This window comes from Mesocricetus auratus, unplaced genomic scaffold (assembly GCF_017639785.1).
Source record: "Mesocricetus auratus isolate SY011 unplaced genomic scaffold, BCM_Maur_2.0 Super-Scaffold_100024, whole genome shotgun sequence".
Taxonomy (NCBI): domain Eukaryota; kingdom Metazoa; phylum Chordata; class Mammalia; order Rodentia; family Cricetidae; genus Mesocricetus; species Mesocricetus auratus.
Window position 1 is genome coordinate 18600992 of NW_024429205.1, and position 143110 is coordinate 18744101.

Below are 143110 nucleotides of genomic sequence, written 5' to 3' on the forward strand. Positions count from 1 at the left end.
TCTATACAGACATTCACCTATCTCTGACTCCATCATATTTTACTAAGAAATCCAGAGTCCAAGTACTTTGAAACTGCAGTATCACAGGAACCAGCCTCCTACTTGGAAAGCATTCAGGGAGTACCTGACACATGCCAGGAAGCATCACTTCTAAACAGGAGGACAAGGGCAGACACTGGGCTCACACAACAGGGCTCTTGGTAGGCAGCTGTTGGGAGCTGTTTCACTGTGTCCTGTGCCCTGGCCCCAGCATCAGGCGCCCGGGCTCTTATGGGCACTGTGCATACCAATGCACTGAATCCACAACTATTTTGCAGATGAGGGAAGTGGCTTGAGGAAGGTGAGTGGCTTGCAAAGTTCAAGAAACTCCAAGTATAAGAGCCATCTCCCGATTTAAGTTATGTTACACTGTAATCCAGGGCTCCATCTCTTCTCATTTTCCCTGGACTTTTTTTTAACCAGTTAATTTACTAACTTTAATCTCTCTTCTCCTTACCTTCCTCCATATCCATTGTCTTCTCTGATTTTTTTCTCCCTCTTTAGGACTGGAGAAATGGCTTCACAAACACGTTCAATCAATTTCTGTTGTCATGTACAAATGTTTACAGAAATATTTTGAACAGTGTACTGCCCTGTATACGTGTTCAGGAAAGGGGACAGTTTTTGGCTGTTAAGACTTTGTGAAGAAGTGGTGGTATTTAATTGAATTCATGAGACAGAGAAGAGAGGAAGAGGAGGAAGATTCTACTACTGCATTAGAGACTGGAGGTCAGTGATTGGAAAGCAGGAAGGGACAGGACAGGTGAAGAACTCAAAGGCAACATTTAAACATGGGCGATTAGAAGAGGTCTATTACTCCTAACAAAAAATACCTTCTGCTTGAGCAGTGACCCACAGATAACGTCGCTGCTTACCAGCTTCCCTCGACTGAATTTGTTGGTGATAATAATGCTAGTAGGAAGTACTTGTTAATGATGGCTTTAATTTGAATTTGGGCTGGCTCTTAAGAAACCAGCATAACTGGAAGGGAAGAGCACATCAACATTAAAGGAGCCCACAATGCTTCAGGATGGAGGCCATTTGGCTCCGGGACCCCACGACATCCAGTTCTACCAGAGCAGCAGTCACTTGAACAATCGGAACTTCTTCAGATATTGGCTCACTTCTTCCTTGGGGTATGGCCTGAGGGCGATGCAGGTGGCAATATTCTCTGGCTGCTCAAGCCATAGCATGTGGTCAATGTCTTTCTGCTGCAGGGTCTCTGCCAGCCCCTTCAAGGTGGTCTCATCAGCAGCCTGCAAGTTACAAAACACACAGCCCAGACTGAAAGATCCATTTAGTCAGAGGGTCACAAAAGGGTGGAGGGGGCTCTGAAACTGGAGAGGTGGCTCCACAGAAGACCTATATAGCAACAGTTTCATCCCCTGGTTTGCTAGTCCCACTCTTTAGGATCTTATAGAAGTGGCTGGGAGGGGGCAGAGATGGAGGCTTAACAGTCTGTTAATAAAAGGCAGTTTTATCTGCATTTTATTAATGGACAGACTCCAAAGCTCCCTGTCTTGAAAGATAAAAAAAGATGGATTCTGCAGTTTCTAGTTTTCTTATAGCTGGCACCTATAGCAGTTCACCCTCATCAGCCAGCTCTGACTCAGCTGGCTACTGGAAGGATTTCTAAGATTACATGTACCTTCCTTCTTGCTCTCTCAGGCCCTCAGGCCCAAGCATAGTATTGATGCAGAATGCATCTCTCAGCTATTTGATGTAGGAGGGCTCAGTCCACCGAGGGCGGTACCATCCCTAGGCAAGTGGGCTTTAACTGTGTAAGGTTGCTGATAAAGCAAGGGGAGCCAGCCAGAAAGCAGTGCTCCTCTGTGGTTTCTGCTTTAAGCTCTTTCCCTCAGTTCCTGCTTTGGCTTCCCTAGAGGACGGATGTAACCTATGAGTTGTAACAAACCGCTGGATGGTGGTGGCGGCGGCGGCGGCGGTGGCCGCCGCAGCACACGCCTTTAATCCCAGCACTAAGGAGGCAGGTGGATCTCTGTGAGTTCCAGGACAGATTCCAAAGCTCCCTGTCTTGGAAAATAAAAAAAAAAAAAGATGGAACAGACCCTTTCTTTCTCAAGTTGCTTTTTGGTCAGGGTGCTTATCCTAGCAGGAAATAGCAAACTAGAATATTGTATGATGCATGTACACTAAAGATAACTTGCAAGATTTGGTTCTCTCCATCAGTTGAGTCCAGAGATGGAACTCCGGTTGTCAGGCTTGGTGGCATGTGCCTTTACCAATGAGCTACCTCACCAACCCTTTAATTCTTTGTAATCTACTCCATTATTTGCTTTTTGATCGGCAGAATAGGATCTAAGGCCTAATCCTTGACCTAGATGAAAACACAACTTTATTCCCAGCACTTGGGAGGCATAGGAAGGTGGATCTCTGTGAGTTAGAGGCCAGCCTGGTCTACAGAGCTAGTTTTAGGACAGCCAAGGCTACACAAAGAAACCCTGTCTCAAAAATCCAAACCAACCAACTAAAAAAAATTATACCTGCAAGGTCATTTGCTACTGTTTTCTGTCTGAGTCAGTAGCAGCCACTCTAACTTTTCTTCCACACTTAATAAAGGATCTCTGTGGCAACAGGTGTTCGGGTGTGGTTTGTGCATAATCCGTGGGAGGAAGTCCCTGCTGTATGAGGGTGGGGGAGTGGGAAAGTCTCCTTGATACAGCACCAGGTTTTCTGGTAAAGAATATGTAGGGAAAAGGATCCAGCCAAAGAAACACACCCGAGCAGAGCCAAAGAAACATTGGCCCTGCAACCAGAACCAAAGAAATGTACCCTGGCCCTGAAACCAGTGCCAAAGAAACACACTTTGTCCCAGGAATCAGAGCCAGTGAAAGACATACATCCTGGCCCTAAAACAAGAGCCAAAAGGCTAAAAAGGACCAGTGAAAGAAATACACTTTGGCCCTGAAACCAGAGTCAAATCTGCACCTAACCCTGTGCAGAAAACTAGCCAATCCCTGAGCAGGAGATTGAAATCTGACCAATCCCCACCCTGGAAAACTCTACCCCCTAAGAAGCCCTATAGAAACCCTGTGTCTGTTCAGCTTGTGGCTGTTCATGCTACCCGGCAGCCACTCTCCTGGATTCTTTCCTCCAATAAACCTCTTGAATGAGGTTTGGGTGAAGATCTTCTTTGCAGCGGAGACAACCCTGGGCAGAGCAGAGCGAGCAGGGCTGTAACACTATTGGTGGGGAAAACCTTCCCCTAGCAGAGACGAGTTGTTACACTCCACTCCGGGAGCAGAGCTGAACTGTAGCAACTTCGACAGGGGAAACCTCCTGCCGGAGCAAAACTGGAGCAGAACCGATACACTGGGGAAGCCTTTCCCTGAGGCAGGGCTGTAAACTGCTACAATTACTGTGACCTGTGGTGGTCCTTGACTCCCCAGCTCCAGGATACCTTTCCATCTGAGCTGTAACACTCAGTATTCTTTGGCTCCCGAGTGCCACAATCCATCCCTCCCTGTCCATCCCATCCAATCCGTCGAAATGCTTACAGAATATACTGCTGACCTGACCCTTAAGAGATAGTCTGGGGGTGGGAGAGATGACTCGGTGTCCAGGGAATACTCCTGAAACAGGACCAGACTTTGGTTCCCAGTACCCACACTGGGCTGGTCACACCGCCTGTAACTACAGCTCTTCCATCTTCCCAGTACTCATGTACATATACCCACACACATATAATTTAAGTATCCTTTTAGAAAATGTTCAAGTTAATCCAACAGGCGTGTAAGTCACCTACCCCGATAGGAAAACCCCTCAGAAAGCTGAAAGCCACTGTGAACATGCAGGTTGGCACGATGGTTCCTTTGGCCATCGTTCGTCCATTCCCACCCCTAGACAAGTGTTCTCCTGCACAAATGTCTCTCTAGAGAAGCAGGAGCTACGTAAACGACAGGGTCATGAGACTCGAGGCCCAGAGCTTTTGAAAAACACACGCCTTTTCCCGGCTGAGTGTCTTTCTCCCTCTTAACAAATGGCCTCTGTCCCCCTTACTAACCACGTTTATTAAGGCAGTGGGAATGTTAGGCACAGCTTTAAAAGACGTAACGCGGCCCAGGTAGACAGGAGGGACCACGCCTCCCCAGTACCCACAGCGCCGACACGCCTGTGGCAGCGGGGTCTACGTCCGCCCTTCGCGGCCCTTTCCTGCCCGGCGAAGGGTCACTGCGTAGCAGCTCCACCGGCAGGCCAGCGCCCCGAACTCTTGGAGCTCCTCAACAACCACGGCGCACACGCTCCCGGAAGTCAAGGCTTTGGGCCCCGAGCGGACCTCCTTCCGGCCTCGGCACAGCCCTCCCTCAGCCTCCTTCCGGTTACGCTCCCGCGACTCACCTCGAGAACGACCTTGCGCATGCGCCCCAGGTCCTGGAGATACGCTACGGTGTGCGGATGGTCTCGGTGAAGGTGCAAGGCTGCGGTGGCGGCGTGGCAAGCCTGCGCTACCAGTGCGCCCGCGGGCCAGGAAAAGGGGGCCTGGGCTAGATCCTTTCGTAACACTAAGTACTGCACAAGGATCTGCGGCCCCGCCCCAGAGCCTGCCATCTCTTCCCGACGGTCTGAATGGCCGGACCCACTCTGCAGTGCATGCTGGGATTAGGGTGGCGCCCTGGGCGCCGCCATGGGTTTGTACGGCGGAAGCGCGTGGCATGCTGGGGCCGGTGGTTTGCGTTTTCGAAGGCGCCGCGGGCGGGAATTCTTAAACGGGATCCCGAGTGAGGACGCCCTGGAAAGGAAGAGAGCAAGACCTGGCGGCCGACGGGTTAGCGGTGCTGCACAGCCCCTCCGGGGTTCTCCCTGCTGCATGCATCAGGGCGACCACGGCGGTGAGGTAGGCGTGGACACATGGGACAGGTGCCAGGCAAGGGAGGCGGGCGGGGCCCCTTGTTTATCCCGGGACCGGCGGGGTTGCCGCAAGTGGCAACAGATAGATGGCTGTCTGTTCCTGTTCACAGTCAAGGACGTTTGGGTCCATGTTCAGCCTGCCCTGTCCCGCCAGCCTCGGAGGAAGCAAGCTCTTGAGACGCTGAAGAGGAGATGGAGTCTGCGAATACCTTGTGTCAAGGCGGGGAGCGCAAAGGCAGGTATCGGGAGGGTTGGCCGTCCCTGCGCCCGCGGTAAGAACTCTTTCCAGACCTCACTACAGAGGCGGGGCCACTGTGGGGTTTGATTAGATTTGGGTTTGATTCGGGGTGCTGCCTTTATAGATACTGTAACTTGGACACACTACAGCTCTGCCTCCGTTTCTTCTTCCCTCCCGGGGCTTCTTTTATTTTTAAAGTTTTAGTTTGAGGTAATAAACGACATGTGGGTTGAAATTGTTACTTCAAAATGACAAGTGTGATGACTTTGCGTTAAAACTGTGCTGGAGTCGCATGGAATCCGTACTCTAGATAGTAGTTCTGAACCCGTGGGTCGCGACCCCTCTGACAAACCTGTCTCCAAATATTTACATTACGATTCACAACAGTATCAAAGTAACAGCTATGAAGTAGCAATGAAACTTTTTTTTGGTTTGTCTCTGTAGCTTTGGAGGCTATCCTGGCACTCTGTAGACCAGGCGGGCCTCGAACTCACAGAGATCCGCCTGCCTCTGCCTCCTGAGTGCTGGAATTAAAGGCGTGCGCCACCAACGCCTGGCTGGCCTGAAAATAATTTTATGGTAGGGGGTCACCCCAACATGAGGAGGGACTGTATCAGGGGTCGTAGCAACATCAGGAAGGTTGAGAACCACTGCCCTAGAACTGAAATACTTGTATCCCATGTTGGCCTGGAACTCAGTGGTCCTTCACTCAATTCTGTGAGCCAGCACACCTGTCTTAAAACAAGTCCCAAGTGAAAGCTGTGAATGGTCAGCAGACCCAGCCTGGACAGGTCTACAGTCCCCTTATCTCCACCACCAAAAGGTTGGAACATTTGGCTAGTGCCATGTGGGTTTGCTCCCTCTGCTTGGTAATCGTGGCTGTTTTGTTGTGTGAGCATGGGGAGGAACGGGATACAGCAGAGAAAAATGACAACGGCACTGCCGAGGCTCCCAGGGAAGTGAAAGAAGATAGAAGTCGGTGAGTAACCGTGATAACCGCAAGTGAGATAAAATGGTGCTGCGTATGTGTGACTCTTGATAGTATGCAGATAACTATAATTGATGCACAGACTGTGTGTGTGTGTGTTTTTGTTGTGAACCCTGCAAAGTGGATATTGGATCTGCTTTAGGAACCTTGTTACATGAGGTCTTAATGGTAGAAGCATAGGACTTCTATGGAGAGATGTCATCTGGCCTGTGGTAAAGCTATTGAGAATCGTTCTTTTCCACCCTGTAGATAATGCAAGCAGCAGAGAGATCCGGGTCTCCTGTTCTCTTTTAAATAAGTGTCCCGATTGGGGAGTGCTTTTACCAGTGTTCAACAGAGAGGTTGATGGTCTCTGGTTTGGTTGTTTGGCCCTCAGGTTTTTATAAATTTATGGCAGAGCTAGGTGTGGTGGCGCATGCCTTAATCCCAGCGCTCTGGGTAGAGGCAGCTGGATCTCTGTGAGTTCAAGGCCAGTCATGTAGGAGAGGCCCTGTCTCAATATATAAGAAAATTTGCCCTCAATTCACCTATTTAACAATTTAGCTGGCCCAAATCCTAGATAAGTGAGACGTCTATTGTGATGCCTATTTTTGGTTGTCAACTTGATACACCTGTGAAGAGGGAACCCCGTGAGGAATTACCTCCTATTGGTCCATGCGCATTTCTTAGGACATTTTCTTGATTGCTAATAGAGGGAGAAGGGCCTGACACTGTGGGTGGAAACGCCCCTGGGCAGGTGGTCCTATGTGTGAAAGCCTGCTAAGCAGGTCACAGGTCAGAAAGTATGCTCCTCCAAGGTCTCTGCTTCAGTTCCTGCCACCCCCAGAGCAGATTTAAGAAAGCAAACTGAGCAAACCAGCTAGCAGCCTTCCTCCCTCTGCTTCAGTTCCTGTCCTAAGTTTCTCTGAGTCCTCTTCGGGATGGACTGTAACCCATAAGAGAAAATAGCCCTTTCCTCCCTAAGTTGCTGCTTTTGGTCCGAGTTTAGCGCAGCAAGCTGTTACTTGGAGTGTGCGTTTTGCTAGAGTTAAACCCCCGTCCAATTGTGAAGTTCTTTTTCTTTCCTTAGGTGTTTTAGCTCACCTGGAAAGACTAGAGGCTCGGATGAGCAGAGCGAGGAGAAAGTCTGTGGAGCCGACAGTTCACACAGAGGAAAGCTCTCTGAGAACCAAGGTTCGTGAACTGCGGAGACGGCGAGATAAGCTGAGGGCTGAAGTGAAAAGGCGGCGAGCCGGAGTAAGTGGGAAAGCCTTGTTGTCTCCCCTGGGGTGTGAGGATCAGCTGTGAGTGGGAATCCGTAAACCTGGCTCACCTGTTTCACTTGGGATCATACTGGGTTGGCTTCAAGGCTTTGATTCCCTTCAGATAAAACAGACCTGTGGAGATGTAGCTAGCAATAGTGACTAGTAATTGTCAGATGGTGAGGCGAGGCAGGCCTCAGCCTTCTCTCACAGACACCTGACCTGGCACCTCAACCTCAGCAGGTGTAAGCGGTTTATAATTTTGCCGTTGGTGCCAATGTTGTGTGACTCAGTCTCAGAATTTCAGAGTGAGCATCGGTCATTCCTTCTTTCTGGCTTCCACTCTAGCTGAGGTCCAGTCAGCAGATCTGATCTTTCTTCTGTCTCTGTCCTTCTCTGCCATACATTAAATATTATCGACATACTTGGTAAGCCCGCTGACCAGGTGGGTTGGACCCTAGGGTAATTACAGTAGTTTGGGGCTCTCTTAATATTTCCATTTTTCCACTAAATCCTACAAAATGTCACAATCTTCCCTGCCTATAATATGGTCAGTGACCACTCAGTTAAAGCCGGTCTCGCTGCCGGTTCCTTCCCTCCCCTCCCACTCTTCTCTAATTTGCTTTTTACTGAAGAAAAGTATGTAATGTGAGGAAGGTAATTGCATCTTAATGGCATACAGCCAGGTTTCTACCACATCATGCAGTCTTCCTGCCTCAGAGTGCGCGTCACCACACAGCTGTAGGATATAAACTCTCCTGTCTTGCTTATTTTGCCAAGTGAGATTCAGACCATCATCACTGTGCAACAGTTCTGCCTTTTGTTGTTGTTGTTTTTGTTTTGTTTTTTTCCGACACAAGGTTTCTCTGTGTAACAGCCCTGACTGTCCTGGAACTCACTCTGTAGACCAGGCTGGCCTCAGACTCATGGAGATCTGCCCCCTCTTGAGTGCCAGGCCGCACTTCTGTCTTATGACTGTTATAGTTTACCTATTCCACTGTTGACGACGCCATGTGGGCCATTTGAGCTGTCGCACTTTGAGTTCACCATGAAGATTGTTGCTTTGGTTTCATTAAAAACACAATACTTTTCTGTTTGGTACAGGCCTTAGTAGAAATTCTAGGACATGGAACCTGCATATTAACTTTAGTGAAGACTGCCACCTTGTAAAGTGCATGTGCCCCTTTTGTGGTCCCAGTGGTGGCTACTGAAGTTTCTGTTTTGCAGGTTTTTTTCTCTTTTGTGTCAGGCTTCTTGGCTTTTTCACCGGCCACCTTACAAGATGGGAAAGAGAACTAAGGTCCCGGCTTCTGGTTTAAACCTGGTTTTGTTTTGTTTTGTTTTTTGTTTTGTTCTGTTTTTGTTGTGGGGTTTTTTTTGTTTGTTTGTTTGTTTTTTGTTTTTCGAGACAGGGTTTCTCTGTATTGTCTTGGAGGCTGTCCTGGAACTCGCTCTGTAGACCAGGATGGCCTCGAACTCACAGAGATCCACCTACCTCTGCCTCCCGAGTGCTGGGATTAAAGGCTTGCACCACCAACGCCTGGCTTTAAACTTAATTTTTAAGAAGCACCTTGCTGGTCATGATAGCACAGGCCTTGTAATGCCAACACTTAGGAGGTAAAGAAAAAACACCCAGAATTCACCAGCAGCCTCGACTGTCATGACATAAACTGTTTATAGTTTGGTAATCCCTGAAGTGTGTGGTTTTATCTTTTAGATGTTTTCTTAACTGAGTGTTTTGTTGTATACATTTGAAGGCCAGGTATGGTGCATGCCTTTAGTCCCAGCACTTGAGGCAGAGGCAGGTAGATCTCTGAATTTGAGGCCGGCCTGGTCTACAGAGTGGGTACCAGGACAGTCAGAGCCACATGATAGAGGGACCCCATCTCAAAAAGAGAAAGACAGGAAGACAGACAGACAGACAGACCTTTGATCTTATATTTGGAATCTAAATTAAGTTAGACATCATTTTTGTGTTTTTGTTCATACTTTAAGGATATTATGTTATCTCCAGGCCCATGTTTTCAAAATTTGGCATTAATCTTATGAGGTGATAATTCTTGTTTTAATGTGGTTTCTTTTTTTTTTAAACTTTATATTCTCTGGATAACTTTATGTTATAATAAGGTCGGGTGTGATGGTCATCATTTGGCTTGGCAATGCTTATATACTGGAAGTTTTTCATTTATTGAAAAATGTGACCTTTATCATTTCAAGTAATGCATCAGTGGCATTCTTTGCTATATTTTTGGGGTTCCTATGAATAGTGGTTGTTTTAGTTTGTGTGTTTGTTTTCCTGTAACATTATACTGATTTTCTAGCCTTGTTTTTGCTTTTATGCCTGCTTTAATAAATATGAAAAATACCTGTTTCATTTAATCATCTTTTCTTAATATTGTTTCTTACAATGGGTTCCACTATGACATTTTCATATATGTATGTAGTACTCCCATGACCCTTTATCCCCCACCTCCACCCTCCCACCCCACCCTGGTCCCTTTTCCCAACCTGTTCCCTTCTACTTTCATGGGTTTTTGTTTTTCAACGTGGTGACCCAATGCCTTTCATTTGGTTGCTTATAAGGGTATGGACACCTTACCAATAGGTACATCACTGAAGAAAATGCCTCTTCCTTCCCTATCAGTTACTGTGTGTAATCCTTTGAAAGCAGTTTTTTGTTGTTGGGGTTTTTTCTCCTCAGTCGTGTTTGGGTTTCTCTAATGCCTTCAGATCATTTTTTGTCTGCTTGCTTATTTGTGTAGTTCATTCACTTGCTCTGAGGAAAGGGCAGCTGCAAGTGCAAGTTGAGTCCTGGCTTTTCCAGCTTCGCCTTTCTACGGCATCTGTCTTGTCCACCCTGCACTCATCCTAGACTTTGTTCGAGCCCTTTTCTTGCTCCTCTGAAGTCTTCTCCATAGCCATCGAAATCCTGGTTCATTAGCTTGCAGTTTCTACTCCCGATTCCTTATATCATGATCCCTACACCCTCTCATTCAGCAGTACGTCACAGCACCAACTGAGTGATCACGGATGCCTTACACAAAAGAGAAACTGCCCTTATTTTTATGCAATCAAGTGGTGGCTGAGACTTCGTGGTACCCCTGTTGTAACCAGTTAGCTTTGCTGCATGTCCTGTAGATTAAAGCATCTTCGACCAATGAAGACCCAAACAGAACAGTGGAGCTCAGTGAGCAGGAGGATCTGGCAAAACAATGGGGAAACGTGAAAGACATTCTGCAGGCCTATCGTTTTACAGGTAGACCTTGATTCTCATCTGGCTTGTTCTTAGTTGGCTAGACTTGGTTCCTGAGAACTTACTTGTACACACTACAAAGCTGGCATGCTGCTTTGTAGACCTATTACCTGTAAGATCAGCCTCTTCAGACAGTACAAGATTGGTGGCTGGCCAAGGCTATTTCTTTTCATGATATTCACTTGCTAGATCCTCTACTGCAGTGGTTCTCAACCTGTGAGTCACGACTCCTTTGCGGGCGTGGCGGTGGGGGCAGTGTCTAGTGACCTTTCACAGGGGTTGCTTGTTAGATATTTATATTACGATTCAAAACAGTGGCAAAATTACAGTAGCAATGAAAATAGTTGTATGGCCGGAGTGACCACACATGAGGAGCTGTATTAAAGGGTCACAGCATCAGGAAAGTTCTACTGGAACTCCGTTGACTGCTTGCCTGTGTTATGGGAATGGCCATGGTTTGAACTTCAAATCTCTGTTTCAGCATAAATAGGAATTTGTTCTTCATCTATGCCACAGAGGACTGTGGGAAGAACTGGGACTATCATAAATTAGAACTCAAGGAATAAAAAGAGTACATAAAACAATTTTCTAACTTTTCTGTCAGTATTTAATATTTATGGTGTCTTCTCACTTCCTCCTCTTTCCACAATTGTAACAACTCGGACTCGTGTGAACCAGTCTCGGGGAGTGTCTGATAGCATTCATTTACCAGCACTTGTGCACACTGTGTGTGGGTATGCCAGGCTTTCTGCAGGCTGCTAGAATGCCCAGACAGCAACCCACAACCTTTGACTGACATCTGAGAGGTGGTGTCTCGCTGTTTGCCTAGGGCTCAGTGGGAAGCTGACCAGCCGTGGAGTCTGTGTGTGCATCAGCACCGCCTTTGAGGGGAACCTCCTGGATTCCTACTTTGTAGACCTTGCCATAGAGAAACCACTCCGGATTCATCACCATTCCATCCCAGTCTTCATCCCTCTGGAAAGGATAGCCACAGCATACCTACAGACTGATATCCAGCGCTTCCTCTTCAGTCTCTGCGAGTACCTAAATGCCTTCTCGGGGAGGAAGTACCAGACAGACCGACTTGAGGTATTTGTGTAGGGATTTTGTATCCGATTTTGTGCCCAGACTTCAAAGGAAGACAAAAGAGCATGCTTCCTTTTTTTTTTAAAGACAGGGTCTCTGTGTAACAGCTCTTGCTGTCCTGGAACTCGCTTTGCAGACCAGGCTGGCCTCGAACTGATAGAGATCTGCCTGTCTCTGTCTCCTGAGTGTTGGGATTAAAAGCATGTGCTACCACTGCCTAGCTAGGAGCATGCTTTCTTAAAGAAAAAGCTCATTTTTTTTTGAGACAGAGTTCTTCAGTCCTAGCTGGCTATACCACCCATGCTGGTCTTGAACTTGGGCTAGTGGTACCCATCTCTGCCTCCTAAATGCTGGGATTACAAGTGTGTGCCAACATAGCTTATTTTGCTTTAATTATATATAAATTTATCTTTTGCAAAGCTGGAGATTGGATCTAGGGCCTTGTGCATGATGGGAAAGTACTCTGCCACTAAGCCATACCCCAGCCCTTATGTTTCCTAACTCTGAACCAGAAGTTTGTCCATTACCTTTACTCTGTTTTTGGTTGGTTGGTTTGAAATAGGGGTTCAATCTGTAGCCCAGACTGGTCTGGAACTGACTATGAAGGCCAAGCCACGCTCATACTTGAGCAATCCTCCTGCCTTAGCTTCAGTGTCGATGACAGGCATGTGCCACCACCGGCTTGTACACTTGCTTTCCAGTTCTTGTTTCTTCTCTTCAAGCAAGTTCCCTCTTTATGTCACATCCTTTTGTAGCTCTCAGTGATGAAGGGCAGGTCCTAGTTACAGGGTAACGTTCCTGCTGGTGACCTATCACTAGCCAGTTGCTGTGCTGTTAATTGAGCAAGGATTTTGAGTTCTGATGCTGTGTGCTCAATACTGTGCTTGACCCTAAGTGCAAGTGTCCAGTACCATGGGGGGCTGCAGTTTGAACTCTGGCCTGCCTTCCAAGGGTTGAAACTATAGGCAGGAAATAAATACAAAGAAAGTAAGTGACTCTGTGGCTGGGCAGTTTTACCTCTTCCCAGGTATCAATTAAAGAAAATGTCTTTCCATATAAGATAATGTCAATGAAACTCCTGGCAGAAATAGTATCTCCTTCTATCTGTTTACTGATAGTTTACTAAGTGCTTCCTGTTATGGTGGAAGCGTCACCCCAGCCCCTGGCATCCATATATCCAAAGAGTCTGGGATGTTATGGCGGAGGTTCCACCCAAGCCCCTTTCCCCATCTCCCTCCAAACCCTGCTGCATCTCAGAAAGTTCACCAGAGATGCTCAAGACCACTCCTACAGGGTAGTTAAATTTTCCCCACAGAAGTGGTTTTTCTAATCTCTTTCCTGTCTCCTCTCTGGGGGCTGGAAGGCCATCTGGGAGCGTTGTATCCATTAAACATGGGCTTCTTCTAATTTGGTTTGATTTGGTCTGATTTGGATTGCTCATCAATGGAGAGGCTTATGAGGGTATAGAAGCTTTTCATCTGGCTCCAGAAAGGATATGGATGCCAGGGGCTGGGGCGAAGTGTCTGCCATAACACTTCCAACCAGACGCTTGATGGTCTTTTGTCCCTTTGAGACAAAGTTTTGAGTGTTGTCAGTCTGGAGAAGTTGCTCTGGAGCGTAATCGGCAAACCCTCTCATTGTTCCTTACCCTGGCAGACTGACTTCAGCGCCTTCCTCATTGGACCTTTGCAGAGAAACGCCCTGTGCAACTTGTTGTCATTTACCTATAAAGTGGATCAGGGACGCCAGACCTCCTCCTTTAGTGCCACACTGCTGTATGAGGACCTCACAGCAGCTCTTCCCACAGGTGTCACTGTGACGTGTCCAGGTACGGGGAACGATGCCTCACTGAAGACACTGCATACTCTAGTTCAGGCAAACCGAGTGGAGTATGAAGAGTAACATCAAGTGGGCATCTAAAGCCCCTTCTGTTCTGTCTAGAAATACACCAAGATAGCAAAGAAAATGTTGTGCCTACAGTTTTTCATTGTAGATGTTAAGCATTGCTATCTTAGTTTTCCCCTTTCCCAGTTGGCCAGAATTCTTTCAGTCTACAGACTGTTTTCATGGGTGTGTGCCCTCCCCCACCTGCAAGATGGACAGCTAAGGTAGAGCCCTGGGGTTGTCAGTGATGAAGTTAGCAGATGCTTAGACTTCTAGAGTATGTTCTGTAAGTGGCAGTTTTTCAGGGCTAGCCAGGAGACTTGTTTCCACCTGTTTAGAAGTACCATCATAATCTGACACAGGTAGTCATTAAAAAAAAAAGTATTGTGATGATGTCACAAGTGTCAGGCCCACAGATTGTTCTAGTCTCTATCTTCTCTAAGTTCCTGTTCTCAGAGTTACATTGTAAGTCCCATGGGTCTAGAAGAGCGGTTGTGTGGTTCTGAGTCCCCAGTTGGATTCATGAGCTTGACAAAATCTCCTCCTTTAGGGGCAGAAGCATCGTCCACTGGTTGGGAAGAACTCAGAGCCTCCCATGAAATGCTCTTCCGAACCAAGCCACTGCACCAGGTGTTTGCTTCCTTTTTGAAACCCGTTGAAATGCTGGATTTGAGCCTGATGTGAAAAACTTCTACTTGGGTCCATCTGAAGCGGACATGCTCATGCCGCCTGCAGTCCAGGACCTGTCAGCAAGAGCTCTGGAGGGAGAGCGCTGCCTGGGAACCAGCCTTGCCATGAGATGAGACGCCCACTTCGTGGGAAAGGCAAGCAGCTTGTTGAGTAGACGGTGATTTGGACAGATCTCTGATTGCCTGGTCACTTGGTATGGAGGAGCACAGATCGTGTCCCGCCAGGAGAAAGAGTGGTCCGAGCTGACGACCAGGGCCATTACAAGATGGTGCTGGGAGGGAGCTACGGAGGCGAGGCTTCAAATGTTTACTAAGAAAGAAAAACAATTGGCTGCCCAAACTCACACCAGATGAGGTCATCACACTAGCAGATACACCACGGGAAAACCTTTGAAATTATTGGGTAATGCTTTTCCCGCCCTGCAGTTTTTTCCGCTTTAAGAGGGCTCTGCTGTTAAACAGTAAACAAGATCCTGCTTGACTCAATTCCGTGTTGCTCTGATTGGCTGCAGGACAGGCAAACGGTGCAATCTACCCTCTCTGACCTCGGACGGCTGGAGGGGGGCAGAGGTCCTCACAACTTGCTGAGCTCCAGAGCATCTCCCTCTATAAATACAGTCTATAAGTATTGTATGTATGTATTTGTGCTGAAAATCAGCTACATTGAAGGTAACTAAAGAAATTTATAAGCATCTGTAGCTTTTGTGGGAGCTGTAAATCTGACAGGGCTTGTAGATAAGAAGGGAATGTGTTTAATCTTGGGTTTGGGGTAGCATGTTGTAGGCCACAATTTTGGTGGGAGGAAGTACTTTTTATAATTAGGGATTTTGTATATTTTGTTTTCTAAAATATCTTGGTTGAGAGCTGAATGCATGAAGTCACTTTGAGAAAGCACTCTTAGAAATCTGCACATAAATCACTGGACCCTCCCGTCTTGTCTCCCTCCTGCCAGCTTCAGGCATGGCTGTGTCTGTCCAGTCCTCTTCCCTTCCTAGATACCTTTAAAGTACCTTTTCCTCCTAACCATGGGAGCATGCATTGTTCCTTCGCTTAGAACCTCTTGACATCTGGTTAGACCTGTCTGCTGGTCAAGTTCTCCCATTACAATTCCTGTTCCTCCTCTGCTCATCCCATGTAAGATCTTTAGACTCCACAGGCCCAGCATTTGGGCTTCACTCTAAACTAGCAGCTTCCTAGAAGTCTCCATGTGTGGGCGCTCCAGGAAGACTACAGGATGGTAAGCCAGCATGGCTCACCCTCAGAGTAAAAGGTTCTGTCAAGTTTTTGCCCTCTAGGCATGTGGTGGGGGATGAGATGTCGCAGTAACAGAATTGCCACAACAGTGCCGTCAAGTCGAGTAAAGCTTTTAATAAAACAGCCCTGTTCTTTACCAACACCTGCAGATTCTCTGTTGAAGCAGTAGCAAAGGCGACTGTAGCAAGAGCTCAGAAGACAAGGCAATATTGGAAGGTTGTCTTTAAACAGGTTAAAAATATAAATGTAGAAGATCTGTTGATATATTTTTCTCTCAGAAATGACCCCCCCCCCCCCAGGTGAAAAGAAATATTGCACTTTCTGCTCTCGTGATTAAGGTGACACGGATTCCAGAAGAACCTTTCAAGATTATCAGGAACGTCCGGGAAAGGGCCACTGACCTAACTGGACAGGAGGGGGGGCAGCAGCCGCCAGTAGCGCTCTCCTCCAGTGAAAAGCACTGCTGTAGACTGCAGCCAGGCAGCCAGGCGGGGAGCTTTCTCCACCTCCTCAGCAGAGCCCTCCCCCCTGCTGCCATCCTGCTCACAGTGGCCATGGCCTCTCTAGGGCTGAAGGGCCGAGGTGGGACAAAGGCTCTGGGAAGGCTGTTCCGGTGCTATGCCTAAGACCCTACTCTGGGGACGCTACAGGCACACTGAGTAGTAGGAATGGCCACCCTCAGAGCTCATATCCACACAGGAAGGCTGGAGGAAATCTGAAACCTAGGTATGGGAATGTGCACTTCAACAATTTGGGAACACCAGGACTTGGTCATTTGCCCTTTCCCAAAAGCCTTTCTTCGCTTCCAAGAGAATCTCCCTTCTGACGTGTGGACCATTGTGGGCCCAGAGGCCATTCAGGAGTCCACCACTTGGTGGGGCAGGGTAACAGAGGAGCCGTTGGGGAAGGCAGCTGGCCTGTCCCGCCCCTTCAAGAAAAAGGTCAGGAGCTCCCCTTTCCCTTTCACAAAGATGGGGCCTCGCCTCACAAAGCGGAAGCCGTACTCGCGAAGGATGACCTGCGTTTCTTCTACCACCTGCACGTGGAGAACAAAGATGAGGTTAGAGAAGAGGGAGCCAAGGCTGGTGGGTAGAGTGGTTAGGGCTGAGGGAGCCAAGGCTGGTGGGTAGAGTGGTTAGGGCTGACAGATCCAGATGACACTGCTGCTTCAGGAGAATGCAGATACAGGGGTACAGTGCTCTACCCCCCACCACACATGGGGTGAGAACTATGGTCAGCCACCAGACATGCAGGCATCAGATTACTGTTTCAGGTCAGAGTTACTTCAGTTGCTATTAAAACAACATGTCAACTTTGTACCAACAGGCAGGCTTTTATTCACTCAGACCGTCTAATCTTAAGTGTTGCAAATGGGGCAAAGCCTTTTCTCCCTTCTGGTAAGTCCCCAGTGTACTTACCTGGCCCTGCAGCACTGCCCTCTTTGATCTGTGGCCCACAGGCAAGGGTCAGCATGTATGGCAAAGCCCACGGACTTCTCCTTTTCTTGTACTCCCTGCATTCATTCAATGCAGGCTCAGTTCTGGTGCTGAACGTACCTGGATGTTGCCCATGACCCCTGTGGATTCCATCCTGCTGGCCACATTGACTGTGTTGCCCCAGATGTCATAGTGTGGTTTCCGGGCTCCGATGACTCCCGCCAGAACCCCGCCTTTGTTCATGCCTGGGGTAGAGAGAGTGGAGCGAGCGTGACCACAAGCCAAGCTTGCATTAGCCTCTCAGAAGCTACCAATTTCTCCTTCATAGATGACCACCTGGCCCTCACAGGGCTCCTGATCACATAACACCCATACTCCTTACTAGAAGTTGCCTTTTTAAAGCAAAAATCATTGCTAAAAGTCCTGCACAGCCATGTGTTATGCTGATACTCAGGACTAGCAGCCAGCTTCTCTGTAACCTTCCTAATACTTCAAACTTGTTACAATCTCCCAAAAACGGAACCGCTCCTCATAACTGCCTTATTGAGGTGCCTGACGCAGAAGGGAAGTTGGACTGCCCTTGCAGGAATGGGTTTAAGTCGACTTTTCCTCAAAGAGAACAAGACTAAAGGTCATTCAGGTCCCCCGGTTTTGTTGATGTGATCAGCGCTGCTGGTGCCGTTACCTATGCGCAACATGAAGTTGTTGAATGACTGGTTGTTGATGTTGGTGAGCGTATCCTTCATGGCTAATGCAAAGTCGGCCAGGTCAGCCAGGTGCTGCCAGCGCTCCTTGTCTGACTTCTCCTCCTGTGTGGAAAATGATGACACTGTCAGAACCATTCAGGCTATGACCACAGCACCTGAGCGAAGCTGCTACAGGACAGATACAAGGAGCAGTCTCCCCAAAAGGAATTAGCAGTCTCTTTAGGGCCAGCATGTCACCACTGCAGAATTCATGCATCTATGAAAGGTGGGTGATGAAAGATGCCCTGTGTCGGTTGTCCTCTGTGTCGTGTGACTGGCTGGTTACAAGGCAGAGCTCTGAGTGTGGTCCTTTCCTGATTCCCAAGGCCATGAGCACTTGATGGGTCACCTTCAGCTTACTCCACTCACTCAGAGTGGAGATGTAAAGGCAAACTAGATGGAGATTAAAGACTCCCATAGTTTCTTTTCTGGCCTGCAAATCACACAGACTCCCCTGGTCTACTGGAGCTCAGAAAAGGCCAGTCATCAGCAGCCAGGAGTTTCCGCTGCTCCAGAACTGATGCAGTTCTTAAACAGTATGGGGCATCGTGGGAATGAGCCGCTTGTCTCTTACACTTCTGCATCTCCAGCTGCTGCCTTCATGGCCTTGCTAGTTACCTAACAAGTGAAATACCTTGCTGGAGCTCGTAAAGCCATTGGTGTTGACATCTGGGGTGACTCCTGAAGCTGCCATATAGGTGCTGCCAATGGTTTTGATCTTGGTGATGACCCGGAATTTGGGATTGTCCAGGAGCTGACAACAGAATTAGTAGAATCAAGGAAAGGCGAGTTCACCATCAAATTTGCCTGTTTACAAGGATCAACAATGCATCTACATGACATTTTCCTATAATGGCTTTAGACATTCTATGCTACTTTGGCATACAATTCTCTGCCTCAATCTCCATAACCTTAACACTAAGATCTTAGCGTCCATGGTTAGTCTCCTTAGGTGCTAGACACCCAAGGAAAGGTGTGCAGTCAATAGCCAATGCTTAATATGGGTTTGAGGGGGGGATTGATGGGGAAGTCCTGTGTATATGTCAATAAAGCACTGTTGGCCAATAGAGAAGCAAGATAGGTGGGACTAGGAGTCAAGCACAGCTCTGGGAAGGAGAAACACAGGAGTCACAATGTAGCCCGCCAGAGAAGTAAGATGTCCAGTAAGAAATACTTAGATTAACAATTATGGGATAAATACTTAAATCAGAGCTAGCCAGTAGGAAACAAGCAAGGCCAACAGCTTCATAATTAATACAGTGTCTTGTGTGTTATTTGGGGACTACAACGCGGCAGAGCCCAGGCAACTGGTGGGGGAAAAAAAAACCAAAGCAGCTGGCAAGGAAAAGGCTTCTCTCTACAGGGGATGGGAAGTCCCTAATCCCTTGAACTTGAGGGCCGTCTCAGGATCGTGTCTCATCCCTCAGACTCATCAGTCCTGGGTGGCTGAGCAAGTCCAGTGACTATAAAAGTCTCGTGTGGGAGATGAAGCCAGCCTAGCAGAACTGGCGCCTTTGACTTGGGCACAGGGTTTTGGGATGTAATATAAAGGTGTCAGTTCTACGACAGGAGGACACTCACAGAGTCAAAGTCAGAGATGATCTCATTGAGGAAGCGCAGACACTCGATGCCACCGTTGTTGATGCTCTCCTCAGTGTAGAAGTCAGCAAAGTTGGGCAAGGAGGCAAACATGACTCCAATCTCGTCGTAAGACTGGCTGTACAGCTCCTAGAAAGAGGCAGGGCCAGGCTAGGGTAAAGCACTTGCTGCGCAGTTGTGAGCACCAGAGTTCGAGGCAAGTTGCAAACCAATACGGCGAGCCCAGGTTCAGCAGGAGACACATAGGGGGCAAAGCAGTAGAGGAAACCAGCCCCCTATGGAAGCTTCCACCTGAACACATGCAAACATATATACCCCACACATGTAAATAAAGAACAGGGCCCAACATGCAAGGGACAGCCTGGTGGGGTAGCATACAGGAAACCTGTCTGTCATCCTCACACATGATGGGTGCACTCAACTTGTTGGACCCGACTTTGAATAATTAGAAAAAAATCTCCTTCCCACTCTGAATAAGAACATTTCCTAGCCCTTATAACAGTCCAGTGTGGTAGCTCGTTTGATACCAACTTGGCACAACTTGAGTCATTTGGGAAACAGGAACCTCAATTGAAAAAAATGCCCTCCCCAGTGTGGCCTGTGGGTAAATCTGTAGTACATTTCCTTGATTGAGATCCCAGCTCACCGTGGTCTTGGGTGCTATAAGAAAGCAGGCTGAGCAAGGTATGAGGAGCACTCATCCAAGGCTTTTGCACCAGTGCCTGCCCTGACTTCCCTTAGTGATGGGCTGTTTGCTTGGCAGTGTAAGATGGGAAAAACCCTTTCCTCCCCAAGATGCTTACAGTGTTTCATCCCAATAACAGAAACCTCCAGGGAAGGACAGCGGAATGGTTGGCCACCTTGGTGTACAGAAGGGGCACTCTGGTTCTAAAATAAATGATGTCCCAGAGATGCAGCAGAGCCCTTTAGACGAGACCCTGGGAAGGTCTCGTTAGGTCCAGCACAGCTGGACTTGAACCCCAGTTATAAAAAAGGATCTGGATCCGCAGCAGAAATAATAGGCTCCAAGTGCCACCCTCTTACCTCATCTCTCTTCTTGGATCCCAGGAAATGGCGTGCAACGTGCTCGGGCAACATGTTGGTGACCAAGGCCTCGTTCCATCGCCGCATCTCATAGACGCGTTCTTTCTGGTCGTGGACCTCAATCTTCCACAAGAAGAGCGTTCGTGCCAGTTTTTCCACCTGCAGACAGGTGAGGTGAGGTGTGCTGGAGAGCCAGCCGGCCAAGGGAAAGATTCAAAATGGGGATCTGAGTGCTGGGAAGGAAGAGAGCTACAAAATAGCATCCCACTGCCGCAGTGAGGTTCTGGGCCTCTTTGGTACAGCGGAGATCAAGAGGCCTTCCCTATGTGTAGGGCGCACCTGAGACTAACTTAGTTGCAGATCCAGGGGAGGGGCAGAGAGGGCTCTCCAGAACCAAGTGGCATTCCCATCTCTAGCAGCTCCCATTTACGAAGAGGCTTGGAGAAGTTGTACTTTCCCAGTAAACCACTGGGGGGCATCCAAGCTAACTTCATCTCTACTTCTTTATTGCACCATGTCCTCTTCTGACCCTAAGGTTAGTGCAGCAGTGAGCCCCGCGCCAGGGTGAGTGCAGAGGCCATAAGCCTCGCCTAGGGGATATGCCCATCCTGGAGGAGGGTGAGGAAGAATCCAGGACACAGCAGAAGTAGGGATTGCCATGGCAGGGGAGGGAACTGCTCCTGGGTCCTGGGACAGCTTGGTGGGAGGCAGGAGGAGAGGGTGTGGCACTCACGTGTCGGGAGAAATAGTAAAAACTCAGCATCATGATGAACATCATCACAGTCATCGAGTACTTGGAAGGCACCAGGGGTGGCCTGCTGGACAGACAGGAACACATCAAGAGTGCCTCTGCCGCCCTCCAGCGGGCTCGTGCTGTCTGCCATCACTGTGGGCGGCAGAAGTTTCCAAACCCCCACCACCTCAGTTCTTTTCACCCCAGTACGGGATAAAGCTGCTGGGCTTTGAATCGGCAGCAGCCCAGCTTCCCTGGCTACAGGCCGTTCCCATTTGCTACTCCTCACATGCTGTAGAATTGCTGCAGCAGCTGACACACCCAAGGAGTAGCTACTGCTGTGTAGGGTTTTGGAGAAAAGAAAAGACACCACAAGGAGTGATGGGGCCAGGATACAGTCTCTCTCGGTGGTTTTCTAACTTTGGCCATAGTTCTATGTGGAGCTGCAGTAACTCCCATCACTATATGAAAAGACAATTATATTCTCACGTGTGTACCATGCATACGATTTTTTCTAGATGTATGTAGAAGTGGAGTTCTGGGCCAAAGGTTTTTTTTTGTTTGTTTTGTTTTTGGTTTTTTTTGTTTTGTTTTTGTTTTGTTTTTTCGAGACAGGGTTTCTCTGTGGCTTTGGAGGCTGTCCTGGAACTCGCTCTGTAGACCAGGCTGGCCTCGAACTCACAGAGATCCGCCTGCCTCTGCCTCCCGAGTGCTGGGATTAAAGGCGTGCGCCACCAACGCCCGGCTCTGGGCCAAAGGTTTTAAGTGGTTTTGTTTCAGACAGGCTCTCATGTGTCCTAGGCTGGCCTTGAACTCCTGACGTCCTGCCTCTGCTTAAATTGTAAGTATGCACCACCAATTCCAGTTTATGCAGAACCCAAGGCTTTGTCCATGCTAAGCAAGTGTTCTACCAACTGGGCTGTAGCTCCAACCCCATAGGTCTATTCTCAACCAAATCCAAGTTGTTTTCTAAATGGTTATAACAGTGTATACCACCACCAATAAGTATATGAGTTAACATTAAACTTAGCATGTTCTGAAATTTTGTCAAATTGGTTTATATTGGTAAGGTATATATTGCTATGGCTTTAATTTGCATTTTTGTTTTGTTTCACTTTAGACCCTCCACCCCCATCAAGACAGGTTTTCTCTGTAACCCTGACTATCCTGGAACTCACTCTGTAGATCAGGCTAACCTCAAACTCAGAGATCCTCCTGCCTCTGCCTCCCAAGTGCTGTGATTAAAGGTGTGCACCACCCAGCCATTTAAACTTATTTTATGAAGGCCATATTCAAGTCTCCTACTCATCCTCCATTAGTACCATCTTTAAAAAAAAGTCTCCTGGGACTGGACAGATGGCTCAGTGGTTAAAAGCACTGGTTGCTCTTCGATAGATACTGAGTTCAATTCCCAGCAACCACATGGTGGCTCACAACCATCTGTAGTGAGATGTGGTGCCCTCCTCTGGCATAAAGGCGTACATGCAGGCAGAACACTGCATAATAAGTAAATCTTTTTTAAAAATCTCACTTTAGGGTCTGTTCAAGTCTCTGAACCATAAGTCTAAAACTTTAAGATGTATCTTAGAAAACTTAAGTGTTCTCAGAAGATAGACTCAGGAAAAACAATCTGCGCCTCACTCCAGAGGGACGTGCCAACTGCCAGATAGGAACCCAGGTCTCAATTTCAGCTGAGCCCTCTTTCTGAAATTCCCTGCCAGCCGCCATCCACTTAACGGCTTCCTCAGCTTCCTCAGCTCTGCCCAAACAGCTCTGCTCTCCAAGCTTCTGTCTTCCATGCCAGAGAGACCCAGATAGCCAAGTCCACACGGGACACAGCCTTTGTCCAGCAATCCCAGAGAAACACGCAACTCCTCTGTGTGCCTGAGACCATGCACCTTTGGGAGAGCGGGGTGCTGGAGTCACCCCGTTACACTGGCTGTCGAGGAGAAGGGCGATGAAGCAGACAAGGAGGAAACGCAGTGGCTCTTACCTGTCAGTGCCATTGAGCCCGGGGGCAGACAACACCTGCATCTTCTCTAAGGCCACCACAGGAGAGCTGCTGAGCAGATAACAGCACGTTCAGGCCACATCTGGATGTGGGAGGCTGACACCCCAAACACTCAGTGTCCCAGATATATTCCTTGGGACAGAAAGGACCACGCCCCTCTACCAGCACCTGTCTGTGAGATGCCCCAAACCCTGTCACCCACTCGTTTCTCTGATGAGCTGAGGTAGACAGCCACCTCAGCACAGGCACGTGACCTTGAAAGGGGCGGGGTGGGGGACATGAGAGAAAGGAGCCCATGCACACCCTCTGCCAGGCTTCATCTTACTCCTGATCCTGAAAGCGCTTGTGGTCATATTCATCGAAGACTGGACTCCAGGCATACAGGTTAATGGCGGTCACCGCTCCCGTGACAAGCAGCATGAGCGTCAGCTTCACCATGTGGCTGACCTGCACCAGCATGATGGTGGCAATCAGAGACAGCACAGCCACGTAGTTGTAGTACTTGGGGTTCTCCATACAGCCACCATCCAGCTCCATCCCGGCTGTCACGTTGTAAGGTCCCATGTAGTACTGGAGACAGCTAAGCTGGAGGCCGACAGATGGGAGAAAGGGAACGTCAGTGGCAGGTCAGAGGCATCTGCGGTGGCAGTGGTCATGCAGCTGGCTCCCTCCACAGTGCCCTCAGGGAGATGAAGTCTACCGGAGAGTAAGCGTATACACAGTGACTGCTATGAAGAGCCTTATGATGTGTCTTATCTGTGTTCAGGAAAACTCGCTGTGTATTGTTAGCGCCAAACCCACTGTACAGAAATCCCTCCAACAATCAGCAAGTGGCGAAAGGGGACCCGACCGCCAGGCTCCTGGCCTAGTGTGCCTCTCCCGTCACATTTGCTGCAAGAGGAGCTATGTGGTCAGTCAGAACCTCTGGTGACAGCTATTCTACAACCAGCCAGGGTAGCCCTGCCTCCTGGGGCCTGTTCACTTGTTCCCCTACCGACCCCCCATGGTCAACAGAAGATGTGCCCCTAAGCTAACTAATCCTCTGCACAACCTGCAGCTCACGAGGCTTTGTAAGGACTTGGCCTGCGGTGCCGGGATGGGCAGGATCCCTGGGCATCCTTCCACAGGCCCCCAGACTTGGGTGTCTATGTCACATGTCTCCTGATAAAAGGGGTCAGGGGCTTGATCCTGCGAGGGGGACACCATGCAGCCCAGAGACTTACTGTCCTCAACCAGGCCAGTGTCTGGTTGCAGACCTACAGCTTCTCACTTCTGTTATTTCCAGAGGAGGTCTCGAGGCCCATTTTACTCCTGTGCTCAAGTTGTTAAGTAACAACATTCTTGAGAGAAGGACTTAGCGACTGCATAGCATATTACCCAGATTAGAGCAATCCATACAACTGTGGGAAGTCACAGTTCCTGCCTGCTTTCCCTCTCAACAGGACCCTAGCTCTCCATGAACTGAGGAGAACAGAGCTTGTCTCTCCAGAGCCACATGGGCTCTGTGAGGCTGTGTTCCTGCTCAGCCACCTCTAGGAGTGCAAGAGGCTACCTGATGAAATAGGTTTACCTCCTCAGCCCAGTGGGTACCCAGCACTGGCTATACTTCAAGAAACAGCTCCCTAGGGATGCTCACGTAATCCCTGTGATGAAGACAGGCATCTCAAGCCTGGTGTGTGGGTGTGCACCAGTGAACATACACAAGATGGATGTTCTAGAAGCCAGGACAATCTGCTGTTGTCAATCCTCAGGTACCATCGCACAGGGTCTCCCACTGGCCCAGTACAACCCAAGAACTAAGCTGACCAGCCAGGGAAGCCCAGAGAGCTTCACCTCCTCACTACTGGGCCTATAAACACACACCATGCCTGGCTTTTTTCACATGCATTCTGGGGATAAAACTTGGGTCCCGAGCAATTTACCAGCTGCGCTATCTCCCAGCCTCTAGAAGTACTTCAGTTTTTTACTTTGTTACTGTGTGACCTAAAACAATGAACATACCTCTCTGAGCTTTAATTCCTTCATGTGTAACTGCAAGTAGCAATAACCTGGCCAGGAACTGGGAACACTGGACTGTGGGAGGGAAAGGGCTACAGGGAACTAGGTCAGTCTCACGAGTTGACTGAATCCCCACAAAGACCCATGGCTGGCATTCTCAGATTCATCCACCTGAGATGTACGCTGCAGAGGAAAGAAAGGGCTGGCGCGCTGCCCCTTCAACAAGGAAGCAAAAGCTCACCATGTCCACAACATTGGCCATGACCAGAATGAAGATGGCTAACATGGCCCAGGTGTTCCTGGCCCATCGGGTTCGGTCGATCCAAGATGAGAAGGCCACAAGCTTCTTAGGAAACGCCTAGAAGAAATGGGATTGCAAGGGCTTGGGCCTAACCCACATGCCCTGAAGACATGACTGGCTGCTCCCCTGCTCTAGTCCCAGAACCCCAAAAGGCCATGTGAGTTCCCAAAACTGAGAGGGAGAGAATTTAAGTGTGCAAATAAAGTGCTGAGGTTTGTGTATAGCCCTAGGCCTCCAGAGTCACAGTTCCTGGCTCGGCAGACAGCGTGCAGAATGTGTGGGCGGCACCAGAGGCAAGGCCAGGGCAGGGGACAGCACGCAGGGCTAGCCACCTGCCTCGCCTCCCTCTCCCTTTTCTGGGTCAGTGTGTCTAACTCCCCAGGTTACCTGACAAGAGCCTATTAAGACTGATTTTCCTAAAACATTGCTTTCCCCTTGTTATTCTGACTACAAACTGCCTGGCACATGGGTGCCTGCAGAAGTCAGTCTCTGTAGCTGGCTTTTAAAGTCCTTCACAGCTGAAGTCAACCAGTCTTTCGGGCTTCCCCTTCACTGTCATGCTTAGGCATGGCCCACAGGATCCAGGCTATAGAATGGATGGTGGAGGTATGGGGGCGTGGATGGATGGATAAATGCCCAAATGAACCCCACAAGTCTGTCAGGATTGGGCCAGAACACCGCTCCATCACTTACAGAGTGCCACTCTGCAGAGACCAGAAGGTTCTGTACTCAAATGAAGAGCGAGCGCGTCTTACCCTGGGAAAGATGGCGGCCAGCGAGCAGATGGTCAGGATCAAAAGGAGAGCCTCCCCAACCACGAAGGTCACGTAGTTTGTCATCAGCCTGGGGCGGAGAGAAGGTGGTGAGTGGGGACTACAGCGGCCAGCAGAGCACAAGTTTGTGACTGGCAGCTTCTGTGTGACCAGGGAACTATTGTCGCTGGCCTAGCAGTAACAAGATGAGGGACCTAGCCAAGAGGGATGCCAGCAGAGGCCAGGGCCTGGGAATGTGCCACCCTTTAGCTGCTAACTGCCCACTGGGACTTTTCAGAGGTGAGGAGGGTCACAGATGCTCTGGAAATAGCCTGGGAAGGGAGTCTCAGGAATGAGCATCAGCCCTGTGGCGGGGTGAAAACAGTAAAGAATAGAGCCAGAAGCTGCCCCTAGGCTGCTGTGACCCCTGACTGCACAGTCCAGAGATCGAGGTCCCCGTCCATTTCTCCCTCCGCTGTGGGAAATCTGTCTGCTCTGGATCCTCTTATCCACTCCCATTTCACCCTCCATGGAGAACACTTGCCCGGAGCCCTCAGAGACTCAGGTTCACCTCTTACATTTTCTCACGTGGTTTGGGGGATCTCCAGCCCCTGTGGTTTTTGTCGACACACCCTGGCCTTTAACTGGCTTCCCCTCCTACTCACTCCCCCTTTGTGATCTCAGTGAGCCTGGTGCTCCCAAGTGTGCTCGGTGTGGGTAGCTCTCAGATCTGAACCACCAGCCTCTCCCTGAGCCCCACACTATGTAACCGCCTTAAGGGCAGTGCCACACGGGCAACCGCTCTGCTGCCCCAATGTGCCCTACATTCTCAATCTTGGTCAACACAACTGCAGCCTGTCCATTGCTCAAATAAAACAAAGAAATGCGCCGGAGATGTCCTTGACTCGGCCCTTTCATACTCCATAACATCTGTCTCCAGAACCCACCCATCCATCAATAAAATTCAGCATCCGACCCCTCGTCCTCTCCGCCTGGCCCAAGTCACCGTGGGTATCTCAGCCTGGCCTCAGTTTCCACTCTTGCACACTAGCCTGTTCTGACATAGCCAGGGGACCCTGCTCGTGACTGGTATCTTTCCACCAGCCTCTGTGTCCAAGAGTACCAACTGTGCCCAGCTCTCTACCCTAACCCAGCACTGTCCCCTCACCTACGCCTTGAGAGGCCCGGCACTCTGCCGCCTCTTTGCCTGCCACGGGTGGCACAGGCTCACTCCCCACCCTTCAGGACGCTGCTGAAATGCCACCTTGTCAGTGAGGTCTGTGACAACCCTACAAGAGCCTGTCAATCTAACTAACTCCCCACCAGGTCCCATCTCCCTCCCTCACCACACTCATCCTAACTGCACACGTGCTTTCCACTGTCCTGCCTACAGAACCTTGGATGCTGCAACCAAGTCCCCAGGGTTCCCACAGCTCCTCAAACTGATCCAAGCAGGGCCCGCGACACTGCTGCAGTCACTGCAGAAGGGAGATGCTCACTTGTCCCCTGAGGCCTGGAAGGTGATAATGAGCCTTCAGGCAGGGCTTCCACAGCTGAGCTGACTTTGGAATACCCTGCCTCACCCCAGAGGACTTCCCATTGACGTCAGCGTGTGTCTAGAGCCTGAAACCTAGTCTGACGAGATGAGCCTGGAAAGGATAGTCAGCCGTGGCTCTGTGATTACAGCTGAGGTGACATCCCCACTCTTGTCTCTAGAACCTCTCTAGTAGCCGTCTAGCCATGCTCTCCATCCTCCTGGACCGGCCTGTCACCGGTTTTCCCGGCCCTGCCGACATCCCATGCTGGGCTTGGCTGCTGCTGTGGAGTCTAGGTGGGGGTCAGGGAAAGAGACAGGGACGAGGTGCCAGCCTCTCTCACTGCCGCCACCCCTGGCCCGGCTCCCCCTCCTGCCTGTCAGCCTCCCCCTGCACCTCCTCACCAGGGGTCAATAAGTATCTCTACCGCGGCCGTGCAGAAGAGGACCACGCAGGAGCAGCTGAAGGCCGCCCCGCTCTGCTTCTCCTTCTCCACCGAGTAGCGCGTCTCCATCTCCGGGTCCATGAACCGCATGGTTAGGAGGAACGTGTTTCTCTTCTTCACCCTGCCAGGGAAACAAGGCCTGAGACCCACATGTCCCGCCTGCCGCGACTGCGGGGCTGGGGCGCTGTTTCGGGTGACTGCCCCCTGCACTGAGAAGGGCCGCTGGCGGGTGGCAGCTGGGTCCTCAGCGGTGGCCACTTACACCTGGGCAGACTCCCGCTCCAGCAGGGCCTCGTTGAGCAGCTGGTTGAGTTCGTGCTCATCCTCAGAGGCATCCACCACGCGGTCTGCCAGGTCCTGGAGGCGCAGCCTGCGGCGGGGGTTGGGGAACGAGGGGTTGTCGGCCTGTAAGCCAGGGAGGCAGAGTCAGTGGGACAGATGGGACACGTGGGGGGGGGGGGGGTGAGAAAGAGTAAGGAAGAGGAGGGGACCAAACCCTTCCCCAGGCTCCACCCTGCCGTCATCTGCGCCCCCACCCCACCCCATAGAAGCTCGACAGCAACTGTTCACTAATGGCCGTGCCTTGGGAGCAGCAGCCTGGCTCTGGGGCCAATTCAGAAAATAAGGCAGGGCCTGGGCTGGGACACCTTTCTGTGGGATGAGGCTGTCTCACAAGAATCCTTACAAATGGCCGACTTTGGGGTCATGTATAATCGGAGCCCGAGGCCTGGGGATTGTGAGCTAAAAAAAGGGCCGGCAGAGCGGGCGTATCTGCCACCACTTTCCTCCCCATCAGAAAGAGAGTGGAACTCCAGGACGGAAGCCAGGGTTGGATCACCCAGTCACCAGCCCTAGTGGTCACTGCCCAGCCGTCAGAGCTATGAGTCTGAAACATGTTTGAAGCCAGAGCTGAGACTCCTGGTTGAAATAGTGCTCCAGCTGGCTGCCTGATCCCATTTTTCTCCCATGTGAAGTGCTGTGGGTGGCCTGCTCTGGCACCAAGCGTCTCTTCTGATAGAGAATAAACTAGATACGAGTGACATCGACTAATGGTTAGGACGTGAAGAGTCATGAGCTCCTTCATCCATGTCAGAGTCAAGATACATAAAGTTTATGAGTCCTCTTCCTATCAAGAAAATTACATATTATATATATATATTTATACTGACGATGTATATGGGCTTCTTTTTAATATGTAATTTATTTTTATGTGCATTGGTATTTTGCCTGCATTTGTCTGTGTGAGGGTGTCAGATCCCCTGAAACCAGAGTTACAGGCAGTTGTGAGCTGCCACGTAGGTACTGGGAATTGAACCCGGGTCCTCTGAACGAGAAGCAGGTGCCCTTAACAGCTGAGCCATCTCTCCAGTCCCGAGAAAATTATTCTAAGGAAAAGCAGCTGGATGGATGCTCAAGCCAAGCTAGCTTCTGTGAAACCATCTACCTTCTACAGCCTTTGGGGACAACTCCCGTCTCCTCTCACAGGGATGCTGGCAGTGGGACCACCAGCTTCCAGCCACCAGAGCTCTAAGGCAGAGACCACCTTCATCAGTGGGCATGTTTGACAGGTTTCTTAGTAATGGGAGACTTGGGGTTGTCTCCTCATCCTTTGGAGCAACATGCCAGCCCTTACTCCCAGGCTTTTGGTGCATAGACTCATGGGGTGTGACCTACTGAGCGGGAGTGGCTAGATTCAAACTCACTCCCACGCAGGCAACCATCTACCCTGCAGAATCCTCACAGACCCTAAATGGACAAGATGGGGCTACTCCAGCTAGATGATGCTTTAGGGGAGTGCCTTTGGGTACCTTATCCTCCCTCCTTTCCTGTAACTGTTTACCCTGCTGAAAAGGAACTGGACCTGGGCTGGTGGCCAATACCCTCCTCCTTCCAGCATGGGTTCCCACTACAGCAACCTATTGTCCCCACCCCTGCCCTGACCCCACACCCACCTGGGCCTCCTGCTCCTCCACCTCCTCTGATGTGGACCCACTGGCATGGGCGCTCCCATTGGGCTCCTTGGTCTCAATAAGGGCAGGGGAGCTGGGCTTGGAGGACGATGGTGCGCCATTTGGCAGGGCCTGTCACAGAAAAGAGAGCTCAGGGCCACGGAACACTGCCTACTGCCTACCCCAGCCTGTGGCTGTTCAATTATTGTTCCAGAAACTTCCTCCTACATTTAAAGAAGTCTTGCTGACCTAGAAATTTCACCACTCATTTTGTCCTCTACAACATTCATTTTTTAAATGCTGTCATTTTCTAATATCCATTGCTATGAATAGTTTTCTCAACAGAGTAAAGACCCAATTGTTCCAACTCCTGTTTCTAAGACACTAACTCGATGGCAGTGCCCCGAGGTCTCTTTGGGTGGGGGCCACGTCAAGTCTGAATAACTTCTACAAACTTTGGATTAGCGTTTGTCCTTGATAGAGTGAGTCAAACACTGTAAAGGGGGGACAGTGTGCTCCCCGATTAATAAGTATGTGCTGAGTCCTGACATCTTAGAACCCACATTCTCATGAAGAACAGCAGACAACAGCAAAATAGGTGAGAGAAATAAGCAGTCATAAGAAATGGAAAGGAGTAAGAAAGGTTGCTGGGAAGTCCAGCTATAAAGAGGATCGTGTGTGTGTGTGTGTGAGAGAGAGAGAGAGAGAGAGAGAGAGAGAGAGGATGAAGATGCCATTTCAGAAAAGACATGAAGGAATTCCAAAGAGTGGGGAGGATTATAGGAAAACTGGCTACCATCAGGCTGTGTTGAAGGATTTGAGACAGCCGACAGGCCAGCACTGCTGGGGCAGGGTAGGAGAAAGGAGAATGTGACAGATGCCATGCCGGGACCAGACCCAGAGCAGAGCCCCCAGGACAGCTCTGTTTTATCCTGTTCCTTCTTCATTTCTACTGCAAGACCTTACCTGGCCTTGGGCCTCCCCTTCCTTTAAGGCCGGCCACACTCACTGCTATAGCTTTAGCCATTTCCACACCTCCAGTGGCCTCTCCCTTTTGATACTGTCATGGGACATACTACAGTCCTCGTAACTTCAATTTGCCACACATGACACGTTTTTCTCCTCAGAACCAGCTTCTGAAAGAAGCTACCACCAGGAATAGTGACAAGGGACCCAGATTCACTTTTCACAACATTCTACCTCCGGTCAACTGGTCAACCACCAACCAATTTTCTATAATGACTCTGTTTTAATATATTTTTATCTCTAAGATGGGGTCTTGCTATTCAGCCCAGGCTGGCCTTGAACTTGCTGAGTAGCCCAAGCTGGCTTTGACCTCCTGCCTCAGCCTCCTGCACGCTGGGATTGCAGATATATAACACACCTGGCTAACTGTTATCTTCTAAATCTCTTTCTTTCCTACTCTCTGCTCTTAGGACATGACAGGGAACTCACCGAGCCATTGAGGCCATTTTGAGCTGTTTTCTTCACCTCTGGCTTGGAGGCAATGATGAGGTAGGTTTCGATGCCCTTCTCATCGAGGTAGTCACAGCGACTGCCCCCATCGCCAGGCTCCACATCAAACTCCCCTTTCAGGCAGTCCATGGTGCTCTGGGAGATGTGCACACGCCTGCAGTACAGAGAGACCTGCGCATGCACCAGAGGTAGCCCTTGCCTGCCCCGGAGACAGACAGCAGACCACATGGCTGACGCTGGGACCAGTGGTTCCAGACTGTGTGTGGCAGGGAACATGGAGCAGACCTGCTAATAACTAGCTGTGTGGGCAGCATGGTACCCACTGCTCTGAGCTTTCGTCCCAGAGCTGTTGAATTCTTAGAACAGGAATGTAATTTTCTCTCCTCGCTGCTTAGAGATTCAGGTGAGGGGCCAGAGAGATGGCTCAGCCATTAAGAGCACTTTCTGCTCTTCCAGAGGACTGGAGTTTGGTTCCCAGCATCTATATCAGGCAGTTCACAACTACCTATAACTCCAGCTCCAGAGGATCCAATGCCTCTGGTCTCTGCAGGTCCCTGCATACCATGCACACCCCCACAGACACATGCACCTACACATAAATAAAAATAATAAAAAATCAATCTTTTAAGTAGCAAATGATATACCAAATTTCAATGCCAGATCTAAACTCTAACTTCAAGAATTGCATTCTCTCTACCTTGCCCCTCCTGCTGCCAAAGGGAATATAAGCCACACAGTCACCGAGGAGAGGACAGGAACTGCCTTTAATGAGGTCCCAAGGGTAGGCAGGTGGACCAGGCCCTCCCGTAGCCTGCCCAGAGACAGGCACCCGAGGGCAGTGTCCCAGCCACAGGGCCGGAAGCTAGCTGTGCTGGGTAGGTATTTTTGATCAATTTCACTCAACCTAGAGTCACCTAGGGATTCCCAAAGCGATAGGGAATTTTTCAATTGAGGAATTGCCGAGATCAGATTGACCTGTGACTGTGTCTGAAAGAATTTATCTTGACTGATGATTGCTGTGGGAGGGTCCAGCCCACTGTGGGCAGCACCGTTCCTAGGCAGGTGGCTCTGAACAGTATAAGAAAACTAGCTGAGAAAGGAAGAGATTGAGACAGTAAACTTCCTCCATTTCTGCTTCACTCTACTCTGATTTCCCTTAACGATAAACTGGACAAGTAAGGCAAACAAACCCTTTCTTCTGGAGGTGGCTTTTGGGCAGAGTTGTTTTATCATAGGAACAGAAGGTAAGAACATTGCTCCTGGGAGGGATAGGATTTGGGGGCCCCTTGTCCCTCATTAGGGGCAAAGTCCTGGGGGTAGATGGGAGTAGATGTGATGGTTCCCCTCCCTTGATCCTTACACCCACCCCCTTGGTAGAAGCACTCACCCTGGGATGCCACCAGCCTCCATCTTGTTAGCCACGGTGACATCGGTAGACCACACGTCATACTGCCAACGCTTCTGACCTAGGACACCGCCTAGCACAGTGCCCGTGTGTACCCCCACACGCATGTCCACTCCAGTCTTGGTCTTCTCCCGCACATACCTGCCAGGCACAGGAAGGTGGCATTGGGTAGGGCATGGCATCATGAGGTGCCCAGCAGCTCTCGCCCTTGCAAGTGATCTTCAGGGCCGAGAGGACCTAGCATGTCCCCTCTGGCTTTTTGCCTGAGCTGAGTGGCCTGCCCTGGGGTAAACACAGGCCAGAGCCCAGATTCAGTGATGACAAGCTGGGGGACACTGTGACTTCCCCCAGGGGACCTCCCATTTCTCTTGTCTGTCCCCCATTCACTCACGCAGTTAGCGTACCATTGAGTGTCTGGTGCATTCTGCATGCTGCAGATGCAGAGATGAATGCAAACGGCAGCTAGCTCCTTGTCTGAGAATTCCAGGAACAACAAACACAAAACTCAGACATCTGTGGTCAGGTCCAAAAGAAACTCAGGACAAATGGCTAACTGTGGTGCCTATTAGCACACCAAAGCGCACGCTGGCATTGAGAATAGCTGTCACAGAGTCCATGCTGGCATCCTAAACTTCTCCAGCTCATGGGCTTCCTTCCCCCAGCTCCTCATTCCTCTGTAACCCCACTGTTTTGGCCATGAACTCTCTTGGCCCCCTCGCTTTTCTCCCTCTCCCCTCTTCCCCCTCTTCCCTCCCCCCTACCCCTCTCTCATCCCCCTCCCACTCATGGCTAAGTCCAGTCTCCTGGAAATGTACTGTGGACTTCTTTCTCTCCCTGCCCTAGACCCTTCCAGACGCCTCTGGCTGCTCTCTCCGTCATGTCTACAATATAAACCTTCCCCTCAACCATACTTGGAGCGGCCGTGTCCTCACATTGTATTTTCCTGCTGGGCTGTGTTATGGAGGGAGGCTGAGCGTTCTAATCCTAATCTACTGACTGTTGAGGAAGGCAGGGGACACCAGAGGGGCTTCAACCTGGGAGAAAGAATTCTCAGCTGCCCAGAGACAGATGTCTGGATGGCCCAGGCTCTGACCCTGATGGGAGAAGCCGCCTGAAGCTTCCTTTCTTACTGAGTGCTTAATGGATCCCCCAAGTCCCCAAGTCTACCTGAGGACAGCCTTTCCAGGCCTCTCCAGGACCACGCGGAGCAGCGACAAGGTACAAAAGTGAAAGGAAAGGCGTCCACCAACCCCAAGCCCACAGGTGGGAGCACAGCCTGGGTAGAGCAGACACTAGGTTCCCATAGTAACCACTGCCACCCCTCCCTATAGCATGTGACCTCAGAAGTCCCTTAATTGCAACATGGAGGGCAAACTCTGTACTGATCTGACTGGAGGGAGGGAGGTCATAGTGACAGTAAGAAAAGAGATGGGAGAAGTCCACCAGAGAAGGTTCTCCCGTTGGGAGGTACCGGGGTGGATTTCCCAACTCCAGCTCCCAGCAGTAAAACAAATAAATAAACGCCGAAACCAAATGCTGAAGAGACATGTCCCAGAGACTATGGAGTCTTGCTGTTATTCCCCCAGCTGTGAGGAAGGGACGCCACAGCTGGAAAGCAGGACGAGGACTGAGCCTTGTTCCATATCTCAAATAGATCCTTCACGCTGCTGGCCGTCCGGCCACCCCACCCTCCCGGAGGCGCCCACTTACGAGATGGCCTCCACCATGGCAAGCCCCATGAGGATGGAGCACACGGCATGGTCCTCCCGGTAGTCAGGCAGGCCGCAGATGCAGTAGTAACAGTCGCCCAGGATCTTGATCCGCAGCTGGTGGTATTTCTGAAAGGGCAGAGCATGGTGTGTGCTCCTAGCCCCTGGCCATGGAGGAAAGGCCTTGCAGTTGGGGGAAGGGCAGGCAGGGAAAGCCTAGGAATGATGGACAGGGCTGAGGGCTGAAGACCACGACAGCAGAGGAGTGGGCACATTCGGTACTTACAGCCGCCAGCTTGTCAAAGCGGGCAAAGAGCTCATTGAGTAGCTTCACGAGCTCCTGGGCGCTACAGGCGGAGGACAGCTGGGTAAAGCCCACAATATCTGCAAACAGAATGCTGCAAAAGGGGGGGCTGTAGGTAGTAAGACTCCAGACTGACCCCACCACCCACGCCTGCCCCAGGGAGAGCACTTACTCAACTCTAGTGCAGTGAGACCCTGCCATGGCTTGGACACTGAAGCTTAACCTCTTTCCTCCTGGGACCTGCCTGGTGACTGCCACCCCACCTCTATCCTGCCCCTGGCTGAAGATCCCTCAAGAATCAGGGGTCCTGGTTCTAGCCTCAGAGCTGGTCCTGAGTGGTGAGGCGGCCTCACAGGAGCCCCTTTTCTGGGTGACATTTATTCAACAACAGGTTAGACCAGGCAGGCTAATGCACAGTTTTCATTCTGCCGTCTGCTGGTATGGCTCCTCCCACAGGGCTGAGTTGAGACCACTGTGGGGTGGTCTTGCCTCTAGTCCTTGGAAAAACCAGCCCCCATAGGACTCGGCAGACCCATGAAGCAGTGCTCCTCCCTGGCCAGTCCTGCTGTCGGGGCCTGGACGCCACCGCACCTGACATTCTCATGCCGGTACATGTACATGGTGTTGAACTGCTGCTGGTCCTTCTGGCTCTCATCCTTCTTCATGTCCTTCAACATCTCGTCGGCCACGTGCTTCGGCAGGATGGAAAGCATGAGGTTCTCCTGTGAGGAGAAGCACAGGGTTGGAGGGGAAACGGCCTGCACTCCTCCGACCGGGCCAAGTGCCAACCCTGGTGCTGGTGAGAGATGTCAGCCGGGAACTACACAGCCTTGCACAGAGGCCCCACACCCATGGGCAGCAGCTGAAGGGCCAGGCTGGGCAGTTTCTGACCCCGAGGAGGCTCTGTGTCATGACAGCCCTGCATATCACTGACAGAGACAGGAAACGCCCCAGGAGAACTCTGGCTCATCCTGCTCCTCGTTCCATAAGAACAGTGACCATTCCTGTGCCCGCACTGTCCCAGTCCCTCGCTGCTGACTCCTTCTCATGTCACATGTCACCCACCGCACCTTCACAAAACAATCCCCAGTTCAGACTCAACCTGACTGAAGACCTACGACACATCAGGCACCGATGATCCCAGAGCCGGCGAGTTTTACCTGAGCCTGGGGTCTCCTGAGGACACGGGTCAGAATGCCCATTGCAGTGCAGTGTGACACTTGTGGCCCACCGGGTTGAGAATGGAGGCAGCCTGCTAATCATGGAGACGGAGGAGGCCACCAGAGCATGCAGCAGAGCGCCATGTGAGCAAAAGGTCACAACCTATCCAGTGAGGCAGGGGTACCCAGGGGCCTTCCCGGAGGTTGAGATAGAGCTAAGTCTTAAAGTCAGGTAAACGAAGGCCTTCCTGAGAGAGAGCCACAAATCCAAAGCAGACACACAGAGGGAGTCCTCCAGGGCTCGAGGATCGGAGAGTATTTTAGTAGCGGCAGAAACAGAACTGCTGCTCAAGTACTAGGTGGAGACAAGAGTCAGCATGCTGGCCTACGGGCCAAATGTGTTTGCTGTCTGCTTTCATAAAGTTTTATTGGCACCCGGCCAGGCTCTCTTGTTTACACATTGTTTCTGACTGTTTTCACACTCCAACAAGAGTTGAGTAGTTGTGACAAAGACCATATGGCTGGCAAAGCCAGAAATATTTGCACTCTAACTCTTTGCAGAAAGAAAAAAAAAAATCTGTGGCTTGGACATCTGAGGGGATGGCGCCAACGCTCAAAATGCAGAACCATAGAGGAAAACCAGATGTGGGGGAAAGTCAGGAGCATGGCCATACACGTGCCTAGGATGAGGAGCCCCACAAGGCTTCCGTGAGGGAACATCCTGCAGGCGGTGCTTAAGAGAGGCCTAGGGGCCACGCCAGCAGCTCTGGAAATCATGGACGGGTATCTGCATGGCAAGACGTGGGTCATACTGGGTGGGGGGAAAGAAGAGACAGTAGACAGAATGAGTGGGGGAGGGGATAGTCAGAGGAATCAAAGAACAACAACAAAAAACTGCTAACCCTTGGTCCCTGAGGGAAGAAGGGGATGGCAGTGCCCGGTGTAGGAAGAGCCAATCGCTAAGGTTTTACAAGATGGAAAAACTGTAGAGGCCAAAAGGCAAGAGAACCATGGGGATGGAGAGGAGGTGTCTGGAGGCAAAGTAGGCCAGGCCAGCCTGGGAGACGTGGGGGCCACAGGAAAGGACAGAGATGCGACCGCGCCACAGGCAGAGCCACGGTCAGGGGCTGCAGCAGAGCCCCATTGACAGCAGATCCTGGTGACCAGGCCGGGGTTACACCAGGAGCTCAGCTACCGAAAGGGTCTGGTGAGCCACCTAGTTCCAGGATGGCCGGCTCTAGCCTGAAGTGCTTACAGCGGCTTCACTTTTTCCATTTCCACGGCAGCCTTTTCCAGTGTCGAGAACCCCATGATGGCATCATTACAGTGCAGGAATGAGAAGCCAAAATAACCCCAGTGGGCCCTGCCCTAGCTCCACCAGAGCCCATAAAGCAGCAGCGTCCTCCAGGGCCCTGCAGCCCAGCTTAACAAGATTCAGGTGATCCTGGTGCCTGGCATCCCCAACCCCCTGCCTATGGGGTATGGGACCTGAGGACCAGTCCCAGAAGCTAACCTAGTCCTGTTTCACAGAAAAGGAGAGAGGCAGTATTGTGGAGGACATTTGGGGACAGGATGACCTCTGAGGGGTTTTCAAGAAAACCAGGGCCCTGTTAGTCGCTAGGGCAACCCGAGAAAGTCGGTAGAGTCCTGAGTGGCAGAAGCAGGAATTCTGAAGGTGGCGGGTGGGAGGCAGCCCTGGAACCTGTGGGCTGGGACTTTGGACTGGTCTTCTCAAGGTCCCTGCCTATGTGGAATGGGATATATGAACATTGCTCTCATAAACAGAAATCCACAGTGGTAGGAGTGGGCAGGGTGAAGAATATGCCTCCAAATTCCCAATGTGCTATCAGACAAGTCACCAAAAAATCCCCTGTGCCTTGTTTCCTAGGTGGTGAACGGGCACTGAGGAGCTCATTAGCACAGAGCACTTAGAACAATGCCCCCCCTTGCAGGAAATGCTCAATCTATCCTAGCTGTCCTATGTCGCTGCAAAGAGTGGCTGAGGGCGTTGAGACCCCAACAAGGTGTGGCCTGGTTTTCCTGTAAGCTTCCAGGGTGGCCACAGTTATACACCGAGTTCCCTTGGGTAGTCTGCTGTCAGTAGAACAACTTCAGGTCCCTCAGCCAGGCTGCATGAGCTCTCTGGAGCAGGTGGGACGATGAAGGAATACAAATAAGAGTCCTCCGTTTACCGGGCATTGGTGGCACACACACACCTTTAATCCCAGTACTAGGGAGGGAGGCAAAGGCAGGAGGATCTTTTGTGAGTTCAGTGCCAGCCTGGTCTACAGAGTTACAGGACAAGCTCCAAAGCCACACAGAGAAACCCTGTCTCAAAAAACAAAAACAAACAAAGATACCTTCTATTCAAGTCACAACCTCCACGACTCTCCTGAGCCCTCCACCACCTGGCCCTGCCATATATTCAAATAAGATGTCAAGTGAGGAAGGTCCCCGAGTCCCGGCAACCTGTTCACTGTGTAGACAGTACACAGAACTCAGGTTTAAGAAGGTCACAGCACTGAGCTAACCTTGCTGAAACCTCAGCTGCCTCGGCCCACTGAGCCTAAGCCACCTGTCCTTCTCCGACTACCTCAGAGCTCCAGGGACACAGCAAAGCCCCCTAGAATCCCATGGGTACCGGAGTCCAGCCCAGCCCTGAGAAGAGTTGTATGTCCCTGATCATATCACGAGCTCCTCTACTCCCTTTAAACACGGCCTCCTCCTAGCTGGGTCTGGACCATCCGCTGTCATCATGACTGAGGCAGCAGAAACAGGAGGAGGGAGGCCCTGGAGACCAGAACGGAAGAGCCTGGGAAATCCCTTCTCAGTAGAGGCTGCTGGTTTTTCTGGGATGGTTGGAGATGTTCCTTCTTCCTCACTTTTCTTTCTTTTGCTTTTGTATTATGTATTTCTATAACAATGTTTTTAAAAAATGCTACGGAAGGTCTGAAGGCAGACGGCCAATTAAGTAAATACAAATCTTTTGTTTTTGTATTTTGCAATAGGGTTTCTTTGTGTATCTCTGACTGTCCTGGAACTCACTCTGTAGACCAGGCTGGCCTTGAACTCACAGAGATCCACCTGCCTCTGCCTCCCAAGTGCTGGGATCACAGGCCTATGAATATCAATCTTGAAGATAAGAAAAGGGCTGGTTTAACCCCCAGAAACAGCTGACCTGACAAGGGTTAGCTCTTAAATCCCAGACTGATGGCTGGGAATCCAGCATGGGACTGATCAAGACCCCCTGAATGTGGGTGTCAGTGAAGAGGCCTAGGCAATCTATGGGGCCTTGGGTAGTAGATCAGTATTTATCCCTGGCATACAAATGGACTTTGGGCTCCCATCCAACAATGAGAGATGCACTCTCACCCTGGACTCTTGGGGGAGGGTCTAGGCCCTGCCCTGGATGAAATGACAGACTATGGACACCCCCATGGAGGGCCTCACCCTTCTTGGGGAAATGAGGGAGTATTGGGGGGGTTGGTGGGAGGGCGTGGGAGGAGGGGGGGAAAAGGGAGAGGGACCTGGAATTGACATGTGAAGCAACCTTGTTTCTAATTTAAATTTAAAAATAAAAAAGGGCAAAAAGGGGGGGGCTGTAGCTGTAAATGAAGGCTACCAATTTACTTGTGTCGTGTGTGGAGATCTCAGTCTCAAAGGCTTGATCAGCTACCTTTCTCATGCAGCCAGGGTCCATCTGCCCAGGATGGCACCACCAGAGTGGGCTGGGCCCTCACGTGTCAATCAGCATTCAAGAATGCCCAGCGTGCCCTCACAGCTGGGCGTGGTACTGCATGGCTTTGAGTCCAGAACTCAGGGGCAGAGGCAGGCTGATCTCTGTGAGTTTGGAACCAGTCTGGTCTGCATAGTTAGTTTCAGGACATCCAGGGCTATGTAGAGAGAGCCTGTCTTAAAAAAAATAAAGGGAGGGATGGGGAAGAAAAGAAGAGAAGAAGAAAGAAAGAAAAAGAAAAGAAAAAGTCCCACAAATCAATGTTGAAAGCAATTCCTCAATAGAGATTCCCCTTCTCGGCTATGTCTAGGTTTGTACCACGCTGATAAAAACCATGACATGGAGTCTGGATGTAACTGTGATCTTTGTTCATTAGGAATTAACCAAGAGGGAAGGAAAGCTCTGCAGCAATTCACTGTTGGTTATTCTTTCGTTTCTATGAATCTTTCATTTTCACAATGGTTTTATAATGTGATCTTCAAAACTACCTCAAAAAATAATCACCTCATTTCATTAAACTTGGTATTCTGAATTCTGATGCTATGAGTTACAACCGCTGAACGCCATTATTGACAGGCACCGATTTTTATAGCCGATTCATGTGTTGGATCTTCGCAATGAATACATATCAGTTGAGTAATGGGACACAGAACTGAATGATGGCACTCATCATTATATGAATTTTTGTGAACAACAGAGACGTTGGGTCCCCTCCGTTGTCTCTCCTCTAGACGCACCTGTGGGGCTGGGCAGCCACATTGTCCAGGATGGCCTTCTTACACTTCAGTGTCCTGAAGTGGAGTGTGGTATTTTAACTCTTAGGTTGTCAGACAACTTTCAGCTGGCCAACAGAGAATTTCTCTGGAGGACTGGACTAAGCTACCTTTTTAGATAATAATTTTTTATTTCATGTACATTCTTTTTTTGTCTGTATGTATGGGGCAACAGGCAGTTATGAGCTGTCACGTGGGTGCTGGAATTGAACGCAGGTCCTTTGGAGCACACTCAACAGTACTCTTCACCGCTGAGCCTACTCTGCAGCTCCCTGAAGCTACTTTTTATCTCATGGTGTGAACCAGGGAAGGTGTGCCTGCTGGAGCCTGAGGAGGAAGAGACAATAATGATGAGGGTGCCTTGCTGAAGAGATAACGTGTTTTAAAAACAAAAACAATCTTGTTTGGACTTGGATGACTCAGTCAATAAAGTACTGTGTTCAGTCCCCATAGCTGCATAAAAAATGCTGGGTGCGGTGGTACACACCTGTAGTCCCAGCATGGCAGAGGTCCCTGGAGTTTACTGGCCATTCTAACCTAATAGGAAACTTCAGCTAATAAGATACCCTGCAGGGCTAGAGAGATGGCTCAGAGGGTAAGAGCACTGGCTGTTCTTTCAGGTCCTGAGTTCAATTCCCAGCAACCACATGGTGGCTCACAACCATCTATAATGAGATCTGGTGCCCTCTTCTAGTGTGTAGACAGAACACTGTATACATAATAAATAAATCAGAGAGAGAAAGAGACCCTGCATCAAAAGATAACACCCAAGGTTATTCCTCTGGCCTCTATACAAGAGAATGTGTGTGTGTGTGTGTGTGTGTGTGTGTGTGAGAGAGAGAGAGAGAGACAGAGAGAGAGACAGAGACACAGAGAGACAGAGAGACAGAGACAGAGACACACAGAGGCAGAGAGATGATTCAGGGGCCAGAGTTCCCGATTAGGGGTCAGGCTGCCAAGGCCTCTCACCTTGGGCAAGCACCCCTGCCTGGCCTTACCCTTTCACCTGTACAATGGGAGCAGCTCTTTCCAGGAGGAAAACTTTTCAAAAGTCACAGAAGACTTAGTTATGTCACCAGAACTGTGATTGATACAGATTTTACTCCCCAAACCAACTGTGGAGAAATGACATAGGAGGGGCGCAGGGCATTGATCTTGGTGGGGAAATGTCTGACATTTGCCATGCTGCAGATTTTGAAACATGGTGGGCCTGGACCTGCTCCTCAGCTCACCCTTAGTCCACACACCTCCTACTGCAGGAGGAAAGAGTCAGCAAGCTTAAGTTTCCAGCAGGAAGTGAACAGGAAGGGAAGGAGCTCAGCCAGGAAGGGAGGGGATCTTGCAGGATGGGGATCACAGAGCCACCTCAAGTCTGAGCAAAGATGCTGTGTGGAGAAGGGTTGAAAGTTGCTTTGGGGGCCTCTCAAACGAAGGCTGATAAAGAAACAGGTGCTTTCAGAGAGGGGAAGGACATTTTTGCCACAGTGCAAAGAATGTGCTGGCCTGGCAGGGCCTGAATGCTCATTCCTGAGGGCTGGTGAGACAGACACCCGAGTGTATCAAGCTGGAGGTGGGAGGCTAGCCCAAGGGAGGGGCTAGCCCAAGGGAGGGGCTAGCCAAACCCTGTGAGTGAGCCGAGGTCTGGGGCTCTGAGGCTGTGCTCAGGGCTGACAAGACAGCAGGTCATTTGTTCTAAAGTTTCTCCTCAGCTCTGCCCTGAGGGTTACGTGTCAAGGCCCTAGGGAAAAGACCAAAGTCTGCACAGAGAAAGACTTGGAACTCTGGTCGGCCTTTGGGGTAGAAGCGCCCCAGGCTTGTCCTAGGCCGTGTGCAAACTCACACTGAAGGACAGGGCTGGCAGGCGTGGAGGAGGCGGGGCCTGTTCCAGGGTTCCGTCTGTAAGCAGGTGACAGGCTATTCAGACGGGATGTCTGTCAGTGTGGCCTCCACCAAGCTCAGAAAGAACCAGTCAAGTCCTCCTCAGCAGTGAGTCAGTGTGCTGGCTCAGACTGAGATGGGGGAAGGAGGCCAGCATTGTCCCAGGGGCCCGGAGTTGTTAAGAGTTGACACTCTGATGAGGCATTCAGGAGTTAATTACAGCAAGGAAGCCAGGAGGGATTTGGATAAATGAACTCTGCTGGTGAGAGGCAGGGTGTCTACAACTGCCTTACAAGAGAGGAGAGACTAAGTGAGAAAAGATACCAAAGGGATGTGTGTGTGTGTGTGTGTGTGTGTGTGTGTACACACCCTGGTATGCTGAGCATACAGTGTCTATGTGAGATGCGTGAAGTTGGTTTGTCTGAGGGAGGGGTGTGACTACGATTATGCCCATGTATCCTACCTAAGTGCTGTATACTTGTATACCCACCCGCCCACATACCTGCCACTGTATGCAAGTCTGCAACTACTTCGCACATATATCCTGGTCCTGTCTCCAGTTTACCCAAATACCTAAATTCTTAGAGCTTCTAGGCTGTTTAGAAGCTACAAGGACACAGGACCCTCCATGTACCCATTCTGGCCTGGTCCTCTGGGCAGGGGAGGCTATGGAAGACAGGAAGTAAAGACAGAGTTCAAACAGCTCAGCTCCTCCCAAGGAGAGGTTCAAGGACCATTATGGAAAATCTGGAAACTACAGGGCACTGTTCACTCCAAATAATGTAGCCCCAAACTCAGCCAAACATCAGTCACTGGTCATCGTTGCACACGCAAGAGGGTAAGCATCGTAGCCAGGAAGGACTGGCGCCTCTCTCGGGGCGGGGATGTGTTACTTCCTGCGTTGGTGACCATGCAGGACTTCTGGTCACTAGCATGGGCCCTGGCACTCCCTAGAGACAAGGACACTGTGCAGGCCAAGGTGACTACAACCTCAGGAGACACCTCCCTGGGTCCAAAGACGGCCACGTGTGCGGTACCTGGCACAGAGCAGGTGTTCCTCGGAGGTTTGGTGAGTTAATGAGCCATGGAGTTAAGGGGCATGACCCAAGGGACAAGCTGTCCCGCTCTAGAACCGCTCTAAAGAACTCCCTGAGTTACAAGTGCTCTGAGTCTGTGCTGGCCGAGGTGGTAGCCACTAGTCAATGTGCAGCTATTGAGCACATGGACAATGACCAAAACCTGAGCAGCCGGGGCTGGGGACAGGGCTCAGTCGGCAGAGTACTCGCCTGGCGTGCAGGAGACTGAGTTCAATCCCGAGAACCACATATACCAAGTGTGAGAAGCTCAAGGCTACACGAGACCTTGACGTTTTTAAAATCCAACTTGAGGAACTTACTTTCAGCTGAAATTAATTACAGTTTCAATAGCTACATATGGCTAGTGGCTTCTGTACCAGACAGAGAGCTTTAAAACACTATGGAAAACTCCATACAGCCTGGGCCCTGTGATGACAGGGTTATGGGCTGGTTGCATCTATGTGTGGTTGGGAGTCTGACCTGACAGCTGGCATCACCTGCTCTGTCACTACCTAAAAAGGACAGCTCAACACCATGCTGGGAATGATGCCCCAAGCAAATGACGCAGACACAGTTCCTCTTGAACAGGGCTACCCACAGCTTCAATTCTCTGCGCCACCTCCTCAAGAGAGAGTTAACCTCACCAGCACATCTTCCAAATATGTTCCCCATTTCCTTTACAGTGAGCATACAGCCACCCTCCAGCTCATCCACCAGTCAGTTTCTGACTGGACTGACACAGTCTCTTCCACACTGAGAACAAAGAATATTCCTCCAATGAAGACTGTCCATCACAGCACAGTTCCTCATCACCCACCACCCATGCACATGCATGCGTGCACACCCATCCACCCATGCACCACACACACATGCACCCATGCACTCATGCAACACACACATGCACACACATGCTTGTACTTGCACACATACACACCCATGCACCATGTAACACACATACACACACACATACATGCCCATGCAACACACACATGCACCCATGCACTCATGGAACACACACACATGCACTTGCACGCACACACATCCATGCAACACACACACACATACTCATACGCATGCACGTACTTGCACACATATACACCTATGCACCATGTAACGCACATACACACACATGCACATACACACCCATGTAACACACACAGCATGTACTTGCACACACATGCACTTGTACATGCATGCATGTGTGCGCACAAATGCATGTACTTGCACACACACATACATGCACTTGTACATACACTCATACACATGCATAGGCACACAAATGCACATGGGAACAGAAATACATGCATATACATACACATTTGTGTACACACACAGAGATAAACATGTATACCCACATCTACTGCACATACACAGAGCAAACACCTGCCCTCACCCCCACACACCTGGGTAGACTCCTTTCTGCCACCACCTGCTCACCAGCCTCCTCCCTCCCCTTAAAAAGCTCCCAAAGAATCGTGTTCTTTATAAATGTCTACTACGGATGAGCGTGTTGCCTGTGTGTATGAATGTACACTACATGTGTGCAATGCCCATGAAGACCAGAAGAGGGCATCAGATCCCTTGTAACCGTAGTTATAGATGATAGGTGCTGGGAACAGAACCCAGGCCTTTCCCAAGAACAGTAAGTGCTCCGCCATCTCTCCAGCCCTAAGAATTGTGTGTTTTAAGATCAATTCTAAACGTTTTGAGTGTTTCCCTAGCTACTCCCACCTTTCCTGGACCCTCATCTTTGCCCTGAGCCATGCATTTCATTTCACATTCCAACCTCTTCTTTTTGGGGGTACATATATAACCAAATCATAGAACCATGTTTATCCCAAATGTGACCCCATCCAGATCCGAGTTCTTTATACCTCAGGCCCCTTTTCCAAATCAGGCAGGCCAAGGCACAAAGGCAAGGGCTGCGCCCTTCCTTCCGGCTAGTTTCTGGGAAGCCCCAGTGACTCTGGGCCAGAGAGATGGCTGGAGGCAGGCCTAAAGCTCACATGTGGTGCTGCTAAGAGGAAACCGTCTCTCATAAGACCCCAGTAGAAGCAATCAAAGGTTTCCCAGGAGCTGCATGGCCAGCAGCTAACCCTGAGCCCACCAGCAAGCACACTAGGAGGCCCTGTCCAACACTCTTAGCCCAGCAGGGCCCATGCAAACATGGGTCTCAGCCCTCAACCCTGGCAGCTGTGCGGTTAATTCAACAGAATGAGCTCTACTCACTGAGAGTGACTGTGCGGGCTTCTCCACCCCTCCATGATGATGCCCAGAGGCACCTCAAACTCAACCACAGCTACTTCATCCCAGCAACCCCTCTCCACCCTCAATTCTGCCGTGTCTGTTGCGCCTGGCTGCAAAGTCGGCTGGCTCCGCCTTCAGAGTGCACCTAGACCCCTCCTCGCACTCCCCATCACCACCATCCCCATCTGGACCACATCTCACTGACCTCCCTGCTTCCCCGTCAACAGCTATGCTTGCTGTCTGAGTCCCGAGACCCTGGACGGCTCACCCTAGCTCCCTTCAGCACAAAGTCAAGGCCCTCATCACAGGGACTGCAGGCTCCAGGCTGTGCCTCAAGGACCACTCTGCCTCTCTTCCCCTCCCTTTCTGTTCCATGGTACCGTGTCCCTCATGTCCCCTACATGGCTTGATGCTCACCACCCTTCGGGTCTTCAACTTACCTCAAGGTTTTCCCTGGCCCAAGAGAGGAGATACCAGCCTCCCTGGACCCAAGGGTCCTGGAAATTTCCTTTTTCTGCTCCACTGCAGATACTGTCTTTCCTGCCAGCCACCCCCACAGGCTCTGTTGTGCTCAGGACCATCTCAGGGCAGAAGGCCCTGAATCTTGTGATCTCAATGCACCCCTGCTGACTTCCATGTTTTCAAAGATAAATTTTTTAAAAATATATTTCATTTTATCTTTGAGGCAGGGTCTTATGACGTGCAAGCTGGCCTTGAACTAAGTATGTAGCTAAGGATAGGTTTGGGCTTCTGATCCTCCTGCCTTCATCTTCCAAGTGCTAGGGTTACAGGAATATACAAACATACATACATTTATATATCTATCCATCTGTCTGTCATCTATCTATCTAGACATGCATACATTTGTGTATCTGTCTATATCCATTTAAAGCTAAGCTTAATTGTTACCGTTAATTGTGTATGTATGGGGGGTGTTTGCAGGTGTTGGCATGAGCATGGGAGAGCCTGTAGAGATGAGAAGAGGGCATTGGATCCCCTGGGGCTGGAGTTACAGGCAGTTGTGGGCCACCTCTGTGTGGGGTGTTGGGAACTTGAACTCGGATCTTCTACAATAGCAGAACGTGCTCTTAACCAGCCTCTCTTACAGACCTCACCATCACATCCTCTGGTCCCACTTCACAGGCACGCTGGGCCCAGAGGGCATGGCTACCTACTCAAGGCCGTGTGACAAGTAGTTCAGCAAGAATGGGAATGTACGTCTCACTCTGAAGCCCAGCACAGTGGCTCCTTAACACCTGTAACCCCAGTACTCGGAAGGCTCTTGTGGGAGAGCCATGAATTCAAGGTGAGCCTGGGTCACGGAGTGAGACTGTCTCAAAAAAAGAAATGAAAGAAGGAAGGAAGGGAAGAAAGGAGGGAGGGGAAGAGGGAGAGGGAGAGGGGGAGGGAGAGAGAGAGAGAAAGAGAGGGAGAGGGAGAGAGAGAGGGAGAGGGAGAGGGGGAGGGAGAGAGAGAGAGAAAGAGAGGGAGAGGGAGAGAGAGAGGGAGAGAGAGAGAGGGAGAGGGAGAGGGGGAGGGAGAGAGAGAGAGAGAAAGAGAGGGAGAGGGAGAGAGAGAGTGAGAGAGAGAGAGGGAGAGGGAGAGGGAGAGGGAGAGGGGGAGAGAGAGAGAGAGACTGATTCAGAGACTTTGTTGCAAGGCAGTCAAACATCCAGCAGAGGATGTAGACATTTCTTAAACAGTAAGTAGGCATTTAATAAAGTACCTGTACTTCTAGCCACAGCTTGGTTCCCTCAGCCAGAGAGAGGATGCTCCCAGCCCTGGCCACAGACCACAGAAGCCCAGCTGCTGAGGAAGGAAGAAAATGCTGCCAGTGGTGGTGGTGATGGCAGAGGCCCCGAGGGACTCAGTAGTCTGGGGAGGGCTTGGGCTGGGGGAGGGGCTTGTCCTATGGACCTTACCACTGCTGCTTGGAGACCTCACAACATAGCAGGGGCCTCCCTCTGTCACCAGGGGCCCCCTCACTGAACTGCCCGACATAGCCTTGCTAAGTTCTGCAATGCTGGCTTGAGGAACATTCAGTAAAGTCCCAACGGAACTGCAGCCAACAGAGAGACAGATATTTCCCTCACAACTTGGGGACCGCTCCTTTCTCACATTAAATGTCTTTCGAAGCTAAAACAAACACTAAGAATATCAGATGTACTCAAGAGCATTTCTGTTTAGAAGCGGAAATGGAAGTCCATGTCCAGATTGATGCTGGAGGAGGGATGTGGTCCTATCAGGTGACCCACCCATTTTCAACACTGGGGACACTGAGGACCAGTATCCACAGGAAGAGACTGTGTCCCTGTGGAGAAGGGAGGTACCCTACTCTCTGCCCACACCAACCTCTTCTTCCTCCACTGAGCAGGTCCATTACCCCACCTCACTGTTGCCAGGACAACTTTGGGGATGACACTGGAAACCTGATTCCCCGCCCCTCCCCGTGGCCCTCCAAGAGAATGGGGCTCAAGGTTAAGGTGACTCTGTGCCATGTCCTCATAGCCAAAGGACTCGGGACAAGCAGCAAAGCAGGCCCAAGCAGGGGTCGGAGCACAAGGACATTCGGACACTGAGCTTATGAAACAGTGCGTTCCGAGTTCACAGCTCCAGGAGGGAAACCCACTCATGGCAAACGGAGCACTTCCACCGGTAAAGGCCCCGCTCGGCAGCAGCACACCTAGAATGGACAGCCGTGACCCAGGCAGAGGCAGGAGAGGAGACAGGTTATAGCAGCTGTTCACCCAAATGGGCACCACAGAGCAGTGTGCCCCTAAGCCATGCTGCCCAGGGTGCTGTGGAATGACACTTCTGTACACTGTGAAAATGTGTCGCTCTCATTGTTAATATTAAAAAAAAAAGCTGACTGGCTGATAGCTAGGCACGATTTTCTGGGCAGAGAGAATGCTGGGAAGAAGAAAAGTGGGGTCTGAGGAGTCGAGAGCCAGGTGCAGAAGAAGCAACAGAGGAAGTTGATAGACCAGGTAAATGAGCCCCAGGGCAGCACACAGATGAATAGAAACGGTTTTTTTTTTTTAGTTGTAAGCGCTGGCTGGAGACAAGCCTAAGCTATCGGCGGAGCATTTACAATTGATAAGTCTCTGTGTGATTATTTGGGAGTGACGGCCAGGACACAGAGAAGATCTGTCTACACCAGGTGCACACCTAGACCGTGGATGACTCTCCTAAGAGCCCTGCACACCCAGCATCCTCCGTTGGGGCCTGGCTGCAGCTGCCAAACTGGTGGGGGGGGCGGGGAGCTGCTGAAGGACAGGGTGTGGCCTGACAGAGTGGGGGGGAAGGGGGGAGCTGCTGAAGGACAGGGTGTGGCCTGACGGAGTGCACGCCTGTGCTGGCCTCTTCCCTGTCACCTCTCCATCCCTCCCATTCTCCTTCAGCCGTATCTCACAGCCTGGAACGTGCTTCCTGGGGTGAATCAGATGCCTCACCATTCTGATGTTTGTGCTTTGCAACACGAGTGATGTTCTAAAGGCGCCTGCTGTTGCCAGGTGCCAGTTGGGGTGCTTAGCAACTCTCAAGGTCCCAAACTAACCCCCAAGTGAGGTCCCACGGGAGCCACAGCAAACAATCAAAGTTCTTCCCTTTGGGGCTCTGCTCCACACTAACATGCCCATGGAGCTGTGGGGATGCTGGAGAGAGGCCCCAAGTTCACCCAGGTAGCTCTACTCCGTCCAGCTTCTGGACTGCCTATGAGATGAGACTTAGGGAACAAAGATGCTAGAGAGTGGTTCTCAACCTGTGGGTCGCGACCTTTTGCATGAAAGGATCGAGCTCAGATACAGCAATAAGGCTTTGGTGTCCACCACACACAGCTCTGCTCTGCAAGGAGGCAGGAGCCAGAGGGGCCTTTGCTCATGAGCCTCTGAAACATACTCTGTTTCCACCATCTGTCACTGAGACATATCTCCCTTGTGAGCATGGGGAGGGAATGTCTATGTGTGAAGGGACCGGGCGACCTCACCCCTTTCTGGGAGCCCTAACTCTCTGTCCCACGTTTAACCCGAGCAAGAAGCCAGTCATGGAGCTGGAGAGATGGCTCAGAGGTTAACAGCACTGACTGCTCTTCCAGAGGTCCTGAGTTCAATTCCCAGCACCCACATGGTGGCTCACAACCATCTGTAATGAGATCTGGGGCCCTCTTCTGGCCTGCAGGGATTCATGCAGACAGAACACTATATGCATAAGAGGAGGAGGGGGGGAGGAGGAGGGGAGAGGAAGGGGAAGAAGGAGGGGGAAGGAAGCAGCAGCAGCCCCCAGTCAGTCACCTCCATGAAGTGACTTCTGAAGACAGAAGACAGGGACCCGTGGTGTCAGAGGATGAGGTAAAGAGAATGGCTGATAGGGACAAGCAACCTCAGTTCAGAGCGCATCGTTTGCCATGAACGCAGTTTAGAAAACACTTAATGCACGTTGACACCATAAAGTGAGGTGTGGGCCTGAGTGCTGCATTCTGGGAAGAACCTCATCCGCCTTCAGAACTGGTACTGAGAGTGTTTTGGCACTTACACGAGGACCACAGAGGTGGCTTAGTGTGTCAGTGACTTCAAGTGGCACCTTAAGGGGTTGGGGGGGGGGGTCTGCATTCACACCACCTTCTGTCTGCTCCTACTAGGACTTCCACAGCCCTTTGTCCCAAGTGTCCCCGTCTCGTTCCCATCCTACCGGCTTTGACAGAAGAGAGCAAATGGAGACCACACTGTCCCAAGTCAGCTCCTGTATACAGTCAGCCCTGATGTCTGCAGAGGGCGTGACCTCTGTCCTGACTGTGGCAGAGGAGAGAAGGGCATTCTCTCAACCAGCTGCCACCTTTCTCCTCAACCTTCCTTCAGACAGTGTGTCCCCGGGGCTGAAGCCGTGTCCCAGTAGTTAACAGCACCTAAGGCCTTCATAGTTTTAAAGCTTACCTCTCTGCCTTCTTCCCAAACAATCCATGACAATGATATGTATATACATATATATGTGTCTAAACAAGCATACATACATACACAATACATATGTGTGTGTGCACATGTGCGTGTGCGCATGTGTGTGCGAGCATGTGTGTGCGCGTGCGCATGCGTGTGCACACACCCAGTTTTTCAGAGGGCTAACCTGAAGACAGAAGCACAGCCCCAGTGTCAGACAGGGGAATGCCAGGCCCTGCTGTCCTGAGAAGGTTGGTGCAAGCGCTGGACATAGATCTGAGGTCACCACCATAGGGGCCGGGGTGGGACTGGTCCCTGTGACACAGACTCTGGTGTCAGTTGCAAGAGGAGGCGACACAGCAGGATGGTGTGCACAGGACCTGGATCTGCTGGCTTCATGGGAAAGGGCAGTTCCCAGGGCATCAGGAGTTCCACAAGCAAAGAAGTATTTTCTAGATAAGCAAGGGGAATGTCAGTGCCTAAGTACACTCTCATTCATCACTAAGAGGAGTACAAATTGTTTGAGCCTGTATATGAGACAATCTGGCAATATTTACCAACACTAAAAATGCACAAGGCTGGTGCCCCAAAAAGTTAAACACAGTAGTACGGGGCAATCCACATCTGGGTTGGTACCCAAAAGGAGTGAAGCAAAGACTAGAATAGACACTCAGACACTAGTATTCACAGTGGCATTATTCACAACAGACAAAAGGGCGAACAAGAGGATGCCGGATGGATACGCCACTCAAAGTCCCTGATGCTTTAACTGTGGTCTGCAGCGGCACCATGCTGCCTGGAAAGGAAGGGAGCTACACACAGATGCACCTGGAAGACTTTATGCTAATAAAATGAAGCCAGCCAGACACAAGAGGACAGCTACTACATTATTCTACCTGAGTGATACCTACAGTAGACAGTTTCACAATTGCTGCCAGAGGCGTGGGGCGATGAGGAGTCAGTGTTGAACGAACAAGGTTACCTTCTGTTTGGGATGATGCAATGCATAACACCCATAAATGCACTCAGTGTACACTTAAAAGTGACCAGAAGTGACATTGAGAAGACAGCTCACCTTGCAAGCGTGAGGCTCTGAGTTCTAATCCCCAAAACCACACATAGTGGTGCATACATCCTTGTAAGCCCTATACTGAGGAGGCTGAGACAGGCAGATCCCTGAGGCTTCCTGGGCCAGTAAGAGACTCTGTCTTTAAAAAGCACAGGAGAACAACATGATGACGACAGATAGTACCTGAGATTGTTCTCTGGCTTGCACACGCACGCACAGAGAGAGAGAGGGGGAGGGAGGGAGAGAGAGAGAGAGAGAGGGAGAGAGAGAGAGAGAGCGCTGATGCACAGCCTGGCTTCTGGAATTCTGTTCCTCTCGAGTGCATGGGGGTGCACACAGCATCCAAAGAGGGTACAGACAGAAGACCATGTCTGCAGCGGTTTCACCAGCTGGGGAGCTCAAGCCCTGCCCCCTAAGAGGAGAGCCGGCCTCCTAGGAGCGGATTCCTAAGAGCATCCAGGGCAGAAGCAGATCTTCTCAAACTGGTCAGCCTTAAGTCATCTCCCCCCACACTGGACCAGCGCGATCTGTTCCAACCACAGGTATCTGCTGCAGGAAAGGTAAAAGTAAATTCCTCTGAAGAGGTAGCGTCATTCATGGTCACGTCAACCTTCCATACGGGGTATCTAGCCAAAAATCAAGAGAAAGGCAGACCCTCCCTAAGGCAGATACCACGGCCGACAGGATCTTAGGGTAAATGCTCTAAGATACGGGAGTGGTCCATTTACCCAGAGAACTGAAGTCAGGGTTTCTGAAGGCTGCACTTGAGTGTGCGCACATGTGCCCACGAAAGAGGGCATCTGAAATCCCGGAGCTAGGGCTGCAGGCAGTTGTGGGCCACCGGACGTGGGTGCTGAGAACCAAGCTCTGGGAGAGGGGCCGATGTTCTGCCCCTGCAGTCACATTTTAAAGTTTAAGCAGAGGTCAGGATGAATTATCCGGGAAGTGAGGTCAGCGCCTCAGGGGCCTCAGCATCTGTCTTAGGCATGTTTCTTCAACACAGCAAAAGACAACAGACGCTGCAGTGCGTGGAGGTTCCTCTGCGTTTCCGTGCTGAGTTCCTACCGAAGCTGGCTCTCAAGACCTCCACGAGGAGCGCAAAGCAGAGCCCACTCCCGTGGCTGCCCCACCCCCACCCCACCGCCACTTCCTCACACGGAGGAGTCTGCATCACTTCTACTACTGTTCTTTTAAGAATTACAAACCGAAAGACTTTGCATCTTAATGTATCAGGAAGTAACATTCCTTAAAGGAGTTATAAATACTGCAGCTTCTGGCATTTTAGGTGTCTTCATTAAACGATCAGAAGGGCTGGCAGGCAGATCGGTAAAGCAGAAGAAGGAAAGATAGGTCAGCACAAACACTCTGTCTGCAGCATAGGAAGAGAAATGAGGAAGAGTAGAGGCAGGGAAAGACAGGCATGGTGGGTAGCACACGCTATAACCCCAGTGTTCAGGGGCCTAAGGCAGGATTGCCATTAGCTCTGGGCCAGCCTGAGCTACACAGTGAGACTCTGTATTCAAAAATGGAAAGACACCAGGCAGTGGTGTTGCACACAGAGTGAGTTCCAGGACAGCCAGGGCTACACAGAGAAACCTAGTTTCAACACCCCCACCACCAAAAAACAAAACAAAACAAAACAAAGAAGGCTAAAAAGATGGCTCGATGGCTAAATAAACAGAATCTGGGTTCAGTCCCCAGCATCCATGTGGCAGCTCAACCAACCATCTGTAACTCTGCCCTTTTGTGGCCTCCCTGGGCACCAGGCATGCACAAGACATACATGCAGACAAAACACCCATACACATAAAATAATTAATAAAAATGTCTATAATAAAAAAATAGGGCTGGAGAGATGACTCAGCAGTTAAGAGCATTGGCTGTTCTTCCAGAGGACCTGAGTTCAATTCCCAGCAACCACATGGTGGCTCACAACCATCTGTAACAAGACCTGGTGCCCTCTTATGATCTGCAGGTATACATGCAGGCAGAACACTGTGTACATAATAAATGAATAGATCTTAAAAAATAAAATAGAAAATATGGGCGTATGAGTCAAGTCCTTGCTGTGCAAACATAAGGATCTGCATTTGGGTCCCTGGCACTGGTGTGAAAGCTGCACAGGACTCCAGTTTTGTTCCCAGCTCTTATATCCAGTGACTCACAACTGCCTGCAACTCTAGTTCCTGGGGATCTGACACCCTCTTCTGCCCTCCTCAGGCACCAGGCACTCACATACACATAAAATAAATCATTTTTAAAAATAGGATGAGCTAAGGCAGGAAAACCTGTCACATTAAATGCCTATTTTTAGGGCCTGATGTGATACCTTTAATTCCAGTACTCGGGAGGCAGAGGCAGGCAAGATCTCTGTGAGTTCAAGGCCAGCCTGGTCCACATAGTTAGTCCCAAGATACCCAGAGCTATGTAGAGAGACCCTGCCTCAAAAAACAGATGAGAAATATTAAAAGTACATTTTAGCGAAACAAGTGAAAGCTTATTCCTCTAGGTTACATATCCAGAAGACAACAAGGGCACAAAGTGAATCAAAGAAGAAAATTATAAAGGATTTTTGTTGCTGTTGTTGTTTGTGGCTTTTTTTTGGGGGGGGAGGGGTGTTTCAAGACAGGGTTTCTTTGTGTAGCAGCCCTGGCTGTCCTGGAACTCACTCTGTAGACCAGGCTGGTCTTGAACTCACAGAGATCCATCTGCCTCTGCCTCCCAAGTGCTGGGACTAAACATGTGAGCACTACCATTGCCCAGCACATAAAAGTTAAGAAATATACAAAAAGCAGCAAAAATATAAGGTGACCCACTGCTGAGGCTACACCTTGGCAAGGTGAATGAAGGAAAAAAATGAAAAAGTGAAGGCACAGATTATCAGTAGCCAAAAGAAAAAAAAACAGCATAAATCCCATAGATAATAAGCAGTCAGAAAAATGAGTGCTGTGTCAAAATTCTGAAAATTTAGACAGAATGAACAAGTTTCTGAAGTGGGCTCTTCACAAGTTATCAAAAAACAATATAAGCCCTGGACCACCCATTCTCCCCACATTCTAGGGCGCAGAACTCCCTCCCCTAGTGAAGTATGAGCAGCTGGGCACTATGCAGACCGTGCACTGACTGCCAGCTGGCAGGGAGAGGGGGCATTTCTCCAGTTGTTGCAGGAATCCGGCATTTGAATGGCAGGGATATAAAGTAAAATGGCCGACCCATCCCTAGTGTAAGTAGAGCCCCACTGAAACTCCCAACGGGCTGCAGGATCTCAGCCCTCCTGTTGAAAGGGCCCTGAGCCCTCTTGCACAGTTCACCAGAGCACCGTTACCACTAAAGCAATCGGGAGGCCAGGGGTTAGGGGAGGCTCTGCTTAGAGAGAAACTGAGGCCGCAGGGAGCTAAGGAATGGGGCTGGAGCGATGACTCTGGGGCTGCTCTTGCAGAGGACCCAAGTTACTCCCAGCACTCACATGGGGGCTCACAAGCATCTCTTAACTCCAGTTCAAGGAAATCCAGCACCCTCTTCTGGCCTCTGTGGGTACTGCATGCACAAGGTACACAGACATACATGCAGATAAAACACCCATGAATGCAAAATAAAAATAAATGAATTAAAAGAGGCTAATGTCCATTCAGGATACAGCCAGGCTAAACTGGTCCCCCTTAATGGACACTCACAGATACATACTGTGCACAGACACATACTGTGTGCTCAGTAAATGCAGAGTACCCCTGCCCCTACTGTCTGCCTCACCTGCATCTCGCGTGCAGGGGGCTGAGGTCTACCTTGCTGGCACAAGTGGACAGGCAGCAGAGGGGTTGCCAGCTCACTCATAGCAGGCTGCCAGCACCAGAAGGCTGCTCCGAAGTGCCCCAGATTTCTGGGGCACCAAGAAGGTCCTTGCTGCCAGTTCCCAGGCTCCCTACACTGACCCTGCCCAGGGGTAGCATGTGGATCTGGAGATAAGAGCCTAAAGGTGCCATGGCCGGTCCCAAGTTCACAGGTTACAGGGCACTTCTCAACAAAGTCCTTCTCAACTGACCCTCTGGAGATCCCACAAGGCGAACAATGCATCTGCACTTTGTGTATGAAGAAAGTGAGGCTCCCAAAGATCAAAGAACTCCGGGCTAGCTCAGTGGTAACGGGAATGCCACCGCGGCATAAGAGGACCAGACACACAGCATCTTTACAAAGCCATAAAAGGAAATTCCATAAATACATCCAGGCCGCAGCAGGCCCCTGACAACACCATGGGCCACAAATCATGGACCTCTGTCACCAGAGGCAAGGGAAATTCCCCCTATAAACCCTGCGTTCTGAAAAAGATGACTCCAAGGCCTGACTTGGAAGCTTCTCGATCTCGTTGGTAAACGGAGGACACACACACACACACACCCCAGGAGAGAGGACACTGGAACTCACTGGCTTAGTGACTACCTGAGTCTTCAAATACCACCATCTAGAGCAATGGTTCTCAACCTTCCTATTGCTGTGACCCTTTAACACAGTCCCTCATGTTGTGGTGACCCCCCCAACCATATTATTTCATTGATGCTTCATAACTGTGATTTTGCTACTGTTATGGATCATAATGTAAACATCTCATACATAGGATATCTGATATGCGTTCCCCCCAAGGGGTCACAACCCACAGGTTGAGAACCACTGGTCTATAAGTGAGGGCGAGAGCAGAAGCTCATCTAGTAATCCCCAAAACTGAAGGTCCATCAGCCTCAGTGGCAGAATCTAGAAGCTTCTGTAAAGCTGTACACCCATCCCCCACCCCACCCCCACCCCGCACAAAATGATCCAGGCTAGAGAGTCAGCCTCAGTTTCGAGGAAGGGAGATAAACCTACAGGAAATTGGTGGGTGTCATTTCTAGAGACCTCTAAGAAGTGTTTGTGATGAATCCAGACCGAAACCCATTTAAAAGGCTGAGTCACATGGGAACCGGGAGGACCGTTCTGTGTGGATTAGGCTGGAGCACGGCCAGTAAACAGAGAGCAGGGACAAGCAGGCCCTCCTCCAGATGGAGGAAGGTAAACAGGAGGGGCCCCAGGGACGAGGCTGCTGCTGCTTCCTAAGTGACTTGGAATGAGGTGGGGGGGAGCTGAGAGGCGGCATGGGCTGCCTGAGCTCTTCTCTGCCCAAGCCCCCCCCACACACACACCAGCAGCAGGCTCCTCTCTTACCCACTCCATCTCTCAGCACAAGCTCCAGACCCACGACCTCTCCCTCCCCCAGGGTCCCAGCAAGCCCTGAGACACACCTGCTGCTGGCTCTGCTCCTCCAGGTTCATCTTCACCTCCAGGGACTGGCGGGCCTCCAGGAAGGCCTTGCGGTGCTTGCGGTCTGCCATGTAGTAGGACATGATGCCCACGATGATGGCACACAGGTAGAGGAAGACATTGGCCAGGATCTACATGCCAAGGAAGAGGAGGATCAGAACTGGTGAATATTTGCCTTCAGGGAAACGGGGACAAGGGGGTGGGGCTGTCAGGGATCAACAGCAGACCCTACCCTATAAATCAGCAAGACTCCAGGCCAGGAACATGTGTACAGGCCACGAGACTTGAATGCAGGGTCGCAAGGCCTTGTGAAAGACAGCTGTTCCTCTCCTAGATCATACCACAATCAAGTCCCTCCCCGCAGAGGCCGAGCAACACTGGGCTACTCAGTTGTTAAACCAGCATGTACGGATCCCCAGCTTACTAGGTTCCTTCAATGCCAGCCTACTTCCTGCAAGCCCCGTGCCAATGCAAGGCCCTGGCTGTCAAGTGTCTACTCTGTCTGGTACCCTGCACACTCTCCTAGGTGACCTGGTCCCAGTCATGCCTAAAAGACTGCTGGATTTGCAGAGTCAGTGGTTTCCTGCTGGAAGGAGCCTTGGGTATGGACCTGGATGTCATACATGGCTCCTGCTGGTGTTAGCAGCTGCTGGCTCTGAGCTTTAGCTGGTACCTGACATGGTGGTCAGGTGCTAAATTACTGTTGGTCTGTGAGTCCACTGGCCTGAGTGAGCCTTCTCAGGCAACATTGCCTCCTGGTCCAGCTGAACCTGTTTCTCTGGAACCAGAGCCATACTTTTTAATAAAAGGTTTATTAATTTGTTCCATGTTATGTGTATGTGTGTTTTGCCTGCATATATGTCTATGCACCATGTGCATGCTTGGTGCCCAAGGATGCCGGAAGAGAGCAGCTGATCCTCAGTTTCCCTGTCGTGTCTACAGTACATGTACTCCTAGATGCAGGGACACGCTTTCTCAGCCTCCTCTCATTCCCAGTCACCGCTGAGGTGACTGGGACATTGTCCTGGTTTTATAGTAACACCTGTGGGTGTTACTGAACTTCGGTCCTCTTCAAGAGCCGCCAGTGTTCTTACCCAATGAGCTCTCTCCCTCCAGCCTCTCCCCACCCAACACACACCCTCTGGAAGCCATCCTTCCTTCCCTGCCTGAGTTCCTGAGTTCCTGCAGGGAAGTGGGGGCCAGTCGCCACCATAGAGGCCGTGTGGCTAGCCCTCACAAGATTGGAGTTGGAAAGCAGGGTGAAAAGAAAATTAGGAATTTCACTTCTGGCCATACAAGCAGAGAAGACTGGCCCAATGGTGTGCATGGTGGAGTCTTCGGTCAGGGAAGATTATGGGAAGTGAGAGCTAGGATGTTTACATTAGTGCTTTAGTGGATACGGGGATGAGTTCTGATTCATTTTCTGGGTTCTCTTGGTTATGCCACACCCCTTCCGAACTGTGTTTTGTTTAATTAGGACTAATCACCAGCACCCTGAGGACACCACAGCCACACCCTGCAGAATGTTCCTGGGGTGGGGGCACAGGTGGTTGGCAGTGTTGAGTCCACGGGGAGCTCCATCACAAGGCTACTGAATAATGGTGATTTAAGAGGTACAATGTGTGTTAGAGCTAGCCAGAAGTCACTGTAGGTAGATTCCTATGCTCCTGGGTGGCTGGTTCTACCAACTAAGATCTGTGCTACTCTTGCGTCACCATCTGGGGTCAATGTCTTTAGCAACATCTCTGCACTGTCTGCTCTCTTGACAGATCCCACCATCTAAGAGGCCAGACTCCGTGGGACACCAGTCTGACCATCTGAAAGTCTCTGGAGTTGGGACCAGTGAATGAAGTCAATCATATGTTGGGTCTCAGAGTCAGTCTAGCATGAAGGCCAAGAATCCCCACCCGTCCAAAGGCCATCGTCCTGCAGGGCCAAATGCCCTTGGCATCTTCCCACACTCCCAGGCTCACAGAGCCACAAATTAGCAAGACTGTGTACCAGGCTTGCGAGAAAGATGCTGCACGTGGCAGTAGCATGCAACTGGGGCTCACACAGCTAGGTCACCACTGTGAACCTCGGTGTCCCCAAACAGAGGGCTCAGGCAGGGAAGGACCCACAGCCTGGACTCGAGCTAAAGCTCAACATTATCCTGTTCTCCCCACATGGCCAGGCCCTGCCCTCCTGCCTGGACATCTCATAGGAACAGGTAAGAAAGACACGGTTACGCCTTGGGGTGGTGGCCCACCAAAGCAAAACTATTGCCACCAACACTTTGACTCAAGGAATGCAGATGCAGGCTCATGCTTGATGACACTCTTTCAGGACCGTGCAGCTCAATGATCTGCACATACTCCAAAGCAAAGGAGTGCACCGTAGGCACCAAACCCAGGACCACCCTGGCCTTAGGTGCCACCCTCACTAGCCAGGTAGCCTCTGAGGCCATTTGATCTGTCCTGAGCCCAGCCTTGATTGACACTGCCTGGTCTTCATCAGCCTTGCTTCCAAAGGCAGAAGCTGGAACTGAGGAAGCTTTGGTCCATGATGTCCAGGAAGGAGCGGAGAGCAGGAGGGGTGGGTGGTTTTCAGTTTGTCAGTCTCCGGCCCTGAGCACAGCTGCCTCACCCTTTTCCAAATCAGAATATGAATGCCACTGGCTCCAAAGCTGCTCTCGGTAGGGTAGTGGGTTTGCAGGGCCCCAGGGATGCCAGGAAACTCCATTCCCCACACCCTTCGGATTCACCTATTTCTAACGATTCTAGAGGCCAGGCTTTGAGTTTCTTAAACCTCAGGGTCTCTTCATTTGCCTAAACCCAGCTGTTGTAGAGCCCGGCCCTGTGCCCTCCCTTGCTATGGCTGCAGGGCCTGAAAGGAGCTTGGCAGCCTCTGCCCTAAGTGATGAGTGCTGGGAGGCTCAGCCAAGGCCTCACAGAAGCCAACTCAGCCCCCACGTCCAGGGCACGAGTCCAGCAGGCCAGCGCTGCCAAGCCAAGGAAACCTCGAATAATCCAGGGAAGCAGAAGCTGGCCTTGGGGGGAGGGAGTTCAAGTGTGCAGAGGTGGAGCCCAGAGGCTAGTGAAGAGGGTTCCCGATACACCACGCCACGATGTGGTCCCTCAGAGGACCCAGGCGCGCTGAACGAGCGGGCCAGGGCAGCAGGTCCTCAGTTTCCCTGTCGTGTCAACAGTACATCTACTCCTAGATACAGTGACATGCTTTCTCAGCCTCCTCTCATTCCCAGCCACCGCTGAGGTGACTGGGACATTGTCCTGGTTTTATAGGAAAAGTGTCATCCAAAGGAAACTCCAATTCCCTAAACTCCAAAAGGCAGTGCAAATCTCCAGAAATGAGCTTGAGCTAAACTATAGGGTTTCTGGCAGTTAGAAAAAAAGCCAGCATTCCTCAGGAACTTGTGAAACTGGTTCCCATTTCCCTTACCTCTGGCAGAAGGGACATATGGCTACCTGTGGGCAGCTCTCAGTTTATCAAAGCCCATGCCAGCCTCCAAGCCCCCTCAGTATAGTACCACATAGATACATGCATACATGCATACATACATACATACATACATACATACATACATACATACATACACACACACAAGTACCCGCTATACATTTCATAGTCCACACTAGCTAGCATCCTAGTCCTTCTCTCCCCTCCCCCCCCAAACTCTCTAGCTCACGGGCCTCCCTCCTCCCCTCAGCTACTCCTTGTATCCCAGCTATTCTCACCATTCTCTGCTCTTCCTATTCTCACTATTCTATCTGCTATCTGCTTACTCACTATGACTGTGTGTGTGTGTGTGTGTGTGTGTGTGTGTGTGTGTGTGTGTGTGTGTTCCATTCTCTGTCTCTTGCTTTCTCCACTATCCTCTCCAGCTGCTCTCCCATTCCCCTAGCCCTGGCCAAGTTCAGTCTGCTTCTTTTCCTCTCTGCTTTCTCTCATACCTACAACAGAGACTCTAACCTTATCCTGGAACAGTCAGCTTCTTCACGGTGCCCCTTGCATACAAAAAGAAGCACGGCAACGCAATGTCCCCAAACCAAAACACAGTATCTCCTCCCACACGCAAGGCTTCCTCCGGGTTTGCAACCCCACCCTGGAAGCACTCAGCTTACTTACACGTAGAAACCCCATCTTTTCCCAGAAAGGGCGTGAGACACATTTTAAACTAAACTGTCACGGAGATATCAGCCTGAGAGCACTAGAGTATGGGCTGTGTCAGGTCCAAAGGAAACTCCAATTCCCCCAAATTTCAAAAGCCAGATGGCAGTCTCGGCTCAGCTCAAGCTGGACTACAGGATGACTGCTAAAAGCCCACAGCCAGCACTCACAGAAGCCTGTGGAATGAACCTCTGCCTGCCAGAAAGGGCTGCTTCCCTGGGCACACACCTGTGGCTCACTCAGTCCCCATTCACAAGCACCTGTTACATATTCCAAGGCCCTTCTCTCCCCCCTCACCCCTCCCAGATACCCCTTTGCTCTCTCTATAACAGCAGGGCTCCCCACCCCGTTCTCTTTCTTCTTAGTCTCTCCTGGCCACGCCCACTCTTCTTCTCCTCTCTGCTTTGGACCCTCCCAGATGCCTCTGGCCGCTCCATCTTACCTACAATAATCCCACCCCCAATCGTGGAGCCACCATCTTGGTGGTTTCTTTACTGTGCCCTCACTTACAGGCTGCACACATTTAAGCCCAAACAAAGACATATGTCTCAAGATGTCCCAGTTTCCAAACACAGCAGAAGTCAATGTCTCCTCAGATACGAAACATGGGCGTTTCCTCTTTCATATCTACAATGTAAGAATGTCTCGCTTAGGGAAGATGAACATGTCCCTCAAAACATGCCTGGGGAAAAGTAACTTTCACTCCGACAGTGAGCCAGCACTATGCTGGCCAGGAGGACAGGTGACTACTATGTGTCCCTGTCTCCCAGGACCATCACTTCAGCTGGGGGAAGGCCACATGACAGTGAGGAAGCAGGCCCTGCTCTAAAGGCCTCTCTCAGCACGGCCTCTCATTATACTAGAACTAGAGACGGGGGTGGGGTGGTGTACAGCCTTCAGGGAAAACTCGAACCCCAGTGGGGATCCAAAATGGACTGAGTCACTGTGACAAATGGCTTCCTCAAAATGAGGCCCTGAGAGTCATGAGTCTGGAAACTTCCTTCTCAGGATTTGCTCTCCTCCCTCTAGCGCAGCCTGAGTCCTGCAGACATCACTGTAACATCCTGAGTCCTGCAGACATCACTGCAGCAGCCTGCATCTCACCCTCCCCACACCTAGACCACCCAATCTTGTTTACCCAGAAAGCCCTGCCCAGGCCTCCCATCCACTCTGATACTTTCACACTCACAGAATCTTCCATAGAGCTGAAAGCATGCTTGCCACTATAGTCTCTCTGGCCCCTATTCTCCACTATGTCCCCAGGGCCCACCGGGCCCCCTCCAGCACCAGGTGACCAGGAAGTCAGGAGTTACTGAATGGGGACAGACCTCAAGTGGTGACACCAAGTTGACATTTACTACCCAGACAGCAAACAGCACAGAAATGATCATCAACCAGCTATCCTGAGACACAGCTTGCTGCTGGATCCTCATCAACACCCTGGGCTTCCCCAGTCCACCCATCCTGAGAAGCAGAGGAAGGAGACCCAGACAGCTCTAGAGGCTAACACAGCAGAGCAGGTAGTTTGGTGAGCCACCCAGAACAGCAGGACACCCAGCACAGACAACAGACAACATACAGGGAGGTACTGGCCAAGATCTGCAGGGCTGGGGTGTGTGCGTGCATGAGTGCATTCATGCATGTGTGCAACTTTCACCAGAGAGGTGATGATGACATTATCACAGAGGCATGGACATCAAAGAAAGATGGGAGCCAGACATGTGACACTGTCCTGTAATCCCAGCACTCAGGAGGCTGAGAGGGGGGAGAGAGACGATGGGACGCAGATGGGCACTGGTGTTTGCACACAGTAAAGCCCCAAGCCTTCCCCATGTAAGTGAGGTCAGAGACAAGATGGAGCTCCACCTGGAGTGCTGACGCTGGGCCTCTTACTGCCTGGACCAGGGGCACGTGGGGTTCATTATATGCCATCTGAGGAAATGCCCCTAAAGCATCAGGTTGAGATACACTCAAATGCTACTAAAGTTTCTCACTGTAGGGGTCCCCTCTGTGCTGTGTGGCAAGAAGTTGCTACGACATAGCTACCAGGTCCTTGGGTCTCTTTATACTACAAAGTTTTCTTGAGGTAGGATATAACACAGTAGTAAAACACTTGCTTGGCACACCAAACGCCCTGTCTTCCATTCCTAGCTAGAATACGAACACAAAGCCAGCACCACCACTCCCCCACGACCAAGAAAAAAAGTTTTCTTGATTCTGAAGCTACTCTATGGAAATTTCTTCCTTAAAAGAAAATCAAGCCAGGTGGTGGTGCACGCCTTTAATCTCAGCTCTTGGGAGGCAGAGGCAGGTGGATCTCTGTGAGTTTGAAGTCAGCCTGGTCTACAGAGTGAGTTCCAGGACAGCCAGGGCTACACAGAGAGACCTTGTCTCCAAAAAGAAAAAAACAGGGGCTGGAGAGATAGCTCAGAGGTTAAGAGCACTGACTGCTCTTCCAGAGGTCTTGAGTTCAATTCCCGGCAACCACATGGTGGCTCACAACCATCTACAATTCAATCTGGTGTATATGTAATAAACAAATAAATCTTAAAAAAAAGAAAAAAAGAAACCAAATAATTCGAAAAACAATGAATAGCCAGGAGTGGTGGCACAACACAATTCTAGCAATTTGGAGGTGGAAGCAGAAGATGCTCTGGAGTTCATGCTTGGCTACTTAGGAGAGTTCAAGGCCAGCCTGGGCTCCATGAGACCCTGTCTAAAAAAAAAGAAAAAGAAAGCTAAAAGGCCATCAAGATGGCTCAGTTGGTAAAAGCACTCATTACACACACACACACACCACATACACCACATAACCACACACACCACATAACCACACACACACACACACACACACCACATACACCACATAACCACACACACCACATAACCCCCCCCCCACACACACACACATACACACACACACATACACCACATAACCACACACACACACACACACCACATACACCACATAACCACACACACCACATAACCCCATACACACACACACACATACACACACACACATACACCACATAACCCCCCACACACACACACACACACACACACACATACACCACATAACCACACACACACACATACACCACATAACCACACACACACACACACACATACACCACATACACACACACACACACACACACATAACCACACACACCACATAACGACACACACACACACACACACATACACCACATAACCACACACACACATACACACACACATACACCACATAACCACACACACACACACACACACACACACATACACCACATAACCACACACACACACAGACAAATCAACAAATAAATATTTTTTTAATTAAGCCAAAATGAAAGCAATGAATACATGAACAAGTCTCCAAGCGGGTCAGGCCCAGAGCAGAGCTTTGTCCAGCCCACGCAGCCTGAGGAAGTGTTTACAGGCTTGAGAGGAGTCCCTTGAGCAGCCTTTCCACTTCAAGTCTATGCATCAAGACGTCTTAGACTTTGCGAACAGCCCTCAGGGAAGCGGGCTGCTCTAAGAGGCCTTTTAACTAGAAGCTGCCCCCTGGAGGTGGGCCGCTGGTTCTCTTGCCCCAGCCAGTCCTGCCTCACTGCAGCCTGAAGATTCCAGAACACTCTGGTACTAGTGTTGGTGCTAGTTGCCCTGGAGACCAATGATGCTCTGTGGCTGGGGTTAGGCAGCTCGGGAGCCTCTCTTCATTAAGACACACTTGGATGTTTTGGAAAAAAGTCTCTAAGCAGCTGCAGGGCTGGAGGGAGCAGAGAGATGGTAACTCACAGGGCACCCAGTCCTCTCTAACCCTAGGAGGAGTGGCCAGAGCCTGGGCCCATGCCATGTGCTGCAGGTGGGTTCCAAGCTCTCGGAAGCCTTGCCTCAGACCCTTGGAGACGCCCATAGTGGCTTCCACCAGTCAGGTTCCTGCTTAAATGCCCCCTCCTCCTAGAGGCCTTCCTTTGTCACCACACCAAGTGGCTCTGCAGGACATTTCCTGCAGTCGTCCCCCCCCAACACCACACCCTCTTTTTCTTTCTTGTTATTTATTACTTGCTGACTTTTTTTAAATTTTGAGACAGGGTTTCTCTTTGTAGCCCTGGCTGTCCTGGCCCTTGCTCTGAAGACCAGGGTGGCCTCGAACTCACAGAGACCCTCCTGCCTCTGCTTCCCAGTGGTGGGGATTAAAGGCTACACTGCTCCTGCCACTTCTTTTGCTCTTTCTCCCTTACTCATTTGTGTGTCCTAAGCCAGATCCTTCAGGGCAGGGGCACTCAGGTTGTTTCTCTGAGTTTTCCCCAGGGCCCAGAATGACGGGGAAGTCATCAAAGGCAGTGGACAGACAATGAGCACTGGGAAGAGATGAACTTGGCCTTGAGTTGGCCCACTGTGGAGTCTGGAGCAATAAACTTCACCTCCCTCAAATCTGGCTCCTCACACTCACCATAATCCTAAAGCCAGTCTAAAACGTTTCAAGCTGGACATGATGGCACACGCCTGTAATCCCAGCACTTGGGAGGCAGAGGCAGGAGGATCACTGAGTTCGAGGCCGGCCTGGTCTACAGGGTGAATTCCAGGCCATCCTGGTCTACAGAGTGAGTTCCAGGACAGCCAGGGCCACACACAGAAACTATGTCTCAAATAAATAAAGGTTTCAGAGAGATTAACTCAGTACCACCTCACACAGGGCTCAGTACAAAATATGTTCCTATGACATTTTCCTTCTTCGCTTCCAAAGGAGAGACTGTGGTAACGTAGATTTAATAACAAGGAAGGTTATATTTAAGGGCTTCCACCACACGCCTCCTCTCCTTTTTCCTGCAAGCCACAAAACCATGGGGAAGGAGCACAGGCTCTTCCATGCTCATTAGATAGGAGATTGGACCTGAAACCAGAGAGATGGGTTTTCTGAAGCCATGGCGTCTTAGCCATGTTGAAACTGGAACCTGGTCTTTCTCCCAAGTCTCACCCCTATATTTCAGTCTCCTCTGATTACCAAGATGAAGGGGTCCCCTAGGCTGGGTGAGGGCTAGCGTTCCCCAGGAGCCCAAGACAGGCATCCAGAGAGGTGGGTAGGAGGCAGCATGAAGTCTGTAGACAGTGATGTAACTATGTGTGGCCTCAGGCAACGTCCTAGGACTGCAGTGCCAGCAATGCCCTGGGAGTCTTATTTAAGCACAGCCATCCTGAACTCTCCCCATCCGGGCACTTCAAGTTTCTGCAAAAGGGACTTCCAGAAGCTTCCTGTATTATTGCTATTTGAGCATGCCTCTAGAGAATGATACTTAATGTCTTTTCAAAAACTAAAAGGACTTTTAGATGAGGCAGCCATCCAACTTGACATTTGCACAAGGTCCCTTGTGGCCTGCTGCACTGCCGGAGCTGTACTGCCCAACTCCCAGAGGCACCACCATGAGCTTCTGACGTAATGGCTTCCCCAGAGACTCAAAACATGGAGGCCATGACCTTCAGGATCTTCTGTCTTTGACTTGGCTGGTCCCACATGATCCTTTACCCCAGCCGCAATGGGCTCTGTCCAGTCTCCTACAAAATAACTGCACCTAAGTTCCAGCACTTGGGAGGCTGAGGCAGGTGGATCTCCGTGAGTTCCAGGCCAGCCTGGTCTACAGAGAAAGTTCCAGGATAGTCAGGGCTACAAAGAGAAACCTTCCCTCTAAAAACAAAAACAAAACAAAACAAAACAAAAAGATAAACAACTGCAGGACTCTGTGGCACTAATTAGAACTTCACTTGCCCCAGACCTCATGCCTGTAAGGCTCTACATAGGCTGACTCTGTAAGTATAGCTTTGTCAAGAACTAGCACACCTCCTCTTTGCCCTGCAGGGAATGAAACTCATTGGGATTATGTCAAGACCAAGACCAGCTCTAACATGCCACCCTGTTCCCGAAATCAGAATTCATTCAGTCATTCATTCATGCTCATGAATTCGGAGAAGAATACTAGTGATACTTGCTAAGTATCAAGATTAGCAACTTGATAACTGCACTCACAAAGATAGTCCCAGTTTTGAGGGGGAGCAAACCAGAGAAGGCCATCTGGTCTACCTCCTTGCTTTCCTGCAGATATGATGTTGAGCATCTTACACACAGGGGTTGGTTGGTCATTAACATATGGACTAAGTTTTAGGGTAATCAGTGAGTCCCTAAAACTAAGAAGAAAGTTGCCATTTTGCAATTTTTTAGAGAACAAATCCATTGCTTTTATCAGATTCTCAAAAGATCTATTACCCAGATGACTAAAAAGCACAAGACCAATGAAAAGCTGTCCTCTGCTCTTGTTGCTTCAGCAAAGAAACAGAAAACAGCTGGCCATAGCACTGTCTGTCTTTTCTTATTGATAGAACCTCATTATTTAGTCACCTTGGTCTCTTTCTCCAAGCCAATAATTCCAATTCCACTTGCAGAGCTTATTTTAAACCACTTTAATCATGTTTGGCTTCAGGCCTTTCTTTTAAAAGCGGTCAATTTAAACCTATTGAGCTTTTGCAGTGGGTGGCAGGCCCCATGCAGGGGCCTAGAGATGAAAGACCTCAGGGGGCTCAAATCTCCTGAGGGTAAAGATGCTGCAATAAACAGGAGAGATTGATTCTGAGAAGAGGAGACCAAGTCAGCAAAGGGTCAGTGAGGAGAAGCTCTGGCTAGACTCAAAAAATAGTATTTTCTTACACAAGGTGAAAATGTGGTACTTGTATGATAAATCTTCATGTATGAATTACCTATGACCAATACTAAATGAAAGAAAAGCAAAGATAAACCATATGTGACAGTAGTCTGAATAATTGGATTCCACACTTTACACTCTAGTCATTGTCATTGGTCATCATTGTCTCCTTCTCCTTCTCCTCCCCCTCCTCTTCTTTCTTCTTCTCTTCCTCTTCTTGTTTTTTGTTGTTTGGTTGTTTTGTGTTTTGGTTTTTTGGAGACAGGGTTTCTCTGTGTAGCCCTGATTGTCCTGGAGCTCACTGTGTAGACCAGATTAGCCTCCTACCTCTGTCTCCCAAGTGCTGGGATTCAAGGTGTGCACCACCACTGCCTGGCTTCTAGTTTTCTTCTAAGCAATGCCAGCTGTATTTATAACACAGACCCCCTCCTCACATTCTGGAATGGACTTAGAAGGAATCTGGAAACTGTCTTCCAGGGGCTGGAGGAATAATCAGCTGGGAAAGTACTTGCTGTGAAAGCCTAAGGACATGAGTTCAAACCAGAACCCAAGTGAAAAGGTCAGGTGTGATGATGCCACTTATAACCTCAGTTCTGGGGAGATGCACAGAGGCTTGCTGGCCCTCCAGGATAAAGAAGAACATAGTCTAGAGACAAAGGAAATAAAAAGTCTAAAGCAAAAATACCATCAGCAGATGGACTCAGAGATGGTTTGTGACTCCACAGGCCCAGAAGCCTCCTCCCCTTGTATCTAAACCCTAACAGAGAAAACTCCGGGACTCTAATGTGCCCTATCTTGGAATTCAGAGGGACTCATGTCCTGGCAATGACACATTCTGTCCACTTAGCCACAAAGACTACCTGATCATGCTTTCTTCCTTGGGACTTGATTCATGCCCACTTCCTCCACTGGGGTTCAGCAGCCCCTTTCCCCACAACCTCTCACCATGTTCCTGAGGACAGCTGGGGCTGTGTTTTCCAGTTCCTGCTTCTGACTCCATCCTTCAGTGTGGCTCCTGAGTTCCCATTTTTCTTGGCCTTTTCTTTCCTTTGGACTTTTGACACAGACTCTCATGCAGCCCAGCCTGGTTACAAACTCACTATGCAGCCAATTAGGACACCCTTCCTACTCCTGTCTCTACGTCCTGAACATCAGGATCACAGGTGTGTACCACTGCACCAACTTGTGTGTGACACTGGAGACCAACCCCAGAGCCTTGTGCATATGAGACAAGCACGCTACCAGCTGCTATTTCTCTAGGTCGGTTTCTGGGACAAGCACATCACCATCCTCAGGGAAACTGGTTAAGAACAGAAGTTCCAAGCCTGGTGTGGTGGCGCACACCTTTAATCCCAGAACTTGGGAGGCAGAGGCAGGAGGATCTCTGTGAGTTCAAGGCCAGTATGGTCTACAGAGTGAGCTTCAGGAACATACACAAAGGAGTTCCAGAGTCAAGTGTGATAGCACACACCTATAACCCCAGCACTTGGGTGGGAGGCTGGGGCAGCAGGATTTCAAGTTCAAGGCCAGACTACATGGCAAGACCCCCATCTCAAAAAGTCAAGAAAACAGAAAGAGGGCTTCCTTCATGCCTGCTGAGTGCCAGGAATCTGCATTATTGCCTCTCCCTGGTGACCACCCTCCCTGCAACCCCTACACAAGGTGGAGTGATGCATATTATTACAACAAAGCAAAGGCTTTGTACAACATTCCTGGTACATTAAACAAAAGCCTTGGAAAGGATGCTTGGGGCTGTGTCATGTCCACTCATTAGCTGTCGTTTTCTAACACTGACATGGTTGGCCCCTCCCTGAAGTTAAGGTACCAGTTCCTCTCTTCACACGCTCTAAGCTGTCCACTGAGACAGCCATCGGTTCACACTGTCTCCTGTATGTAACTCAGGTTTAAATCCAGATGTTAAGTCTTCTTCCCCTTGCTTGGCCACGGACTAGTCTCAGTCACATGTTGACGACACACATCATGTCCTACCTTCCAGCCTTCAGCCTGCACTGTCTTGAGTTAGGGCCACCTGCATGTTCACCTTGCTACATCTTAGCACCATGTGGGGCATACTGGCCAGTCAATGCCCCAAAACAGTGAAATCAAAAGTCCAGACACTATTGTTAAAAAGCCACCCAGAGACTCGGGGTGCATTGGAGGGGGCTAGAAAACTCTACTTAAAATCAATGTAAATACCCAAGTCTCTAAAGCCACTGTCACTGTGTCCGGTGCCAGTCTGACTTCCTATGTCTGCCAACTGGGGAAAGAAAGCAGAGTTCTAAATGACCAGCCCACCTGACTAGACACAGTGCCTAGTGCCACCAAGCCTCATGAAACCCTGGCTGAGCACCTGGGCAACTGTTACAGCTCGCTCCTCTACCTCACGCAGGCTGCTTACCAAATTTGCAGGCAGTGTGCCATTCACACCACCTGGTCCTGCCAGGTCAGGGTGTCTGGGTCTCTTTGTTACTCCTGTCAACACATACCCCAAACGCCAGTCTCTCTAGCTCCTCCCTAGTTCTGCTGATCCACACCTGATTTCACAGATTTACCCTCCACAATTACCTTTTCCAATTATCACCAGTGGTAGTTTGAATACGAATGCCCCCCATAGGCTCATATGTTTGGATGGTTAGTCACCAGGGAGTGGTGGTACTTAAGGATTAGGAGGTCTGGCCTTTCGGGGGTGGGTATGGTCTTGGAGGAAATGTGTCCCTGGGGGTGGGCTTTAAGGTCTCAAAAGCCCCAGCCAGGCCCTAGTGCAGCTCTCTTCCTGCTGCCTGGGGATGCTGATGTAGAACTCTCAGCTACTTCTCCAGCATCATATCGGCTTGCATGCCACTATGCACAATGACAATGGACCAAACCTCTGAAATTGTAAGCAAACCCCAGTTAAATGCTTTCCTTTACAAAAGTTGCAGAGGTCATGGTGTCTCTAAGATACCACGCCCAGCTCAGGGTTCTCAATATTGCCCAATGTCCAAAAGCTCTGTTTTCGTTTTGGCGTGAAAGGTCCTATAGACTTTGGGCTCTATAGTTTTCCCTAAGTATTCTTAACCCCCTCCCCCAGTGTGTGTGTGTGTGTGTGTGTGTGTGTGTGTGTGTGTGTGTGTGTGTGTGTGTGTGTGTGTGTGTGCATACAGGGGACAGAGTCATCACTGAGCCAGAAGCTTGCCATTACAGATAGATTGGCTGATCGGTGAGCTCTGGGGACCTCTTGTCTCTATGCTACAATGCTGATGTTACAGTCACATCGCCATAGCCAGCTCTGTAAGCAGATGCTGGGAATTCAAACTCTTCACCCACTGAGCCGTCTTCCCAGCCCCCATTCTTGTTTGTTTGGACAGGGTACACTGATTATTTGTTGCTGTTACTGCAAAATAGGGAGGGAAGGGGTTATTCTAGCCACAGAATGAGGACACTGTCCACTGTGGCAGAATTAGCCTCAGAATTTATTTATTTATTTATTTATTGGTTTTTTTTTTTTTAGGGTGGCATTGTTTGCTTGCTTGTTTGTTTGCCTTTTGAGACAAGGCTTCTCTGTGTAACCCTGGCTGTCCTAAAACTCACTTTCTAGACCAGATTAGCCTCAAGCTCAGAGATCTACCTGCCTCTGCCTCCTGAGTACTTGGACTAAAGGTGTGCGCCAGAATTTCTCTTACGTATTTCTTAGCTGTTTTTGTCAGGGAAGGGGAACTGAATTCACACTCTACCCCTCTGTGGGTACCAGAGTCCCGGATAAACCATCTGACCTTGCATCCCCATCTTCACAATGAAGGTAGAGGAACATGGGTCGTCCTGAGTAATGAGACAGACCATCTGCCACCAAAGCTAGGCCTGCCATTGCCACCGCTGCGATCTCGGTCAAGTAGCTTAAGTCTTTCCATCCTCTGATTAGTCAGCCTCTAAGCTCTGAGGTCGGACAGTGACAGTGCCAGTCCTAAGTTTGATGTGACAATGATGACAGTGTCAGATCTCAGAGGGTTATGGTAAAAACCATATAATGCCAATGAACAATTGCTTCTTGTAAGCCAGACGGCCTCACTCAAATGTCAGCATTATTATTATGATTATTTATGTTTATTTATAATGTGTAACTCCACAAATACATTTCTACTGGAGTGAACTAAACTGCATTTTGTCTGAATGGATTTGCAGAGAAGAGGGCTGGGGTTCTCCAGCTGCCAAAGGGGATCATGTATCTACTGCTGCTACGTCCTGGAGAACTGGCCTGGAAGAGTGAAAACAGGGTCTCTGCGACATCACTGAGCTTTCTAGAGAGCAGAACTGGAGAAGCGGTTTTCCTGAGGTCAGACAGACGTTGTCAGAAGCCCTGATATTCCCAGTCTAATCCCTTCTATCGTTAGGGAGCCGATGACTATTGCAGGAGGCTAGCCTGTACGGTGGGGCAGGGGCCTGGAGCGGGTTCGGGAGTTAATATGCTGTGCATGTTGCGGGGTCCTGTTCATGAGAGTCCTGTGGCTCTCGTATGGGAGAGCCAGGGTAGAGACAGGAAGGGAGGGGCTATAGAAGATAATGAGGGGTAGGCAGGAGGGGAGGGGCTATAGAAGGTAATGAGGGGTAGGCAGACCTTGGAGGCAAAAGGTGTTGGGATATGGGAGTAGTGAGAGTGCAGGGCTGGGGGGTCGAGGGGAGATTAGAAGGGTCCAGCAGCAGGCTGAGAGAGTATGGTTTTGTGTGTGGTGGCGGTAGCCTGTGTCTCTACCAGGAGGGGACACCACGACAGTCCTCTGCCACTGCAAACGTGCCCAGTGCAAGACAGATGGCTTTAGCCCGCAAGTCCTTGCAGGGAGCTGCACTTGGCTGCAGAGTCAACTTTGCCCTTGTTCACTTAGTACTACAAATTGTGTCACTTCCCTGGGGACCCTTAGGTTGTAGCTGGCCAGTGTCCTTTCTCCAGAGAGCTGGGAGGGAAGGGGAAATTTCCTTTTTATTCTTTATATCCTAGCCTACGTTGAATTAGTTTCTTACTATGCATATAATATAGAAGAAAAGAAGTATTCCTATTACTAACAGGGAGTCCAATGCTAACAGGAGCTATCCTTGAAGGGTAATATTGTGGATAATATTTTTCCATCTTATATAGTATTTTCCAGGTTTTCCATGTTTTCTCTATATCACACTGAATCACATAAGTCTGCGGCTTTGACAGATGGAAAGTGATTGGATATTGATAGTTTCACGTGGGTCAACCTTACAATTTGATATTTAACCAATCATTTAGGGCGTGATTTCACTGTACCCAAGCTGGTCTTCAGACAATAATAAGCTTTTCTTCTAGGCAAGGTCTCATGGAGTCCAGGCTGGACTATACAGCAGAAGATAGCCTTGAATTTCTGCCTCCACCTCCGGAGTACTAGGGTTATAGGCACCACATAGTGCTGAGGATTGACCCCGTGGCCTAGTGCATGCTAGGCAAGCACTCTTCTAACTGAGCTGCATCCCCAGCCACAACAAACTTTAAAGTCATAATAGGAGGCGGGCCTCCCTTGCAGGCAGGGACCCAGCAGTAAGAAGCTTGTGCAAGCCTGTATCCAGAGGCACCCGAGTGCCACAGAACATCCATAAGCAAACAGAAAAATCAGTGTCCACCACAAGACATACAAATGAGATTACACTTTCTAAATTTAACATCAGCCACAGCATCTGTCTTAACAAGAGGGAGCTGGAAAGGGGATGGCGTGAGGCTCCAACCATGCTGACCTTTGTTGGCCTCACAGGAAGATGGGTCAGAGACGCAGCAGGTTCAGCAGAGCCAGGTGGCTAAGGGAACCTTCTCTGCAGATAATCATTTAAACCTGCCATCCAGGAGTGGGAAGCACCCCTCATCTTCTATCACTCTAGGAGTGATGCTTCTTTTTGCTTGTTTGTTTTGTTTTTCAAGTCAGAGTTTCTCTGTAGCTTTGGGGGTTGTCCTGGAACTCACTCTGTAGACCAGGCTGGTCTCGAACTCACAGAGATCCGCCTGCCTCTGCCTCCCGAGTGCTGGGATTAAAGGCGTGCGCCACCACTGCCTGGCTAGGATTGATGCTTCTAATAACCGTATCCTAATACAGGGAGGAAGAGACGTTTAAAGTAAGTGGGAAATGCAAGTCAAGCAGCTGGTGCTCCCAGGTAGACAGCAGGGGCCAGGGAAGGTGTCAAGTTCCCAAACCACACTGGACTTTTGCCATGTAAAGTGGGCTGGGCTGACCGGGAGACCAGCACATAGCAAGATGCCTGAATTCAACACTGGTAGAAAACAAGAGGCAGGCACGTGCTATCTCCTGTGGCTCATCTAGGACAGGGGAGCTATGATGGGAGACAAGAAGGTTCAAAAAAAGGGACAGGAACCCAAGCCAAAGTCTAAAGGACTAATGCACCAGACAGGTCAAGGTGGATCACATTCAGACACGGTCAGAAGTCACATGTCCAAGGATGCCTCTATAGAATACAGGCATTTGCTTCTGCTCCAACTCTTCAAGAGTTTTCTAAGAATCAATTCTGTTTAGTAGCAAATCTGTATATGCAAGTTGTTCAGGGCATTATATTTTTATATTAAAATAGAACCTAAGTGGACAAGATATGCAAGATGGCTGTTATTTCTAAAGATTTTAGAAATGCTCAATAAATAAAAATAGCGGAGAGAAAATGCTAGTGAATTGGAGGGCAACACCAACAAAATTTTGATCAAAATTAAGAAAGGAGTATCACAAATATCTAAGGGGGTTTTCTCTACCCTGATTATTTCCAAATGTTTTAATTCTTTAAAAAAAATGTAAGCCAGGTGGTGGTAGTGCACCCTTTAAGCCAGCACTCAGGAGGCAGAGGCAGGCAGATCTCTGTGAGTTTCAGGCCAGTCTGGTCTACAGAGTGAGTTCTAAGATAGGCTCCAAAGCTACAGAGAAACCCTGTCTCAACACACACACACACACACACCAAACCCTGAAATCCAAATGCCCCCAAACTGAAAGCTTTTAAGTCACACATGATACCACAATAAGAAAATTCCACACTACGCAACATTTTCCCATGCAAAAATTAGCTAACATATTGTACAAAATTAAATTACCTTCATGCTCTAGCTCACTCAGCGGATGAAGTGTTACAATGAAGACCTAAATTCAGTTTCCCAGCACACATGGCCAGAACTCAGGCACATGGAGCGCAGCAGGACACGTGTGGTGACATCAGAGTTCTCTGTGTGTTTCTAATTGGGAATACAGTCACATAGCGTCACAGCCAAAGTATTCACATACGGCACACTCCAGGCTGGAAAAAAGAGTGGGGGAAACCAACGACGGTGGCACAAGTCTGTCACCCAGCACTGAAGAGACAGGGTTTGTTGGAGACAAAAGCGGTCAGACCATTTTTATTTACATTAAGGAGAGTCCCAGGGGCTCACTGGAAGGCCACACTGCCCAGATCGGTGAGTTGTGGGTTCAGTGAGAGACCCTACCCCAAAACTAATACACAAAGTGATTGAAGATGACTTCCTGATGCCAACCTCTGGCCTTTTCATCAAATTCACTGAGCCTTACACTGCAGCCATTTTAAGTGTGTGCTTCGACAGATGTTGGCAGATGTTGGATGCTATGTGACTACATTCCCAATCAAAACACACACCAAACTCTGTCTTGGCCACCAGAATCCCTCCGTGCCCCACACAGTCAACTTCCCCAGCCCCACAAAGGTACCACAGTTCTTGTCACACCACACTGACAACATCCATGGCCACCTACATTTATCTTGTTATTTATTGCCCGTTTGTTTTTAAGATGGTGCTGCATGCCCTGCCTCACAGCTACGTAGGCACTCCCACAATAATTCAAAATTTCACATTAATCAAGATGCGCATCCTCAGGGGATTAGTCTTTTGGGACACATTTTAGTCTACAAAGCTTGGCCTTGAGACCAGACACGCCGTAATTCCCTGTGATCGTGGACACAGTGTTCCCAGTCACTGTCTACCTCCACTTTCTCGGCTCTAAAATGCTACGGACAAGGGCGAGCACCTCAGAGGGCTGAATGTAGGACTACTGGACATACCATAGGGAGGCCATACTTTACAAGGCTGACGTGCATATGATTCCTAGCTGGGCGTTTGGTGGCATACCTGTTAATCCCAGCACTCGGGAGGCAGAGGCAGGTGGATCTGTGAGTCTGAGGCCAGCCTGGCTTACATGGTAAGCGTGATTCCAGAGTAGCTCAGCATCTTCAGAGATGCAGACTATGGGGAGGCCAGTGAGTTCCCCGGAAACACAGAGGCAACCAGCCATGACGAGCTTCCGGAGCTGCGCACCACAGTTCCCGGGGAGCAGGGACAACGGCCACGCACAGAGAGCCAGAGCAAGGCCATGGGAGCCCACGGGAGCGTCCCCGGCCAGAACGCCCAATGATGCTGTCTGCAGCCAGACCACTTTTACCTTACATCAAGGAACCAGCAGAGATCATAACGGAAGGGCTTTCTTGGCCTTTCTCCAAGTCACACCCAAGACCTTCACCAGGCCTCCTCCTAAGGTGAAAAAGTAAAGAGTGCGGGACCATAATAAAGTGGAGAGGATGGAGGCCTGCATCACAAGTGCACTGTGCTCTGGGGACCCCCCACAGCTTCGCCAGAAAGAGCCTCCTCTCTCTCTCTCTCTCTCTCTCTCTCTCTCTCTCTCTCTCTCTCTCTCTCTCTCTCTCTCTCTCAGGCAACAACCACAGGGTGGCTGCCTCCAAAGTGTCTCTCTTTTTGCCTCCTGTGTCCCTACTCCTGCACTGTTTGCTGAGGGGTTTCCCTTGATTGTTAGAGGTGACGATCAGAAGCCACGCCTAGCAAACGAGGCCGCAGTCACTCCGGCTAGAGTCTGGTTTTCCTTACCGACGACTGGGAAATGTTCCATCACCGTGGAGTTGCCCGTTGCGGGGGTTTTGTTTGTTTCTACTTTTGTGTGAGTGTGGCAAATTCGTGTGTAAGGGGGTCCACACACCTGCGCACACAGAGGCCAGAGGAGGGTGCCAGGCATCCAACTTTATCACAGCCACCTTATTCCCTTGAGGTGGGGGTCTCTGACTGAACAGAGCTCGGCTGGAAGCCAGCAAGCCCCGGCGACAACTCCCGTCTTCCCCTCCCACAGAGCTGGCCCAACAGCCATGCTCAAGACCATGCCTAGACTGTTACAGGGGTGCTGGGACCTGAACTCAGCAAATATCCCTGCTCGCTGGGCTATCTCTCCCGCCCTGTTGCTCTTTGGTGTTCAGTTTTTGTTATTGTTTGTTAATGACCATTCAGAGCCAGGTATATAGTGTTGTACATCTGTAATTTCAGCACTCAGGAAGTGGAAGGAGGAGGAGCATAAATTCAAGGTCATCCTTGGCTACATCCTTGAAACAACTTCAAGGCCAGCCTGGCCTACAAGAGACCTGGTCTCAAATAAAGCAAAACAGACAAGATAGCTAAAAAAAAAAAAAAAAAAAAAAAAAAAAGGAATGTGGCTATTTACAGGGAATGAGGATCCAATACCACAGCTGGGGGCTGAGAAAGACGGACACAGAACAGGGTCACACAGGGAGGTATGTCTGCCTCCTTCCCACTGCCTTCCAAGAAAGTCACCCTACACTGACCAGGTTGGCAGCTGCTATAGTTTGACTACAGTTTTATTCCTTCAAAATTCGTGCTGAAATTTTGATTTCTGATTCTAAATATTATGGTGGAGACAGGGGGTGGGTGAGCTGGCTGTTTTTTGTTATTGTTTGAACAACTTGACACAGCCAGGATGGTTTGAGAGGAGAGAACATCAATTGAGAAAATGTTTCCATCAGATCGGCCTGTAGGCGAGTCTGAGGGGCATTTTCTTGATTAATGATTGATGGGGGAGGGCCCAGCACACCAGTGGGAGGTGCCACCCCTGGACCAGTGGTCCTTGGTTGTATAAGAAAACCAGGAGCAAGCCATGGGATCGAAGCCAGCAGGCAGCCTTCCCCTGGGGTCTTTCCTGCCTTCAGGTTCCTGCCCTGAATAAACTCTTTCCCTCCCCAGATTGCTTTTAATCGTGGTGTCTGCCACAGCAGCAGAACCCTAACTAGAATAATATGGCCTTTAAAAGGTAACCAGGTGCTTAAGAAACCAATACCCCTCCAAAACAATACAGAGAAACCCTGTCTCGTGAAAATAAAAAAACACCTTTCTTGTGGGCTTGGTTTGGTTCTTCTCAAGAGCAGGTTATGAGAAACTCAGGTTATTTTTTTCTTGTTCAGAGTCTGGCTTTCTGGCAGGAAGCCTCACCAGAAGTCAACCAGACACCATGTTCTTAAGCTTCCCAGTCTCTAGACTCAGGAGCTATTAATACCACTGTTCTTTATAAATTACCAGATCTTGGATGTTTTGTTATAGGAATGGAAAACAGACTAAAACAGTTACCAAGCCAATCTGCCAGTCATTTAGGAACTTGGCCTGGCTCTCTTGGATTAAAAAAAAAAAAAAAAGAGTCAGGCCTCAAGGACAAGCCAGGGGTCCACCTAGAGCCAGTTAGGAAGCTGCCAACAGTGGCCGCCACAGTCTGACTCAGCTGGCACTGAGCTGTGTCTCGAGAAGCAAGCTTGAGGTGACATGTCAACAACAAACCACAAACCCAGAAATCTCGACGTTCAAGTCCAATCCACTTTGCTTGGGGCTTTACACAGAGGTAAAGGGGGGTGTCCTTTATGTCTCTACTTTACAGGAAAGCGGTCTTCAGAAAGGGACGGAGAGAAACATTTCGTTTCTAATTAAAGTGCCTTCCTTAGGAACCATGAGGAGAAAAGAAAAAAACTGAAAACATGGTCCAAAGGAGAAAAAGACATCAAGGCAGAAGATGGCCAGGAGGGGAAAAGAAAAAGCAATAGATCGCAGCTGGAATATATAAATGACAATCATAAGAAAGAGATAGGCATGATTAATAAAATTAATGAGTAAACACAGGCCCTACAGTCTTATTCTGCTATATCGTTCAGAAGTTTATAGATTGAAACATTTTTAATAATTCTTCTGGAGGAAAAGAAATGACTAGAGAAACAATGAATAAACTTGGCCTGATTCATTTATAGATCAGAGGTGAGAGATGGCTGCCAGGACTAAATGGAATAGAGATATAATTTGGCCAGGCATGGTGACACGATCCTGCAACCTCAGCCCTCAAGTGTCTGAGGCAGGAGGCTGATGAGTTGGAGGCCAGCTCAGGTTGGGAGGGAGGGAGGAAGGGAGGGAGGGGAAGGAGGGAGGGAGGGGAAGGAGGGAGGGAGGGAGGGGAAGGAGGGAGGGAGGGAGGGAGGGGAAGGAGGGAGGGAGGGAGGGAGGGGAAGGAGGGAGGGAGGGAGGGGAAGGAGGGAGGGAGGGAGGGGAAGGAGGGAGGGAGGGGACAAACAGGCATCCACATAATGTTCTGTAGCTTATAAGACATCATATGTACATCACCCCCTGCCTCCACCATCCTTTTTTGTCAAGGTACAAAATGCTATCAGATATTAATGGCTGTCACAGGCCACCTGTGTCATGCAGGAGACCCCCCAGCAGGCACAGAGGTGTGTTAGGGACACTTGTCACTGACAACTCTATACAACGGCTGCTTCCCAGCACTGGGTCCTTAGCCCTCCTCTCTCCTGATTCTATCCTCTCTTCCTAAGCAGCCCCTTCCGTTCCCACTCTTTTAGGTCCCCTTAAATGTTTGGTGATTGCAACTCAATGTCTAAAGGTCTCATGACATGCTATACAGAAGGTATTCAGTAATCACCCACAAACTAGTCTGGCCCATCACGCTAAATTCATCTTGGTGGGTGGCCCCGCTGGCATCCTCCTTGGGTTACTCCAACAGGATCCTATGCTGCTCTGAATTTCCTTGAGCCCACCAGCACGATCCAAGTACATGCAAACCAGCTCCTGGCCATGCCCTGCTTGAATCCCTTCAGCACAATTCCATCACTGTAAGAATGAAGCCCTTGCTTTGAAGGATGAAGCTACCATGTACGAAGCCCAGCATCATGTAAACCAGGCACGGTGGTGCATGCCTGGAACCCTGGCCCTGGGGAGGCAGAGGCGGGAGAAGTTTGGTTATTCTCAGTTACAGAGTTGGAGGCCAGCCTGGGTTACATGAGCACCTGTCTCCAAAGAGACAGGGGTTTTTCTGTGGAGCTTTGGAGCCTGTCCTGGAACTCACTCTGTAGACCAGGCTGGCCTCAGACTCACATAGATCCACCTGCCTCTGCCTCCCAAGTGCTAGGAGCCATTGCCTGGCTCCAAACAGAAATTTTTAAAGTAAAAACAGGATGGAGGCTGCAGCTCAGTGGTGGAGGAGCTCCTCAGAGTGGGCAAGGCCCTGGATTCACATCCCAGAACTAGAGAGACGCAGAGAGAAAGACAGAGACAGAGACTGAAGTCCTTCCACTACCTGGCTCTGAGAGAAAGAGACAGAGACTGAAGTCCTTCCACTACCTGGCTCTGTGCCTATCCCTCTGGTTCCCACCCCCCAGTCATGTTCTTGGAACATGGTGACTGATCCTTGCCAGCTCCAAGGAGCTTATGGCTGTTTCCATTGCTCCACCTGGAAAACTCCTATTGATCCTTCAGGACCCAGTCAAAAGCAGCTCAGAAGCCTCTTCCTGAGTCTCCCTAGACTGGGACTCTTCTGCAGACAGGATCTGTTCCATGGCCTCTGGGCTCCTTGTGCACAGGTGATGTGACCACCCGTCGTACACGCCCCAGCCTGGACAATGTTTGCTGCTCTGGCAAAATATTTGGTAAGCAGCAAAAGGACAAGAGGAGCAAGGAAGGAGAGATGGCCACTGCTCAACTCTGCTCGGGGATCTTCTGAGCACTTGTGCCCAAGGACTGGATTAAAACTAGGCCAGCGGAATGTCAATGACTCATTTCCTAGGCTCCTAGAATCCCTCCTTGGTTGCTGCTTTTTGCTTGGGCCAGGAAACATATTTGTCTCCAAGTGGCAAAGGAGTGATGTCAGTAATGTAAGAGTTAAAGAAACCTGGGGGCCAGCGAGGTGACTCAGTGCTTAGGAGCTCTGGTCGCTCTTGCAGAGGACCTGAATTTGGTTTTCTGCACCCATGTGGTGGCTCACAACCATCTATAACTCCTGTTGCAGGAGATCCAACACCCTCTTCTGACCTCCAGGATAACCAGGCATGCACGGGGTGCACATACATGCATGCAGGTAACAAAACACTGAGATACATAAAATAAAAATAAACCTTTTTTTAAAAGAGAGAGTTAAATCTTGCTCTAAGAGAGAAAAAACAATCAAGCCACAGAGATTGACACCGGTCTTAGTAAGAGATGATGAGGAAGAAAAGAAGCCCTGCAAGGGACATCCAGAGACTCCATGACAGGCCTTTCTCTTCCTCAAAGCATGTGACAGCCTACCAAGGATGCTCCATTACCTGTGTCTAAAAGATGCACACAAGCAAACCCTGCCTCCTGGGGAAGAAGCACTGGAGCTAGGCTGCCTGTGCAGAGCCAGGCCAGATGGGCACCAGGGTGTAGTTAGATGGCATCTCTTAAGGTAGGGGTGACTTCCTGTGACCTGGCACAATGTCCTAGACATAAGATCCAGTTCATGTTTGAAAAGGCAGGAAATCTGAGCATGGTAACTTCCACCTGTAATCCCAGTGTCAGGAGGAGGAAGCAGAAGGATCTAAAGTTCAAGGCCAGTCTCAGCCTTGAAGCTAGGCTGGGCAACATGAGCTCTGTCTCAAAAGAAAAAAACAAACCATATTTTTTAAAGTCAGGAAAACAAATGCTTCCCAAGCATGGTAGGCAAAACAGGGCCCAAGCAGAAGAGTTTGTAAGCCATCTTCATGCTAAGTATAAAACAGTTCCATAACCGTTTTTGGAAAACTGAGTAACCACACAGAGGATCTGATGGAGAACCTTAGGGGGAGGTGTTGAGACAGTCTACAGTATGCAACTCAGACTGACCCCAACCTGAAACCCTCCCGCTGTCTCCAAGGTCCGGGATCACGGGCGTGCACCCCCATCCTCCGCTGAGAACCAAAAGCTTAATGAAGGCAAACGTGGCCCTGTTCTGGAACACATGTCCAACTTCTTAAGCATCCCGTGGCCACTGAGTATCCTGTATCCCACACAGACTCACGGCTTCCAAGCTGAGTCCCAGGCCAGTAAGATGGCTCAGCCAGTAAAAGCGATTGCCCCACAAGCAAGACTGGAGTTCAATCCCCAGGGTACCCATAGAGAGAACTGCCTTCCAAAGGTCGTTCTCTGACTTACATGTGTGCACCTTGGACCACACTTGTACATACAAATACATCGCGCACACGCATGCACATGGTGATGATAGTTAGCAAAATAAGAGTTAACTTTAAAATAAATCAAATGAAGCCCCTTCTCCCCGGGGATATTTATGTGCCTCCCAGCTTGGGACAGCCTCGGATGATGGCTGTCACGACTCCATCCCTGCCTGGTACTACGTAACAGCCTCACATTAAGAAGTATAAGCAACTTCCTCTTACACCTACATCAGCCTATGTTGCTCTGACCAGTATCACTGAGACAATGGTCTTTAAAAACTGGGTGCTGCCACTTTCTCCCAGAGGTCACGTGCTGCAAGGGAGCCTCAGGAACCACATGGAGGGGCACTACAGAGTCATCGAGGCTCGAGAAGCAGAGCAAGGCATTCCGAGAACCCACCAGGAGAGCCGTCAGTCAAATGCGGACTACTGAATCAAACAGGCCCAGTGGCCTAAGAAAGTGACCCCAGACACAGAGCCAACACAGAGGACCTGGACAAACAACAAGCTTCCTGACCCCCCAAAGCTTTTGGAGGGGCTGGTCAACAATGGGTAACTGAGACACACTACACCAGGGGTCCTGTTTTAGGGCCGGCTGTGGGGAAATGAGCCGTCCCACATTAGTGAAGTTCTTAGCCTAAAGTGAGTTATTTGTTCAAACATGCTTATTTCTGAGGTACTGCACGTTTCCAGAGCGTCTTTATATTACAGTGAGGGGAATGATACAGTGCGGTGAGGAGGGTCACAGGCCGTTCCAGACATCAGTGGCCAAGGGCTGAGCGTTGCTGGTACCCTGACAGCTTTGCACTGAGACCAGCATGACACTCGCCGCACCGAGCAAGAGCTTGGCCCTGTGGTCACCTTGCACACACGGGTCTCACCCTGAGTGCTGTTGAGACATGCATGTCTGGTGTGACTAAGGATGCATGCATGATCTGGTGAGGACAGGTGGGAAATGACCGGACGGTTATTTTAGGCTGGGCCACCTGAGTGAGAGCTGTTGCTATACACAAACTGGAAAGTCTATGGCCATACCACCTTGCATACCTGATCTCATTTAATCTTGGAAGCTGATGAGCAGGGTCCAGCCTGGTTAGTAACTGGATGAGAGACTGAAGAATAAGAAGCTTGGAACCTAGTGATTCTCACTGAGAATTTACCAAGCCCTGGAGAAAGAATCGGTTCATGTGTGCTGCTGTGTGCATACATGTGCTCATACATGTGCATACATGTGCATACATGTGTGCTGCTGTGTGCATACATGTGCTCATACAAAGCAGCCCCAGTTCCCACAGCTGGCCCAGCACTGAGCTTCATTTTCCCTTAAAAAATCCTGCCTGTCTACAAAACGCTGACGTGGGAACACCCAGGCTAACCACAAAATGTCAATGGAATAATGTGGGTGAAAGGTGGGCCCTAAATTGCCTGTGAACCATCATGACACACTAGGAAAGCTCTGTTTACACAGAGATAAGGATCAGAAAAGACCACAGAGAAATGTGACCAGGGAGGGTTTCTGCAAACCATTTATGTGTTCAGTAATTCATTATCTTTCAATCTTTCTTACAGCTCCCTCCCTTTCATCTTCTCAGGGTCCGGGTCCCTCCCTTGATGCCCAGCTGTACGCTCTTCAAAGAGGGACAGATGCCGCTCTCTCACTCTGGGATGGTGTCAGAGCCCAGGGCCCAAGCACAAAAAAAAAAAAAAAAAAAAAAGAGGTTGAGCAGGCCTCCTCCTGGGTCGTCTCCAGCACCATTCCCACATCCGACTTCCTCTTTGCTAAAAGTGCCCGGGCCTGAGCCCAGACCGGCTCCCTCCTCATCCTTCTCCATCCCTCACATGGCCCGACCATGGCTTCACAGAGAACTTTCTGTTACAGCCTCCACCCTCTCTGCACCCACTTCCCAGGAGTAGAGGGGACTGCTTCTGGGGCCTCCCACCTCCTGGGCACCGTTCTTTGACAATGCTCAGCAAAAGCATTGGTGCGACGGAAGCAACAAGTGGATGCTGATTCCAAAGCCACCCCCCCCCGCTCCCCCCGCACCCCGCTCCCCCGCTCCACAGGTGACTCTCCAGGAACCTAGCCCTCTGCCTCCTCTGACCTTACAGGCCTCAGTGGCCTCACCCGTGAAATGGAGCTGACCTCCAGAATGCACGGGACAGTGTGTATGCATACACATTTGGCTCCCCCTGTGGGTAGGGCTGTCTTTGGAGGCCTTATGCCCTCTCCCATCATCCTCTTTGCTGAAACTCTCAGGACGCCCCCCCCAGAGCCAAACCCTCCCTCCCCAAGCAAGTAACTTGCTGTCTCATTTGTAAGCATTGAAGGTCCTGTGCCCAGTCTTATAGGTTTCACCTTGCAAATGAAGATCTCAGCAGGCTACTCATTCCACTAGAGACCTTCGCTCCCACAGCCTTCCTGCTGTGAAGGCAGTCTGCAAACTGTTCCTCAGGGGTTCCTACACCCTCATTCACCACAGACTCGTGTCTTAAGGACGCACAGCAGAAGTTAGCAGATGCTTGTGAGTGTGCACAGGGGTCTCTGGAGCAGTCACTAGCCAGAGGCCTTCTCGCTGCCATTTTGGCCATGTCTTCCACCCTTCAGCCTGCCGTGCCCAACCTGTCCCCAGCCGTCAGCTGCTGCTCGGGGTCCTGCCCGTGTGGCTTCCTCACCACATCTCGGGAGCATGTAAGGCAGCCGGGGGCAGGCTGTGCTATAAGAGGCGTAGATGTCAGAACCCGGATGAGGGAGTCTGTAGCTCCTCCTGACTCACCCTTCCTCCCCAGTCAGTCCTAGGGCGAGCCGGAGAATCCCACTGCTGACAATCCCACGCCTGGTTCTCTTTGCCCCAGACCCGAAGGCTTCGAGGTTCTACTCTTCACTCTGTAACATTCTGCCATTCCCTGATCCACAAGGCCCCAACATCACCCCAATCCCAGTTGCCCACCTGCACATGCTCTCATCACTGGAACCCATCCACTGGCCCCCTGAGAAGAAGCCAGGACGAGACATCAGGTTGCCGAGACATCAGGTTGCCACAAACCCCAGGTCGACCTCTAGTCCTCCCCCCACACAGCCACGTACAGACACGGGTGTGTGGGGACTGCAGGCGACTCTGGCAGCAGTCTGGCACGGGAACCACTCCCTGGTGCTGCTCACAGTCATAACCAAAACCACGAGGCCTACCCAGAACCGCAGGTGTAATCTATGAAACGGAGCCCACCCACCTCCGTGACCCAGGGGAGACCCAGTCGGAGCCAACAAGCAAAGAGAGGAGAAGGAGGAACACACAGGCAAGAATTGAAGAAGAAAGTGGGCCCAGGTGGGGTCTGCGGGCGCTCTTAGGAGTTTCCTGATGGAGGACCTGAGTGTCTGGCCCCTCTCACCCCTGCCCTTCCCAGTCTCCAGGGAGTTCCCATCCCACAGGCTGGAGGAGCAAACACTACGGTGAAAGAATGACGCTTTACTCCACACCCAGGGGACACGGGTCCCAGGTATCTGTCCCCACAGCAACGCTGCATGGACCTCCGTTTCCACAGGACTCAGAGATGGGCTACCAAAAAAAGCTATATGTGAAGGAAGACTTTGCTGACTGGACCTGGGGAACTAGGCACCTTGTGAAAAGTCATTGTAGGGCTGGAGAGATGGCTCAGCGGTTAAAAGCACTGACTGCTCTTCCAGAGGACCCGGGTTCAATTCCCAGCAACCACATGGCAGCTCACAACTGTCTGTAACTCTAGCTCCAGACTGTCTCTAGCTCTAGCTGTCAGACAGACAGACAGACAGACATGCAGGCAAAATACCAATGCATGTGAAATGAAAATAAACGAATCATTAAAAATCAAAACAAAATCACATTTGTCCCAAAGAATCCAACTCAGAAACTTCTGGAACAAACAGGAAGCTTGGCCTCCAGATTTTACCTCAGACTCCCAATTTAACCTTGGGAGGCTCTCTTCTCCCTCCCATCCCCAAAGCCAAGTTGTTCCGGGCAAGGTTTCATGGCAAGATCATGTTCCTCTGGGATTCGAGATTCTTGTTATACATTTATTACTTTATAAACATGTACGTATAAATTATTGGAGGCACTGGAGATCGGATTCAGAGCATCTTGAGAGTGCTAAGCAAGTACCCCACCACCAAGCTATGTGCCCAGCCTTGATAGCTTTATTCTTGAGTTATATTTTTACTTTTTCCCCTGATTACAACTAGGGCTCTCACTTCTTTGCAGCCTGGTCTCTTTTAAGACCAGGAATCCTGAGTTCAAAACTGCTCAACAGGGATCCAGGCTACATCTGTGACCCAGGACCCAGCCTGTGGGGACACTTTTCCTGGACCCAGGTCCTCAGTCCTTTTCCTCCTCAGGAGCCTGAAAGTTCACTTTCTTGCTGACCGGAGAAGGTGGGACCCAGAGAGACATGGGCCTGAAGTATCACTCAACACAAACCTCAGTCACAGGAAGGGACTTCAGACTAGCTAAGTCAGGGCTCAAAACTGAGATAATGATGTTCCATCTACTTGATGGACAGAGACCCAGGGTGACAACAACAACGAGAGAGTGCTTGTCGCCAATAGACAAGGAGGAGAAGACAGGATCCTGCTCTCAAGCTGAGGGGACAAATTCCCACCGACATGAGAACCCTGGTCAAGAAGTCAGCACACCTGGGCTCTCCCCTCATTTCTACGGCCAATGAACAGCAGCTGCTTACCTGTGACTCTTTCCCTATCACCGGGGCTCTGGACTAGATGCTACCCCAGGCTCCCACCTGTGCTACCACCTCTTCTAGAACACATGAGAAGGCCAAAGCAGGGAATCTGGCAGGAGAGCGGACTATCCAGGCACCACTCAATGCTGGCCACCTTCCACGGGCTGGCAGCCGCTCCATCTGAACTTCAGGTTCACCTTTTCTCTCCTGGCCCCCAGCTGGTCATCTCCTTAGGCTGACCGCCAGACCCATCCTCTACCACACAGAGCTGACGCAGGCATCAGGGCCCCTCCACCAGCCAGAGAACCCACAGAACAATCTTCCAGGGTCACACCCTGGGAAACAGCTCCCCCTTGTAATCTGGTCAGTGGTTTGCTGGTCCCTGGGGACACACCATCTACAGTCACTCAAGTCTGCTCCCCACTGAACCCCTGCGCGCCCATCCCAGCACTCTGAGGGTTGGACTGCTTAACTTCACTAGAAGTCGCTTTCTGTACCCCAAACGTCTCCAGCCAACAAGCGGGTCTAGGTGCAGTGGGGGTGGGAGGCTCTGTGCTCTTCTGATTTGTTGACTCAATTAACAACACAGTGGGGGGATACTGCCAAGACCCAGGGACCCTGGCAAGAGGAAAAAGGAAGAAATGCCTGTTTATTGCAAAGCAGTGGTTCAGAATATGCCCACAAGCCCCAAATGCTGACAGACCTTCCTGTCCCAAACAATCCCCAGTAGCAATGACTATGGGCATCTTCCTCCAGCACAACTGTCCACAAGCAGAGACACAAGCTGAAGCCACCAACCCAGAAAGCCACAACAGCAATGACAGACATTCTCAAGAGAATACCCAATACCAACCAACAAACAAAACAAAAATGTGGTGGCATGCCTACAAATCCCCCACGGGCTCTAGCCCAGAGCTGAGCCGTACTGAAAGCTTTTGTGAAATTAGCTGAGCGTGGTAGCCCACATCTGTAATCCTAACATCTGGCAGGTAGAGACAAGAAGGATCGGGTGTTCCAAATCATCCTCAGCTACAGCAAGACCATTTTGGGCTACATGAGACCCTGCCTCAAAAAAATAGATTAAAAAAGATCTGTGAAATAGGTTCCTACCTGATCCAGAATGGTAAAACAGAAAGAACATTGGACCGAGACCTTAAAAAGTTAAAACCCACCAGGCAGTGGTGGCACACACCTTTAATCCCAGAACTCAGGAGGCAGAGGCAGGTGGATCTTTGAGTTCAAGATCAGCCTGGTCTACAGAATGAGTTCCAGGACATTCAAGGCTGTTACACAGTGAAACCCTGTCTCAAACTAAACAAAACAAAGTTAAAACCCAGCAGAAGCTACGTTTTCCTCTAAACAGCTGAGAGGCAATGGAATAGCCCCCCCATAAGTTCTCATCAGCCACCAGATGTATATCATTGGGGTCACTGCAGGCTGTGGCCCCAAACCCAAGAAGACAACGACAAAGGCTTTGGTAACGCTGAAGCAGCGAGAGGTGGGGAAAAGAAGCAGAGAGAAGATACCTGGTGGCTGTAACTGGCCACTTCCCAGCTCTCCGGTCATGTATGAAAAAGAGGAAGTCATGCCATAGGATGGAATTCAGTGACTCACTCTCTGGGGAGCCCTTCAGGGACTGACCAAATAAATTCAGGCCAGACTCACAGCCCATCTTCTGCAGGCTCTGGCTGTCTGTCTCTCTTAGCACTCAGTGGCAACCCAAATTAATACAGCCGAAGCCAAATTTTCCAACCCTTCCAGCAGAAACAGCCCACTAGGACCAGAGTGCTCCGCACCACAGTGGCTAAGACAACTGTCCCCAGTTGTCCCCCACACCCTGGCTTCTATGAGGGGACCACCCTATCTGCTGGTGACACTCTGAGCTCTAGGGCAGAAGCAAGACATCTGATAATCACATCTCTGCTCCTTATGGCCCTTCACAGCAACAGGGTTTCACCCACATTCCCTTGGATCTGGGTAACAGCCATTTCTGTATGCAGGGCAGACAGTGTGCCCACCTGACAGAGCGCACTGAGTTCACACAAGTCAGATTCCATCTGGAGTTAAGCAAAGACAGCTAGAGACCAGAAGTTGCCACAAGAAGTCTCTTGACCTGGGTCACTGATGGAATGGCAGGACAAGACTATCTCCACACCAAGACTCCAAGGGGCTGCCACCTACTCAACCCAACACTGAGGTCCAATGTTCTGCACCCTTTCTCTAGGGCACCCCGGGCATCAAAAGCAATCCCACCTGCCTGAGACCTGGCTAGAAGGGGAAGGCACAGGATGATGGATGGATAATGGGTGATGAAGGATGGATGGGTGGATGGATGGATGGATGGATGGGTGGATGGATGGATGGATGGGTGGATGGATGGATGGATGGATGGATGGATGGATGGGTGGATGATGGGTGATGAAGGATGGATGGATGGATGGATGGATGGGTGGGAGGGTGGGTGGGTGGGTGGATGAATGGATGGGTGGATGGATGGGTGAGTGGGTGAGCGGGTGGATGGGTGGATGATGGGTGATGAAGGATGGATGGATGAATGGATGGATGGATGGGTGGGTGGGTGGGTGGGTGGATGAATGGATGGGTGGGTGGGTGGATGGGTGGATGGGGAGGAGGACGGCACTCACCTCCCTCAGCAGCTGCATCCCTTGCAGCTCATCTTGCTGCTGCTGGGCCACAGTGACCCCCAGGACGAGCGTGTGCACAACACAGGAGACCACAGAGATGATCACGATGGGGCTGAGGCTGAGGGGCAGCGTAATGAAGAAGGAGAAGACAAAGAAGGCCTGCCAACCCACCGTGTCACTGGCTGCGTGGGCACGTGAGAAGTTCAGGCCCAGGTATGAGAAGATCTGGGCTGTGATGAGAAGCCACAGCAGGTAGGGTACCACTTTACGGCTCACTCGATCCGGGAGCAGCCCCTTTTTTGCAGAGCACAAAGAGGATGATGTCCAACACCAGACCAACGCCAGCCACCATGAGGGGCGCCAACTTGTCGCTGGAGAAGACCACCGCGCACATGACCACCACGTAGCAGTCAAAGAGGGCCGCAAAGACCACCAGCACCAGCAGTGTCTCATGGCGCTGCCTTTTGAAGTAGGTCTGGTAGAGGTTCTCCAAGGACTCAGGCACGAAGGTCAGCCGCATAAAGCGAGGCAGGCACAGGCAGGACCCCGAGTTCCGCACGGAAATTTCATGGGTCCGGCCAACCCCGCGGTCGGGGTCAGAGGGCAGGCTGACCGAGTACTCGGCTGAGTATTCTGCCGAGTACTCGGGATCCGAGAAGCCCTGGTTCCTCGGCATCTTGGCTGGTGGCTGCTTCGAAGGAACGAGGGAAGAGTCCGGGTCAAGCCGCTTACCAGGGGGGCTTCCTAACTGGAGAAGGTGGGAAGGCTCTTCTTGGTTGTGGATGAAGTGAGACCACCTGGGGCAGGAATGCTGAGTGGGTTCCCAGGACACAGGCGGCACCGATCATCTGCAGCTTAAAAGGACATGGCTAAGTAGAAGCGCCTCTTTCCTGGCCACCCACCCCACCCCTCACACAGATCCTTGGCTACACAAGCCTCCAACCCCACAGCCTCCCGAGCACGCCCACACACACTCAGTCCTGTCCACACCAGACACCCGGTTTCCTGCCTCTGGCTTCTGGAGGGGCCTAGCCACCTCTCCATCCCTCGCATGCCCGGCTCTGTGCCGGTCTTCCTCACCTAAAGTCCCCCCAGGCCCAGTGCCTCCAAGCTGAAAATAAAACGTGCCTAGAAGGAGCAGGGGCGGTCCTGGGGATTCCCGCATCCTCCTTCTGTTTACTTCCTTTTCCCCACCCAACCCTGGGAGACTCCAGCCCCTTCCCAATCTCGGGCTCTGCAGCGTCGCCTAAGCCCAGCCCTAGATCCTGGCTTGGCGCAGACCTGTAAGAGAACTCGGGAGCCGCGCGCTCCGGGCCGGGGCTGCGGGGCCGGGCCAGGCGGGCTTCAGCGAACCGCAGGCTGCTCCCCGCAGCGCCGCAGCACCAGCTCGTCCGCCCGGGGCCGGAGCGCGGCTCCCCTCGCCGTCAGGCCCCGGGTCGGGCCGGGAGAGGCGAGGGGCTGCGGCTCAGCATCCGCGGGCTCAGAGGACGGCGGCGGCGCACGCTGCGGATGGCGGGCCCAGGCCGGGGCAGCCGGCCAGCATCCTCTTCCCGCACGCAGGGCGAGCCAGCCGAGTCCGTGCGCCGCGCTCTGCACACTGATCCACGCGCGCCGCAGGCCCAGGGGAGGCGGGCGGCCCCTCCCCGTCTTGTCGCCGCCTCCTAGGCGCGGGGTGGGGGGGGGCCCTCGCTGTCCCCAGTGTCCCCCACGTCCCAGCGTCCGACGACAGCGGTGTGGAAACACCGGGTGGGTGGCAGAAAGGAAGGAATGAGACGAATCCACTCCTTGCCTCGGGCAGGCCGTGTTACGGGGATCAAAGCAGGGATGTGCACTCCCTGCAGGTGAGGCGTGCTCGGGGCACCCCTTTCTTCAGCCCTGGCTTCCTTCCGGGGCCAGGAGAGGCCTGAGCTGAGGTTTGGGGGCCGCTCCCCGAGTGGGCGCGCCCCGTCTCAGTGTCCCCGCCCACCCTGGCAGCCTAGCTATCAAGCGTGGGGCTTGATCTCTCGGAGAGGGAATATGCAGCCTAACCTGGTGGAAAAGCAGACTGCAGTAGCTCTTTCGGTACCTGGCACGTGGGAGCTGGAAGAGGCCATGCTTCACGAAGATCTCCAGTGCACATCCTGGCAATTGGGATGTGTCTGAATTCTTTCTTAAAGATGCAAATGCTCCTTTTGAATCTATCAGTCTTCTAAACCCTAGTATCAATTATTTTCCTTGAATTTGACAGAACACCTTGTTAGGACAAAGAATCGTTGTTTTGGAAGAAAATGTGCAGAGGGGACTGAGGACAGCCCTCAGCATTATGGGGTCGGCTGGAGGCGGGGTAGATGAAGATGAGGGAAGAAAAACAGCCTGGGAGTGGGGGGCAGCTGGCTAGGGATGCCTTGTCATGCATGGGTGGAATGCACACATTCCCAACACCCAAGGAATAAGTCCATGATCTGCCCTTGCTGTGAGGATGGGTGTCCCTCATCTTGTCTGAAGACTCCCCACCCGGCCTCAGCCCACACGCCCCAGGGCTTTGAAAGGCAGGGCGTAATAACTTCAAATACAGAAAGAAGGAATGAAGAGCATCGCCCCCATTATTTCAAGTTGTCTGGGGTCCAGAAATTTGTTTTAACTTGTTTCTTGGTGGTAAAGGACATGGTTTTTACCTTTAACAAAGGAATGTGCTGAGGAGGAGGAGGAAGAGGCAGGAAGGAAGAGAGGAAGACAGAAAAAAAAAGGCTGCTGGGCTGTGTCAGTTGATAAGAGTGCCTGGCTCGCATAAATGACGCCTGGGATTCTGTCTACGGATTGAACCCCCAACACTGCAGACAGAAGTAGCAAATGCCTGGAATCCCAGCACAATCAGACATTCAAGGTCACCCTTAGCTGCATATCAAGTCTGAATGTATCCTAGGCTATGCAGAGCTTCCTTGTCTCATAAAAGAAAACATAAAGATGGGATGTACCTGAACTGCTGGGATACAGAGGGCATGCCTAGTACATCCTTAACCAGGTTCAGTCCCTAGTAACTACAGTTAAGAGCACTTGCTGTCCTGGCTGTGGATCCAGGCTTGGTCTCCAGCAAACCACCTTGAGTGGTTAGCAACAATCTGTAACTTCTGTCTAAGGGATCTGACGCCCTCTCCTGGCCTCTGAGGGCACCAGGCATATACAAGCAGGCAAAAGACTCATACACATAAAAATCAAACTAAAATAAATTTTAAAAAGAGGGGGCGGCCTGGAGAGGTGTCTTAGTGGTTAAGTACACTTGCTATTCTTGCAGAGGACTGGGGTTTAGTCCCCAGTATCTCCATGGTGTCCCACAATCTCCAGTAACTCCAGTTCCATGGAACCTAGTGCTCTCTTCTGGCCTCCACGGACACCAGGCATACACACACACAGAGCACATAGACACAGGCAGGCACAAAAAAGAATCATATAAAAATTTTTAAATAAAATAATTTTAAAGGCCCATAAATACATTGGTTTGGTTTTGTTTGCTTATTTTGTTGGAATTTCTCTGTGTAGCCCCGGCTGTCCTGGAACTCAATTTGTAGATCAGGCTGGCCTGAAACTCAGAGATTTGCCTGCCTCTGCCTTCCAGGTGCTGGGATTAAAGGCACGAACCACCACACCTGGCAGGGTGTAATTTGACACAAGGACACTGACTTAATTAACGTCTCTGAGTCTCTCCAGTCCTTGGGATCTTCAGCGCTCCCTCGTGTGCCAAGGCCATGCCACATGCCTGGGGCCTGCCTGGGTTTTCCACTGTCCTCTGTGTTCCAGACCCCAACCCCTCCACACCCCGTTTCATTTAAAGGTTTACTCTTATTTTCTTTGTATGAGTGTCCTGTCTCTGTATATGTATGTTCACTGTGTGTATGTCCAGCGCTCAGAGACACCAGGGGAGGACATTGGATGCCCTGGGCCTGGAGTTAGGGGGATGTGAGCCATCATGTGGGTGCTGGGAACCAAACCCGGGTCCTCTCAAGAGCAGCTGGTGCTCTTAGTCACTGAGCCCTCTCTCCTGCCCCTTCACCCAGTTCTGCTGGTCACTCCGAGTCCTTCTGCCATCCTCCCCGCTGTAGCAGCCTGTTCACTGGCATGTCCTAAGAGCGAGGGGGACAAGAAGGCCAGAAGACTCAGCCTCATCCTCTGACTGCTGCCATCTGCCAGGCACCACATCCACTAGCAAGGCAGACAGACACTCAGGCAGACACTTCACTGTTGCTGCTGACTTCACAACTGGACAGACGTCTGTCAGGTTGGGGAAGGGAGGACCTGATCGGGCCTGGAAGTGACACACTGGAGATGCCTGGAGCCACCTGGCTGGTGCCTGACAACAGGAAATGTCGAGGCCCACTGATGTGGCTCCATTCCATCTTGACTTACGGTCAGAGAGTTCAAACCCACTCTTGCTCTTTCAAGGGTAAACAACAGGGTATTGGCCTAAGGTGTGACTGGTGGATGTCTTACCTAAACAACGGAATACTTAGTTTAGGGTGTGGTTACTGATGCTTGGGGTATTGAAAAGGTAGTTACATCTGTTTGTTCCTTGTATCATGGTAAGGAAGTCTTTTGCCTCCCACCGCACCCCCGCTTTTGATTGGGGTGTATAAGAACTTTGAGTAATAAACTTGGGGCTGATCACAGTATTCACTGGTACCCTCCTGACTCTATCTCAGAGAGTGGGTTTCTTGTGTATTTCTTTCCTCAATCCTCACTCCTCCTTTCAAGTATGACCAGACAAATTGGCTGGAAAGCCGGCAGCACAGCCCCGAGCCTGCTCTGTATTCCCAGTCAGGGGTGTGTTCCTTCCTGTGGATGCTGGAAGACAGTGGTAGACCAGCTGAGGTCTCCCCGGCAGCTAGATGCATGGAGTAAATATTTCAACTCAGAGGAGCTGCTCACCGCCCCAGCCACCCATGAAGGGACTCACCTGTGTGATCCACAATGCCTCCCAGGGTCCCTGGCACCTAGGATAATCAATACTCTACAGAATGAATGAATGATTCCCTAAAAGAGATGATACTTTATAAGGATGCTGGTTGCAGAAGCAATCATCTGGCCTTCTTCTCTGGTACTGCAAACATTCAGGTTGAAGGACATTTAAAACTAACCACGCTCTTGTTCTGGGGCTGTAGTTCAGTGGGCAGAGTGCTTGCTCAGCATGAAGTTCTAGGTTCGAATCCCAACACTGCATAAACTAGATAGGGTGGCACACACCTGCAATCCCAGCACACCGGAGGCAGAGGACCAGAAGCTCAAAATCCAAATCACGTCTGAGGCCAGCACGGACAACATGAGATGCTGTCTCAGTAAAATAACTGTCCTTGAGGGCTGGGGTTAGCCCTGTGGGTAGAGCACTCACCTAACATGTGCCATGGGTAAGGCCCTGAGTTCTGTCCGCACTACCAGTAGGTCAAGCGAAAAGGCTTGTGGGGTGGAGGTCTCCAACAGTCCTTTGTCCCTGGTCAGGACCTAGACAGCATGCTTAAATTCCATCATCCATTCCATTCCTAGGTGACTTGTACCTCACACATAGAAAACCAGAGCAGTGGGTGTGGGCTGAAGCCAGGAGGGAGTCTCAAACCCCTCAAATCCCAGGCTAGACCCTATGTGGTTGTCTTTGCTGAAGGTCTGTGGAGCAGTCTTTGTTAAGGTCTGTGGGGTAGCCTTTGTTAAGGTCTGTGGGTCTGTGGGGTAGTCTTTGCTGACGGTCTGTGGGGTAGTCTTTGCTGACGGTCTGTGGGGTAGTCCTTGTTAAGATCTATGGGGTAATCTTTGCTGGAAGTCTCTCGTTTTGTTTGTCTGGTTCAGGACTGGGATGATTGCTGAGAATTAATTGTTATTGGATAAACAAGAGTGGTTTGCCCCGCCCCCCCCCAGGGGACATGGTGGCTCCTGAATGCTGCAAACAGTAGGCCAGAGCAGAACTCTGGTGTCCCGTGGGCAGGAGGTGGAAGGAGGAGGGAAGATCCTGAGTCCCCATGGGACAGGGCACCAGAAGGGCCCTGAAAGCTGAGCAGAGTCCGAGCCCTCCAGGTGGTTTAATTAAGAAGCCACTCCAGAGGGAAGAGGGGTAGCAGCGCTAGGAAAACAGTGATTTCTAGGGCTTGTAGGGCAGGGGAAAGTGAGGGGCTCCATCCTGGTGGTGACAGCTCAGTCATCACTAGAGGGTAGCCCCCCATTCGTTGGCCTACCCTAGGAGCTACATGGTGCTTGTATGTGTGTGGGGAGGGTGGGGGGTGTTGGGGGTAGCTCTTCCAGGGTCATACTTTATTGCTGAGGGGAGTCAGGGCAGGAACTCAGCGGGGCAGGAACCTGGAGGCAGGAGCTGATGCAGAGGCCGTGGAGGATGCTGCTTCCTGGCTTGCTCAGCCTGCCTTCTTATGCCATCCAGGACCACTTGCCCAGGGACGGCCCCACCCACGGTGAACTGGGTCCACTTACATCAGTAACCAATTAAGAAAACGAACCACCAGCCAATCTGGTGGGGGCATTTTCTCCACTGAGGCTTCCTCTTCCAAAAGCCTCTAGTTTGTGTCAAGCACTAATCCCCAGACATGGTTGTTGGAGAATGGAAAATGCAAAAGCAGACTGCTGGCAAGCCATGCTTGGTAGCTCATGCCCTCTGCTCAGGGCGGCCAAGGCAGGAGAGCTCGAGCCCTGGAGACTGAGAAATGTAGCAAGACCATGACAGAGTTTTGGGGGCAGGAAAAATGGTTGGCAAACCTGCACAGATATCAGTGGGAACCCATCCACCTCAGAGCTAGATGGTGAGCAGAACTGGTCACTCTGGCCCCAAGGCCTGTGCAAGGCTGAGCTAAGGCGCCATCAGTCCCTGGGTCTCTCTAATTGCAACTCTTGATTCCGCTGCAGTTTCTCTCTGGCTGCATCGGCTGCTGTCGGTATGTTCTCACTTCTTTGTCTCTCTCCCTCTCTGTGTCATGGTACGTCCGCTCGTGTGTGGATCCTTGAGCCACTATGGATATACATGGGTGCAAGGATGTGGAAGGATGAGAGAAAATGGTGTGTGTGTTAGTGTGTGTGTGCGTGTGTGTGTGTGCGCGTGCGCGTGCGTGTGTGCTTTCATGTATGAACAAGGGTGTCTATGAGCGTTTGTGTGAGTGTGTAGGTGAGTGAGCATGTGTGAGCATGTGTATGAGTCAGTGTATGTGAATAGGTATATGTCTGATGTGTGTTAGAGGGCATGAATAAGCATGTAGGAGGGCACATGTGAGCACAAGAGAGCATTGTGTGTGAGAGAGAACAAGGGTGAGAGAATGTGTGTGAGCATGTGAGTATGTGTGTCAGTGGGTGAGAATATGGGTCACCGAGGGTGACTTATTTGTGAGTGAACACATATGAAAGCATATGTAAATGTGCACCATGAGACATGAATGACTAAGTGTGAGAGAATATATATGAGAACATGTGAGAGTGTGAGAGAGCATCTGTGAGTAAACATGACGAGCGAGCAAGCATGTGTGAATCAGCACATGTGAGAGAAAACATGTGTGTGTGCGTGAGTGTGTGTGCGCACATAAGAGAGAGTATATGGTGGAGTATGGTATGTATGAGCAAGTGTACCTGCATGCCTGAGAGGGCACATATGTGAGCACTTGAAGTGTGTGTGAACCACACTGTGAGAGTGGCTGAGCATGTGTGGGAAGCATGAGTGTGAGCATGTGTGTGCACTGGCATTTTCCTGGAAGTCTCTCCTGTTCCTTGTCCTACTCTGCCTTGTTTGATCCTTAGCCAAGGCCACAGCCTCCAGGCCCCTCCGTGGCAAGGAAGGTGTAACTGGCATAAATGTACTAGTGATTCAGTCAGCTTGTCTTAGCTTCTGGGGTCCGAGGTGGGGGCAGCCAGCCTTCCAGACACGTGTTTGATGTATTCTCTCTCACGATGGGATGCTCCTGCTAAGCCCCCTGTTTTACAGATAAGGAAACCCCGCTCAGAGACTTGCTCCAGACCCCACGGTGGAGAAGGGGCGCCAGCAAAGCCTCCCTGGTTAGTTTGCCCCTGTGTAACTCAGACCCGGCTTCTCACTGACAGCAAGGAAGCAGGAGACTCCCTGATGCAGAAGCCAAAAGAGACTCCAGACACCAATCTGCTGCAGCCCAGATGGGGACCAGAGAGGTGAAAGGCGGAGAGAGGCAGAGACTGGCCCAGGAGCACAAACCGCAGAGAACGCTGAGTCATCCCAAGGCCTCCGTGGGAATGTCACAGGTTCCCAAGGTGCTTGCCCCAGGGCCCTCAGGAAGAGGTTCTGCATACCCGAATACTAACAAGCCTCTACAGGCCTTCTGGGGCAAGGGAGCATGGAGGAAGAGTCTAGAACAGCAAGAGGCTGGAAATGCCCTGGCTGTGGTCATCTGTGTGTAGACAGTCACCTCCTCCCAAGTCCAAGGCTAAGAGCTGAGGCAGGTCAGACAGGGACCCGAGGGAAGGGCTATCCCAAGCATCTCCTGAGTGACAAAAACCTAAATATCCAGGCTGGAGAGATCCAGGCTCATTGGTAAAAAACAAACCAACAAAGCAAAACAAAAACTGGCTGCTCTTCCAGAGGTCCCAAATTCGATTCCCAGCACCAACATGGCTGCCCACAACCATCTTGTAACTCCAGTTCCAGGAGATTCTACAACCTCTTCTGGCTTCTATGGGCACATAGATATGCACATAAAAAAATTTAAAAATCTGTGGGGCGGTGGTGGTACACGCCTTTAATCCCAGCACTCGGGAGGCAGAGGCAGGCGGATCTCTGTGAGTTCGAGGCTAGGCTGGACCGACAGCCTCCAAAATAACACTGAGAAACCCTGTCTCGTAAAACCATAAAAAATTTTTTAAATCTAATATCATATCAGTTACACATACACACAGAACCTTCCTGCCTCATTTGAGAACCAAGAACCATCCTTAACCCAGAACTTCATCTCTCTCCTCTCCCCATTCTCTATGTCCTAACAGAGACGATCCTTTCAAGTTTATGCCTATCTGACACTATCTCATTTAAATAGCAGGCTAGCCCACTCACTTAGCTGGGTATTATAATCATCCTTTTATACATTTTTAATAATTTATTTTTATTTTACATTCATTGGTGTTTTGCCTGCATGCATATCTATGTGAGGGTGTCAGATCCCCTGGAACTGGAGTTATAGACAGTTGTAAACTGACATGTGGGTCCTGGGAATTGAACCCAGGTCCTCAGGAAGAGCATCCAGTACTCTTAACTGCGGAGCTATTTATCCAGCCCTCAACTTTTTATATTTTTAATTAATTTTTTAAAAATTTTATGTGGGGCTGGGTGGTAGTGGCACATGTCTTTAATCCCAGCACTTGGGAGGCAGAGGCAGGCAGATCTCTGAGTTTGAAGCCAGCCTGGTCTACAGAGTGAGTTCCAGGACAGGTTCCAAAATAATTGTATGTGCATGCACACACATGTTCATGTGTGTGGGTGCCATGTGCATACAGGTATATGGAGGCTGGAGGAAAAACAAAATAATTGTGTGTGCATGCACACACATGTTCATGTGTGTGGGTGCCATGTGCATACAGGCATATGGAGGCTGGAGGTCAAGTTCATGTGTTGTTCCTGAGAAAACATTCTCTATATTTTTTGTTTTCTTCTGTTTTGCTGTGGTTCTTTGGAGGCAGAGCTTCTCTATGTAACCCTGACTGGGCTGGAAATTACTATGTAGAGCAGGCTGGTCATGAACACATGGAGACCTGCCTGCCTCTGTCTTGTGCGGGCTGGGACCAAAGTTACTCACTGTCAGGGCAGGCTCTCCTTTTTTGTTTATTTAGGATTTCTCACTGGCCTGAGGTTCACCAGGTGGGCCTGGCTGACTGGACAGGAGCCCAGGATTACAAATGCCATTGTGCCAGGCTTTTTATGTGGGTCCTAGGGGCTGAATTTAGGACTCCATGGTTGCAAGCTATTTGACTGAGCTTTCGCCCCCATCTGAGCTATAAGGGTTACATAGAACACTCACATGTCACCTTCATTTTGCCACTGTCCTCAAGCACTCTCAGTCACTTCACTTTGAAATCTGTGGTGATTTGAATGATACCCCCAAATATGTCAACATCCAAACCCCAGGAAGCCTTGGTTGAACTACTTCGAGGGAAGGGTCTTTGCATGTGCAATGAAGTAAAGGATCTGGAAAAAGGATCATCCTGAGTTACTGGGGAGGGCTCCAAAGTCCTTACAAAGGGGGACGGGATATGACACAGAGGACAAGACTGGACGGCTATGGCTACAAGCCAGCAACTCCAGGAGCCACCAGACTGGGGGAAGTAAGGCTTTTTCCCCTCAAGTCTTCCCACCAAAACAGCCTTTGGAGGGGCTGAGAATTAGACAACTCCCTGGGAGGCAGACAGATAGGAAGGGGGCCATGGATAGGTAATGGTCATGGTGAACTCCCTGGGTGGCCAGCTTCTTCCTCACCTTCCTGACCCGAGATAAAATGCCTGGAACCTTAAAACCAAGGCCTTGTAGGCTTTTTCTCCCATCAGTAGGGCCCCTGCTGATGGACTGGCTCGGCAAGTTTGAGGCTATGGGATCAGGACATGTTACACAACAGTTGTGGGCCTGTCATCCATCTTTCTTCAGAGACCTTAAAAATCCAAGCCCTCAAAAAGGAACTGGTTTTCCTGGCTTCCCGGGTCCCCCTCTGCTTTACAGAGGGTGTCTTCCCTGTGAATCTGCTGCACACACTCAAGTGGTGTGTGTGTGTGTGTGTGTGTGTGTGTGTGTGTGTGTGTATCCTCACCCCCAATAAACGTCTTTCTTAATTGCTAAGTCAGTCTGTCTGTGGTGTCTGAGATTTCCCCGCTGCTACCTGTTGCCTTCAAGATTTTTCCCACCTTTTAATTCTTTAACTGGCAGAGAAAGCAAACTCGATTAAGACCCTTAGATAGTAACAGTTCTGCTGGTACCCAGATTTCAGACTGCTAGCTGCCAGAGACATGAAGGCAAGAAATATCCTAATGATGCCACCCTGCTTGCATTAACTTGTTGTGATAGCACCCAGGCAGGATCCAGTTGCACATTTTTCACACTTGTATTTTAACACATGCCAGAGTGTTATAATTGTAATGGTTTTCACCCGACTCCAAGATCTTGATTCTCTTTTATACATGGAGTGACAGCCATGATAGGTGCTCAACAGTGCTTTGTTAGATACATTTAAAAAAAATGTCCGAGGCTAGGCTGGCATGGGGCATGGGGACCTGAGTTCAGATTTCCAGAATCCAGAATAAAAAGCATGATGGTGAGAATCTACAATCCCAGAGATTTGAGAGGAGAGCCAGAAGTGGGTGGATCCCTGGGGCTGGATGTCTAGCTAGCCAAGCCTATTTGACAAAGTTCTCATACCAAGATGGAAAAGGTCTGAGAATCAATATCCGAGGTTGTCCTTCGATGTGTATACACACACATATACACACATACACATGTGCGCACATGCACATGTACTCACTTGAACACAGCTAGACAAACAAAGTAAACTACTTGTTTTGTTTTTTGTTTGTTTGTTTTTTTGGTTTTACGAGACAGGGTTTCTCTGTATTGTTTTGGAGGCTGTCGGTCCAGCCCAGCCTCGAACTCACAGAGATCTGCCTGCCTCTGCCTCCCGAGTGCTGGGATTAAAGGCATGCGCCACCACCGCCCAGCGTAAACTACTTTTTAATCAGGGGTTGGGAAGAGAGCTGAGTGTGCAAGCATGGGCCCTGAACTCGGATCCTGAGCCGCCACGTGAAAGCCAGTCATGACAGCATGCGCCATGACGCCAACACTGGCGGAAAGTGAAGACACGAGGGTCCTTGAGCTTGCTGGCCAGGCAGTCTAGCCGATCATGGTGCACTGTGAAGATTTATCACTTGGATTGGTTTAACAAAACTTGATTGGCTGGTAGCCAGGCAGGAAGGATAGGCGGGACAACCACACTAAGAGAATAATGGGAAGAAGGGCAGTCAGAGGAGTCACCAGCCACTCGCCGAGGAAGCAGGATGTGTAGAAAATGGGGAAACAAGCCTGAGCCAGGAGGCAAAGCATAGATAAGAAACTGGGTTAACGTAAATGTAAGACTTAGGTAGGAACGAGCCTGAGCTAGCGACCAAGCATTTACAATTCATATTAAGCCTCCGTGTTAGTTATTTGGGACTGGCCCCTGGGATTGGGAAAAACACATCTGCCTTCAAGAGACCCTGTCTCAGAAAATACAATGGAGAACAACAGAGGAAGACACTTGACATCAACCTCTGGCCTCCATGCACACACCACATACATGCACATTCACACATACAGAGACAGGAAAAAGGGTTAAACTTTGTCAGTTCTCTTTTTTCAATTCTGACTTAACTACCCCTAGGGTATCCTGGGGCATGCTGGGAGAAGGCAAAAACTGTAAGTGCGCGCCCCCCCACCCCCACCCCCACCCCCCTCACCTCCCCCTCCCCCTCCGGTGCCTCGATAGCCTTTATAATAGAAGTGGTTTTGTTTGTTTTTCTTTTTATCTTGGAGCGAAGTTAAGTCATTTAACTGCTAAATAGTTCAATCCCTTTTTTTGTTTTGTTTTATTTTTTACTTTTTAATTTTTTGAAATACTTTTTTATTATATATTTAAATTAGAAACAAACTTGCTTCCCATGTCAGTCCCAGCTCCCTCTCCCTCTCCTCCACACTTGCTCCCCCCACCCCCCAGCCCCCCACCCAACCCCCACTCCATTCCCCAGGGAGGGTAAGACCCTCCATGGGGGATCTCTAGAGTCTGTTATTTCATTCCAGGGAGGGCCCAGGCCCTCCCCCAAAGTGTCCAGATTTAGAGAGCATCCCTCATTGTTGGATGGGCACCCAAAGTCCATTTGTGTGCCAGGGATATGTACTGATCTACCACCCAAAGCCCCATAGATTGCCTAGGCCTCCTCACTGACACCCACATTCAGGGGGGCTGGATCAGTCCCATGCTGGCCTCTCAGCCGTCAGTCTGGGGTCCAAGATCTCCCCTCAAATCTAGACAGACTCCCTCTATTATGGTATCTCTCATCCTGCTCTCCTCTATTCTTCCCCCAACTCAACCTTCCAGCTCCCCCATGTCCTCATCCCTTCCTCTTCTCTCCCTCACTTTTTCCTGGTTCCCTTTCCCCTCCCACTCCTCTGGTACTCCCAATCTGCTCAGGAGATCTTGCCTCATTCCACCTTCTCTGGGGTACCATGCATATCTCTTAGGGTCCTTCCTGTTTCCCAGACTCTCTGTCAGTGGGATTGTAGACTGGCACTCCCCTGCTCCAAGTTAAAATCCACATATGAGTGAGTACATACCATGTTTGTCTTTTTGTGACTGGGTTACCTTACTCAGGATGGTTTCTTCTAGTGCCATCCATTTGCCTGCAAATTTCAAGATTCCATTGTTTTTTCCGCTGAATAGTACTCCATTGTGTAAATGTATCACATTTTCTCTATCCACTCTTCAGTAGAGGGGCATCTAGGTTGTTTCCAGGTTCTGGCTATTACAAATAATGCTGCTATGAACACAGTAGAACAGACGTCCTTGTTGTATGAATGTGCATCTTTTGGGTATATGCCTAAGAGTGGGATTGCTGGGTCTTGTGGTAGACTGAGTCCCATTTTCCTGAGGAATCTCCATACTGGTCTCCAAAGTGGCTGTACAAGTTGGCACTCCCACCAGCAATGGAGGAGTGTTCCCCTTTCACCACATCCTCTCCAGCATAAATTGTCATTGGTGTTTTTGATTTTAGCCATTCTGACAGGAGTAAGATGGTATCTCAGAGTTGTTTGATTTGCATTTCCCTAATTGCTAGGGATGTTGAGCACTTTCTTAAGTGTCTCTCAGCCATTTTAGTCTCCTCTATTGAGAATTCTCTATTTAGTTATGTAGACCACTTTTTAATTGGATCCTTTGGTGTTTTGGAGACTTGCTTCTTGAGTTCTTTGTAAATTTTGGAGGTCAGCGTGTGGGGTTAGTGAATGTCTTTTCCCATACTGTGGCTGCCTTTCTGTCTTGCTGTGTCCTTTGCTTTGTTGTTGTTTTGGTTTTTCGAGACAGGGTTTCTCTGTATTGTTTTGGATCCTGTCCTGGAACTCACTCTGTAGACCAGGCTGGCCTCAAACTCACAGAGATCCACCTGCCTCTGCCTCCTGAGTGCTATGACTAAAGTCATGTGCCACCACCACCCAGCAGTAGTTGAACCACTTTTTTTTTTTTTTTTGGGTTTTCGACACAGGGTTTCTCTGTGGCTTTGGAGGCTGTCCTGGAACTCACTTTGTAGACCAGGCTGGCCTCGAACTCACAGAGATCCGCCTGCCTCTGCCTCCCGAGTGCTGGGATAAAAGGCGTGCGCCACCAACGCCCGGCTGAACCACTTTTTAAAAAGATACATTTACTTTTATTTTGCATGTATGAGTGTTTGTCAGCATGTAATCTGTATAATGTGTGTGCGCCTGACACGGAGGAAGCCACAGATGGCATCATCCAGATCCCCTCCAATGGAGTTACAGATGGCTGTGACCTGGCTTGTGGCTGCTGGGAACCAATCCTGGGTCCTGTGCAAGCGCAGCCAGTGCTCTTAACGGCTGAGCCATCTCCCCAGCCTCAAATTACTATGTTTATTCTGAAGTCATCAAGGATTAATTGTGGAATATAAGGTACAAACATATATTCACTTAAAAAATTCTGTGTATGTGTGGTGTATGTATTTGTGTGTGCGCATGTGTGTGTGCACACGTGCGAATGTATGTGTATGTGTTGGTGGTTTAAATAAGCCCTATAGGCTAATGTATTTAAGTACTTGGTTCCCAGTTGGTGGACTGTTTAGGGACCATAGGGGGTGTGGCCTTGTTAGAGGAGGTGTGTCACAGGGCTTTGAGGTTTCAAACGCCTGCATCAGACTCAGTTTTTGCTCTCTCTGCCAGCCGCCAGCGGATCAGGATGTAAGGGCTACTGTTGGAACCATGCCTACCTGCCCGACACCATGCTCCCCACCATGGTGGTCACAGACTAACCTGAAGCTGTAAGCAAGCCCCAATTAAACCCTTTATCTATAAGCCTTGGCTGTGGTGTTTCATCATAGCAACAGTAACCCTAAGAACCAGTGTGTGTAGAGGTCAGAGGTCAACAGCAGTGTCCTCCATCCCTCTCTATCTTTGCTTTCTGAGACCTCTCACTGAACTTGGAGCCGTCCTTCTGGCTGGGCATACACACACAGGCACACACAGGGAAGGACATACAGGGGTGCACTGCCTCAGAGAGCAAAGGACATACAGGGGTGCACTGCCTCAGAGAGCAAAGGACTTACAGGGGTGCACTGCCTGCCTTGCCTGGCTTTCCGTGTGGGTTCTGGGGGTTTTAATTTGGGTTCGAGTTCCTGTGACAAGTATTTTACTGACTGAATCAGTTCCCCAGACCCTTCATATCCATTCTAAGGCACAAAACAAGACTCCAAAAAGAGAGACAGGCAGGGGCTTCTGGTGACTAGAACTCACCTCCAAGAAAGCTCCTTCTCTTCAGAAAAACAGGAGTCTTCCTACTCATTCCAAGGACACTCACAGATGAATGGACACGTAATCCTCCTGCCCCCTTATCTCCCCCCCCCCAGTATCCCCTCAGCCTAGATTTCCCTTTCCCCTTTCTCCACCTGAAAAAAAAAAAAACTACCATTATCCTAAAGGCATCCCCTAGCTCACCTGTTGGAGCCTTTCTGATCCCCAGGTGGAGTTAATTCCCCAGCCAATGTGGCCCCTTAAGTGCCCCTATTGTGAGGAAGAGTCCTCTTGTCTGACTCCTTCCCTGGGTGAGTTCTCTGAGGTGGAAAATGACCTGACTTCCCTGTGTTTGGCCTAATCGGGCACCTGGGAAGTGTGTTCATTTTCCACAGCTGCCTCAACACCTGACAGGCTTGGCGCCTGAACTGGAACTCTTTTCTTACTATTTCTGGAGGTCAGAGTCCAACTGACCTCCCTGAGCCAGAGTTAAGGTGGTGTCAGGGCTGTGTTCTTTTTAGGAGGCTCAGGGGGACGCCCTTGCCTTCCCTAGCTTCTGGAGCCCTCAAATTCCTTCAGTGGTCTGATCTCCCTTAGACATAGCAGACGGTCTCCCATTCTAAGGACCCATGTAAAACTGAGTTTGTTGTCACACACCTGTAATCTCAGTACTTTTGGGGCTGGGGTAGAGGCAGGAGAATCAGGAGTTCAGGCCAACCTTGGCTATATGTGCACACCATACCTTGCCCCAAATAAATTAGGCAAACCGAAGGTTCCTGGTGATTACATTGGACCCTGTCATTTTCCTAGGTACCTCAGGATCCTTCACCCAATCACATTCAGAGTCCTTTTGACATATAAGGTAGCATCATCACAGTTTCTAGGGACCAGGGCGATGACACTGGGGGAGGGTGGCATCATTCTGCCTTGTACAGTTGGTTTATGACATGACATATGACTAGTACTCATTAGAGACAAGACTCATCTTAGTTCCTCCCATTAAAACCTTCCCCGGGGCCAGGGAGATGACTCAGTAGGTAAAGGTGCTTGGCACACAAACCTGGTGACCTAAGTTCAACTCCCAGAACCCACATAAAGGCGGGAGGAGAGAACAGCTTCCACAAGTGTCCTCTGACCTCCACGTGGGTGCCATGACGCACATGTCCACACATATCAAGCACATAAGTACTGTACTTTAAATCTTCCTCAAGTGTCTCACTGCTATGCTGCAAGACACGGGCGCTCACTGTAGCAGGGCCCCAGACCGTAGCAAAACTGCCTCCATGATGGAAGTGCCGCTCAGGCTGTAAAAACTTAGCACGCAGACAGCACCACCTAAAGCAAAGGCCTAGGCCATCAAAGCCCACAGTTCTGGGAAAATCTCAAAATGTACCAACCTTGCTTTTTCAGGGTCTGTAGCTCTGCTTCCGGCTAACTCTTCTGGTTAACTGAAGTGTGTCAGCCCAGAACATGCTGTTTGTGCTTAAAAGCTCACCCTGAGAAAGGCTCGGAGGGAAAGGCTACGCTGGGATGCGGAACACTCAGTGCAGTCAGTCGCTGGCTGGCTAGCAAAGACCCACATCCGGGCAATCCGGTTCTGTTGTGGTTAGTATCCCACAGCACTCACGTCTGAGCACAGAAAGGCCTATCATGAGAGGGTAGACCCTATAAGCCATCCAGGACAGGAGAAAACTGGAAGGAATCCCCCACGTCCCCTTCTAGGTGTCCCGAATCTGTGTCTGGATGACGTAGACTTCTTTCCTCAGAGCTTGGCGGGAACAAGAGGCTACAGAGACCCAACAGCCAAGTGGACACCTGAAACCGAGAGATTCTTCTGTGATAGTAAGCCTTGGCTGTCAACTTGACCACATCCGGAAGCAACTAAAAGGCAAGCTGTGGGGCACCCCTGTGAGCAAGTTTTCTCCATCAAATAACTTCAAGTGGGAAGAATCACCCTAATGTGGGTGGCACCTTCTGGTGGCAGCTCAGATCAACGGAGACAGAAGCAAGCCTTGCGCTTTGCCTGCCTGCCTTCCTATTTTTAAATTAAGATTTATGTGAATGAGTGTTTGGCCTGCACGTATGGATGGGCACCACACGTGAGCGTGCCTGGTGGCTAAGAAGACCAGAAGAAGGTGTTGGGTACCCTGGAACTGGAGCTGCAAATGGTTGTGAACCACCATGAGTGACAGGGACCAAAGCCAGGCACTCTGCGGGGTCTCTTAGCCCCTGCCTTCATTCTTGTCAGCAAGTCATCTGCTATGTTGCTGTGTCCTTTTGCTGGTATCAGAGCCCAGCATCTTCAGGCTTCTAATGTTGGCTGAAGGCTAGTAACTCTCCAGGAATCCTCCAGGTCTTCAGTGCCAGACTGGGACCGGTGAGACACTCAGCTTCATGGACTAAGCAGCTACCAGGTCCTCAGCCTCTCCGGGGAGAGCCAGCCATTGCTGGACTACCTAAATTGCATCATGTGATCTGGTCTAATGAAATATATATTTCTTCCATTTTGTTTCTCTAAAGAGCCGTAACTGATACATTCCTCCAAAGTTCCTTTTAGCTGCTGTGAATAGTTTTCCTTACTCCAAAATGTCTAGTTCCCACATTGCCTACAGGTTACACTCTACAGGCTTCAGTATGCAGACAGTTCCTCTGTTAGCTCCCGGTCTCTTACCTTACATAATCTTCAGAGCAATTCTAAGTGGTAAGTGCAATGACCATGCACACTTTCCAGGTGAAAAACCTGAGCCTGAGTTTTACATTCACCCAAAGTCTTGCAGCCGGTAGAGGACAACGCCTGAGTTCCGGCCACGCATGCGTTCCAGAGTCTGGCTCATGCCTTTGACCTGTTCAGCATCATCAGCCATCGCTGGAAGAATGAGGGATTCATGCCATCCCATCTGCTTGGGCAGGGACCTCAATGGCTCTGAACCTGGGGGGCATGGGAAAATCCAAGCAGAGGGCTTGGAAGTGACAGCTAGGTGGTAGGGCCATTACCTTAGCTGCCCTGTCTGCATAAATCCACTCATCCTTCCCATCCTGGAGCGGGGAGAGTGGCCCAGTCAGAAGGTGGAGACCTAGACAGCTGAGCTATAGCAGGACAACACCCAAGCTAGGCCTGGAGGGCTCAAACCAGACTGATTTATATATTGCTGTGTATGTGTGTGTGCCTGCATGTTACTATTGAGATCTGGTCACAATTCAGTTTCTACTGTTAGCTCTAAACCATTTGGGAAGTGTGTCTAGGAACTGGACAAGTGGGCACACCCCATCAGCTAGCCTACACAGATTGAAAGTGGGATGGGCAGATGGGGCCCAAATGTGCAAAGGCTTTGATAACTAACACTTACTCTGGACTTCAATTCTGTCCCGAGCCACCAGCATGTGGGGTGGCTAGACACGTGTCTGGGAGTCAGCACCTGCCCTGGGAATATAAAATGGTAGGATGGAAAAGGTAATAGTGAGTGTCTGTAAAATGGAGGCAGAGACAGGCAGATACCTGGGGCTCACTGGCCACCTGGCCTAGTTAGTGATAGCCCTTATCTCAAAACAAAGTGGGTGATGGTGAAGGGACCAGACCCTCGCCCAGTCCCCTGCTTTGGCAGCCATGACAGGCTGCAGAAAAGACCCAGCAAGATATAGACCCCTGACTCAGCAATAGGTGCTGAGCTCCTGACCTTCCCTAGTTACTGGGAATAAACTGCCAGATACCTTCCATGTGGCAAGGAACCAATCAGAAGTTAGCTGGAGAGCCCTGGAATGCAGAGCATAGCAATTGCCAGGGCAGGAGCTCTAGGCACAGCAACCTTGTTGCAACTGCAGCTGACCAATCAACTCAGGACAGGTTGCCCAAGTCCGGAGCGCACCCTCAGACACTCCCCTTGCTCCACCCCAATATATTCCCTGCTCCACTGCTGCTCCAGTCCCTCCTGATTCCTGCCTGCTCCACCCTGCTGTCAGATGGACGGGGGAACTGAGTTAACTCATAAAATTGAAGACTCTTTGCTTTTGTATTGGATTGGGTCTCTTGGTGATTTTGGGGTTCAGAGTTTGAGCACAACAACGGTATCTGAGGACAGTGTGTGCCTCACGGGGCGGAGGGGAAGATGAACGTGCTCCCTCTCTGCCAACTCCCTCTCCCCATCCTGCTGTGTCATGTGGGGATGCCCCAGCATTGGGCCCATTTCAGAAAGTGTTAAGAATCAATGAAATAGGTGCAAAACTAGACCTTAGAAAAGAGAGACAGACAGAGAGACAGAGACAGAGAGACAGAGAGAGAGATTTTATTCTGTCTTTAAATGCATTCTTTTTTTCCTCTTCTGTTCAATTTCATCCCAGTGCGGTGGACCTAGAATGAACTGTAGACTGTAGGAATTTTGTGTCTCACCAGTTCCTCTGTGAAGCTGTGAGCTCTGCAGGCCGCCAACTCCTGCTGATGGGGAGTAGGGAGCCCTGACTCACACGGTGCAGGGCTCCCTGGTCACGTGGTGCTTCCATTCATTCACAGCCTCCACTCTGGACCTCACTCTACCCACCAGTGTTAGATCTGTCTGCAGGGGAAGCTCTGTTAATTTTAGCAGCTGTTAGCTTCAGTCTGTCTTTCCACTGGCTGGACACCCTCTGTCTGCTCTCTCACCCATGTGAGAAATGCCTGGCTCCAACCTTCAGAGGGTGAGTGGGCCACCCCACCCCATCCCTGACCAGGTCAGGTCTGTATGCCCTCTGTCCTTACACTGGTCTGGGATGGGTTTCCGGGAGTCCCTAAGTGCATGTCTTCCTTTATAGAAAAGCCTCCCTCCGCGGCATTCATCCCATTCAGTTTCCCATTAAGGAAGGTTGAGAGGAAAATGTTACATTTTTTATAAGCCATGTCTAAATTCAAATATGCCTTGAGACTGAAAATAATCCCATTTAAATAGCTCCAGAGAGTGGTATGAAGGAGAAATGGAATGCTAGCTATAAATCCACACTCACACTTCCCTTTATTTTTTCCTTCCTTCCTCGGAGCGCGGCCGTGACTGGCACAGAAAAAGGACTTAGGAAGTCGACAGAGGAAGGCAAGAATACACGCTGAAGTGTTAGTTTGGTGATTTATAGTGGGGAAGAAAACATAACCCGTAAAAGCGGTGGGGAGAGGCTGAGGCTGGCGATTCCCGAGGCCTTGACACAGCTGCTCTTTTCTTTTCTTTTTCTAAGTAATGGTGATGAACCCTTGTGTGTGTCCTATGGCTGAGCCACACCACAGTCCCTGAAAAAGCCCACTCAACGGCTCACAATATGGCTTAGCAGGTAAAGGCACTTGCCATGAAAATCGGATGCCCCGAGCTTGATTCCTAGACACTATGGTGGAAGAAGGAAACGAACTCCTAAAAGCTCCAAATAATCGGACCTCCATACGCTCACTTGCACACACACACACACACACACACACACACACACCTGCACACAGGAACCCGCATACACACACACCTACACACATGCCTGCACGTAGCACACACACCTACATGTGCACGCGCACACACACAGACCCCTGCACACATGAACCTGCATACACACAAACCTGCACACACACCTGCACATATACATACCTGTGCATACACGTGTCTGTACACATACTCGCGCGCGCACACACACACACACACATTACATGTGCAGACAAAATGATAAGATGTTTAAAGTGAGAAACAACTAAGTAATACAATCCAAGTACTTTGCATCTCCACCTGGCCCCCTTCAGACAGCTGGCGTTAGCAGCTCATGCTTACCCTCTTCATGGCTGTAAGATGGCTGCCAAAACATGAGGGCTGTACAAAGATGGGGCATTGTTTGGTAGGAGAGGAGAAACACTTTCTGTGCCTCCTGCTCAGGAGTACAGAGTTCTTTCCCAGGAGCTGCCTGGGAGAGTTCATTCATACCTTTTCCACAGGGGCGGGGCTGGATGTCCATTCCCAAACCAACAGCTGACAACAGAGCTGGCCCCAGCGCGGATGGCCACCACCGTTCCTGATGGGCTCCTAGGCCGTGCAGATGCTCCCAGCAAGGAAGCAGGAGGAGGGGCCCTTGAAGAAGCTGTTGACAGTGGAGCTCTGGCACTCCTCAAAGGCTGGGCGGGACTCCAGGAGGAAGCCAACTCCCTTAGGAGACTTTATAAACTCAGAAAACACTCAGGCAAACTTCACTGAGAACATGACACCACAGTTTGACTGGCTAATGAGCACGACATCTGAGTGCTAAGGGTAACCCACACATTCATTACATCTGTCTTGGGCTCCTTTTAGGAACCTTCAGTTGTGTTCTGTGACTTCTTTCATCTTGGACTGGGAATCACGCTGTTGGGGGACCCACAGTGCATCTTCCAGCTCAGCAACAGGGTTGTTCAACCAATCATCAAGTACTCACAAAGAGGTGAAGATGAGACAACGCTCCGCCACCAAGGTCCTGGAAGGAAAGCCCTGCCCCTGCTGAAAAGGAAGTCTGCTGGAGGTGTCCAGGCAACAAAGCCAAGTCTAAGAAGTTTCTCAGGGAGGAGCTGTCAGGGTAGGTATAAAAATCCACTAAATTTGGCGCATGCCTTTAATCCCAGCACTCGGGAGGCAGAGGCAGGTGGATCTCTGTGAGTTTGAGGACAGCCTGATCTACAGAGTGAGTTCCAGGACAGCCTCCAAAACAATTCAAAGAAACACTGTCAAAAAACCAAAATAAAAAAAAATCCACTAAATTCCAGGGCGGTGGTGGCATACATCTTTAATCCTAACACCTGGGAGGCAGAGGAAGGCAGATCTCTGAGTTCAAGGTCAGCCTGGTTTACAGAGTGAGTTCCTGGACAGCCAAGGCTACTCAGAGAAACTAAGAAAAAAAAATCCACTAAGTTGTCAAGTAAGAGGAGAGAGGAAGGTGGGTATGCTGGGTGGGGGGTGAAGGCTACGTATAGTGTGGGCTAGGAACACTAAGTTCACAGTGTTCAGAATCGAGGGAAGTGAAAACGGACACAGCAAGGGCAGAGAATGCAGGGTCCCTCCAGCCTCTGGCAGCAAGGAGCTGTGGTGACACCCAGGCTCTGGACCCCACCCTTCCAAAAGCTCCAGGGCTGTGGCTGTTTGCTGGACTGCTATGACAAATTACAGGCTGAACATAATCAGAAAAGCTAAGTCAAGATGCAGGAAAATGGGAAACTTTTTAGCATCGTTATCTGACTGTGCATCGTTATCAATACTAAAAAAATGTGGTTCAAAGCGTAGCAGGCTCCAAAGCCTGCCCATTTTACCTAGCCTTCCATCTTCTGGGGGATCTCTGCTGCCCTTTCTATAGGCTTGTCATCGCAGTTAAGGCCTACCTTCTTCCAGAATGACCTCACATTAAGATCCCCAACCTTAGTGACATCTGTATAGACCCTATACAGATGGGGTCACTCTGAAGTCCTCCATGGGCATACCTATGGAAGACCATCCTGTGATCACCATAGTATCTGGGTAGTTTACCTGACAAGGCCAGGCCCATTTTCTTATTCATAAAACATCCCAAGGGTTTCCTGAGATGCAAATAAAATATATAGCCAGCCTGCCTGCCTGTTGTGGCATGAATGAGAAGTGTGAACACTTGGCTCCCAGTTGGTGGCGCTGTTTGGGGATGTTATGGAGCCTGCAGGAGGCAGTCAGTGCCTTGCTGGAGGGATAGTCACTGGGGTGGGCTCTGAACCTGCAACCTGGCCACACTCCCTGTCCTCTCCCTGACAAAATGTGGCCTACCAGCCTCACCCTTCTGCCATGCCCCCCCCCACACGACCATTATAGCCCCTCTGGAAGAGAAGGCCAAAATAAACTAACTCTCCCTAGAGTCACTCTCTGCCAGGTTAGTCTACACAGCACCAGAAAAGGAACTGACAACTGCTTGTCTTCTCTCTCACCTCATTCCTTCTCCCCTCATCTGTCTCTGTCTCTGTTTCATGCGGGGAACTGATACTAACTCTGCTACCCCCACCCTCCACCCCTGCTACCACCACAGTCCTGAGGCTGGAACCCCAGGCCTCTGGCATGCTGGCAAGTGCCCTGACGGAGCTGGTAAAGGCAGCTCCAGTGCACAGGAGTCCCTGGTGCGTGGTAGGGGCTCCAGAAACACTAGGACTTCAGCTGCATGAAACCTGGACTCCACCCTATGATCAACGGAAGCTTGAAAAAGTATGCTTATGGAGGAGTAATAGGAAGCCGCTGCCCCAAGGTGCCCCCTTTACAGCAAAGGGGGAAAAACAGGTGGGGTGGTGGAGTACACTTATAATCCCGATGCTGACCAGGTGGAGACAGGAGGAACCCTGGGGTTAGCTGGTCAGACAGCTGAATCAGTGAGCTTCAGGATCAGTGAGAGACCCTGTCTCAAATGCTGACTCCCCAGTCTCTCAGGATTGATGGGACACAGTGACTCCTAGGGAGTGGCAGATGACACAAACAGGGTTCTTGACAGAACATGGGAGGTGGCAGTCCTGGCAGAAACCTGACTTGGTATGGCCTGAGAGCTGCAACAACTGAGGAGAGGCCTGAGGGCATGGACCTCAGAGACAGCTGGAGAGGTGCAGAGGGTCTAGGACAGGGAACAATGGACAGAGATTCTTCTCCGGGTCAGGAGGTCAGCACAAGCCCCAATTCCTGCCTGCCTGGGGAAGCATGGAGTGGAGGATGGGCGGGGATCCTGTCCTGACTGCATCTTAATCTTCTATCCACCATGGTTAAAGCCAGAGCAACAGGCTGAATTTAGCAGATTCTCACTGTCCTGGGGGAAAACCTGAGCACAAGAGTCAGATAACTCCTGAATTACAGAAACCCTGTTCTGACTCCTCAGTCTTAGTCATCACGTGCCTGTCTGAAAAACCAGATGCTGTGATCAGTTACATGTAGGGAGTTTAGGGGTTTTAGTTAATGAAGACAAGAAACAGGGGATCAATAATGTCTACCATTCCAAACTGTCAGAGAAGCCTTGTTCATTATTTTATTAAAATAATTTTTTCTAGCTGGGCAGCAGTGGCGCACACCTTTCATTCCAGCACTGGAGAGGCAGGGATAGCAGGGCAGAGGCAGGCACATCTTTGTGAGTTCGAGGCCAGCCTGGTCTACAAAACTAGTTCCAGAACAGTCAGGGCTACCCTGTCTCAAAAAAATAACAAAAAGAAATAAATGAGTTTTTCTTTTCTATTATAATTTTTGAGACAGGGTCTCACTATGTAGCCCTGGCTTTCCTGGAACTCGCTCTGTAGAGCAGGCTGGCCTCAAACTCAGAGATCTGCCTGCCTTTGCCTCCCAAGCGCTGGGATTAAAGGCGGCTCACTAAATGGTCCAAGCAAGGCCTGGATCTTGAGGTCCTCCTGACTCAGCCTCTGGAGGAGGCTTCCAGGCCTGCAGCAGGCCCAGCATCACAAAGGACCTACAGGGTTACCATCCAACCAGACAGAGGAGCTCCTCCAGCCTGCCCAGGGCCACTATTAATTAACAGAAGACACCAAACCTCCCATTTCATTCTTCCTACTTCTGTGTTACCTGAGAGTTTGTGGATTCTAGTTGCATTAAGTGGATTTGAAATTCCAGCCACAGAGCACTGATAGCTGTTAGGATTTAAAAAAAATACCTAAGTGGCTAAAAGCCTCTTCCTTTTTAGTCTGAAGTTTCCTGCAACGCAAAGATGCAAGATTTAATTACAGCCTGGAGCTGCTGCACGCCACAGGTCCTACAGACAGCCTTTAAAAAAACCAAAACTGGCATTCTGTTTAGTTTTTGGTTTCTCCTAGCTTTTTAGAGGATTAAGGAATTCACATCCATGAAGAAAATTCAAACAGACTAGACAAGAGGAGGGCAAAGAAAACAACACCCCCTACTCCCTCACCCACCCCACCCCTGCCTAAACCTCGCTCCTGCAGGTTCAGGTTAGTGACCATATGTCCCTCTGTCCTCATGTATGAAGTGCCAGGCATTTCTAGCACTAAGTGCCAGGCTGGCTTTGCGGGAGGAGGTGGGGAGGGAAACCATGCTTTTACAGAGTCTTAGGTTCTAACTGTGATGAAAGAATACACTGGAGACATGAAAATCACCAAGAAGTGAAGTCCTTAAGGCCATTCTCCCTGTGTCACCCTTTAGTTCTTGGAAGCCTCACCCTCCAGCTGGCAACTTAGACAACCTGTAAGATGTGACTGAGGCATCCGGGAAACATTGGCAGCCCTATGAGCTTGCTCCGAATCTCATTTAAAAATTAAAGCGGGACAACCATCCAAATGTTTTGGGTCTGTATTTCAGCCCAGTTCACTGAAGGCCATCACAAGGACTCCATCTTGGCTTGGGTATACCACACACGTTTTTTTGAGCTGAGAGGAACCGTTTATAATGGCTCCACTTGGTTCAGGAGCCTAGCTAACCTCCCAAGACTTCCTTTGCTGAGTCACCTGCTTCTCCAGACTTAACATGTGCCACCTACTCTTAGTCACCTGCTCTTGGTTAGCTATAGGTAACCCCTCCGCCCGAGGGTTACCATGGCAACATAATAGCGTTTGCTCCGATCATCTTCCCCCACACCTCAGTCTATAACTACCCCTAAACATTGCACTAGGGCAGAGAGGTGAGGCTAGCTCTCCTGTCTCCACAAGCCTAGAGGCTCATGAGGAAAGCCGTCGTTCTTCACAACCGATTTTGGTGACTGGCATGTGACGTGGATGCTGAAGTCTCACTCAGTACCAGTTTATGTCATGTTCTGCACCCATGAAGGATCTGAATTTACACCATCACTGAAAAGAAACTCTGTTGGGCTCTATACTGTATTTTTTTTTTTTTTTTGGTTTTTCGAGGCAGGGTTTCTCTGTATTATTTTGGAGGCTTTCCTGGAACTCGCTTTGTAGACCAGGCTGGCCTCGAACTCACAGAGATCCGCCTGCCTCTGCCTCCCGAGTGCTGGGATTAAAGGTGTGCGCCACCAACGCCCCACTCTGTGCTGTATTTTAAAAGAGTACAGGCCTCTTTGTACAGTAGTTTGTCACCTGGACAAACAGTGCTACTTACTGAGTCAGGAGTACACGAATCCTCCGCTGGAAATGGTTTGTCGTGATTCCCTGCATCCTGATGGTGCAAAACTCAGATAGATTTGATACAAGTCAGGACTTCATCAGACTTTATACGCTGCCCAATCGTCTCGTGACAGTAGGAAGCAGCTGGGAGTACCCATCGCCACCCTGTTACCCCAGACAGACGACTCGTGATTGTGGGCGGTGGTCCTCAAGTTAGGTGTGTTTGATTTAGATATGTTCATGTGAGTGTGGGCATGGGTACACCCATGATGCATGTGTGAAGGTCAGAGGACAACCTCAGATGACGGTCCTCATCTACAGTCCTGAGGCAGGGTCTGTCTGCTGCTGCCCATGTAAGGTTCCACAACACAGACTCCTGGGGACTCTTGTCTCTACCTCCCATCTAACTGTAGGGAGTACAGCGGATTACTCGCTATGGTGGTTTAAACAGCAATGCTTGGCCCATAGGGAGTGGTACTATTAGGAGGCGTGGCCCTCTTGGAGTAGGTGTGGCCTTCTTGGAGGAAGTGTATCACCAGGGAGGTAGTTTTGAGATCTCATATATGCTCAAGCCACAGTCAGTGTGGCAGTTCACTTCCTGTTGCCTGCAGATCCAGATGTAGAACTCTCAACTCCTTCTTCAGCACATGTCTGCCTGCACACCGCCATGCTTCCCTGCCATGATGACAATGAACTAAATCTCTGAAACTGTAAGTCAGTCCCAATGAAGTGCTTTCCAATATAAGAGTTGCCTTAGTCATGGTGTCTCTTCACAACAATAGAAACCCCAACTAAGACACTTGCAATACTGTGTATCCATCCAGCTTTTACATGGCATCTTAGTCAGTGTTCTGATCCATGACCATGGCAATTCTTATAAAGGAAAGCATTTAACTGGGGCTGTCTTACAGCTGAGAGGTTTAATCCACAGACATCACAGCAGGGAGCATGGTGGCATGCTGGCAGACATGGTGCTGGGGAAGTAGCTGAAAGATAGATACATCCAGATCTGAGGGTATCAGGGAGCGAGACAGTAGGCCTCCCTTGAGTTTCTGAAACCTTGACAGGGTTTCTCTGTGTAGCCCTCTGTAGACCAGGCTGGCCTTGAATGCAGAGACCTACTTGCCTCTGCCTCCCTAGAGCTGGGGCTAAAGGGGTGCACTACCACCATCAGGCAATAAGGGCTATTGTTATTCAAACACATGAGTTCCGGTGATTTGAACTCAGGTCTTCATTTTTATATATCAAACACTTTACCCACGAGCCTCCTCCCCAGCCAGCTTAAGGAATTCTTAAAAATCAGAATATTGCCTTGTAAGCTGAGGAGTCTGTAGGTACAGATTTAGAGTGTGAATTCTAAATCCGAGCAGCCTTGGGTTTGAGTGGCTTTCTATGTGGCCTTGGGAAAATGAGTCAGTTTCTCTCATCTGTAAAATTCAGGTAATAGGGCTGAGGAGATGTCTCAGTTAGGAAAGTGTTTGCCATAGAAGGTGAATTCAATCCCCAGGACCTACCCTGGGGGGTGGGGGGCTAGGAATGGTGGTACACATCTGTAACCTAGTTAGTGCTGGGGAGACGGGATGATCCCTGAAGTTTGCTGGCCAGCCAGTACAGCCTCATCTGTGAGTTCCAGGCTCTGTGAGAGATCCTGTCTCTAAAAATGAAGCCATGACCTCCAGCCCCAACATACATGTACCTGTATGTATGTCCACCACAGGCACATAAACACACACAAAATGTGAATAACAACGTAGCATACAGACTGGCTGAGCTGGGAGTTACATTCCTGTTCCCTGGACTTACCTTTGTGGAGGACAGATGGGCCCTTTAAGAAATGAGGTACTTGGGACATCTCTACCAGATGTACAGTTCTGAGAGCGAGGTGGGCCATTTTCCGGGGTCTTGAGATGCTAGGCAGACCAGAGTCTGCATGAGAACAAAAAGCAAAGTTCTGGCTGCTCCCTGGGTGGGTCCTACAAGACTCTCAAACTCCAGTGATGTGACGCTTCAGCTTAAGGCTTCGCTAACTGAGTTAATGCATGAGTGAGTCAAGTAGCACTATTGAACCAAGGGCATCCCCTACACTAAGCAGACTTTCCCACTGAGCTACAGCTTTAGCTTGGTCTGCACTACTTCAAAGTGAGTTAACAGTTTCATGTGAGCTACAAAGCCGCACTTAACTGAGTCAGACTGGCCTAAGGCACCAACAAGTACAATTTTCTTCATTTTCCCCATTGGCATCTTAACTAAGAGGTCCTTCTCTGCTTCTCTTTGCTTTGCTTTTTGAGGCAGGGTCTCACTCTATAGCTGGATGACCTGGAACCGGCTACCCAGACCAGGATCTCCCTGATCCTCCTGTCCTGAGTGCTGGGGTAGACTACGGCACCACTACACCTGGCTTATGTGTTTGAGATAGGGCCTTTCTTTGTGACCAAGATTGGCTTCAAACTCATGATCTTCCTGCCTCAGCCTCCTGAGTGCTGGGATTATGATGAGTTACATGTTTTGCTGAATGAAGGTCACAGCTGATGAGCATTGGATTCCTGTTTAGTCTAGTTTTACACCAAAGGTCAGGGTCTAAACAAAACAGTGCAGCCAGCAGACCAGTGTTTGCTATTTGATTTTACTCTATAAAAATACACAACTTAAATACATATGACACTCTGTATACAAGACATAAACAACTGGTAGATTTAACACTTTCAGTTATCTCAACAGAAAGCAGATATGTAAATTACCTTGTAAGGACATTCACAGTCAAGGGAAAAAATGTGCACAGCGCGATCAGTGCAGGGAGCTAACCCAAACTGCCTAACTCTCCACAACAGTCCTCCCACCCACAGCCTTAACAGACAGCCGGGCACCGCACTGGGTGGTGGACACAGTCACTGTCCACCCGCACCACCCACAAGTGGACACGTCCATCCTCCCCAGAGACAGCTAATGCTGCCATCAACGTCCAAAGGGCACTAACCGTATCTAAAACTGTGCTCAGCACCAGGGTGAGCAGGGTGGGCAGCTCCTTGCTTGTGAAGCCCACAGTGGAAATTGCTTAGCTTGATTTTACAACTAAATTCATTTTCAAAACTTTCTCAAAAATGCTGGGGAACTTAGCTCCATGGGCTGCAGTGTGAGAAAAATGCCATTCCAGACCTGGAAGAGGACACTGCCACTGCCAAAAGCAATCCCTTCATCCTCCTGGTGACAGTTGCCACTCTAGGTAGAATAGCACTTGCCCCTGATTCAGTACTGGCAGGCACTCCTTGTTTTCCTCTAATGAGCTCTATGGCTCACTGACCATCTAGCTGCCCAGCCTATGGCTCACTGAACTAAGATGGCATTAGGTACCAGTTTGCAGGTATAAAGAAGTATTTATCACTTGAGATTTCAATTAGTGAGAACATACTAGAATAAGTTTCCTGAGGTAAATATAAGCCTTAAAGAATGGTGAACAGTTTATAGAATGACAGTGATTTTATCCTAAACATCTGGACTCTTAAGTTAACAGGCTATAAAAGCAAGGACACATTTAAATGGGGGAATAAAGTGGCAGTGCTTAAGTAAGAGATGCTGACAGTGGAGGACAGCCACTCACAGGAGGCACAGGAGAGGATGTCTCTGACACAAAAGGGGATATGTTTTAAAGTGCTTGAGGTGGCTGGAAGAGTAACTCTGAAATGCCTCCAGGGATTCTCCACAAGTGTAAGAAGTGACACTTGATGACTCAGATGCAGAAGCATGGCTTTTCTTTAACTCCTTTTCTGGGAAACCAAGGTCTTCTATAAATTTTTAGCCACTGACATGACTGAGTTGTGACTCCAGCTGATGTTCTGAGATCTTAACTGGGTGAAGAGTTTTAAAGAATGTGAAAGACAAAACACCCACCTGTGCCGAGAAGTTCAGTGAACACCGAGGGCCGTCAGGGGTTTAAAAGCTAAGGTTCATTTTGAGGCAGGCTTTGATGGCTCTACAGCCCTGCCCATGCTGCTGGATGAAGTGTCTCTAACAACCATGGCGAAGACTGGGCCCCACACTCGGGCTGACAGTACCAAGAGCAGCCCCTCATCCACAGGACTCCCACCTTCCGGTCAAAGAGCAGTTGGATAGTGGGGTACATTAGGCACAAGGGAAGCCTCAAACAGAACTGAGGCCCACGAGAAGCTGGAGGTAGAGTTCTACCATCCGAGAAGCCAGTCCAAGGGCCAGAGGAAACCATCAAGCCACACATCAGACCTCCATATCTCTTTTACACAGATCTGAATTCATGATGGACAGCATTTTCAAGCTCAGTATAACTGAGCACAGCCATGCAAAGTGAGGTTACTATGGTAGAGGGAAATAATCCTCAAGACTGTGGTGGTTTGGATTGTAAGACAGGGGCTTGTCTTCTTAGGTAAGAGAGATGTTATCCAGCAACCATTATGGGGTAGGTGTTTAAAAGTCACAGCCTAGTAACGTTTTTATATCCTTCAAAGCTCCAGTTAGCACAGGTGGCTGAAGCTAAAAAAAAAAAAAAATAACACAGCTAAGAGAGCTGAGAGACAGAGTCAAGCAATGAGCCCGCTCCCCTAAGCACTGTAGGAAATGCAGTGCTCTCCATGCAGCTCTATCCGGCACTGTGTACCAGGCAGGGACAACGCATGAGGAATGCTTCTCTACACAAAATGAGTTTCCATACCTGTAGTTTAAAAATTCTCTTCAAAAATTTGGAGCCTAAGCATAAACTGTAAAGAGTCTGCCCTCTACAGGCCTAAAATGTTCCATTGTGCCCCCAATAGATCACACTTATTTCTAGTCAGCTGAGCCTGGGGCAACACTAGGGATTCAGGAGGAGAGGCAATGGCAGATGTGGGGTAGAGAACCGATTAGGACTAACACTGGTGCTGAAGAGAGAGGCCTGCTTGCAGAAGAGTACCTGCCTGCCTCTGCCACCCCGCGGTAAGGAATGAGGAAAGGGACAAGTCTTACGTAGGGCCCCTCCTAGTGCCCAACACACCTGAGCTTAGCTGTCTTTCCCTGTGCGGTGTGGCTGGGTGCACACTCCCGAGGAATCTACAGCACGCCTTCTAGTGTCCCGTCTTGGCCTCCGGTCCCTTATTCCCGGTGGCACAGCACTCCTTGCTGTTCTAGGACAGAGCAAAGACCTGGGATCCAGCTCCAGTGAGCACCACCTTTCTCCCTCAGCACTGCTCATCCCCCTGCTGGTTGAAGAAGAAGCAGAGTGAAATGTCCTAAAAGGCAGGTAGACAGAACAGTGTCACCTCACTTTACATGAAAGAGTCTCTCCATGTAGTTCAGACTGGCCTCAAACTCACAATCCTCCTGCGTGCTGGGATTACAGGCCTGAGCCCCCACGCCCGACTCTAATTAGAGGCTGATGGTTAAAATACTAGCCAAGAAGCAGGGACTGGTGCTGTCTGCTTGCCTGTCATTGTCTGTCCTGATTTTATTCCCTTCTCTGATGATGGCAATGGGTGGGTGGGTGGGCAGAGAGGCAGGTCAGCCAGAGTGTCCTGCTAGCCTCCCCTTCTCTAGAAGTCTCACCGACTTTCAGAAGCCAATGCCTAAGCGATGCTGCAATTACGAACACTGAGTTATCTGGCAATAAGAAATGCAGTGCAGTGCATAAGAAACGTGGGTTCTCTCTCACACAAAAGCAGGTCATCTCACTGAAAAAGGCCCACAACATGGCAACAGGCACCTACACTATTAGCTTACAAATGAGACGGCACGTGAGGGAACCGAACAGTGAGCATTTGTGAAGGAAAAATCCAAGTTGGCTATTTCACCTCAAGGGGAGTCTGTTTGCACTTGAGCCCGCCTGCCGTTTCCTCTGCCTTCTACTTGATGTTTTTCAGGAGGGCTGTCCGGGCATTCACAACTGCTTTGAAGGCATCTTCACTGCCAGGCGCTACACACTTGTCCGGGTGAAGCAGTACTGCCAGCTTCCGGTAGGCCTTATTGACTTCCTCCCTGTGAAAAGCAGCCGAGCTCTGTCAGCAATGACTTCCTTTTCCCAAAGGTAGGACTACAAGATTAGAAAATAACAAACAAACAATAGGTCCTATACAGTAGAAAAATACAGTGTAAGTGAGTCTAGAAGACAGTCCAAGAAGGTTCAGCCGCTGCCAGGCAGCTCTAGACACTCAGGGGCACAGAGCAAGCCTGTACTAACCGAGGGATGAGAGTCTGGGCACCAGGGAAAATCCCTTGGGAGAAGCTTCTGGAAGAAGAGGGGCTTGTAATTAGCACAGGGACTTGGTGTGCCAGGGAGGAACTAGCAGAGAGGCCTCCAAAGCAAAACAAGGAAAAACACTGCATCTGATTGACGGTAACAATAGCAGGCATGTCGTGGCAGTGGGCACTGAGAAAACTGTTTCTAACATTGAGAGGCAGGCAGGAGCCCAGGCCTGAGAGCGACAGTTCAGGTGGAGGCGTCTGTGAGAATAGTGAAGGAAAGAGAGCGTATACAACATGAAGCAAAAGCCATCGGAGCCGCTGATGTGCCCACCAGCCACAGAAGATGAAGGAGGAGATGCTGAGATGCCCCCACGGTCCTGAGCAGCAGGGACTGGCTGGAGAAGGCCTGGACTGCAGGTTTCTTCCCCACGCCCACTCCCAGTCTTCCTCAGGAGTCAGGTTACTCTGGAGCTCTGTCTCTCTGTCCCCACCACATGGTCTTACTCCCCAAGCTTCCTTCTGTCACCAGAGTCCCTGCAATCCTCTCAACAGGGCATGGTGCTGTGCCAGGTGCCTTCACTCTTTTGCATTTGTTGGAAGGACTTCTCAGAGCACCCCCCCAATTAAAGATAGGCCCTTTGCTGGCCTGGAGATGGCACAAAGTCAGGTGTCAATCTGGAGAGGCTAAGTCCCTGTGTCTTAGACACACAGGCTAGCTTTTCCTGCCGGACGAGCCCTTCTGAACTTCTTGTTCTAGCTCTGCATTCTCTACACACGCAATATGTAGTCTTTTCTGTTCAGTATGTTTGGGTGCTGTGTGCCTGTGTCCGTGCATGTGTGAGCATCGAGAGGCCAGAGGCCAACGCCAGCTGTCTTCTGTCACTCCCCACCTTATTTTTTAAGTCAGGTCTGCTAAGCCTCAACATGGCTGCTTTGGCTAGACTGGGTGACCAGTGAGCTCCAGGGAGTCACCTGCTTCTGCCTTCCCAAAACTAGGATACACATATGCTGCTATGCCTGGCTTGTGTGTGAGTACTGGGATCCAAACTCAGGGCCTCACGCCCATGTAGCAAGCACTTCATCCACTGAGACGTCTTCCTCAGCCCCTACACATGCAATCTTTGTATTAGTTATCAAAAGGCACTCTCCTTCTCAGAAGAACTTTGAATGGCCAGAGTTTGTATTTATCCAGGCCCTGTGTACCTGAGCTGAGTACAGGGTCCCCTCCTTCTTCAAGATGGAGTGTGAGGCAGGGCCAATGGAGCCACTGCTCTAGGGGGGCGTGTCTAGGCAGGCTCAGTGTTACACCTGGCCCCCGCACTGAGGCCTTTCAAGATTTTCAGACACAGAAAGACTCTCAAGGGAAAGTTCTAGAGAAACAAGACTGGTGCAGGTGTGCGTGTCAACGACCTTACCGACGGTAGTATTGCTTTAAAGTTCAAGAACTGTAGGCACATTTGACCCCAAACAAGTACCAGAATTCTCTAGAATGTAACACTCTAATGTTCAAGGATTTGTCCCAAATGCGCCAACGTCATTTGATAGACACAGCTGTGCAGATAAACTTGTGTTTATACAGGTTAAGGAGGCAGAAATGACAGAGGCCTGGGATTTATCAGAGCTCTAGTAGATTCTAGTTAACCAAAGTGAATAAAGAGCAGAACTTTTCTTCCAAAACAGCCATGTCCAGTTCTTCCTAAATATATCTTTAGAGTAAAACAGGTAACCACACATAACCCAATCACAGATGAGAATGCGCAGTGTTTATGAGAAAGGCAGTTGGGCAGAAGACACCTCTCCTGGGGCCTCAATGATTACTCATAGTCTACTGAACTCCAGTTTCCCCAGTAAAATGGAAGCAAGTTGAGAAATCTTTCTTCTTCTAAATTTTACCATTTAAGAATTATTTTTTATAAAGTTTCCTAAGGTCGTGTCAGATTCTTACTCAACACAAAGACTGAACAAGCCATTTCATCAAGTGTTTACGCAGAAACACGACATAGTTCACTCAGCAGGCAATGCACACTCTGTTTCATTTCTCTGGGTTGAGTTAGTGGGGCAGAGTCCTTAGGAAACTTATTGCCACACACCAAGTCTCTAGTCAATTAGAAGGAGAAAGATCGGGTAGTACTTTTGGCAACAGAGCCTCGGGCTCTTCCAGAATCCCGCAGTAAACTTACCTTGAGGCCCCAGGTCTGACTCCCAGCATGTCCCAACTGTCCTTACTATTTCGAATTCTGCGAATGGTGTCTGCTTGTTCTTTGGTGAAACTAGCACTGTTATTTGCAGTAGGACGCTTCCCGCCATTTTCACACAAGTCAACTATGGACACGTAAAAGGTCTGTAGGAAGAAAACCCATCCCAGGGAAGTGATTCTGTGAGATAAGAGTTCCTTTCACACACTTCAGTAACTTTAAGAGCCGAGGGCCTTAGTGCTCTACCCAACCCTCTAACTACCTATTTTTAAAACAGAAAAGTATAAGCTAACGTAAAATTTATTAGTTTAATTTAAATTAAAATGATTCATAATCCTACTCTCAGAGAAGCACATTTGAACTGTTAGAAAAATTCCAACAATAAAACCTAACCCTTTCTCCCTGATATAGCCATCATTAGTGTACTTCAGGAGCCCTACAGAGACATCTGTTACCAGCCCGTCACACACAAACATTTACACGAGAGGTCTCAGATGCCACACAATGCTTAGCAGCTTCAGTTTCCCACATAACACACCTAGTGCAGGCCTGGTGACGCAGACCTATCGTCTCAGCTACTTGGGAGGCTAAGGCAGGAGAAGCAGGAGCTCAAGGTCTGCCCAGCCTACAGAGTAAGTTTAAGATCAGGCTCAGTAACTTAATGAGACCCAATCTCAAACAAAAAGTAAAAAGAAGCCTTGGGACCAGCTCAGTGGAAAAGTGATTGCTTAGCATTAGCATCGACCTGGGTTCAATCCCTAGGTCCACCTTGGAGTTCTGTATTTACAGACCTTCCTTTGCTCTCCAATGCCTTCAGGATCCTATTATGTGGCTATACCACAATTTATTTAATTCCCTATTCCTGGACTTGCCAGTTATTTTAGGTCTTTTGGTCATTGCAGACAATATTGAATTGTTTTGTCTTTTGTTTTTTTGAAACAGTGTCTCACATAGCCTAGGCAGGCCCTGAACTAGTTACACAGCAGAGGGTGATAACGGAACCCATCACCCTCCTGTCTCTGCCTCTTAGTGCTGCGATGGCAAGCCTGCCATTACCACGTGCAGCTTGGTAGTGTGTATTCCTGGGTAAACTCAACCTGAGTCTTCTTCAAGAACAAGTGCTCTTAACCCTGAGCCGTCTCTCCAGCCCTCATTTCTGTAATTATAAGTAGAGTAAGTCTCCTCTCTCCTCCCCTCTCCTTCCTCCCTGTCCTCGTCTCCCTTCCCTTCTCTCTCCTCTCCTATTTCCCATCTCCTCTTCCTCCTTTTAACTGATGTATCTCCTCTTCACTTAAGTTTCTCTTAAAATATTTTCCTCTCTTTCAGTTTCTCCAACAGAACCTTTTACCTCCTTTTGTAAATGTGTCTTTGGGGCTGGAGAACTGGCTCAGCAGTTAGAGTATATACAGCTCTTCTAGAGGACTGGAGTTTGGTTCCCAGCACCATGCCAGATGACTCACAATGGCCTTCAACAGATGCCTCTGGCTCCCCACATCATATACACACACACAACGCACACTTAATTAAAAATAAAACAAATCGTTAAAAATGTTAAGTTCCTCTTTCTCATTTCTAGTAACTGCAAACCTACTGGGAAGTCTTGACATCTGGGAAGAAAGAGCATGGGCCAGGACAGAGGGTGCTAGTTCACTGTGGTGATCTTAGCATCACAAGCCATCTTCCTCCTGGCACAAAGGCAGGCAGGAAATCAAGACTATGTTTATCAACTGAGTCACCAGGGAAGCACAGCTTCAGGCTTACCTACAGAACAATGTTACTGTGTCTCGTCAGCCCAACAAGAAAACAGACTCATTTACCCATCATTTCTACCAAGAACCAGTCAGAAGGAGAAAAGCACCAAGAAGGGCTCACAGTTCACAAATGTCACTAGGGTTAAAGTTGACATTTTCTGGTGTCCTGGAATTATCGTGAAATAGAAATAGATACATTCTGTGGGTACAGGTAGTTATTAGAACACGTGGTGACAGAAGACCAGCCATAATCTTCTCAGGAGGAGTGAGGTCAAAATGGTAAATCTCAGGTCTTGCTTCCAGCCAATACAGAATGCTAGACCAGACCCCAATCAACCATCAAACAGCACACACACGCACGGCAGCTACTCTCGGCAGCAGACAACAGGAAGCATGAGCTAGGAGAGGTGAACCACTCTCATCCTAGAGGCCGTATCTGGATCAGGCAGACACAAAGTCCCACTGAGAGAAGGAGGCAGAGGCAGAGACCAGAGTCTGAGGTGACAGCAGTGGCAAGAATCAGGAGAGCTGGGCCCACACAGGTGGGGCTTCCTTGTGGGTTTGTAGCTAAGAACTAGGTTACTCATATGAAGACTGAGGCCACCTGAGACTTGCCCGACAAGAGCTGAGAGCACAATCCATGTTTTCTAGGGGAAGAGCTAGCCCAAGACACCCGAGCTTCGCCTTCCCAGAGCACCGTCTTGATGCTCCTGAAACCCCCTTGGGCACACAGAAAGGATGCACCTCAGGCCTTACCTAACCATCATCCTAACCACACCCAAAGTCAAGAACCAACATGATTGGTTAGAGCAGAATGTGGATGCTGAATCCTGTCAAATTAGAAGGTTTAGGAAACACTTTGGACTTCCTTCAGATCTGTGATTTGTTAAAGCAAAAATGCAAGTTTACAAGAGTTCATCGCATTCTGCCTCCTGCAACAAGAAGTCATATTTTTCTAGAAAAGACAGAGAAATCTGCAGGGTCTCTACAATGTTCTCTCCACAGATGTGTTACCCAATCAAATCAAAACATTACTATCACACAAAGGGGCCAGAAAACATGACCAATGTTAGCAGAAAGCAGTTGGTAGTAACTGAACCCATGCTGGTTCAAATACTGGACTTGGTAAGCTTCAAAACAGCTAGCTGAAAGACTGGAAGGAAATAAAGGAAAATATACTTAAAGAGTTAAAGGAAAATACATCTTTAAAATGTATCTTATTTGGTCACTGGAGAGATGGCTCAGCAGCTAAAAGCACTCATTGCTCTTGAGAGGCCCTGGGTTCAGTTCCAGCACCCACATGGGAGCTCACACTGCTTGTAACTCCAGCTCCAGGGGATCCAACACTCTCTTCTGGCCTCTGTGGTACCGGGCAAACATATGTGCACATATAAACAGGCAAACACCCATACATATAAAATCAACAAACAAACAAACAAATAAATAAATAGGCCTTTTTAAAAAAAATGGTCTGGGAACAGCCAGGCAGTGATAGCGCTCACCTTTAGTTCCAGCAGAGGCAGGGAATCTCTGTGAGTTCAAGGACAGCCTGGTCTAAAGAGTGGGATCCAAGACAGCTAGGGTTACACAGAGAAAGCCTGTCTCAAAAGGGGGGGAAAAAGTGACATCTGGGGCTAGGGAGCCAGGAGGAGTGGCTGGTGCCCATAGCCCCAGCACTGGTGGGGAAAAAGTCGACAAGTGGATCCTGGGGGCTGTCTGGCTGCCAGTCTAGATAGTTGGTGAGCTCCAGGTTCATTGAGACAGACACCCTGGCTCAAAAGATGAAGAACAAGAGAGAAAGACACTGGACATGTTCCCCTACACACATATGCACTAGAGTACACCTATACACATATGCACTAGAGTACACCTATACACATATGCACTAGAGTACACCTATACACATATGCACGAGCCCATACACACAACAGTAACAAGAAATGACCATCTACTCAGGCTGCCAGGCGAGCGCATTCTATTACACTGCCTTTTGGATTTTTATGAGTGGCCAGCTGGATTCTACCATGATGGTCTCCTATTCTCTAAGCTATCTGCAACCTCGGTGAGCTGCTCTGTGAGTACAGGCTTAGACACCTGCATGTGGTAAGGCAATTCTGCTACAGCAAGGCTTCATATGAATGTAACACCATTATACAAAGATAGTTGTGAAGAAAAATCTCCATCCCAGTGAAATAGCATAGTAACTTGCTAAACCTGATGACCACCACAACCACCTGGAGTGCTTTACCAAGACACAAATTCCTAGGCTCTAGTCAGGGGTGGTGGTACATGCCTTTGAGCCCAGCACTCAGGAGACAGAAGCAGGTAGACCTCTGAAAGTTCAAGGCCAGCCTGGTCCACATAGTGAATTCTAGGACAGTCAGGACTACATAGTGAGACCATGTCTCGTGTTGACGAATTTCCCCTGGTATGAATTCATTTGAGTTCTACTTGATGGGATTAGAATCACTGTGGAATGTCTGTGAGGGCTTTTCTAGACTGGGTTAGGAAGACTCACCCTAAATATGACAGCACCATCCCATGGGATGAATCCCTGACTGATAAACAGGAAGCTGAGCACCGGCTTCACCTTTCTCTGCTTCCTGAGCCCGGGTGCAACAGGACCAGATGCTGCAACCTCCCACCACCTTAGCCTCCCTGCACAATGGCCTGCACTCCTCAACTGTGCCCTGAAATAAACCCCTTGCCTTCCTCAACATGCTTTTGACAGGTATTTTATGGCAGCAATGAGAACAATAACTAAGACACCAGGTGACTGTGATGATGAGCAGGTCTGACCTACAATAGATAGATCAATCATCTCTCTCCCGCCACACCCCTGTCTCCCATTTGAGAAAGTCCCACTACTGTTCTGCTTCTCAGAATCCTAACTATGAACTACCATTGGCGCAAAGCCTAGAACAGATGTTTGGCTACCTGGAACATCTCATTGATTCCCTCTCCAGTTTGTGCTGATGTTTCAAAGTACAGGAACCCCTTGCTTTCGGCCCAAAGACGCCCCTCACTTTCATCGATGCAGCGGTGTTTGGTGCAGTCAATCTGAAACAGAAAGTAGGGAGGGGACAGAGAGAAGATCCATCCTTGTCCCAATATATCAGGTCCAGAGAAGCCTCCATCACTGAGCCTCAAGCTATGTAAAAGTACCAGGCTAAACTGAACCAAACAACAGAAACCCATTGACTGGGTTTTCTGTCTAATTTAGGTCGCATCTGCCACTTCCTCCCATGGGAAAGCAGCGGCTACATACGTCTGTGAAAGTTACATCATGACCTGTCCTACCCAAGGGGCTATCTGCTGTTGCTATGAACAACCCCTCCCGCCAGGCCAAGCTATGAATAGTAGGCTTTTCCCAGGCTGTTTCCTCAATCTGGACACCAAGGGGGAAAAAATGAATAAAAATCCAGTTAGACGGGTTTCTGGTTTTTGTCTCACAGGCATGTTTTCAAAGGCTACCAATTACAGATTTCTATGTTACAAAACAGCACCTCCCCCGATGTGCATGTGTGTGTGCATCTGTGCTTGAAGACTGAAGACAGGTCTCACTAAGCTGCCCAGGCTGGTCTGCACTCTCTCCATAGCTCACTTGGCCTCCAGCTCATAGCCCTCCTGTTCTCAGTCTCCGAGTCCTGGGATTCCAGGCTAAGCCACACACCCAACCCTTTCCTTCCATGTCCTCAGACCCAGGGCTGGGCCAGCAAACCAATTCAAAGCAGTTACCTTGTTGGCACACACAACAAAGACAACATTGTCCATGCTCCCGTGAGGCCCAAGCTCCTGCTTCATTTCTGCCAGCCATGAATCAAGGGCATCAAATGAGTCCTTCTGTCCCACGTCATAGACCAGCATCACGCCTTGTGTGTCCTTGTAAAATTCATTTCGAACCTGCAGATGGGAGAGGCTCAAGTTGTTAACTCTGTGATTTCTATAAGAATGCAACTCACAGCCATTAACAAAGTGTGTCCTTTCTTGTATTTAGAGTACTCATTGTTATCTCAGTATTTAGTGGCATTTAGAGGACTTCATATAAAATCAGAATGAAACAAACAAATCTGTAGGTTGGGAGAATTTTTTTTTTTAGCAGAAAACAAATCACAGCTCCTCAGAGGCAGCACACTCTAGCTGTTGGTAGACTTGGAAGACAGCTGTGTCAAGATCTTCTCAGGAAGGTAGACGAACAGTCAAAAGAACTTAAAGCAAGATGACACAATTATGAGCAATGGCTGCCCACCACACAAACATCCCATCCCAGGGTTTACCCAGCATTCCAGGCAGAGCTTTCTAGACTGCTCCAAGGCTATACATCAATTTCAACCCCCAAACTCAGAGCCCAGTAGGGAGAACGGCTGAGGAGCAGGCAGCTCTGGGTCACACCCACTAAAAGTTGTGTGACCTTGGGCAAATCACATAACCCCTCTGTACTTCCTCATCTGGAAAAGGGGATCACAGTGCTGGGACTAGGTGAGGTCACAGAGGCACCTGAAAATCGATGCACACAAGTTCCTTCTCCCTCCTTCCATGCACTCTGACTGTCCTGAGACAATGTCAGAAACGACAAGCTGCCTCTTGGGCAGCTCCAAAAGACTTGACAACAAGGGCAGGTGCACTCAATGGCAGACGCAGTGAGAAGATGGGTGGGGTGAAATGCTGGTAGGAACCTTGAAGAGAACATAGTGCAGGGTCTTATCCCAACCTCGGAAGGCTGAGCTGGGCCCAAGGAAAGGTCAGTGTGCTGCTCGCCCATTCCCCAGCCTCCCAGGGTCCCGGAGACAGTCAGACGCAGCAGGGAGTCTAGTCAAGCAGGAACTCATTTACTGTCCCATGACAAGTATCTTTTAAAGGAAAAAAACCCCGGAGCGGGAAAACAGTCAGCCAATGGTTTTAAAGGTCAGCCTCTCATGGGCCTCGGTGCCCTACGCTTTACCTAGTGAACACTAGCTGCTCATACAGTGACCTCATCTGGTTCGATCTAGGCAACCAGTCATCTTTTTTGTAAACAACTCGGGACTTGCCCATCTGACTTCCCCTCAGTGCCATCTCTGACTGGCTCGTGTGCCCTACACATAGCACTGAGACTCACTCTAGCTAATTATTCGGAAGTGAGGAAGCAGGAGGTGGTAGGGATGCCTGTCACAGCAGCACTCAGGAGGCTGAGACAGTGATTGTGAGTTTAAGGCCAGCTTAGGTTACATACTGAGTTTGAGGCTAGTATGGGCTATTAATAAAACCCAAAGAGGGAGGGGGGCATTTACCTTTCACACTGGGCATGGGCTTCTGAGCACTGACAAGAACTTAAGGTTCTATCATTAATTTAGAGAAACCTAAGGACAGTTCACCACAGTAAGAATCAACAAAAACAGGAGTCTATGATGATGACTATAGTGGTCTGAGTAAGAACGATGCCCACACATCCATACATTTGAATGCTTCCTCTTCAGGGAGGATACTACTTGGGAGGGTTAGAAGGTGTGGCCTTGCTGAAGTTGGTATGGTCTTACTGGACTACTTGCACAAGTTTAATTCCCATCACCCACATACAGTTTCAAACACGCAACTCTAGGGGATTAAATAGCCTCTTCTGACCTCTGAGGGCCCCAGGCAAGCACATGGTGCACAGACATACATGTGAGTATAGAATATCCACATATATGGCCAGGCGGTGGTGGCGCACGCCTTTAATCCCAGCACTCGGGAGGCAGAGGCAGGCGGATCTCTGTGAGTTCGAGGTGGGCTGGACCGATAGCCTCCAAAACAATACAGAGAAACCCTGTCTAGTAAAAACCAAAAAAAAAAAAAAAAAAAGAATATCCACATATATGATATAGATATTACAGATATAATGAAATAAACATCAATTATCTTCTACCAACTCCTTTTCTCTGCCTTTGTCTACTACTAACCATCCCCAAATCCTGTCCTGGGCCCTCTTCCTTTCTGAATCTTTCTTTCTTTACAATTGGGTAACATCAACTACCTGCATGGGGTCAACCGCCAGTCTCCAAGATCAGCCTGCTCCCTCCCCCACTGTAGCTTCCTTCCACTAGCTAGCACCAGGCTTAGCAGAATATCGTGTTGAATCTGACATGGGGATGTCAGTGATGAGGCTGAAGGTCCAGTGTCCGCTTCTGCTGTCCTGTCTCTCCAGCGGATTCATGGTCCTGTGGACCATGTCTGCAGGCTTCTCCGCCCGTCACTCCCTCCCATGTACAGTCCAGCACAGCCTTCACTACACTGCTGCAGGCTTCCAAGCTGGCTTCCCAGAACCATGCACAGTGTGTAACTTATCTTTTTAAAGTTTTGGCTCAAAATTCCCCAATTGTTTCCCTACCCCCATGCCCTCCAAAGTTCAACCTTGCTTAAGTGGTATTACAGGGTTAGGTTTTGTTTTGCTTTCCCTTTTTTATGGGCGGTGGGGGATTCAAGACAGGATTTCTCTACCAACCCTGGTTGTCCTGGTATCCACTGTGTAGATCAGGCTGGCCTCAAACTCACAGAGATCTGCCTGCCTCTGGCTCCCCAATGCTGGGATTAAAGTAGTACGCCAGCACCATGCAGCTAAACTTGTCTTTCTAAATCTATACAATCCATCCTTACGGAAGACATCACACATACTGTACAAAGAGTTCTGATGTAGCTATGTCCCGTCTTTATTTAGCTTACTTTGTGCTTTATTGTGCACACAGGATTGAGTTAATTATCACCAGAGAAGTTTTTACCAAATTGTCCTGTGCTTAAGCATGCCTAAATAAAGTACTCAGGGCCTAAAATTTGAACCATCAATGGCTACTGAGTAGTGTTTTGTACTGTTTTTAAAGATTTATTTATTTATTTTATGAACACGAATACTTTATCTGAACGTATACCTGCACACCAGAAAAAGGGATCTGATATCACTACAGATGGTTGTGAGTCACCATGTGTGTGCTGGGAATTGAACTTAGGACCTCCAGAAGAGCAGCCAGGACTCTTCACCCCTGAGTGAGTCGTTTTGAACTGAACTGCCTTCTTGCCTCCTGTGGACTGTTCCCCTGCAGCCAGTGAGGTGGCTCCGTGGGTAAAACACCTCCTGCTGAGCTTGATGGCCTTGGTCCAATTCCCAAAGCTACATGGTGGAACGAGAGGACCAGCTCCCCAAAGCTCCTCTACCTCACCTACCTGTGGGGTGGGGGGATGTGAATCAATTAACAGGAACTCACAGACCTATTGGACTAAAAAGATCAGCAACAAGACAAGCAGCTGAGAAAGAAAGCGCTCAAATGAAGAACGGGCAGATGAGGCCAAAGCAAGGAGAAAGAAGGAAAAGGAAAGACAGGCAAACAGGTCACCACGGCTCAGCCAGGGACTGCTACACAGATGAGCATGGACCCACCGGGCTGCTCCGCCTTGTCCAGGGAAGCAGCACAGCTGGGGAGTGGCAGGAAGGTCACACTAGGCCCTGCTGTAACAGGAGTGACCTCGCTGAGCTGTTGCGTCCACAGGGGGCTGTGACTCACACTCTGGGCTGAGGTCTGAAGTGAAAGGCCAGCATCCTAAGGTGGAAATGTTGGTTCATTCAAATGTTTGAAACATGAGCCATGAAACGCCCCATCTCGATCTTCCAGGAGAGCATAGGCGATCAGGGAGTATCCACTAAATTGAGGCTCAGAGGGCAAGCTACTAACATGAGCTAAACTTTACCCATGATCTGGATTAACTCCCGAAGGCTTTCTTACCTCATAGAAGAAGGGATGTCCAGCCATGTCAAAGATGTTAACTTTGATTTCTCTGTCTCTGACTTGGACCCTGAAATATTCAAATGGAAACAATCTCAAAGGTTGTATTTCTGCATTGACATTTCTGTTGTTTATGGATTTCAAAAGGAAACAGGGTCACATTTCCAGAGGCTTTCTTCACTCTCTTCTTAACTCCAGATAATTACAACAGAAGCCAGCAAGCTGGCCAACAAGCCTGCTGCCTTCCTTTACAACACTGATCCCTGACTAAGGATCCGTCTTCCACCTCAGATATTTGAATCTACAACCCTGAACCAGCAAGTTGCCCCCACCTCCAAAAGGATCATCCCAACTGAGCCTGTCAACTACTTATGTCCCCTCATGGGGGGGTCTAAGACCCTTATCGAAGTATCCAGCTTCTCCCTGCCACCTGCTGTATGTAACTCTGCCATGTAACTGCACATGGTCTTGGGGAAGAGCTAGAGTACACAGGCTGGGAAACACGGGGAACAAGGGGTGCCATCCATGCAGCTATGGGGAAGCCCTTATCCCAGCTGGTAACGATTTTCTGGTACAACCTTTGGGAGAGGAGTAACCACACCACAGGTAACCCTTCACCTATGCCCTGTAAGCCAAATAAACGCATCGGTTCCCTAGGTGGAATCCTGCCTTGGTTTGTCATTGAGACCTTGGGAGGAGGGATAAACATTGCCTATGTCTCCCCTGGGAAGGAATTTTTGCAATACTCATCATGGAATAATCACCTTTTCTAAAAAAAAAAAAATCTGTAACAAACAATAGTCTATTGAGTAATCAATCAATCAATAAATCAATAAATAAGCTCAATCCTCTGCCATCATATGGCACTGTCATTTTTTAGATAAACCAGGCACTGGTAAGGCTTCTGAACACAGGTGCCTAAAGTCGGATGTCCCACCACATCCCTGATGAACTGGGCTCTGAAGTAGGACATGGGAAAGGAAAAGTAGAAAGAAATGTGGATTTCAAATGAAGAGCGTCATGACTTTCACAGTCAAGAACTACGAATTTCACACTTTAAAGGAAATGTGTAAAAATACCTTCTGCTGCTCTCAGTTGGAAAATGGCGACAGAATTTACACAGAACTCTTAGGTTCTACTCTGCCTCTGACCTGAACTACTTTAATACAATCCAAAAGGACATATATAAGTTTGACCCTGCCCTTCATACAACTGACATTCTGATATAGATACATCTTACCAATTTTTATCAACCTTCTTGAATATTGCCTTCACATTCTGATAGGAAAAAAATTTAATCTTTAAGTATATCTATCTAACAATATTATCAAGCAGTCACCAGGGAAAAGCACTGTACCGAAAACATAAAAATCCCTTTTTATAGTACTCACTTTGGATGCAGGGCATTAAAAAAAAATCAACTTTAACTGACCAGGAAATTCCCTTCCTCTTGGCTAGCTTACACAGTACCAGAAGATGCTAGGGGAGAAAAGAGATCATGATCTCCCCCAGTGAAGGACCCTACCTGCCAAATAACAACTGCCTGGCAAGATATGACCACTGGTGTAATAGCGGCATGGCAGTTATGAGGGTAACTAACCACTTTCTGATTAGCTATGAGGCCTGTTCCACAGGGGGGATTTCATGCCTGATACTATAAACCTGGTCAAAGTCATGGCTAGGATATGACAGATGAGGGGGAACTACTGTCGCTTTGCTCAATGGTCATGATGTCAAACTGCCTTCTTAATATTTACATGTAGCCCATAGACTTGTACGGCTCTCAGCTTTGGTCAGAGAAACTACTTGTAAATGGGTAATGGTTAATGCAGAAATGCACAGCTGATCAAAGTGCCAAATATAAATAACTATGAATGCTTAATTATGGGTGAATCGTCTATGACAGCATCGCCCAATCCAGTTCAGGGAACATCGAGCAAGAGGTGGCAGAAAGAAGGTAAGAGCTGGCAGTGGGAAGAAAGATGTGAGACGCTGACTTTGGTTATGACATGGTGACTGTACACATCAACTCACAGCACCTGGGTTATCCGGCTAAGACCAGATCGAGCCAGTCAAAACTCCAGCATGGACTGGCGGGATGGCTGCTGAGGGAGGGAGAGTAACTGTCTTGTAAGCATGTGGCCACTGGTAGGCTGCCTCACGCCCATGCACAGATGGAGGTAATGGTGGTGGAGATGATCAGAATACATTATAAAATGTATAGAACTTTCAAAGAATGGGCAAGGATATTAACAGTAAAAGAATATCCCTACTCTCAAAGTAAGGGATATTAAACACACACAAATGACACAAGTACTCTACAGTAAGGTCTGAAATTCTGTGTTTAACAAATGTGCTGCTTACCCAAATTCTACTCCTTGGTGGCATTTTTCTTGGTGCCTCAGTCCTCTCTCCAACCATTCTTGGTTCACCTCCAAATAAATACCCACCTATTCCCAACTTCATTATTCTCAGATCTGCTGGATTCCAACACGCTATCAAGATCATAAACCAACAAAAGACAAACAGCCTAAAAATCCACTTGCTGGTAGCTTTAAGAATCCTGTCTTAAGAAGCCCGTCTGCCAGTTAGGCTGTGCTTGTGCACTGCTGCCAACCCCACATCTAAAACCAGGTCTGCACTGGCAGGTACCTAATACACCTGCTAGCTGAGAAGTCCCTTAGCCCCATCTTTTCCAACTTATCTTCAAAGCCTCTGTTTCAGTGCAGCCCATGCAATACTCTGATGTAGACACGGACTCTCTTAGGACACACTGAGTGTCTGTGTAATGCGCAGGCCAGAGGAGCAATATACTCACTTTGTGACCCCATAGTCAATTCCAATTGTTGCCAGGTACTTAGACACAAACCTCTTCTCACAGTAGCGCTTTATAATACAGCTCTAGAAAGACAAAAATGCGTGCATTTAGTAACACACACTGGGAAGATGTGTGAAGTAAGCACATTACTTCGCTAGAGTTTCTTCAGTCGCCCCAAAGAAAAGGAAAGTGTTTTCAAATGCAAAAACTAGCTAACGTGGCAGTGGATGCCTGTAACTGCAGCACTTGAGAAAGAGATCAAGAGATCAAGGTCAGCTTCAACCACATGAGACCCTGTCTCAAAAATAAAACAAACCCCCAAAAGACAAAAAGTAAAAAAAAATTTAAAAAGGTATCCAAAGTATAAAAAGTAAGGGTTTTGTTGTTTTGAGGAGGCTGACCTGGAACTCGCTTCCCTAGTGCTGGAATTAAAGGTATAAACCACCAACCAGGCCACAAAAGAAGATCCTAAAGAAAAGGTTTAACTCTTGCCTTCATACTAAATACAGGCGTTTTCAGTTTTAGTCCCAACCACTGTGTGTGCTCTGCAGACCTCCCCATCCTTCCCCTGTCACCACTGAAACATCCACACCCAGCCTTGACTGCCTCCCAGGGCCAGATCCAAGTGTCTGAGCATCTGCTAGATGGCTTCCACTCAAACATCCTGCCATCACCTAACTCAACATGTCTCCAAACAGCCTGTCCTGCTGACATCCAGCTCTGTTAGGCATGCCACCATTTCCCCAGTGACAAAGGATCAAATTATCAAAGCCATATTTGATTCAAGGCCCAAGTCTACATTGCCATCATTCTTAGTACCAATATCCAAAAACAAAATCAACCCAAATGGGTGAATAAAATGTATTAGATCCAAAAGATGGAATATATTTCTATGATATGAAGAACATACTGATATATATCACAACCAAGATTCCCATTATACAAATTATACTAAGTGAAATAAGTTTGTAGTAAAAGATTACAAAGTATGTGACTCCATTCATATGAAGTAGCCAGAATAGGCAAATCCATAGAGGCAGGAAGTGGGTTAATGGTTAGGGGAAACAGGGAGAGCCTGTTAATTGCTATGTCATTCCTCTGCCCCCTAGGGGATGATGAAAATGTTCTACAATTGATCGTAGTAATGGTTTCACAATTGTGAATGAACTGAAAATCAGGGAGCTGTATGTTTTAAATAAGTGATTTCTATGTGAGTTATATCACATGAAAGCTTTTGTCTTAAGTTTAAATTTTATTTTTAATTGTGTGTGTATGTCTGTGGATATATACCCATGTGAGTGCAGGTGCCAGTGGAATACACAAGAGGGGGTTAGGCCCCCTGGAGCTGGGATACAGGCAGCCATGAGTCACCCCGCCCGACACAGGTGCTGGAAACTGAATGCTGGTCCTCTGCATCAGTAGCGAGCACCCTTCACAGCTGAACTCTCTCTCCAGCCCTCATAAAGGCTTTGTTAACTCAAGAATTTTTATGGTTATAAGGTTATTTACAATATTTTCCCCTCCAATTTGACTTTTAGAAATTTGGATAAAGGTTCTCTCCTTCCACCATGACCGAATGAGGTCACCAGGCCTACATAGTAAGGGCTTTTACAGCAGCCCACCCCTAACCCCAAGGCTTATCCCTTTCTATGTGGGAAACTTGAGATTTCTCTGTGACCCTTGTTTATATTCAGTTCGAGTTCTTACATTGAAAATCAATGTACCCCAAAGCCCCATGCCAGCTTTCAGTGTCCTAGGATCTGAAATTAGCTAACATGCTCACACATCATTGGCCTCGTGTCATTTTATATACTATGTTAATTTCTACAGCATATTTTAAAAAATAGTAGTGATTAAAAATGATGGTTACAATTTTATTTAATTAAGCACATTTTTCAAAACTGTACAGCTTCTATCTACACAGAAAGCCAAATTTTAGGCAGAAAGGGGAGTTTTAATGAAGTGTAAGGATGTCTTTCTTTTTGAGACAAGGTCTCTCTTGGGACCTGGGACTTGCTGACTAGGCTAGGCTGGCTGGTCAGTGGCCCTGGGACCCACCTGTTTCTGCCTGCCCATCACTGGGATTAGAAGCCTGTGCCACTACCAGGTTTTTGCAGGGGTTAGAAGTATAGAACTGTTTTCCATGTTTCCACAGCACCAACTGAGCTATATTCCCAACTCTCTATGCTCTTTAAGAGTTGGAACATAGTTAATAAACGTTAAATTCCAGCGAACACTTTGTTACCACATACACAACAATACATAAGTAGTGGGGTGGAGCAAAATAGTAAAACACTAATAAATATTCACTGAACATTTAAGTGCAGCACACTGGTTTAAATAATCCCATTAGCGGGTCTTCTGCATTTGGAAGATTGTAGACTCCACTTGTAATGCCCCTCCCTGTCACTGATTTGCCGACCTTGGGATTCGTAACCAACAGCTTCCGCTCGTTAAGGAGAAAACTTGAGTAAGAATAGGCATCTAAATTTATTTGGGAAAAGACTTAGGTCACCGCTGCCCATCGGAGAGGAAGTTTAATAGCTAATATTCAGCAGGTGGAGCACACACAAAGACCGTACCATAGATGATAGATAGATAGATAGATAGATAGATAGATAGATAGATAGATAGTTAGATAGATAGATAAATGGCTGAGAAAATGGACGTGACAGTAGGAGAAATTTAAAACAAAAACAGCGCAGGATCCCTGGCGGCCAGTGCACGTCCCCTGAAACACACTGGGCTGTTATGTTCTCTGCCCGGCGACAATTTTCCTAATCTGTCACCTCACAGGCATCCCTTTAAGAGCCACAGCTTGGAGGCACGGACTCTCCCCACCTGCACGTCTTGGACCCCGCTCTGGGAAAGCAAATTTGGTATCAAAGGTATAAATTTGGGACCTAGGCCTCCACACCACCTTCAAATTAGTGAAAGGTCAGAGGCCACCCCAGGCACGGTCTTATGCAGTGACGTCAGTAAAGAGCGGGCAACCCAAAGGTCAAAAAGGTCAAGATAGTTCTCCGCTCGAGACCGCAAGCTCGCGTGAGCGCAGGGATGCTTGGCGAGTAGGGAAGAGGCGGGGCTTCAGGCTGTTGAGTGGCATCTCTCTCAGGCAATGGGCACGACTCTCTGGCGCGCGGAGGTCCCGCCCCTCGCAGCCTGCGATACTCACTTTCCCCACTTCGGCGTTGCCCATGGAGATGACTTTGATGCGGAGGGACCTAGCGGGCTCCTTCCGCTTCGGCACGTTGGCCTCCATCGCCCTGGCTCTGCCGAGGCTGCCGGCTCCGGGGTCCTGATGCACCCAGCCAGCCCGTCCCTCAGGCCTCCTTGCCCAATGGCGGAGCCGCCGCGCTCGTCACCGCCCTGGCTCCGCGGCTCGCCATCCCCACCGCTGCCTGGCCGCGGACGGACGCGGGCGGTTGGGAAGCGGCGAGCCGCGGTGGGCGAGCCGAGTCTCGCGATGACAGCGCGCCGTGACGTCACTGCGGGGCTGGGAAGGACTGGGGCTTGGGGTCCAGGTGGGCCAGTGCGTCGCAGGCGCATGCAGGAGACCAGGGCTTCTTTGCTTGGCCCCAGGGTTCTCACGCACTTAGTGGCAAAAACAGAGTGACTGTCACGGGGAGTTTCTGAAATTTAGTGTAAGGCCCAGTCACGCCAAAAAATTCTAAGCAAACCACGGCCCTTTTTTCTCTCGCCATCAATACAGTGACCCCTTAGTTTCTGCAGGACGCTGACCCCAGGGTCGGAATAGATTCTGCGGCCGTCCCAGCCACATAGAGATGGTGTAAAATTAGCAGAGTTTCCAGACAAACGCTTTGATCCCGGGAGGCAGAGGCAAGCGGATCTCTTGTGTGTTCAAATGCCAGTGGGGCTATCTACTACAATCTGTTTCAGACAAACAAAAATACGTAATCTTTAGGTAGCCATATGCACATCCCCAGCCTCCTTTAAATCACCTTTTCGTTACTTGTACTACTTACTGTCTTTGGGTCACTATTGCTGAGAAGATATACCATGGCCAAAGCAACTCGGGTGTAACTTGCCTCACACTTCCGCATCACTGGTCGTCATCAAAGGAAATTAGGGCAGGAACTTGGAAGCAGGAGCTGATGCCAGAGGCCATGGAAGAGTTCTGTGTACTGACTTGCCCCTCCTGGCTTGCCCAGCCTGCTTTCTTATAGAATCCAGGACCAGGAATGGCACCACCCACTATGGGCTGGGCCCTGCCTCATCAATCTCTAATTAAGAAAATGCCCACAATCTGATGTTATGGAGGCATTCTCTTAACTGAGTCTCCCTCCTCTGAAAGGACTTTAGTTTATGTCAAGTTACCATAAGACTAGCCAGCATAACTACCCAATACAAGGTAAATGCTAATATGTAGCTATTATGTAAATAGTTGTCATTCTATGTTGTTTCCCTTTAAGGAAACACACACACACACACATACACGCACACGCACGCACGCATGCGCTCTACATATTTAATACATAATCGTTGTCTTCCACTACCCTCCCGTTCCTGGTTACTTTTAATGGACTGTTGTTTCAATCTGCAGACAGCCTTCAGGGCAGAGGACCACCGGCAAGGTCTTTTTTGCTCATATAGGAAGGTGATGTCAAGAGATGAGAAGTGAGCATCAGACTGTGGTTCTGGAAAAGGATCTTAGAGAAGCCTCGTGGAAAAACAGTTGCCTTTTGGAGTAAAGGCAGGGGTCTCAGTTTGCTCCTGTTTTCCATAGGTCTAATGGTCCCGTTCTCGGGAGGAAAGGTCAGGTTGGATGTTTCTTGCATTTTTGCTCAGCTCCATGAAGATGTATGATTATACCTTTACTCTCTTCGGGTGCCTCCTCTGACCACCACTGACATCCACTCTGAACACACAGCATCCGTTCTCTTTTGCCTTAGCTGACAAGATGAGGTAGAATCATAAATTCTACGGTGGCTTGTTCTTCTCAGAGATGCAGACAGCAACTGTTTGGATGAAAGTCTGTCTGGCAGACACAGTCTTTCATCAATGACTCCAGCTACAGATGTAAACGGAACTTGACAAATGGTTACCCAGTGGCCTGGGGAAAGATGGCTGCCAGTTTCTCAGTGATCATAAAGGTGACGGTGGTATTGCTTGTGCCACCACAGGCTTTAAACATCCTAAAACGTGTTTGGGAAGGCAGAATGAAGGCTACAGTTGTCAATAGTTGCTTAGGTCAGTTTTCGAGCATGTTTAATCTAAAATATTGAATGCTTAAAAAAAAGATACAACTTTTTCTGATGATTGACGTGTAGCATGTGGCCATGGGAAGGGCTGTAGGAGATGATGAGTGAGCACAGTCATGACTGGGGGACTTGGCTCCAGGACCCATGTAGTTATGTAAATCTATGAATCTCCAGTGCCTAATGTAAATGGCACAGAATTTGCATACAGTCTAAGAGTGTTCCTTCATACAATTTAAATTGCCTCTAGATTATTGATAATAAATAATGCAATGTAAATGCTGTCTAAACCATTGTTGTGCCATATAGACAAGAAAAAAAGTTTGTGTTCAGTACAGTGCATTCTTTTTTCCCATACATGTTTTCAACCTGTAAATTGTTCCATGCATGGATATGGAATCTGAAGTTACAGACGGGGGCCATTGTGCCTGGGGGTCTCTCAGTAGCTGTCTGCTTAAGTGTGTCTTGTTTCTCTATAGTAATAGAGAGTCTACTAGTTGTTTCTTGAGATACAGTCTCATGTAACACAGGTCAGCCGCGGCTGAAGATGGCCCTGCACATCCAGCCTGCCTTCCTCCCCCCTCCTGAGTTCTAGGATTGCAGATATCACCGCCACATCTGCTTCTACGTGGTGCCAGGGATCTGAAATTTGAAATATTTGGACATATTTAAAGGTATAATAATGAGCTGGGCATGGTTGCACATACCTTGAGGCAGGCAGATCTCTCTGGGTTTGAGGCTGGCCTGGTCCCTTGTTAAGATCCTGACCTTGTCTTGAAAAATAACGAATGGTTCCTGGTGAGGTGGCACAGGTCTTTAATTCCAGCACTTATGAAGCAGAGGCGAGTGGATCTCTGTGAGTTCAAGGCCAACTTGGTCTACATAGTGAGTTCCAGGACAGCCAGGGCTAAATGGTGATACCCTGTCTTAAAGAAAGAAAGAAAGAAAGAAAGAAAGAAAGAAAGAAAGAAAGAGAGACAGAGAATGGAGGGAGGGGGGAGGGAGGGGGGGAGGGAGGGAAAAGATGAATACTCGAGTGTCTGCTGCCCAGATAAGAAAGT

At 49.6% G+C, this 143110-nt stretch overlaps 4 protein-coding genes across 4 annotated transcripts; 1 reads left to right on the forward strand and 3 right to left on the reverse strand.

The window, feature by feature from the left end:
• Positions 1-962: 962 nt before the first annotated feature.
• On the reverse strand, positions 963-4667 carry Ptrhd1 (peptidyl-tRNA hydrolase domain containing 1). The gene is given in 3 exon segments (XM_005079100.4): positions 963-1295; positions 4399-4608; positions 4611-4667. Coding segments are annotated over 3 exon segments (423 nt in total). The 5' UTR covers positions 4653-4667; the 3' UTR covers positions 963-1124.
• A 76-nt stretch (positions 4668-4743) lies between these two features.
• Cenpo (centromere protein O) lies at positions 4744-15681 on the forward strand. Its single transcript, XM_013119869.3, has 7 exons — positions 4744-4894; positions 5019-5143; positions 7204-7370; positions 10514-10631; positions 11458-11717; positions 13371-13542; positions 14149-15681. Exons 2-7 carry the CDS (start codon positions 5101-5103, stop codon positions 14280-14282), a joined length of 894 nt encoding a protein of 297 aa, XP_012975323.1. The 5' UTR covers positions 4744-4894; positions 5019-5100; the 3' UTR covers positions 14283-15681.
• On the reverse strand, positions 15636-91549 carry Adcy3 (adenylate cyclase 3). Its single transcript, XM_013119868.3, is given in 23 exon segments — positions 15636-16577; positions 17098-17222; positions 17663-17786; positions 18358-18477; positions 19305-19451; positions 20367-20525; positions 21100-21181; positions 23093-23158; positions 23436-23695; positions 25350-25466; positions 26165-26252; positions 28101-28262; positions 28404-28546; positions 30094-30222; positions 31546-31720; positions 32954-33112; positions 34682-34809; positions 34967-35078; positions 35576-35706; positions 57119-57268; positions 89632-89931; positions 89933-90485; positions 90913-91549. Coding segments are annotated over 22 exon segments (3432 nt in total). The 5' UTR covers positions 90308-90485; positions 90913-91549; the 3' UTR covers positions 15636-16397.
• A 27214-nt stretch (positions 91550-118763) lies between these two features.
• Dnajc27 (DnaJ heat shock protein family (Hsp40) member C27) lies at positions 118764-140273 on the reverse strand. The gene is made up of 7 exons (XM_005079104.4): positions 140006-140273; positions 136831-136913; positions 134013-134082; positions 130021-130185; positions 129220-129342; positions 124517-124677; positions 118764-122129 (listed from the first exon to the last, which is right to left on the reverse strand). The coding sequence occupies exons 1-7, from the start codon at positions 140090-140092 to the stop codon at positions 121997-121999; spliced, it is 822 nt and encodes a 273-aa protein (XP_005079161.1). The 5' UTR covers positions 140093-140273; the 3' UTR covers positions 118764-121996.
• Positions 140274-143110: the final 2837 nt, after the last annotated feature.

Excerpts from the sequence above, each read along its gene's own strand:
- Cenpo (XM_013119869.3), top strand. The coding sequence starts at position 5,101 with ATGGAGTCTGCGAATACCTTGTGTCAAGGCGGGGAGCGCAAAG. Across the intron at positions 7,371-10,513 it reads TGAAAAGGCGGCGAGCCGGA|ATTAAAGCATCTTCGACCAA; the intron begins GTAAGTGGGAAA and ends CATGTCCTGTAG. Across the intron at positions 10,632-11,457 it reads GCAGGCCTATCGTTTTACAG|GGCTCAGTGGGAAGCTGACC; the intron begins GTAGACCTTGAT and ends CTGTTTGCCTAG.
- Dnajc27 (XM_005079104.4), bottom strand. The coding sequence starts at position 140,092 with ATGGAGGCCAACGTGCCGAAGCGGAAGGAGCCCGCTAGGTCCCTCCGC. Across the intron at positions 136,914-140,005 it reads GCAACGCCGAAGTGGGGAAA|AGCTGTATTATAAAGCGCTA; the intron begins GTGAGTATCGCA and ends TTGTCTTTCTAG. Across the intron at positions 122,130-124,516 it reads GTCAGACCTGGGGCCTCAAG|GGAGGAAGTCAATAAGGCCT; the intron begins GTAAGTTTACTG and ends TGCTTTTCACAG.